Source organism: Mytilus trossulus, unplaced genomic scaffold, assembly GCF_036588685.1.
Source record: "Mytilus trossulus isolate FHL-02 unplaced genomic scaffold, PNRI_Mtr1.1.1.hap1 h1tg000174l___fragment_3__unscaffolded, whole genome shotgun sequence".
NCBI classification, from domain to species: domain Eukaryota; kingdom Metazoa; phylum Mollusca; class Bivalvia; order Mytilida; family Mytilidae; genus Mytilus; species Mytilus trossulus.
The window spans coordinates 263,443-407,621 of record NW_026963308.1 but is presented as its reverse complement, the minus strand read 5'-3'; the positions used below and the strand labels follow the sequence as shown (position 1 = coordinate 407,621).

At 35.6% G+C, this 144,179-nt stretch overlaps 3 protein-coding genes and 1 long non-coding RNA gene across 4 annotated transcripts; all 4 read right to left on the bottom strand.

The window, feature by feature from the left end:
- Positions 1-40,262: 40,262 nt before the first annotated feature.
- Positions 40,263-44,715, bottom strand: LOC134700855 (uncharacterized). The gene is made up of 3 exons (XM_063562012.1): positions 44,527-44,715; positions 41,976-42,003; positions 40,263-41,036 (listed from the first exon to the last, which is right to left on the bottom strand). The coding sequence occupies exons 1-3, from the start codon at positions 44,689-44,691 to the stop codon at positions 40,393-40,395; spliced, it is 837 nt and encodes a 278-aa protein (XP_063418082.1). The 5' UTR covers positions 44,692-44,715; the 3' UTR covers positions 40,263-40,392.
- A 1,958-nt stretch (positions 44,716-46,673) lies between these two features.
- Positions 46,674-107,373, bottom strand: LOC134700854 (uncharacterized). Its single transcript, XM_063562011.1, has 9 exons — positions 107,272-107,373; positions 103,771-103,848; positions 76,476-76,527; positions 68,051-68,311; positions 64,601-65,092; positions 62,079-62,185; positions 49,425-49,878; positions 47,327-48,102; positions 46,674-46,730 (listed from the first exon to the last, which is right to left on the bottom strand). The coding sequence occupies exons 3-9, from the start codon at positions 76,519-76,521 to the stop codon at positions 46,674-46,676; spliced, it is 2,193 nt and encodes a 730-aa protein (XP_063418081.1). The 5' UTR covers positions 76,522-76,527; positions 103,771-103,848; positions 107,272-107,373.
- Positions 107,374-107,806: 433 nt separating this feature from the next.
- On the bottom strand, positions 107,807-115,430 carry LOC134700853 (fibronectin type 3 and ankyrin repeat domains 1 protein-like). Its single transcript, XM_063562010.1, has 6 exons — positions 115,419-115,430; positions 114,809-114,892; positions 110,617-110,715; positions 109,960-110,061; positions 108,005-108,103; positions 107,807-107,815 (listed from the first exon to the last, which is right to left on the bottom strand). Exons 1-6 carry the CDS (start codon positions 115,428-115,430, stop codon positions 107,807-107,809), a joined length of 405 nt encoding a protein of 134 aa, XP_063418080.1.
- A 7,814-nt stretch (positions 115,431-123,244) lies between these two features.
- LOC134700849 (uncharacterized) lies at positions 123,245-142,632 on the bottom strand. Its single transcript, XR_010103974.1, has 5 exons — positions 142,570-142,632; positions 129,452-129,555; positions 127,471-127,650; positions 125,587-125,661; positions 123,245-123,270 (listed from the first exon to the last, which is right to left on the bottom strand). It is a non-coding gene; the product is annotated as an uncharacterized LOC134700849 (long non-coding RNA).
- Positions 142,633-144,179: the final 1,547 nt, after the last annotated feature.

Sequence of the window (144,179 nt, the reverse complement as noted above, 5' to 3'; positions counted from 1 at the left end):
AAGATTGTCACTTTTCAGTCAAAAAATGTCCAAATTTTAGGACAAAGGGCACAGGGTAATGGTGAGAGCCCCCTGATCTCTCAATCTTTCTAATATTTAACAGACATTTAGTCAATAGGTAGATACAAACGTGACTAAAAGGACTTTGGGTACACTTCCTGTCTTCTATGTTTACGGAGCGCCCAAAGTGCCAGTTGGATATTCAAAATATATAGCGAAAACCTACCCGAGACCGCTTAAATGAGGTTGAGACCCCCCTGTTCTTTCAATGTCCATAAAATTCAACCAAATCATTGACTCTGTATATATAAAGATTGTATTAGATGGAGTTTCCAGAAAAACGTCATCTTCAATATCTACGGAGGGCTAAGATTGTCACTTTTCAGTCAAAAAATGTCCAAATTTTAGGACAAAGGGCACAGGGTGATGGTGAGAGCCCCCTGATCTCTCAATCTTTCTAATATTTAACAGACATTTAGTCAATAGGTAGATACAAACGTGACTAAAAGGACTTTGGGTACACTTCCTGTCTTCTATGTTTACGGAGCGCCCAAAGTGCCAGTTGGATATTCAAAATATATAGCGAAAACCTACCCGAGACCGCTTAAATGAGGTTGAGACCCCCCTGTTCTTTCAATGTCCATAAAATTCAACCAAATCATTGACTCTGTATATATAAAGATTGTATTAGATGAAGTTTCCAGAAAAACGTCATCTTCAATATCTACGGAGGGCTAAGATTGTCACTTTTCAGTCAAAAAATGTCCAAATTTTAGGACAAAGGGCACAGGGTGATGGTGAGAGCCCCCTGATCTCTCAATCTTTCTAATATTTAACAGACATTTAGTCAATAGGTAGATACAAACGTGACTAAAAGGACTTTGGGTACACTTCCTGTCTTCTATGTTTACGGAGCGCCCAAAGTGCCAGTTGGATATTCAAAATATATAGCGAAAACCTACCCGAGACCGCTTAAATGAGGTTGAGACCCCCCTGTTCTTTTAATGTCCATAAAATTCAACCAAATCATTGACTCTGTATATATAAAGATTGTATTAGATGGAGTTTCCAGAAAAACGTCATCTTCAATATCTACGGAGGGCTAAGATTGTCACTTTTCAGTCAAAAAATGTCCAAATTTTAGGACAAAGGGCACAGGGTGATGGTGAGAGCCCCCTGATCTCTCAATCTTTCTAATATTTAACAGACATTTAGTCAATAGGTAGATACAAACGTGACTAAAAGGACTTTGGGTACACTTCCTGTCTTCTATGTTTACGGAGCGCCCAAAGTGCCAGTTGGATATTCAAAATATATAGCGAAAACCTACCCGAGACCGCTCAAATGAGGTTGAGACCCCCCTGTTCTTTCAATGTCCATAAAATTCAACCAAATCATTGACTCTGTATATATAAAGATTGTATTAGATGGAGTTTCCAGAAAAACGTCATCTTCAATATCTACGGAGGGCTAAGATTGTCACTTTTCAGTCAAAAAATGTCCAAATTTTAGGACAAAGGGCACAGGGTGATGGTGAGAGCCCCCTGATCTCTCAATCTTTCTAATATTTAACAGACATTTAGTCAATAGGTAGATACAAACGTGACTAAAAGGACTTTGGGTACACTTCCTGTCTTCTATGTTTACGGAGCGCCCAAAGTGCCAGTTGGATATTCAAAATATATAGCGAAAACCTACCCGAGACCGCTTAAATGAGGTTGAGACCCCCCTGTTCTTTCAATGTCCATAAAATTCAACCAAATCATTGACTCTGTATATATAAAGATTGTATTAGATGGAGTTTCCAGAAAAACGTCATCTTCAATATCTACGGAGGGCTAAGATTGTCACTTTTCAGTCAAAAAATGTCCAAATTTTAGGACAAAGGGCACAGGGTGATGGTGAGAGCCCCCTGATCTCTCAATCTTTCTAATATTTAACAGACATTTAGTCAATAGGTAGATACAAACGTGACTAAAAGGACTTTGGGTACACTTCCTGTCTTCTATGTTTACGGAGCGCCCAAAGTGCCAGTTGGATATTCAAAATATATAGCGAAAACCTACCCGAGACCGCTTAAATGAGGTTGAGACCCCCCTGTTCTTTCAATGTCCATAAAATTCAACCAAATCATTGACTCTGTATATATAAAGATTGTATTAGATGGAGTTTCCAGAAAAACGTCATCTTCAATATCTACGGAGGGCTAAGATTGTCACTTTTCAGTCAAAAAATGTCCAAATTTTAGGACAAAGGGCACAGGGTGATGGTGAGAGCCCCCTGATCTCTCAATCTTTCTAATATTTAACAGACATTTAGTCAATAGGTAGATACAAACGTGACTAAAAGGACTTTGGGTACACTTCCTGTCTTCTATGTTTACGGAGCGCCCAAAGTGCCAGTTGGATATTCAAAATATATAGCGAAAACCTACCCGAGACCGCTTAAATGAGGTTGAGACCCCCCTGTTCTTTCAATGTCCATAAAATTCAACCAAATCATTGACTCTGTATATATAAAGATTGTATTAGATGGAGTTTCCAGAAAAACGTCATCTTCAATATCTACGGAGGGCTAAGATTGTCACTTTTCAGTCAAAAAATGTCCAAATTTTAGGACAAAGGGCACAGGGTGATGGTGAGAGCCCCCTGATCTCTCAATCTTTCTAATATTTAACAGACATTTAGTCAATAGGTAGATACAAACGTGACTAAAAGGACTTTGGGTACACTTCCTGTCTTCTATGTTTACGGAGCGCCCAAAGTGCCAGTTGGATATTCAAAATATATAGCGAAAACCTACCCGAGACCGCTTAAATGAGGTTGAGACCCCCCTGTTCTTTCAATGTCCATAAAATTCAACCAAATCATTGACTCTGTATATATAAAGATTGTATTAGATGGAGTTTCCAGAAAAACGTCATCTTCAATATCTACGGAGGGCTAAGATTGTCACTTTTCAGTCAAAAAATGTCCAAATTTTAGGACAAAGGGCACAGGGTAATGGTGAGAGCCCCCTGATCTCTCAATCTTTCTAATATTTAACAGACATTTAGTCAATAGGTAGATACAAACGTGACTAAAAGGACTTTGGGTACACTTCCTGTCTTCTATGTTTACGGAGCGCCCAAAGTGCCAGTTGGATATTCAAAATATATAGCGAAAACCTACCCGAGACCGCTTAAATGAGGTTGAGACCCCCCTGTTCTTTCAATGTCCATAAAATTCAACCAAATCATTGACTCTGTATATATAAAGATTGTATTAGATGGAGTTTCCAGAAAAACGTCATCTTCAATATCTACGGAGGGCTAAGATTGTCACTTTTCAGTCAAAAAATGTCCAAATTTTAGGACAAAGGGCACAGGGTGATGGTGAGAGCCCCCTGATCTCTCAATCTTTCTAATATTTAACAGACATTTAGTCAATAGGTAGATACAAACGTGACTAAAAGGACTTTGGGTACACTTCCTGTCTTCTATGTTTACGGAGCGCCCAAAGTGCCAGTTGGATATTCAAAATATATAGCGAAAACCTACCCGAGACCGCTTAAATGAGGTTGAGACCCCCCTGTTCTTTCAATGTCCATAAAATTCAACCAAATCATTGACTCTGTATATATAAAGATTGTTTTAGATGAAGTTTCCAGAAAAACGTCATCTTCAATATCTACGGAGGGCTAAGATTGTCACTTTTCAGTCAAAAAATGTCCAAATTTTAGGACAAAGGGCACAGGGTGATGGTGAGAGCCCCCTGATCTCTCAATCTTTCTAATATTTAACAGACATTTAGTCAATAGGTAGATACAAACGTGACTAAAAGGACTTTGGGTACACTTCCTGTCTTCTATGTTTACGGAGCGCCCAAAGTGCCAGTTGGATATTCAAAATATATAGCGAAAACCTACCCGAGACCGCTTAAATGAGGTTGAGACCCCCCTGTTCTTTTAATGTCCATAAAATTCAACCAAATCATTGACTCTGTATATATAAAGATTGTATTAGATGGAGTTTCCAGAAAAACGTCATCTTCAATATCTACGGAGGGCTAAGATTGTCACTTTTCAGTCAAAAAATGTCCAAATTTTAGGACAAAGGGCACAGGGTGATGGTGAGAGCCCCCTGATCTCTCAATCTTTCTAATATTTAACAGACATTTAGTCAATAGGTAGATACAAACGTGACTAAAAGGACTTTGGGTACACTTCCTGTCTTCTATGTTTACGGAGCGCCCAAAGTGCCAGTTGGATATTCAAAATATATAGCGAAAACCTACCCGAGACCGCTTAAATGAGGTTGAGACCCCCCTGTTCTTTCAATGTCCATAAAATTCAACCAAATCATTGACTCTGTATATATAAAGATTGTATTAGATGGAGTTTCCAGAAAAACGTCATCTTCAATATCTACGGAGGGCTAAGATTGTCACTTTTCAGTCAAAAAATGTCCAAATTTTAGGACAAAGGGCACAGGGTGATGGTGAGAGCCCCCTGATCTCTCAATCTTTCTAATATTTAACAGACATTTAGTCAATAGGTAGATACAAACGTGACTAAAAGGACTTTGGGTACACTTCCTGTCTTCTATGTTTACGGAGCGCCCAAAGTGCCAGTTGGATATTCAAAATATATAGCGAAAACCTACCCGAGACCGCTTAAATGAGATTGAGACCCCCCTGTTCTTTCAATGTCCATAAAATTCAACCAATCCACTGACTCTGTATATATAAAGATTGTATTAGATGGAGTTTCCAGAAAAACGTCATCTTCAATATCTACGGAGGGCTAAGATTGTCACTTTTCAGTCAAAAAATGTCCAAATTTTAGGACAAAGGGCACAGGGTGATGGTGAGAGCCCCCTGATCTCTCAATCTTTCTAATATTTAACAGACATTTAGTCAATAGGTAGATACAAACGTGACTAAAAGGACTTTGGGTACACTTCCTGTCTTCTATGTTTACGGAGCGCCCAAAGTGCCAGTTGGATATTCAAAATATATAGCGAAAACCTACCCGAGACCGCTTAAATGAGGTTGAGACCCCCCTGTTCTTTCAATGTCCATAAAATTCAACCAAATCATTGACTCTGTATATATAAAGATTGTATTAGATGGAGTTTCCAGAAAAACGTCATCTTCAATATCTACGGAGGGCTAAGATTGTCACTTTTCAGTCAAAAAATGTCCAAATTTTAGGACAAAGGGCACAGGGTGATGGTGAGAGCCCCCTGATCTCTCAATCTTTCTAATATTTAACAGACATTTAGTCAATAGGTAGATACAAACGTGACTAAAAGGACTTTGGGTACACTTCCTGTCTTCTATGTTTACGGAGCGCCCAAAGTGCCAGTTGGATATTCAAAATATATAGCGAAAACCTACCCGAGACCGCTTAAATGAGGTTGAGACCCCCCTGTTCTTTCAATGTCCATAAAATTCAACCAAATCATTGACTCTGTATATATAAAGATTGTATTAGATGGAGTTTCCAGAAAAACGTCATCTTCAATATCTACGGAGGGCTAAGATTGTCACTTTTCAGTCAAAAAATGTCCAAATTTTAGGACAAAGGGCACAGGGTGATGGTGAGAGCCCCCTGATCTCTCAATCTTTCTAATATTTAACAGACATTTGGTCAATAGGTAGATACAAACGTGACTAAAAGGACTTTGGGTACACTTCCTGTCTTCTATGTTTACGGAGCGCCCAAAGTGCCAGTTGGATATTCAAAATATATAGCGAAAACCTACCCGAGACCGCTTAAATGAGGTTGAGACCCCCCTGTTCTTTTAATGTCCATAAAATTCAACCAAATCATTGACTCTGTATATATAAAGATTGTATTAGATGGAGTTTCCAGAAAAACGTCATCTTCAATATCTACGGAGGGCTAAGATTGTCACTTTTCAGTCAAAAAATGTCCAAATTTTAGGACAAAGGGCACAGGGTGATGGTGAGAGCCCCCTGATCTCTCAATCTTTCTAATATTTAACAGACATTTAGTCAATAGGTAGATACAAACGTGACTAAAAGGACTTTGGGTACACTTCCTGTCTTCTATGTTTACGGAGCGCCCAAAGTGCCAGTTGGATATTCAAAATATATAGCGAAAACCTACCCGAGACCGCTTAAATGAGGTTGAGACCCCCCTGTTCTTTCAATGTCCATAAAATTCAACCAAATCATTGACTCTGTATATATAAAGATTGTATTAGATGGAGTTTCCAGAAAAACGTCATCTTCAATATCTACGGAGGGCTAAGATTGTCACTTTTCAGTCAAAAAATGTCCAAATTTTAGGACAAAGGGCACAGGGTGATGGTGAGAGCCCCCTGATCTCTCAATCTTTCTAATATTTAACAGACATTTAGTCAATAGGTAGATACAAACGTGACTAAAAGGACTTTGGGTACACTTCCTGTCTTCTATGTTTACGGAGCGCCCAAAGTGCCAGTTGGATATTCAAAATATATAGCGAAAACCTACCCGAGACCGCTTAAATGAGATTGAGACCCCCCTGTTCTTTCAATGTCCATAAAATTCAACCAATCCACTGACTCTGTATATATAAAGATTGTATTAGATGGAGTTTCCAGAAAAACGTCATCTTCAATATCTACGGAGGGCTAAGATTGTCACTTTTCAGTCAAAAAATGTCCAAATTTTAGGACAAAGGGCACAGGGTGATGGTGAGAGCCCCCTGATCTCTCAATCTTTCTAATATTTAACAGACATTTAGTCAATAGGTAGATACAAACGTGACTAAAAGGACTTTGGGTACACTTCCTGTCTTCTATGTTTACGGAGCGCCCAAAGTGCCAGTTGGATATTCAAAATATATAGCGAAAACCTACCCGAGACCGCTTAAATGAGGTTGAGACCCCCCTGTTCTTTCAATGTCCATAAAATTCAACCAAATCATTGACTCTGTATATATAAAGATTGTATTAGATGGAGTTTCCAGAAAAACGTCATCTTCAATATCTACGGAGGGCTAAGATTGTCACTTTTCAGTCAAAAAATGTCCAAATTTTAGGACAAAGGGCACAGGGTGATGGTGAGAGCCCCCTGATCTCTCAATCTTTCTAATATTTAACAGACATTTAGTCAATAGGTAGATACAAACGTGACTAAAAGGACTTTGGGTACACTTCCTGTCTTCTATGTTTACGGAGCGCCCAAAGTGCCAGTTGGATATTCAAAATATATAGCGAAAACCTACCCGAGACCGCTTAAATGAGGTTGAGACCCCCCTGTTCTTTCAATGTCCATAAAATTCAACCAAATCATTGACTCTGTATATATAAAGATTGTATTAGATGGAGTTTCCAGAAAAACGTCATCTTCAATATCTACGGAGGGCTAAGATTGTCACTTTTCAGTCAAAAAATGTCCAAATTTTAGGACAAAGGGCACAGGGTGATGGTGAGAGCCCCCTGATCTCTCAATCTTTCTAATATTTAACAGACATTTGGTCAATAGGTAGATACAAACGTGACTAAAAGGACTTTGGGTACACTTCCTGTCTTCTATGTTTACGGAGCGCCCAAAGTGCCAGTTGGATATTCAAAATATATAGCGAAAACCTACCCGAGACCGCTTAAATGAGGTTGAGACCCCCCTGTTCTTTCAATGTCCATAAAATTCAACCAAATCATTGACTCTGTATATATAAAGATTGTATTAGATGGAGTTTCCAGAAAAACGTCATCTTCAATATCTACGGAGGGCTAAGATTGTCACTTTTCAGTCAAAAAATGTCCAAATTTTAGGACAAAGGGCACAGGGTGATGGTGAGAGCCCCCTGATCTCTCAATCTTTCTAATATTTAACAGACATTTAGTCAATAGGTAGATACAAACGTGACTAAAAGGACTTTGGGTACACTTCCTGTCTTCTATGTTTACGGAGCGCCCAAAGTGCCAGTTGGATATTCAAAATATATAGCGAAAACCTACCCGAGACCGCTTAAATGAGGTTGAGACCCCCCTGTTCTTTCAATGTCCATAAAATTCAACCAAATCATTGACTCTGTATATATAAAGATTGTATTAGATGGAGTTTCCAGAAAAACGTCATCTTCAATATCTACGGAGGGCTAAGATTGTCACTTTTCAGTCAAAAAATGTCCAAATTTTAGGACAAAGGGCACAGGGTGATGGTGAGAGCCCCCTGATCTCTCAATCTTTCTAATATTTAACAGACATTTAGTCAATAGGTAGATACAAACGTGACTAAAAGGACTTTGGGTACACTTCCTGTCTTCTATGTTTACGGAGCGCCCAAAGTGCCAGTTGGATATTCAAAATATATAGCGAAAACCTACCCGAGACCGCTTAAATGAGGTTGAGACCCCCCTGTTCTTTCAATGTCCATAAAATTCAACCAAATCATTGACTCTGTATATATAAAGATTGTATTAGATGGAGTTTCCAGAAAAACGTCATCTTCAATATCTACGGAGGGCTAAGATTGTCACTTTTCAGTCAAAAAATGTCCAAATTTTAGGACAAAGGGCACAGGGTGATGGTGAGAGCCCCCTGATCTCTCAATCTTTCTAATATTTAATAGACATTTAGTCAATAGGTAGATACAAACGTGACTAAAAGGACTTTGGGTACACTTCCTGTCTTCTATGTTTACGGAGCGCCCAAAGTGCCAGTTGGATATTCAAAATATATAGCGAAAACCTACCCGAGACCGCTTAAATGAGGTTGAGACCCCCCTGTTCTTTCAATGTCCATAAAATTCAACCAAATCATTGACTCTGTATATATAAAGATTGTATTAGATGGAGTTTCCAGAAAAACGTCATCTTCAATATCTACGGAGGGCTAAGATTGTCACTTTTCAGTCAAAAAATGTCCAAATTTTAGGACAAAGGGCACAGGGTGATGGTGAGAGCCCCCTGATCTCTCAATCTTTCTAATATTTAACAGAAATTTAGTCAATAGGTAGATACAAACGTGACTAAAAGGACTTTGGGTACATTTCCTGTCTTCTATGTTTACGGAGCGCCCAAAGTGCAAGTTGGATATTCAAAATATATAGCGAAAACCTACCCGAGACCGCTTAAATGAGGTTGAGACCCCCCTGTTCTTTCAATGTCCATAAAATTCAACCAAATCATTGACTCTGTATATATAAAGATTGTATTAGATGGAGTTTCCAGAAAAACGTCATCTTCAATATCTACGGAGGGCTAAGATTGTCACTTTTCAGTCAAAAAATGTCCAAATTTTAGGACAAAGGGCACAGGGTGATGGTGAGAGCCCCCTGATCTCTCAATCTTTCTAATATTTAACAGACATTTAGTCAATAGGTAGATACAAACGTGACTAAAAGGACTTTGGGTACACTTCCTGTCTTCTATGTTTACGGAGCGCCCAAAGTGCCAGTTGGATATTCAAAATATATAGCGAAAACCTACCCGAGACCGCTTAAATGAGGTTGAGACCCCCCTGTTCTTTCAATGTCCATAAAATTCAACCAAATCATTGACTCTGTATATATAAAGATTGTATTAGATGGAGTTTCCAGAAAAACGTCATCTTCAATATCTACGGAGGGCTAAGATTGTCACTTTTCAGTCAAAAAATGTCCAAATTTTAGGACAAAGGGCACAGGGTGATGGTGAGAGCCCCCTGATCTCTCAATCTTTCTAATATTTAACAGACATTTAGTCAATAGGTAGATACAAACGTGACTAAAAGGACTTTGGGTACACTTCCTGTCTTCTATGTTTACGGAGCGCCCAAAGTGCCAGTTGGATATTCAAAATATATAGCGAAAACCTACCCGAGACCGCTTAAATGAGGTTGAGACCCCCCTGTTCTTTCAATGTCCATAAAATTCAACCAAATCATTGACTCTGTATATATAAAGATTGTATTAGATGGAGTTTCCAGAAAAACGTCATCTTCAATATCTACGGAGGGCTAAGATTGTCACTTTTCAGTCAAAAAATGTCCAAATTTTAGGACAAAGGGCACAGGGTGATGGTGAGAGCCCCCTGATCTCTCAATCTTTCTAATATTTAATAGACATTTAGTCAATAGGTAGATACAAACGTGACTAAAAGGACTTTGGGTACACTTCCTGTCTTCTATGTTTACGGAGCGCCCAAAGTGCCAGTTGGATATTCAAAATATATAGCGAAAACCTACCCGAGACCGCTTAAATGAGGTTGAGACCCCCCTGTTCTTTCAATGTCCATAAAATTCAACCAAATCATTGACTCTGTATATATAAAGATTGTATTAGATGGAGTTTCCAGAAAAACGTCATCTTCAATATCTACGGAGGGCTAAGATTGTCACTTTTCAGTCAAAAAATGTCCAAATTTTAGGACAAAGGGCACAGGGTGATGGTGAGAGCCCCCTGATCTCTCAATCTTTCTAATATTTAACAGAAATTTAGTCAATAGGTAGATACAAACGTGACTAAAAGGACTTTGGGTACATTTCCTGTCTTCTATGTTTACGGAGCGCCCAAAGTGCCAGTTGGATATTCAAAATATATAGCGAAAACCTACCCGAGACCGCTTAAATGAGGTTGAGACCCCCCTGTTCTTTCAATGTCCATAAAATTCAACCAAATCATTGACTCTGTATATATAAAGATTGTATTAGATGGAGTTTCCAGAAAAACGTCATCTTCAATATCTACGGAGGGCTAAGATTGTTACTTTTCAGTCAAAAAATGTCCAAATTTTAGGACAAAGGGCACAGGGTGATGGTGAGAGCCCCCTGATCTCTCAATCTTTCTAATATTTAACAGACATTTAGTCAATAGGTAGATACAAACGTGACTAAAAGGACTTTGGGTACACTTCCTGTCTTCTATGTTTACGGAGCGCCCAAAGTGCCAGTTGGATATTCAAAATATATAGCGAAAACCTACCCGAGACCGCTTAAATGAGGTTGAGACCCCCCTGTTCTTTCAATGTCCATAAAATTCAACCAAATCATTGACTCTGTATATATAAAGATTGTATTAGATGGAGTTTCCAGAAAAACGTCATCTTCAATATCTACGGAGGGCTAAGATTGTCACTTTTCAGTCAAAAAATGTCCAAATTTTAGGACAAAGGGCACAGGGTGATGGTGAGAGCCCCCTGATCTCTCAATCTTTCTAATATTTAACAGACATTTAGTCAATAGGTAGATACAAACGTGACTAAAAGGACTTAGGGTACACTTCCTGTCTTCTATGTTTACGGAGCGCCCAAAGTGCCAGTTGGATATTCAAAATATATAGCGAAAACCTACCCGAGACCGCTTAAATGAGGTTGAGACCCCCCTGTTCTTTCAATGTCCATAAAATTCAACCAAATCATTGACTCTGTATATATAAAGATTGTATTAGATGGAGTTTCCAGAAAAACGTCATCTTCAATATCTACGGAGGGCTAAGATTGTCACTTTTCAGTCAAAAAATGTCCAAATTTTAGGACAAAGGGCACAGGGTGATGGTGAGAGCCCCCTGATCTCTCAATCTTTCTAATATTTAACAGACATTTAGTCAATAGGTAGATACAAACGTGACTAAAAGGACTTTGGGTACACTTCCTGTCTTCTATGTTTACGGAGCGCCCAAAGTGCCAGTTGGATATTCAAAATATATAGCGAAAACCTACCCGAGACCGCTTAAATGAGGTTGAGACCCCCCTGTTCTTTCAATGTCCATAAAATTCAACCAAATCATTGACTCTGTATATATAAAGATTGTATTAGATGGAGTTTCCAGAAAAACGCCATCTTCAATATCTACGGAGGGCTAAGATTGTCACTTTTCAGTCAAAAAATGTCAAAATTTTAGGACAAAGGGCACAGGGTGATGGTGAGAGCCCCCTGATCTCTCAATCTTTCTAATATTTAACAGACATTTAGTCAATAGGTAGATACAAACGTGACTAAAAGGACTTTGGGTACACTTCCTGTCTTCTATGTTTACGGAGCGCCCAAAGTGCCAGTTGGATATTCAAAATATATAGCGAAAACCTACCCGAGACCGCTTAAATGAGGTTGAGACCCCCCTGTTCTTTCAATGTCCATAAAATTCAACCAAATCATTGACTCTGTATATATAAAGATTGTATTAGATGGAGTTTCCAGAAAAACGTCATCTTCAATATCTACGGAGGGCTAAGATTGTCACTTTTCAGTCAAAAAATGTCCAAATTTTAGGACAAAGGGCACAGGGTGATGGTGAGAGCCCCCTGATCTCTCAATCTTTCTAATATTTAACAGACATTTAGTCAATAGGTAGATACAAACGTGACTAAAAGGACTTTGGGTACACTTCCTGTCTTCTATGTTTACGGAGCGCCCAAAGTGCCAGTTGGATATTCAAAATATATAGCGAAAACCTACCCGAGACCGCTTAAATGAGGTTGAGACCCCCCTGTTCTTTCAATGTCCATAAAATTCAACCAAATCATTGACTCTGTATATATAAAGATTGTATTAGATGGAGTTTCCAGAAAAACGTCATCTTCAATATCTACGGAGGGCTAAGATTGTCACTTTTCAGTCAAAAAATGTCCAAATTTTAGGACAAAGGGCACAGGGTGATGGTGAGAGCCCCCTGATCTCTCAATCTTTCTAATATTTAACAGACATTTAGTCAATAGGTAGATACAAACGTGACTAAAAGGACTTTGGGTACACTTCCTGTCTTCTATGTTTACGGAGCGCCCAAAGTGCCAGTTGGATATTCAAAATATATAGCGAAAACCTACCCGAGACCGCTTAAATGAGGTTGAGACCCCCCTGTTCTTTCAATGTCCATAAAATTCAACCAAATCATTGACTCTGTATATATAAAGATTGTATTAGATGGAGTTTCCAGAAAAACGTCATCTTCAATATCTACGGAGGGCTAAGATTGTCACTTTTCAGTCAACAAATGTCCAAATTTTAGGACAAAGGGCACAGGGTGATGGTGAGAGCCCCCTGATCTCTCAATCTTTCTAATATTTAACAGACATTTAGTCAATAGGTAGATACAAACGTGACTAAAAGGACTTTGGGTACACTTCCTGTCTTCTATGTTTACGGAGCGCCCAAAGTGCCAGTTGGATATTCAAAATATATAGCGAAAACCTACCCGAGACCGCTTAAATGAGGTTGAGACCCCCCTGTTCTTTCAATGTCCATAAAATTCAACCAAATCATTGACTCTGTATATATAAAGATTGTATTAGATGAAGTTTCCAGAAAAACGTCATCTTCAATATCTACGGAGGGCTAAGATTGTCACTTTTCAGTCAAAAAATGTCCAAATTTTAGGACAAAGGGCACAGGGTGATGGTGAGAGCCCCCTGATCTCTCAATCTTTCTAATATTTAACAGACATTTAGTCAATAGGTAGATACAAACGTGACTAAAAGGACTTTGGGTACACTTCCTGTCTTCTATGTTTACGGAGCGCCCAAAGTGCCAGTTGGATATTCAAAATATATAGCGAAAACCTACCCGAGACCGCTTAAATGAGGTTGAGACCCCCCTGTTCTTTCAATGTCCATAAAATTCAACCAAATCATTGACTCTGTATATATAAAGATTGTATTAGATGGAGTTTCCAGAAAAACGTCATCTTCAATATCTACGGAGGGCTAAGATTGTCACTTTTCAGTCAAAAAATGTCCAAATTTTAGGACAAAGGGCACAGGGTGATGGTGAGAGCCCCCTGATCTCTCAATCTTTCTAATATTTAACAGACATTTAGTCAATAGGTAGATACAAACGTGACTAAAAGGACTTTGGGTACACTTCCTGTCTTCTATGTTTACGGAGCGCCCAAAGTGCCAGTTGGATATTCAAAATATATAGCGAAAACCTACCCGAGACCGCTTAAATGAGGTTGAGACCCCCCTGTTCTTTCAATGTCCATAAAATTCAACCAAATCATTGACTCTGTATATATAAAGATTGTATTAGATGGAGTTTCCAGAAAAACGTCATCTTCAATATCTACGGAGGGCTAAGATTGTCACTTTTCAGTCAAAAAATGTCCAAATTTTAGGACAAAGGGCACAGGGTGATGGTGAGAGCCCCCTGATCTCTCAATCTTTCTAATATTTAACAGACATTTAGTCAATAGGTAGATACAAACGTGACTAAAAGGACTTTGGGTACACTTCCTGTCTTCTATGTTTACGGAGCGCCCAAAGTGCCAGTTGGATATTCAAAATATATAGCGAAAACCTACCCGAGACCGCTTAAATGAGGTTGAGACCCCCCTGTTCTTTCAATGTCCATAAAATTCAACCAAATCATTGACTCTGTATATATAAAGATTGTATTAGATGGAGTTTCCAGAAAAACGTCATCTTCAATATCTACGGAGGGCTAAGATTGTCACTTTTCAGTCAAAAAATGTCCAAATTTTAGGACAAAGGGCACAGGGTGATGGTGAGAGCCCCCTGATCTCTCAATCTTTCTAATATTTAACAGACATTTAGTCAATAGGTAGATACAAACGTGACTAAAAGGACTTTGGGTACACTTCCTGTCTTCTATGTTTACGGAGCGCCCAAAGTGCCAGTTGGATATTCAAAATATATAGCGAAAACCTACCCGAGACCGCTTAAATGAGGTTGAGACCCCCCTGTTCTTTCAATGTCCATAAAATTCAACCAAATCATTGACTCTGTATATATAAAGATTGTATTAGATGGAGTTTCCAGAAAAACGTCATCTTCAATATCTACGGAGGGCTAAGATTGTCACTTTTCAGTCAAAAAATGTCCAAATTTTAGGACAAAGGGCACAGGGTGATGGTGAGAGCCCCCTGATCTCTCAATCTTTCTAATATTTAACAGACATTTAGTCAATAGGTAGATACAAACGTGACTAAAAGGACTTTGGGTACACTTCCTGTCTTCTATGTTTACGGAGCGCCCAAAGTGCCAGTTGGATATTCAAAATATATAGCGAAAACCTACCCGAGACCGCTTAAATGAGGTTGAGACCCCCCTGTTCTTTCAATGTCCATAAAATTCAACCAAATCATTGACTCTGTATATATAAAGATTGTATTAGATGGAGTTTCCAGAAAAACGTCATCTTCAATATCTACGGAGGGCTAAGATTGTCACTTTTCAGTCAAAAAATGTCCAAATTTTAGGACAAAGGGCACAGGGTGATGGTGAGAGCCCCCTGATCTCTCAATCTTTCTAATATTTAACAGACATTTAGTCAATAGGTAGATACAAACGTGACTAAAAGGACTTTGGGTACACTTCCTGTCTTCTATGTTTACGGAGCGCCCAAAGTGCCAGTTGGATATTCAAAATATATAGCGAAAACCTACCCGAGACCGCTTAAATGAGGTTGAGACCCCCCTGTTCTTTCAATGTCCATAAAATTCAACCAAATCATTGACTCTGTATATATAAAGATTGTATTAGATGGAGTTTCCAGAAAAACGTCATCTTCAATATCTACGGAGGGCTAAGATTGTCACTTTTCAGTCAAAAAATGTCCAAATTTTAGGACAAAGGGCACAGGGTGATGGTGAGAGCCCCCTGATCTCTCAATCTTTCTAATATTTAACAGACATTTAGTCAATAGGTAGATACAAACGTGACTAAAAGGACTTTGGGTACACTTCCTGTCTTCTATGTTTACGGAGCGCCCAAAGTGCCAGTTGGATATTCAAAATATATAGCGAAAACCTACCCGAGACCGCTTAAATGAGGTTGAGACCCCCCTGTTCTTTCAATGTCCATAAAATTCAACCAAATCATTGACTCTGTATATATAAAGATTGTATTAGATGGAGTTTCCAGAAAAACGTCATCTTCAATATCTACGGAGGGCTAAGATTGTCACTTTTCAGTCAAAAAATGTCCAAATTTTAGGACAAAGGGCACAGGGTGATGGTGAGAGCCCCCTGATCTCTCAATCTTTCTAATATTTAACAGACATTTAGTCAATAGGTAGATACAAACGTGACTAAAAGGACTTTGGGTACATTTCCTGTCTTCTATGTTTACGGAGCGCCCAAAGTGCCAGTTGGATATTCAAAATATATAGCGAAAACCTACCCGAGACCGCTTAAATGAGGTTGAGACCCCCCTGTTCTTTCAATGTCCATAAAATTCAACCAAATCATTGACTCTGTATATATAAAGATTGTATTAGATGGAGTTTCCAGAAAAACGTCATCTTCAATATCTACGGAGGGCTAAGATTGTCACTTTTCAGTCAAAAAATGTCCAAATTTTAGGACAAAGGGCACAGGGTGATGGTGAGAGCCCCCTGATCTCTCAATCTTTCTAATATTTAACAGACATTTAGTCAATAGGTAGATACAAACGTGACTAAAAGGACTTTGGGTACACTTCCTGTCTTCTATGTTTACGGAGCGCCCAAAGTGCCAGTTGGATATTCAAAATATATAGCGAAAACCTACCCGAGACCGCTTAAATGAGGTTGAGACCCCCCTGTTCTTTCAATGTCCATAAAATTCAACCAAATCATTGACTCTGTATATATAAAGATTGTATTAGATGGAGTTTCCAGAAAAACGCCATCTTCAATATCTACGGAGGGCTAAGATTGTCACTTTTCAGTCAAAAAATGTCCAAATTTTAGGACAAAGGGCACAGGGTGATGGTGAGAGCCCCCTGATCTCTCAATCTTTCTAATATTTAACAGACATTTAGTCAATAGGTAGATACAAACGTGACTAAAAGGACTTTGGGTACACTTCCTGTCTTCTATGTTTACGGAGCGCCCAAAGTGCCAGTTGGATATTCAAAATATATAGCGAAAACCTACCCGAGACCGCTTAAATGAGGTTGAGACCCCCCTGTTCTTTCAATGTCCATAAAATTCAACCAAATCATTGACTCTGTATATATTAAGATTGTATTAGATGGAGTTTCCAGAAAAACGTCATCTTCAATATCTACGGAGGGCTAAGATTGTCACTTTTCAGTCAAAAAATGTCCAAATTTTAGGACAAAGGGCACAGGGTGATGGTGAGAGCCCCCTGATCTCTCAATCTTTCTAATATTTAACAGACATTTAGTCAATAGGTAGATACAAACGTGACTAAAAGGACTTTGGGTACATTTCCTGTCTTCTATGTTTACGGAGCGCCCAAAGTGCCAGTTGGATATTCAAAATATATAGCGAAAACCTACCCGAGACCGCTTAAATGAGGTTGAGACCCCCCTGTTCTTTCAATGTCCATAAAATTCAACCAAATCATTGACTCTGTATATATAAAGATTGTATTAGATGGAGTTTCCAGAAAAACGTCATCTTCAATATCTACGGAGGGCTAAGATTGTCACTTTTCAGTCAAAAAATGTCCAAATTTTAGGACAAAGGGCACAGGGTGATGGTGAGAGCCCCCTGATCTCTCAATCTTTCTAATATTTAACAGACATTTAGTCAATAGGTAGATACAAACTTGACTAAACGGACTTTGGGTACATTTCCTGTCTTCTATGTTTACGGAGCGCCCAAAGTGCCAGTTGGATATTCAAAATATATAACGAAAACCTACCCGAGACCGCTTAAATGAGGTTGAGACCCCCCTGTTCTTTCAATGTCCATAAAATTCAACCAAATCATTGACTCTGTATATATAAAGATTGTATTAGATGGAGTTTCCAGAAAAACGTCATCTTCAATATCTACGGAGGGCTAAGATTGTCACTTTTCAGTCAAAAAATGTCCAAATTTTAGGACAAAGGGCACAGGGTGATGGTGAGAGCCCCCTGATCTCTCAATCTTTCTAATATTTAACAGACATTTAGTCAATAGGTAGATACAAACGTGACTAAAAGGACTTTGGGTACACTTCCTGTCTTCTATGTTTACGGAGCGCCCAAAGTGCCAGTTGGATATTCAAAATATATAACGAAAACCTACCCGAGACCGCTTAAATGAGGTTGAGACCCCCCTGTTCTTTCAATGTCCATAAAATTCAACCAAATCATTGACTCTGTATATATAAAGATTGTATTAGATGGAGTTTCCAGAAAAACGTCATCTTCAATATCTACGGAGGGCTAAGATTGTCACTTTTCAGTCAAAAAATGTCCAAATTTTAGGACAAAGGGCACAGGGTGATGGTGAGAGCCCCCTGATCTCTCAATCTTTCTAATATTTAACAGACATTTAGTCAATAGGTAGATACAAACGTGACTAAAAGGACTTTGGGTACACTTCCTGTCTTCTATGTTTACGGAGCGCCCAAAGTGCCAGTTGGATATTCAAAATATATAGCGAAAACCTACCCGAGACCGCTTAAATGAGGTTGAGACCCCCCTGTTCTTTCAATGTCCATAAAATTCAACCAAATCATTGACTCTGTATATATAAAGATTGTATTAGATGGAGTTTCCAGAAAAACGCCATCTTCAATATCTACGGAGGGCTAAGATTGTCACTTTTCAGTCAAAAAATGTCCAAATTTTAGGACAAAGGGCACAGGGTGATGGTGAGAGCCCCCTGATCTCTCAATCTTTCTAATATTTAACAGACATTTAGTCAATAGGTAGATACAAACGTGACTAAAAGGACTTTGGGTACACTTCCTGTCTTCTATGTTTACGGAGCGCCCAAAGTGCCAGTTGGATATTCAAAATATATAGCGAAAACCTACCCGAGACCGCTTAAATGAGGTTGAGACCCCCCTGTTCTTTCAATGTCCATAAAATTCAACCAAATCATTGACTCTGTATATATTAAGATTGTATTAGATGGAGTTTCCAGAAAAACGTCATCTTCAATATCTACGGAGGGCTAAGATTGTCACTTTTCAGTCAAAAAATGTCCAAATTTTAGGACAAAGGGCACAGGGTGATGGTGAGAGCCCCCTGATCTCTCAATCTTTCTAATATTTAACAGACATTTAGTCAATAGGTAGATACAAACGTGACTAAAAGGACTTTGGGTACATTTCCTGTCTTCTATGTTTACGGAGCGCCCAAAGTGCCAGTTGGATATTCAAAATATATAGCGAAAACCTACCCGAGACCGCTTAAATGAGGTTGAGACCCCCCTGTTCTTTCAATGTCCATAAAATTCAACCAAATCATTGACTCTGTATATATAAAGATTGTATTAGATGGAGTTTCCAGAAAAACGTCATCTTCAATATCTACGGAGGGCTAAGATTGTCACTTTTCAGTCAAAAAATGTCCAAATTTTAGGACAAAGGGCACAGGGTGATGGTGAGAGCCCCCTGATCTCTCAATCTTTCTAATATTTAACAGACATTTAGTCAATAGGTAGATACAAACTTGACTAAACGGACTTTGGGTACATTTCCTGTCTTCTATGTTTACGGAGCGCCCAAAGTGCCAGTTGGATATTCAAAATATATAACGAAAACCTACCCGAGACCGCTTAAATGAGGTTGAGACCCCCCTGTTCTTTCAATGTCCATAAAATTCAACCAAATCATTGACTCTGTATATATAAAGATTGTATTAGATGGAGTTTCCAGAAAAACGTCATCTTCAATATCTACGGAGGGCTAAGATTGTCACTTTTCAGTCAAAAAATGTCCAAATTTTAGGACAAAGGGCACAGGGTGATGGTGAGAGCCCCCTGATCTCTCAATCTTTCTAATATTTAACAGACATTTAGTCAATAGGTAGATACAAACGTGACTAAAAGGACTTTGGGTACACTTCCTGTCTTCTATGTTTACGGAGCGCCCAAAGTGCCAGTTGGATATTCAAAATATATAGCGAAAACCTACCCGAGACCGCTTAAATGAGGTTGAGACCCCCCTGTTCTTTCAATGTCCATAAAATTCAACCAAATCATTGACTCTGTATATATAAAGATTGTATTAGATGGAGTTTCCAGAAAAACGTCATCTTCAATATCTACGGAGGGCAAAGATTGTCACTTTTCAGTCAAAAAATGTCCAAATTTTAGGACAAAGGGCACAGGGTGATGGTGAGAGCCCCCTGATCTCTCAATCTTTCTAATATTTAACAGACATTTAGTCAATAGGTAGATACAAACGTGACTAAAAGGACGTTGGGTACACTACCTGTCTTTTATGTTTACGGAGCGCCCAAAGTGCCAGTTGGATATTCAAAATATATAGCGAAAACCTACCCGAGACCGCTTAAATGAGATTGAGACCCCCCTGTTCTTTCAATGTCCATAAAATTCAACCAAATCATTGACTCTGTATATATAAAGATTGTATTAGATGGAGTTTCCAGAAAAACGTCATCTTCAATATCTACGGAGGGCTAAGATTGTCACTTTTCAGTCAAAAAATGTCCAAATTTTAGGACAAAGGGCACAGGGCAATGGTGATAGCCATCTAATCTCTCAGGCTTTGTATTACTAAGCAGACAATTAGTTAATAGGTAGGCAGAAATTATAACCTTATGGTGGAAAGGGAAAACCATATCCCCACTTGGGGTTGTGAGAGATTAAACAAGCAGCTGACCACCGTCTTGACAAAGAGAGAGACCGATTGAGCTCGGCAAATTGTGACCTATGGGATGAAAAAAAAACTAGGCGCACCGGGTATGATTACCACGAATTTTATATATTTTTTTATGGACGATAGGATCGAAAGATCAAAAGCTGGGTCTAAAAACCGTTTAATCGTGGATATTGGTTTTGGGTGAAACAAATTGATTTTATTTTGGATTGTTATAAAGATTAAGACATCGATCCAATAGCTATTAATAGCTGGAATTAGTTGTTGAAAACGTCAAAGCCCTGAGTGGTATTGCCAAAATGAACCACCGCCGATGGTATTCCCGGATGAGGAAGGATCAGTTGGATCAGTTGATCGGAACGAAGACCAACATTTTTTTTAGCGTGGTTCCAACCCTATACTAGGAAGGATATTATCACCCAAGCCAAACAGCATGAGTTGATAGAGGTTAGCAGGATGTCGAAAGATCGACTACTGGATAAGTTACAGGAACAGATCAGAGAAGATAGGAAATCATTGGGGATAAAATTGAGGTACATCCACTGAAGAAAGCCTTTAAAGATGTATTTACTACCTGAAAGATGACCACTATTATTGGCATGGATGTGCAGACCTTCCTTGAGGTCTCTCAGATGTCAAGAGTGGAACTTATAGACGATTGGGCATTGAAAGGATAACAAGTCAATGTGATGCTGCACTGTGAAGATTAACCCAACAGGTAAGATGGATAATGAGAACGTGGAATACTTTCACTCGGGAAACCAGATTTTCCCCTCAACCACGGACTTGCTTGAAACCCTTGAGAAGAATAGATTAACCCTTGATTTAGAATAGATGATAGTGAAGTATACCCGCTGCACATTTCAAACATTGGTGAACAGCGGGATAGAGAACTCAACTTACTGCTGATCCAAGGCTGCGTGTGCTTAAACCACGTTTATAGCAAGGAAGTTCTGGAAACCAACAAAGAGTGTTGCGTCAACCACAAGGCAGCCAAGATCAGAGCTGCCCAAAGAAGGGACATACCAGCTGACTTTTGTCAACAACAACACCCACCCGATGAGAGTCCCTTTCGTAGTGTACGCGGACTTTGAGTGCTTTGATTTACCGATAAGGTTGAAATAAAAAACGATAAGGTTCTGTAGCAATACACAGTTTAATAGAAGTTTAGTATCGCATTATGGCCATGGTGAATTTTTCAAATATGAAAGTTTTTGTACATTTTTAGATAATTGAAGAATAATATAGCCTCCTTAGTGGGGTTATATGAACATTTAGATTGTTTTAGCATGTTTTATAAGGTATGTATCTGTTTGACAGTCCGTATTTTTCTATCCGTACCACCCATAGGTCCATAAATTATTGTAGTGTTTATCAACAAATATTTATAGCTCGACCTTTTCAATTCAAATTATGGAAAAACGAGCAAAAATGCATGTGTGTTTTTTTTAACCTTTCGATAGATATATGCTTATAGTTTCAGGAAAGGTACAACTGTTCAAACCAACGCTTAGGGGCGTTCAAACAAACGCTTACAGGTATTCAAACCTTCACTTAGGAAGGTTCACGTCAACGCTTTTTAAAAATAAATGAATGTTTATAAAGATTACAGACCCGAAACAGTGTGAGGCGCTCGCCAAGGAGTTACAAGAGATCAAGCGGAAGATTCAAGCCAGTAACATGCAGCATCGCCTCGAGAAGATTGGACTCAACCCTGACCTTTCCAAGGTGTTAAGCCTGTGGTTGAGGCTCAGCGAGAGGCAGCTTCACCGATCACCTAAACGATCGTTTAACTTCCTGCAGCAGTGACAGCCCTCCAGCCTCCACCGCCCAAGTTTGACTACCCACTACCCACTGCACCACCTATAGACACCATCCTCGGACTTCGAGCACAGCAGTATTTTAAGATCAGTAACGATCCTTCGCCGACCACACCTTTGGATCTCGATCTCTTCATCGGAAGCTAACCAGTTACTTCTGACGGCGATGATATTTTCGTGGATGGTGTGAGGTACAAAGGAACCCTTAACCTGTGGGAACTCATGGTGAAAAAGAAATCAGAATCTTTCGAGTCCGAAGTTTTTAAGACCTTGTCGACTATGCAGAGATCCTGAACAGTTCCGGTGCCATGTATCAAGGCAATTAACCCTCTCGAGAACCGTAAGGCGATAAAGATCTAAGTGGACGAAGATTGTTTCTCACATCTAAAGCAAGATAAGTATTGTAGCGGACTTCAAACCGTGTTTCTACCCTCCGACTTTGACCAGCTCCTTTATTGCTTGGATCTGTGCAACACTGCATACCGTGCTGGAAACAATGGTGTGCGCAACGCGATTATGGCGATCATCGATGCCACAAAGAAAGATGAACACATCAGCATCAAGGAATATAAGCAACTCCATCGTACTATCCTCAATTAAGAAAGGTTTTGTTTGAAAGTATGCATACGGTGGTAGAAGTTTTTTTGACACTATCACCAGTATCGCTGGTCGCATGTTCACCTCCTCTGCTGCCAAGACATTGAAAAGTAGGCCTATGAGCACTGCCACCAATGCAGCCATGATAGGAGTGGTAGGTGGTAGTCGTCAACCATGTCGTTGACAAAGTGACCCGCACTCGAAAACCCATTGACCAACGCAGTAAGCCCAACCAACAGCTCAGTGTTAAACGCAGAAAGCCCAACAACCAAATCCAGTTAAACAATTTCATCTCTGGTCGTGGCATCGGTACCATCCCAACTTCCTCCAATGCTATAAATAAATACATAATGTCTGACATCCTTACAATCACAGAAGGGTTGACCTTCGATGAAAGTCTTCAAAAATATTAATACTAGGTTCACGAATTCGAACCTTAAGCCGGCGCCCAACTTACTAACTCTGGAGCGTCACTCCTGCAGACGAAAACAAGATGCAACTGTACAAAACCATCCAGAAAAAATCCACGATTCTCTGTGGATTTCGCATTAGACAGTGTGATTTCATAGTTGTTCCCCAAGCCTCACAGTTTAACTGCCGCCTAGCTGCCAATAGTGGTCGCGAAAAGCCAAGATATATTATCGTTGCCTTTCAAACCGACAGAGATAATGACAAAACCAATAATGCTTCCGTGTTCAATCGCTGTTGATTGCAAAATATCCATGTCACCCTCAAAGCTGAACGCTACTCAGCCGTCGACTTTAATGCCGTTTATTTTCACAAAACAAGGTTGCCATAGTGTTCAAGGAGGATGTAGACTTCAGAAAGAAATTCTACAACATTGACACCCTCCTTAGTAACGGTGATGTCAACCCCTCTGATTTCATTGACATATAGCCGCTGTTGGTCATCGATGTAAGTCATCAGTCCGAGCGGACATCCAGATTCGAGCGGAATTCGAGCGTTATGTTCCCGCCAACACCGAAGCATTTGCACTTCCAATCTCCGTAGAAGTCCTAGGCCTCCAGTTCGAATCGTTCGGTCAGTAGTTGAACTTCGTTTTTTAATAAATAAATGGACACCACACTGTTGCAGCAAATCGTCCACAACACAGACCTAAAACAACGGTTTTCCATCCTTGTCTCTAGAAACGACAGTCGCATTTTTACTCGGTTCAACCCCCTCCCCCAACTACAATTTAAGGAACCGAACACCACATTGGGATTTAAGCGACAGCTCTACACATTTGATCGGGCAACAAATGTTACAAAGAGGGTGAAGACATTGTTAGCATTAGAAGCATCAACAGCATCCTGGTGAACAGTGGCATCATCAATAGCAGCTACATACACGGCTCCAAACAGTCCACTATCTGCAGCTTCCCACCCCCCCACCGCAATCGATCCCGGGGTAAAGATCATTCAACCCCCCCCCCCCCCAAAAAAAAAATGGTGTTCTTAACCGTGATCTTGAGAACCATCAATCGCATGCAGACATACCTCACCAATCCAGACGGCGATCCTCCACAATTTCCGCAGACAACATCTCACCATCCGCTTCCATCTTCGCGAGGAACGAATAAATAGTCTATCGAAATACGGTCTGAACTTTATAAAAGTTCAATCTAAATATTACAGAGAGCAGACAAAAAAGGTTTCCCGGTCACCATTCGTTTATCCCACACAAACCTGCATGGTGAACACAAGATGTTGTTTACCCCGCGACAGATTGAAAAGATCACAAAGCTTCTACAAAATGGACCTAGTGGAAAAAAGCACTAACCAATTGAAGAAAAACGTTCAAAAAGAAAGTGGATTCCTATCCATGTTAGCGGAAAGGGCAATGCGAGCCTTTCCTATGTTGGCGAACACAATTCATGTCAGCATGAGGTGTTGGAGCCCTAAGTTGTCTGTGTGAAATAGCGATCAACAATGCATTTGGACCTGGATTTTACATCAAAAGGAGTGGTTGTGTGAGCTGTGTGAAGGTGTGTGATAAAGGTATGTATATTTTCCCTTCAACCTATAGTGACGGTTTGTATTTTAAACTAGGTCATCGATTCTACTAGGCCTAGGGTTCTGATCTGATCTGCAGAAAACAGTCCATTCAAGAACATTCCACTTTTGATACAATCTTTATATATATAAAATCTATGATTTGGTTGAATTTAATGGGTATTAAAAGACCAGGGGGTCTCACCCTCATTTAAGCGGTCTCAGGTAGCTTTTCACTAAATATTTTGAATATCCAACTGGCACTTTGGGCGCTCCGTAAACATAAAAGACAGGAAGTCTACCCAAGTTCCTTTTAGTAATGTGTGTATCTACCTATTGACGAAATGTCTGCATAATATTAGAAAGATTGAGCAATAAGGGGGCTCTCACCATTGCCCTGTGCACTTTGTCCTAAAATTTTGATAATTTTTAGCTGAAAAGTGACAATACAAGCCCTCCATAGATATCGAATATGACATTATTCTGGGCAATCCTTCTGATACAACCTTTATATATACAGAGTCTATGATTTACATAAATTTTGTGGACATTGAAAGACGAGGGGGTCTCAACCTCATTTAAGCGGTCTCAGGTAGCTTTTCACTATCTATTTTGAATATCCAACTGGCACTTTGGGTGCTCCGTAAACATAAAAGACAGGAAGTATACCCAAATTTCTTTTAGTCACGTGTGTATCTACCTATTGACTAAATGTCTGCATAATATTAGAAAGGTTGAGCAATAAGGGGGCTCTCACCATTGCCCTGTGCCCTTCGTCCTAAAATTTTGATAATTTTTAGCTGAAAAGTGACAATACAAGCCCTCCATAGATATCGAATATGACATTATTCTGGGCAATCCTTCTGATACAACCTTTATATAATCAGAGTCTATGATTTATTTAAATTTTGTGGACATTGAAAGACCAGGGGGGTCTCACCCTCATTTAAGCGGTCTCAGGTAGCTTTTCACTATCTATTTTAAATATCCACTGGCACTTTGGGCGCTCCGTTAACATAGAGACAGGAAGTCTACCCAAATTCCTTTTAGTCACGTGTGTATCTACCTATTGACTAAATCTCTGCATAATATTAGAAAGGTTGGGCAATTAGGGGCTCTCACCATTGCCCTGTGCCCTTTGTCCTAAAATTTTGATAATTTTTAGCTGAAAAGTGACAGTACAAGCCCTCCATAGATATCAAATATGACAATATTCTGGGCAATCCTTCTGATACAACCTTTATATATAAAGAGTCTATGATTTACTTAAATGTTGTGGACATTGAAAGACGAGGGGGTCTCAACCTCATTTAAGCGGTCTCAGGTAGCTTTTCACGATCTATTTTGAATATCCAACTGGCACTTTGGGTGCTCCGTAAACATTAAAGACAGGAAGTATACCCAAATTCCTTTTAGTCACGTGTGTATCTACCTATTGACTAAATGTCTGCATAATATTAGAAAGATTGAGCAATTAGGGGGCTCCCACCATTGCCCTGTACCCTTTGTCCTAAAATTTTGATAATGTTTAGCTGAAAAGTGACAATACAAGCCCGTCATAGATATCGAATATGACATTATTCTGGGCAATCCTTCTGATACAACCTTTATTTATACAGAGTCTATGATTTACTTAAATTTTGTGGACATTTAAAGACCAGGGGGTCTCACCCTCATTTAAGCGGTCTCAGGTAGTTTTTAACTGTCTATTTTGAATATTCAACTGGCACTTTGGGCGCTCCGTAAACATTAAAGACAGGAAGTATATCCAAATTCCTTTTAGTCACGTGTGTATCGACCTTTTGACTAAATGTCTGCATAATATAAGAAAGATTGAGCAATTAGGGGGCTCTCACCATTGCCCTGTGCCCTTTGTCCTAAAATTTTGATAATTTTAGCTGAAAAGTGACAATACAAGCCCTCCATAGGAATCGAATATGACATTATTCTGGACAATCCTTCTGATACAACCTTTATATATACAGAGTATATGACTTACTTAAATTTTGTGGACATTGAAAGACCAGGGGGGTCTCACCCTAAATTAAGCGGTCTCAGGTAGCTTTTCACTATCTATTTTGAATATCCAACTGGCACTTTGGGCGCTCTGTAAACATTAAAGACAGGAAGTCTATCCAAATTCCTTTTAGTCACGTGTGTATCTACCTATTGAATAAATGTCTGCAGAATATTAGAAAGAGTGAGAAATTAGGGGGCTCTCACCATTGCCCTGTGCCCTTTGTCCTAAAATTTTGATAATGTTTAGCTGAAAAGTGACAATACAAGCCCTCCATAGATATCGAATATGACATTATTCTGGACAATCCTTCTGATACAACCTTTATATATACAGAGTATATGACTTACTTAAATTTTGTGGACATTGAAAGACCAGGGGGGTCTCACCCTAAATTAAGCGGTCTCAGGTAGCTTTTCACTATCTATTTTGAATATCCAACTGGCACTTTGGGCGCTCTGTAAACATTAAAGACAGGAAGTCTATCCAAATTCCTTTTAGTCACGTGTGTATCTACCTATTGACTAAATGTCTGCATAATATTAGAAAGATTGAGCAATAAGGGGGCTCTCACCATTGCCCTGTGCCCTTTGTCCTAAAATTTTGATAATTTTTAGCTGAAAAGTGACAATACAAGCCCTCCATAGATATCGAATATGACATTATTCTGGGCAATCCTTCTGATACAACCTTTATATATACAGAGTCTATGATTTACTTAAATTTTGTGGACATTGAAAGACGAGGGGGTCTCACCCTCATTTAAGCGGTCTCAGGTAGCTTTTCACTATCTATTTTGAATATCCAACTGGCATTTTGGGCGCTCTGTAAACATTAAAGACAGGAAGTCTATCCAAATTCCTTTTAGTCACGTGTGTATCTACCTATTGACTAAATGTCTGCATAATATCAGAAAGATTGAGCAATTAGGGGGCTCCCACCATTGCCCTGTGCCCTTCGTCCTAAAATTTTGATAATTTTTAGCTGAAAAGTGACAATACAAGCCCTCCATAGATATCGAATATGACATTATTCTGGGCAATCCTTCTGATACAACCTTTATATAATCAGAGTCTATGATTTACTTAAATTTTGTGGACATTGAAAGACCAGGGGGGTCTCACCCTCATTTAAGCGGTCTCAGGTAGCTTTTCACTATCTATTTTAAATATCAACTGGCACTTTGGGCGCTCCGTTAACATAGAGACAGGAAGTCTACCCAAATTCCTTTTAGTCACGTGTGTATCTACCTATTGACTAAATCTCTGCATAATATTAGAAAGGTTGGGCAATTAGGGGCTCTCACCATTGCCCTGTGCCCTTTGTCCTAAAATTTTGATAATTTTTAGCTGAAAAGTGACAGTACAAGCCCTCCATAGATATCAAATATGACAATATTCTGGGCAATCCTTCTGATACAACCTTTATATATAAAGAGTCAATGATTTACTTAAATGTTGTGGACATTGAAAGACGAGGGGGTCTCAACCTCATTTAAGCGGTCTCAGGTAGCTTTTCACGATCTATTTTGAATATCCAACTGGCACTTTGGGTGCTCCGTAAACATTAAAGACAGGAAGTATACCCAAATTCCTTTTAGTCACGTGTGTATCTACCTATTGACTAAATGTCTGCATAATATTAGAAAGATTGAGCAATTAGGGGGCTCCCACCATTGCCCTGTACCCTTTGTCCTAAAATTTTGATAATGTTTAGCTGAAAAGTGACAATACAAGCCCGTCATAGATATCGAATATGACATTATTCTGGGCAATCCTTCTGATACAACCTTTATTTATACAGAGTCTATGATTTACTTAAATTTTGTGGACATTTAAAGACCAGGGGGTCTCACCCTCATTTAAGCGGTCTCAGGTAGTTTTTAACTGTCTATTTTGAATATTCAACTGGCACTTTGGGCGCTCCGTAAACATTAAAGACAGGAAGTATATCCAAATTCCTTTTAGTCACGTGTGTATCGACCTTTTGACTAAATGTCTGCATAATATAAGAAAGATTGAGCAATTAGGGGGCTCTCACCATTGCCCTGTGCCCTTTGTCCTAAAATTTTGATAATTTTAGCTGAAAAGTGACAATACAAGCCCTCCATAGGAATCGAATATGACATTATTCTGGACAATCCTTCTGATACAACCTTTATATATACAGAGTATATGACTTACTTAAATTTTGTGGACATTGAAAGACCAGGGGGGTCTCACCCTAAATTAAGCGGTCTCAGGTAGCTTTTCACTATCTATTTTGAATATCCAACTGGCACTTTGGGCGCTCTGTAAACATTAAAGACAGGAAGTCTATCCAAATTCCTTTTAGTCACGTGTGTATCTACCTATTGAATAAATGTCTGCAGAATATTAGAAAGAGTGAGAAATTAGGGGGCTCTCACCATTGCCCTGTGCCCTTTGTCCTAAAATTTTGATAATGTTTAGCTGAAAAGTGACAATACAAGCCCTCCATAGATATCGAATATGACATTATTCTGGACAATCCTTCTGATACAACCTTTATATATACAGAGTATATGACTTACTTAAATTTTGTGGACATTGAAAGACCAGGGGGGTCTCACCCTAAATTAAGCGGTCTCAGGTAGCTTTTCACTATCTATTTTGAATATCCAACTGGCACTTTGGGCGCTCTGTAAACATTAAAGACAGGAAGTCTATCCAAATTCCTTTTAGTCACGTGTGTATCTACCTATTGACTAAATGTCTGCATAATATTAGAAAGATTGAGCAATAAGGGGGCTCTCACCATTGCCCTGTGCCCTTTGTCCTAAAATTTTGATAATTTTTAGCTGAAAAGTGACAATACAAGCCCTCCATAGATATCGAATATGACATTATTCTGGGCAATCCTTCTGATACAACCTTTATATATACAGAGTCTATGATTTACTTAAATTTTGTGGACATTGAAAGACGAGGGGGTCTCACCCTCATTTAAGCGGTCTCAGGTAGCTTTTCACAATCTATTTTGAATATCCAACTGGCATTTTGGGCGCTCTGTAAACATTAAAGACAGGAAGTCTATCCAAATTCCTTTTAGTCACGTGTGTATCTACCTATTGACTAAATGTCTGCATAATATCAGAAAGATTGAGCAATTAGGGGGCTCCCACCATTGCCCTGTGCCCTTCGTCCTAAAATTTTGATAATTTTTAGCTGAAAAGTGACAATACAAGCCCTCCATAGATATCGAATATGACATTATTCTGGGCAATCCTTCTGATACAACCTTTATATAATCAGAGTCTATGATTTACTTAAATTTTGTGGACATTGAAAGACCAGGGGGGTCTCACCCTCATTTAAGCGGTCTCAGGTAGCTTTTCACTATCTATTTTAAATATCAACTGGCACTTTGGGCGCTCCGTTAACATAGAGACAGGAAGTCTACCCAAATTCCTTTTAGTCACGTGTGTATCTACCTATTGACTAAATCTCTGCATAATATTAGAAAGGTTGGGCAATTAGGGGCTCTCACCATTGCCCTGTGCCCTTTGTCCTAAAATTTTGATAATTTTTAGCTGAAAAGTGACAGTACAAGCCCTCCATAGATATCAAATATGACAATATTCTGGGCAATCCTTCTGATACAACCTTTATATATAAAGAGTCAATGATTTACTTAAATGTTGTGGACATTGAAAGACGAGGGGGTCTCAACCTCATTTAAGCGGTCTCAGGTAGCTTTTCACGATCTATTTTGAATATCCAACTGGCACTTTGGGTGCTCCGTAAACATTAAAGACAGGAAGTATACCCAAATTCCTTTTAGTCACGTGTGTATCTACCTATTGACTAAATATCTGCATAATATTAGAAAGATTGAGCAATTAGGGGGCTCCCACCATTGCCCTGTGCCCTTTGTCCTAAAATTTTGATAATGTTTAGCTGAAAAGTGACAATACAAGCCCGTCATAGATATCGAATATGACATTATTCTGGGCAATCCTTCTGATACAACCTTTATTTATACAGAGTCTATGATTTACTTAAATTTTGTGGACATTTAAAGACCGGGGGTCTCACCCTCATTTAAGCGGTCTCAGGTAGTTTTTAACTGTCTATTTTGAATATTCAACTGGCACTTTGGGCGCTCCGTAAACATTAAAGACAGGAAGTATATCCAAATTCCTTTTAGTCACGTGTGTATCGACCTTTTGACTAAATGTCTGCATAATATAAGAAAGATTGAGCAATTAGGGGGCTCTCACCATTGCCCTGTGCCCTTTGTCCTAAAATTTTGATAATGTTTAGCTGAAAAGTGACAATACAAGTCCTCCATAGATATCGAATATGACATTATTCTGGACAATCCTTCTGATACAACCTTTATATATACAGAGTATATGACTTACTTAAATTTTGTGGACATTGAAAGACCAGGGGGTCTCACCCTAAATTAAGCGGTCTCAGGTAGCTTTTCACTATCTATTTTGAATATCCAACTGGCACTTTGGGCGCTCTGTAAACATTAAAGACAGGAAGTCTATCCAAATTACTTTTAGTCACGTGTGTATCTACCTATTGAATAAATGTCTGCAAAATATTAGAAAGAGTGAGCAATTAGGGGGCTATCACCATTGCCCTGTGCCCTTTGTCCTAAAATTTTGATAATTTTTAGCTGAAAAGTGACAATACAAGCCCTCCATAGATATCGATTATGACATTATTCTGGGGAATCCTTCTGATACAACCTTTATATTTACAGAGTCTATGATTTACTTAAATTTTGTGGACATTGAAAGACCAGGGTGGTCTCACCCTCATTTAAGCGGTCTCGGGTAGCTTTTCACTATCTATTTTGAATATCCAACTGGCACTTTGGGCGCTCCGTAAACATTAAAGACAGAAAGTCTATCCAAATTCCTTTTAGTCACGTGTGTATCTACCTATTGACTAAATGTCTGCATAATATTAGAAAGATTGAGCAATTAGGGGTCTCTCACCATTGCCCTGTGCCCTTCGTCCTAAAATTTTGATAATTTTTAGCTGAAAAGTGACAATACAAGCCCTCCATAGATATCGAATATGACATTATTCTGGGCAATCCTTCTGATACAACCTTTATATATACAGGGTCTATGATTTACTTAAATTGTGTGGACATTGATAGACTAGGGGGGTCTCACCCTCATTTAAGCGGTCTCGGGTAGCTTTTCACTATATATTTCTTTTATGGGCTTTCCATAAATATTTCTATTTATAATTCTAATTGTTTTCTAGAGTAATCGGTTTTTGTTTTTGTTTTTAAGAAAAATCCTGTATTAAAGTACTGTACCTCTTTGATTTTTGTTTATTGACATTAATCTATATTACATTTAGACAAATATACAAATTAGAAAAGGGTTTATATTCGAGAACAACGAGAATTTGCGACAGCTTGAAGAGGTCATGAAACTATCTCCTACGTATCTTATCAGTTCTTTTAACTATAAAAATCATGCTTTTAATGTTATTAAGTATTATTCTTTTTTTATTTTCAACTTAATTTTGAATATCCAACCGACTGCTAGCAGCCGGTTGGATATTGAATATCGAATAACGAACCGGCTGCTAACTTCACACACATAATAAATTGTGCAAATTTTGAGAGTAGTAGGTACTTCATGTGTCATCATTTTCATTTCAGTAGAAAATGATACGTTTTATTATTTTTATGGTTGTATTTAACAAAAAAATAGATTTTTTTTTTTTTTTTTTTTTTTATCTAAAAGCATAAAATCAGAGCCATCTTCTCATATCTTATCTCAAAATTCTATGGTGTAGATTTCATTTTATGCACAAACTGCACAACCCGTTGCGTGAAAATAAGCCCCGTGACTCATTTTTGTTATTATTTTTTAAAAAGCATGATATAAACTACATGTTTGCAAATTATAAAAAATTCTGTGGATTATAGTTCAGACACCCCATCTTCCTTAAACGTAAATATATATGGCAAAAATAACATTATTGAAAAATTATCCGAATATGCTTACATTTTTGCGAAAATAACTTGTGCAAAAACGATATAATGGCTGCACCAAAACGGACCACATCCGACCCAAATGAACAATACATAACAAAGAACACATCCACCACAAAAGAACAATACACCTCAAAGGACCGCAATGCACCACAGAAGACACATCCACCACATAAACTAGAGGCTCTAAAGAGCCTGTGTCGCTCACCTTGGTCTATGTGAATATTAAACAAAGGACGCAGATAGATTCATGACAAAATTGTGTTTTGGTGATGGTGATGTGTTTGTACATCTTAATTTACTGAACATTCTAGCTGCTTACAATTATCTCTATCTATAATTAACTTGGCACAGTAGTTGTAGAGGAGAAGATTTTTGTAAAACATTACTAAGATTTAAGAACTAGAGGCTCTAAAGAGCCTGTGTCGCTCACCTTGGTCTATGTGAATATTAAACAAAGGAATCAGATGGATTCATGAAAAAATTGTTTTTTGGTGATGGTGATATGTTTGTACATCTTCCTTTACTGAACATTCTTGCTGCTTACAATTATCACTTGGCCCAGTATTTTCTGTGGAAAATGTTACCGGTAGTAAAAATTTACAAATTTATGAAAATTGTTTAAAATTGACTTTAAAGGACAATAACTCTTTAGGGACCCAATTGACCATTTTGGTCATGTTGTCTTATTTGTAAATCTTACTTTGCTGAACATTATTGCTGTTTACAGTTTATCTCTATCTATAATAATATTCAAGATAATAACCAAAAACAGCAAAATTTCCTTAAAATTACCAATTCAGGGACAGCAACCCAACAACGGGTTGTCCGATTCATCTGAAAATTACAGGGCAGACAGATCTTGACCTGAACAATTTTACCCCGTCAGATTTGCTCTAAATGCTTTGGTTTTTTAGTTATAAGCCAAAAACTGCATTTTACCCCTATGTTCTATTTTTAGCCATGGCGGCCATCTTGGAAAGTTGCGCGGGTCACCGGACACAATTTTAAAACTAGATACCCTAATAATGATTACGGCCAAGTTTGGTTTATTTGGCCCAGCAGTTTCAGAGGAGAAGATTTTTGTAAAAGTTAACGACGCCGGACGACGGACGACGACGGACGCCGGACGCCAAGTGATGAGAAAAGCTCACTTGGCCCTTCGGGCCAGGGGAGCTAAAAAGCACATTCATTTTGGCAAATTATAAAAATTCTGTGGATTATAGTTCAGACACCTTATCTTCCTTAAACGTAAATATATATGGCAAAAAAACATTATTGAAAAATTATCCGAATATGCTTACATTTTTGCGAAAATAACTTGTGCAAAAACGATATAATGGCTGCACCAAAAGGGACCACATCCAACCCAAATGAACAATACACCACAAAGGAACAATACACCACAAAGGAACAATACGCCACAAAGAACACATCCACCTCAAAGGACCACAATGCACCACAGAAGACACATCCACCACATAAAAAAGCACAAATTGCACTACAAAGGAGTTACATACACAAATAAGAGGCTCGTATGATATTTTTATTTACAATTGATGCATGAAATAAGCCAATCGTGATACTTTTGCTAAAGTTTCAGAAATACAAGTCAAAAACGGCATTTTCCTCCTATGTTCTATTTTTAGCCATGTCTGCCATCTTGGTTTGTATGCAGGGTTATCGGAAACATTTTTAAAAACTGAAATAAAATACCTTACGTTTTGTCGAAGTTGTTTCAGAAGAACACTTTTGTGAAAGTTTGATTACAAAAATTTACGAATTATTGTTAAATTTGACTTTAAAGGGCAATAACTCCTTATGGGGTCAATTGATCATGTTGGTCATTTTGACTTATAAGTAGATCTAACTTTGCTGAACATTATGCTGTTAACAAATTATATCTGTATTTATAATGATATTCAAAAACAACAAAATTTTCTTACAATTACTAATTCAGGGGTAGCAATCTAACAACAGTTTGTCTGATTCGTCTGAAAATTTAAGGACAAATATATATTAACCTGATAAACAATTTTACTCCGTCAGATTTGCTATATATGCTTTGGTTTCAGATACACAAGCCAAAAATCTACATTTAATCCCATGTTCTATGTTAAGCCATGGCGGCCATCTTGGTTTGTTTGCCGGTCATCGTACACATTTGTTTAACTAGACACCCCAATGATGATTGTGGCCAAGTTTGGTTAAATTTGGCCCAGAAGTTATGGAGAAGATTTTTATAAAAGTTAACGAATACTGACGACGACCGAGGAAGAAGGAGGCCAAGTGATAAGAAAAGCTCACTTAGCCCTATGGGCCATGTGTTTAAAAGGACCACAAAGAAGCAAATAAACAGAACTGGAGGCTCTAAAGAGCCTGTGTCGCTCACCTTGGTTTATGTGAATTAAACAAAGGAAGCAGACAGTTCATGACAACATTGTGTTTAGGTGATTGTGATGTGTTTGTACATCTTACTTTACTGAACATTCTAGCTGCTTACAATTATCTCTATCTATAATGAACTTGTTCGTGTAGTTTCAGTGGAAAATGTTAGTAAAAATTTACAAATTTTATGAAAATTGTTAAAAATTGATTGTAAAGGACAATAACTTCTTAGGGGGTCAAATTGACCATTTTGGTCATTTTGACTTATTTTTGAGTCTTAAATTGCTGTACATTATTGCTGTTTACAGTTTATCTCTATCTATAAAAATATTCAAGATAATAACCAAAAACAGCAAAATTTCCTTAAAATTTCCAATTTAGGGGCAGCAACCTAACAACGAGTTGTCCGATTCATCTAAAAATTTCAGGGCAGATAGATCTTGACCTGAACAATTTTACCCGTCAGATTTGCTCTAAATGCTTTGGTTTTTGAGTAATAACCAAAAACTGCATTTAACCTCCATGTTCTATTTTTTGCCGTGGCGGCCATCTTGGTTGGTTGGTCGGGTAAAAACACATAATTTTTAAACTAAATACATCAATGATGATTGTGGCCAAGTTTGGATTAATTTGGCCCAGTAGTTTCAGAGGAGAAGATTTTTGTAAAAGATCATGGAGATTTACGAAAAATGGTTAAAAATTGACTATAAAGGGCAATAACTCCTAAAGGGGTCAACTGACCATTTTGGTCCTGTTGACTTATTTGTAAATCTTACTTTGCTGAACATTTTTGCTGTTTACAGTTTATCTCTATCCATAATAATATTCAAGATAATATCCAAAAACAGAAAAATTTCCTTAAAATTACCAATTCAGGGGCAGCAACCCAACAACGGGTTGTCCCATTCATCTTAAAATTACAGGGCAGATAGATCTTGACCAGATAAACAATTTTACCCATTGTCAGATTTGCTTTAAATGCTTTGGTTTTTGAGTAATAACCAAAAACTGCATTTAACCTCCATGTTCTATTTTTAGCCGTGGCGGCCATCTTGGTTGGTTGGCCAGGTCAAAAAACACAATTGTTAAACTTAATACATCAATGATGATTGTGGCTAAGTTTGGATTAATTTGGCCCGGTAGTTTCAGAGGAGAAGATTTTTGTAAAAGATCATGGAAATTTACGAAAAAAGGTTAAAAATTGACTATAAAGGGCAATAACTCCTAAAGGGGTCAACTGACCATTTTGGTCAGGTTGACTTATTTGTAAATCTTAATTAGCTGAACATTATTGCTGTTTACAGTTTAACTCCATCTATAATAATATTCAAGATTATAACCAAAAACAATAAAATTTCCTTAAAATTACCAATTTATGGGCAGCAACCCAACAATGGGTTGTCTGATTCATCTAAAAATTTCAGGGCAGATAGAAATTGACCAAATAAACAATTTTACCCCATGTCAGATTTGCTCTAAATGCTTTGGTTTTTGAGTTATAAGCCAAAAACTGCATTTTACCCCTATGTTCTATTTTTAGCCATGGCGGCCATCTTGGTTGGTTGGCTGGGTAAACAAACACAAATTTTAAACAAGATACATCAATGATGATTGCGGCCAAGTTTGGATTAATTTGGCCAGGTAGTTTCAGAGAAGATTTTTGCAAAAGATCATGGAGATTTACGAAAAAAGGTTAAAAATTGACTATAAAGGGCAATAACTCATAAAGGGGTCAACTGACCATTTTGGTCAGGTTGACTTATTTGTAAATCTTACTTTGCTGAACATTATTGCTGTTTAAAGTTTAATTCCATCTATAAAAATATTCAAGATAATAACCAAAAACAGTAAAATTTCCTTAAAATTACCAATTTAGGCGCAGCAACCAAAAATGGGTAGTCTGATTCATCTAAAAATTTCAGGGCAGATAGATCTTGACCAGATAAACAATTTAACCTCATGTCAGATTTGCTCTAAATGCTTTGGTTTTTGAGTTATAAGCCAAAAACTGCATTTTACCCCTATGTTCTATTTTTAGCCATGGCGGCCATCTTGGTTGGTTGGCCGGGTAAACAAACACAAATTTTTAACTAGATACATCAATGTTGGTTGTGGCCAAATTTGGTTAAATTTGGCCCAGTAGTTTCAGAGGAGAACATTTTTGTAAAAGATCATTAAGATTTACGAAAAAAGGTTAAAAATTTACTATAAAGGGCAATAACTCCTAAAGGGGTCAACTGACCATTTTGGTCAGGTTGACTTATTTGTAAATCTTTCTTTGCTGAACATTATTGCTGTTTACAGTTTAACTCCATCTATAATAATATTCAAGATAATAACCCAAAACAGTAAAATTTCCTTAAAATTACCAATTTAGGGGCAGCAACCCAACAATGGGTTGTCTGATTCATCTAAAAATTTCAGGGCAGATAGATCTTGACCAGATAAACAATTTTACCCTGTCAGATTTGCTCTAAATGCTTTGGTTTTTGAGTTATAAGCCAAAAACTGCATTTTACCCCTATGTTCTATTTTTAGCCATGGCGGCCATCTTGGTTGGTTGGCCGGGTAAACAAACACAAATTTTTAACTAGATACATCAATGTTGGTTGTGGCCAAATTTGGTTAAATTTGGCCCAGTAGTTTCAGAGGAGAACATTTTTGTAAAAGATCATTAAGATTTACGAAAAAAGGTTAAAAATTTACTATAAAGGGCAATAACTCCTAAAGGGGTCAACTGACCATTTTGGTCAGTTGACTTATTTGTAAATCTTACTTTGCTGAACATTATTGCTGTTTACAGTTTAACTCCATCTATAATAATATTCAAGATAATAACCCAAAACAGTAAAATTTCCTTAAAATTACCAATTTAGGGGCAGCAACCCAACAATGGGTTGTCTGATTCATCTAAAAATTTCAGGGCAGATAGATCTTGACCAGATAAACAATTTTACCCTGTCAGATTTGCTCTAAATGCTTTGGTTTTTGAGTTATAAGCCAAAAACTGCATTTTACCCCTATGTTCTATTTTTAGCCATGGCGGCCATCTTGGTTGGTTGGCCGGGTAAACAAACACAAATTTTCAACTAGATACATCAATGATGATTGTGGCCAAGTTTGGATTAATTTGGCCAGGTAGTTTCAATTAAGATTTTTGTAAAAGATCATGGAGATTTACGAAAAAAGGTTAAAAATTGACAATAAAGGGCAATAACTCCTAAAGGGGTCAACTAACCATTTTGGTCATGTTGACTTATTTGTAAAACTTACTTTGCTGAACATTATTGCTGTTTACAGTTTAACTCCATCTATAATAATATTCAAAATAATAACCAAAAACAGTAAAATTTCCTTAAAATTACCAATTTAGGGGCAATAACCCAACAATGGGTTGTCTGATTCATCTAAAAATTTCAGGGCAGATAAATCTTGACCAGATAAACAATTTTACCCCATGTCAGAATTGCTCTAAATGCTTTGGTTTTTGAGTTATAAGCCAAAAACTGCATTTTACCCATATGTTCTATTTTTAGCCATGGCGGCCATCTTGGTTGGTTGGCTGGGTAAACAAACACAAATCTTAAACTAAATACATCAATGATGATTGTGGTCAAGTCTGGATTAATTTGGCCCGGTAGTTTCAGAGGAGAAGATTTATGGAAAAGATCATGGAGATTTACGAAAAAAGGTTAAAAATTGACTATAAAGGGCAATAACTCCTAAAGGGGTCAACTGACCATTTTGGTCATGTTGACTTATTTGTAAATCTTACTTTGCTGAACCTTATTGCTGTTTACAGTTTAACTCCATCTATAAAAATATTCAAGATAATAACCAAAAACAGTAAAATTTCCTTAAAATTACCAATTTAGGGGCAATAACCCAACAATGGGTTGTTTGATTCATCTGAAATTTCAGGGCTGATAGATCTTGACCTAATGGACATTTTTACCCCATATCAGATTTGCTCTAAATGCTTTCGTTTTGAGATATAAGGCAAAAACTGCATTTGACCCCTATGTTCTATTTCTATTGTTGATAGATCAAAACTTCGGATACAATTTATAAACAAGATACCTTAAGGAACATTCAGTTAAAGTTTGGAAGTATTTGGCCTAGTAGTTTCAGAGGAGAAGATTCTTGAAATAGTTTACGACGACAGACGACGGAGGATGCCAAGTGATGGCATAAGCTCACTTGGCCCTTCGGGCCAGGTGAGCTAAAAAGGACAACAAAGGACAAAAAGCAGCACATACACCAGAAAAAGTATAATCACAAAAATACTGAACTCCAAAGAAAATTTATAACAGAAAGGTCACTAACTTTATGTCAAAATCAAACGCTAAAACACATCGAACACATCATGCACATGAAAAACAACTGTGATATTCCCTACTTTAAAGCACATGATAAAACAACTGTGATATTCCCTACTTTAAAGTTGACTTTTTTGCCTAATCGTTTAGATATTTCCAATGGAAAAGACAAATAATTTTGTTAAACCTAACAAAAAACAAGTGAAACTGCGAGCTTCTGCTCCTTGATGATACTCCCGACAAAATACTTGACGGTTATCAGGAAGATGTTTGATGATGAATCTGAAAACACTGCACACGGTATATCTAACTCAACCCTAAAACCAAATTTCAGAAATCCTCATAATGTAGTTCATGAGAAAAATGTGAAGAACAAGTTCAACTTGGATGACATGTGTAAAACTATGTAAGTGTTGCATCAAACGGTATGGCTGACTTATACAAATTATATGTATATAAACCCTGAAACCAAATTTCAGAAATCCTTGCATTAAATGTAGTTCCTGAGAAAGATGCGACACAACATATTGCTGTTACGATCGGACTAACGGACTAACAGATAGACTGGTGGATGGTCTAATAGACATATAGAGGTAAAACAGTAAACCCTCATGTTCTTAAAACGGAGGTATAATACAATTTAATAGCAAGGGATGGATATGTTGAATGCTCATGGAACAAATGAAATACAAAAGTAACAGCATAAGTTATCATTTAAACAATGAAGCTTAATAATGCACAATATTTTACACTTATTTTGCCTATAATATATTTTCCCTATTCAAATGCACATTTGTTTTTTATGATTCTCTATATGTGCCTTATTCATGTTATTGAACATTTCTTGAAAACCTTTCGACGACTTTGTGGTTTTTGTTCTGATTTTATTTTGGGTATCTTTGGAATTGCACCTTTGTCTTCTGATTGTTGTGAACCTATTAGTGTGTCTCGATCAACATTCTCAGACTTTCCCTGACTCTGTGATTTCTGTTCTGGTTCTATTTTTGGTTTCTTTGGAATTGCACCTTTACTTTTCGATTGTTGCGGACCTGTCAATGGGTTCAGATCAATCTGTGACTTTCGCTGACTCTGTGATTCCTGGTCTGATTTTATTTTTGGTTTCTTTAGAATTGCACCTTCACTTCTCGATTGTTGTGAAACTATAAGGGTGTTCAGATCAATATTCTTTAAAACTTCTTCTAAACAACGTGCACCTCTCCCTATGTTAACTAAAGCCTGCATAAGGACACGTATTGTAGGTTTGATTTGTTGGTCTTCTCTCCACTTCAATAATACGACCCTATTCTGTTCTGCTAAGTCAGAAGGATTGTTGCTCTGTATATTTTCTAGGGTAGGAATTGACAGTTCAATTTCAGTGCCAAGTTGGAAAAACACTTGACCAATTAATGGAGCTAATGTATCTAGAATTTCATCTGTTGGAATGAAATCCAAGTAATCTGCTGGAATATCTGAAACATCATTTTATAATTATTTCTTTTTAGAATACTGCAAAGTTCATTGATCTGTGAAGATTTAAATGAAATGAAATAAGCAGTACCTTGTTTAATTGAGGTCTGGAGCTGGCATGTCAGAAAATGACAGAGAAGTCCTGTGTTAATCAATGTGTCATTGTCATTTTGATTAGTCTCTTTTGTTACTTTTTCTTAAATCGGACTCGGACTTTTTTAAACTGAGTTTTACTGTGCATAATATTTTGTGTTTGGATTTTTTACTACATGGTCTAGAGGTAAAGGGGATGGTTGAGATAACAAAAACATGACCTCTTGCATTTTTGCGCCTGTCCTTAGTCAGGACCCTCTTGTCTTTGTTAGTCTTGTATGATTTTTAAATTCAGTTTCTTTTATATATTTCCGAGTTGATGTCCTGTACCAAGTCAGGAAGATGGCCATTGTTATATTATTGTTCGTTTCTGTGTGTGTTGCATTTTAATGTTGTGTCGTTTGTTTTTTCTTATTTTTGAGATATTAAGATAAGACGTGGCACAGTACTTGTCTATCCCAAATTCATGTATTTGGTTTTGATGTTATATTTGTTATTCTCGTGGTATTTTGTCTGATGCTTGGTCCGTTTCTGTGTGTGTTGCGTTTCGGTGTTGTGTCGTTGTTCTCCTCTTATATTTAATGCGTTTCTTCGGTTTTAGCTTGTTACCCCGATTTTGTTTTTGTCCATGGATTTATGAGTTTTGAACAGCGGTATACTACTGTTGCCTTTATTTAGTATGACGTCCATTATTACTGAACTAGTATACATTGTTGTTAAGGGGGCAGCTGAAACCCATTGGTGAGCTGCAGCAGTTTTCTGCTCTATGGTCGGGTTGTTGTCTCTTTGACACAATTCCCAATTTTAATTTTTAATTTTAATTATTAAGTGACTGTATTTCTACTTACCTGTTTCTGCTTTGATGATTCTTCTTACCTGCAAACAAAAATTAAATATTTGCTTTTATGCATTTACAAAAAAAGATTAAAACCCTATTGACAACAATACTTGATGTTATATATTTACTGAAACAAACATAAAAAGTATATGTATTTCATATATGTTGGCATACGTCAGAGTTATTATGAAACGGACAATTTGTTAGCATGTTTGTAAGGCAAGTGCTGAAATCATAAATGCTAGAATACAACTTTCTCTATACTAGTGAGATTGGTTTTTAGCAGCACTTCCACCGTTGTCTTATTCCTTCCTATTCATCAATTTCAATATTATACTAGATTTCCAGGAATTCTATAACTCCCAAATTGTGCATTCAATGGCTGACATAATGTTACTTTTTGCATGCTTCAGGAGCAAGACGACAAATGTCAACAGAAAAGTAGGACCGTCTCAATATTTCAGTGGACCTAAGTGTTTTGATGGGTTCCTGTTGGATGCTTGTCCAATCTTTCATTATACGTGATACAGTTTTCTTTTCTTTTTTTTTCCTTTTCCTATTATTTACTTTGATTAAAACCTTGGTATCTTATAAATTTATTGGAAAATTTCAAGACATTTGTCTTCAAAGAATAATAAAACTAACAGTTTTTCATTCAAAGACGAAATGAAAGAGTCTTTAAACAAGAGGCTCTTAAGAGCCTGAATCGCTCACCTTAATTTTTTTGGTTAAATCTCTCATCAATGATTATTTTGGCTTTTCAATTTATTTAAATGTTCTTTGAATTGTCCTATTTTCTTCAAAAGCAAAAAAAAAATAAAAAATTCTCCTATGTTCTATTTTAGCCATAGGAGCTATGTTTCTTGACAAACAAGGAAATAAAATGTAAAATTTATACTAGATACTCTGAAACTCATTTAGCCTAAGTTTGGCTGAAATTGATACAGCAGTTTCAAAGGAGAACATTTTTCAATAAGTCAACATGATGAACAAATTGTGAAAAAAGTCTTTAAAGGGCAATAACTCCTTAAGGGGTCAATTGACAATTTTGGTCAAATCGACTTATTTGTAGATCTTATTTTGCTTAACATTTTTGCTATTAACAGTTTATCTGTATCTATAATAATATTCAAGATAACAACCAAAAACTGCAAAATTTCTTTAAAAGCATCAATTCAGGGGCATTATACCTGCATAACCAGTTACCCGATTCGGCTGAAAATTTCAGGACAGGTAGACCTTGACCTAACTGCTGGAGTTTTTGAGATATAAGCCAAAAACTGCATTTTAACCTGTGTTCTATTCTTAGCCATGACGGCCATGTTTTTTGACGAAATAGAAAATAAAAAACATACTTTATTTTATACACCCTACTGATCATTCAGTTGAAGTTTGGTTGAATTTGGTTGAGTAGTTTTAGAGGAGAAGATTTTTTAAAATAAGAAAATATGATGATCAAATTGTGAAAAATTGTCATTAAAGGACAATGACCCCTTAAGGGGTCAATTGACAATTTGGGCATAGATTACCTTACCCGTATTTGGCACAACTTTTTGGAATTTTGGATCCTCAATGCTCTTCAACTTTGAATTTGTTTGGCCATATAAATATTATGATATGAGTGTCACTGGAGTCTTATGTAAACGAAACACGCGTCTGGTGTACTAAATTATAATCCTGGTACCTTTGATAACTATTTACACCACTGGGTCGATGTCACTGCTGGTGGACGTTTCGTCCCTGAGGGTTTACCAGCCCAGAAGTCAACATTTTGGTGTTGACATAAATATCAATAATGTGGTCATTTTTATAAATTTCCTGTTTACAAAACATTGAATTTACGAAAAACTAAGGATTTTCTTATCCCAGGCATAGATTACCTTAGCCGTATTTGGCACAACTTTTTGGAATTTTGGATCCTCAATGCTCTTCAACTTTGAACTTGTTTGGCCATATAAATATTTTGATACGAGCGTCACTGATGAGTCTTATGTAGACGAAACGCGCGTCTGGCGTACTAAATTATAATCCTGGTACCTTTGTTAACTATTGGTCATATTAACTTATTTGTAGATCTTACTTTGCTGATCATTTTTGCTGTTTACAGTTTATCTATATCTATAATAATATTCAAGATAATGACCAAAAACTGCAAAATTTCCTTAATATTACCAATTAAGTGTCAGCAACCCAACAATGGATTGTTTGATTCATCTGAAAATTTCAGGGCTGGTAGATGTTGACCTAATGAACATTTTTACTCCATGTCAGATTTGCTCTAAATGCTTTCGTTTTTGAGATATAAACCAAAAACTGCATTTAACCCCTATGTTCTATTTTTAGCAATGGCGACCATGTTTGTTGATAGATCAAAACTTCGGATACAATTTATAAACTAGATACCCTAAGGAACATTCAGTTAAAGTTTGGAAGTATTTGGCCTAGTTTTAGAGGAGAAGATTCTGGAAATAGTTTACGACGACGACAGACGATGGACGCCAAGTGATGGCATAAGCTCACATGGCCAGGTGAGCTAAAAACTATACTATGTACGAACTTACTTGACACAAAACATGGGTCGATATACCCATGTTGATCAGAGCTTCTGACAAAGTTTTGAAATTGGATTTAGCTTTCATCTCTTTCCACTTTGATAACAGTAAAAATTTGGCAACCTGTATATCTTTAGGATGATTGTATTCAACATCTTTCCATATCCTAAGCATTCCAAGATGTGTAACTAATTCATGCATTTTATTTGATTCGCAATGGTTTGTAAAACGCAACAGTTCAATATCACTTGGTGTCTTGCTTAAAGCGTCATCGCTTAAACCTGAAATACACAATGCAATCATGATCTTTACCTTCAAAAACATCATTAATACATAAATTCAGATGATTATATGATGTGCATTACTCAACCAGCTAAACATGAGGAAAAGTGCTTAAAAAAATATGTAAGGGTTCTGCGGAACCCAGTTTCTCAGCTACTTTTGCTGTTAATCGCAGACTCTACAAAAATGTGAAAAAACATTAATAAAAATATTCCTCTCAATACTATCTTTTAATTGTAAGAAGCTTCTGTCCAAGTTTGGTGAAAATCTAGGATAGTTTATGAATCTAATAATTATTTTAAAAACTTAAACTGCAGACAATGTAATGTCAACCAGAAAGGCAAACTAAGTTCCTTATAAGTAAAATACGAATAAACAGGTACATATTGAAACAAAATTTCCTACTAGATACTAGCTTTAGAAGATCAACAGGTTTTACAACACAAGTCACCATTTAAAGTACATAGAGGGACACGTAAACAAACAGACGAACAGGTTTAACAACACAAGTCACCATTTAAATTACATAGAGGGACACTTAAATAAACAGATGAACAGGTTTCACAACACAAGTCACAATTTAGAGTACACAGAGGGACACTTAAACAAACAGATGAACAGGTTTCACAACACAAGTCACCATTTAAAGTACACAGGACACTTAAACAAACAGATGAACAGGTTTCACAGCACAAGTCACAATTTAAAGTACATAGAGGGACACTTAAACAAACAGATGAACAAGTATCACACCACAAGTCACAATTTAAAGTACATAGAGGGACACGTAAACAAACAGATGAACAGGTTTCACAACACAAGTCACAAATTAAAGTACATAGAGGGACACGTAATCAAACAGATGAACAGGTTTCACAACACAAGTCACAATTTAAAGTACATAGAGGGACACTTAAACCAACAGATGAACAGGTTTCACAACACAAGTCACCATTTAAAGTACACAGGACACTTAAACAGATGAACAGGTTTCACAACACAAGTCACAATTTAAAGTACATAGAGGGACACTTAAAAAAACAGATGAACAGGTTTCACACCACAAGTCACAATTTAAAGTACATAGAGGGACACGTAAACAAACAGATGAACAGGTTTCACAACACAAGTCACCATTTAAAGTACATAGAGGGACACGTAATCAAACAGATGAACAGGTTTCACAACACAAGTCACAATTTAAAGTACATAGAGGGACACTTAACAAACAGATGAACAGGTTTCACAACACAAGTCACCATTTAAAGTACACAGGACACTTAAACAAACAGATGAACAGGTTTCACAACACAAGTCACAATTTAAAGTACACAGAGGGACACGTAAACAAACAGATGAACAGGTTTCACAACACAAGTCACCATTTAAAGTACACAGGACACTTAAACAAACAGATGAACAGGTTTCACAGAACAAGTCAACATTTAAAGTACACAGATGGACACTTAAACAAACAGATGAACAGGTTTCACAGCACAAGTCACAATTTAAAGTACATAGAGGGACACTTAAACAAACAGATGAACAGGTTTCACAACACAAGTCACAATTTAAAGTACATAGAGGGACACTTAAACAAACAGATGAACAGGTTTCACAACACAAGTCACCCTTTAAAGTACACAGGACACATATACAAACTGATGAACAGGTTTCACACCACAAGTCAATAATTAAAGTACATTGAGAAACAATTAAATATACAGATCAATAGGTTTAACAACACAAGTCACAAATTAAATTACATAGAGGGACACTTAAATTTACAGATCAACAGGTTTCACAACACAATTCATAACTTAAAGTCAATAGAGGGACACATATACACAAACACACGTTTCTACAGATTGGAATTATTTTGAAGTGTTACAATATTTACCTTGACATTCCTCTTCACACTGTTCTTTTGTCTATAGAAAAATTAATATGAAAATTATTATTTCGAATAAAATATTATAAATACGTTTTGAATGCGCATTATATTTTTAAATTCAACTGATATTAAACAGCGGTCATTTTGAGACAAAAATAAATAATCTTTTGTTCTTCATTTTGTGTTGATCTTTCATCTGTGTTTCGATCAAGCAAGGTTATACTTACTTTTTATGTGAAAAATGATTGATACACGAAGGAATGGAATAACAGACACACAGATAGATTAATTGACAGAGAAAACGATTACAAATTACTTCTAAACAGTATTTTTAGGCAGCATAATTCGAACATCATGAATATAAATTGATGCAAAGTCTGCAATATAGAGATCAACACAAAAAAAAAGTAAGTTTACAGTTAAACCAGTGTAGAATGATAAGAAAATCAAGAACATAAATTGATACAAAGTCTGCAAGATAATGCTCAAGACTATAAAATAAGTAGGTTTATATATTAACTATAATACAATTACTTGCTTAACCTCTTGGATTCTTATTATATTCTATGATTAATGTGTGTATAATTTGATTATGTTTCTCATTTGATTGTTTCCCTGATATGTAAAACACACCTGATCTTGATTCCAAACATGCCAGTGTCTTCTTTTGTGTGTTTGGTTATGTTTGTCACAAATCCATCCATTGGTCTGCTTGGCTTCTTCTGCACTGATGAAGCATTTTAAATTTGAACATGAATATTCAATGTGAAATGGCGATTGTTGGCTGCGTTTTGCATGGACTGTGGAGTGGTAGAAATCTGAGATTCTTTCCATTGTTACAACCAGGCATTCTTTAACACCTGTAGCTATATCAGGTACGATTAACCCGGAGGAGGTTCTGTGAATGATGAAAAGGAGAATCTTGTTGCCCTCAACGCATACAACGATGTCATGTGATTTGTCAAATGATAAACCAATAAATCCTGAGAACAGGAGTTGTCTCCCTTCATACTGCTTCAGAGTCCACATGCTAAGACATGCACTGATCAGACGATTTGGTAGGGCTGGTGGTATAATAGTGCCTTTAAATAAAAATGCTAAGCATATAGCTCTCTCTGGTGTACATTCTTTGTCCATGAAGTTGGTGGTATTTCTCTCTGTAACCATACAGGGAACAAAGAAGTTTTCCACTGGTAACCGACTTCCTGTAGATGTATCATATCTCCGTTGCTCTGCTAGGATATCTAAATAAATCAAGCTGTTAAATATAAACTCTTTGTATGGCAATATTGCACTGAAATCTTTTTGCTCCCAGATTAGGTAGAGGTCTTCCCGTCTTATGGTCCCATATTTTGACATTCTTTTAAAAGTTTCATGAATTTTCTTTTCCTCTGGCCAAAATACTTTATCTGCAAAATATAAAAAAACATAAAAAACGCTTTAAAAAGAGGATGATTGGGTTTGATTGCCGATGTAACAACCATCCACCAGAGACCAACCAACTTGAATGCAACTCAGGTTAAATATGTAATTAATCAATGTTCACTTTAAAGCAAATTTAATCTTGTTTTAAGCAAAATATGAAGGATCTCATAACCTTCATAATTTGGAATGACATGAATACCTGTCACAAATCAAAACCTCTGCGTTAAGTATTCACATAAAGGAACTCATAACCTCTTTAATAAGTATGGACATAAATACCTGTCATAAAGGCCCCTAACTTTCATAATAAGTATTGACATAAATACCTATCTAAAAGGACTTCATAACCTTCATACTAAGTAGTGATATTAATACCTATCACAAAGGACTTCATAACCTTCATACTCAGTAGTGATATTAATACCTACCACAAAGGACTTCATAACCTTCATACTAAGTAGTGATATTAATACCTATCACAAAGGATCTCATAACCTTCATACTAAGTAGTGATATTAATACCTATCACAAAGGACTTCATAACCTTCATACTAAGTAGTGATATTAATACCTATCACTAAGGACTTCATAACCTTCATACTAAGTAGTGATATTAATACCTATCACAAAGGACTTCATAACCTTCATACTCAGTAGTGATATTAATACCTACCACAAAGGACTTCATAACCTTCATACTAAGTAGTGATATTAATACCTACCACTAAGGACTTCATAACCTTCATACTCAGTAGTGATATTAATACCTATCACAAAGGACTTCATAACCTTCATACTAAGTAGTGATATTAATACCTATCACAAAGGACTTCATAACCTTCATACTCAGTAGTGATATTAATACCTACCACAAAGGACTTCATAACCTTCATACTAAGTAGTGATATTAATACCTACCACTAAGGACTTCATAACCTTCATACTAAGTAGTGATATTAATACCTATCACAAAGGACTTCATAACCTTCATACTAAGTAGTGATATTAATAACTATCACAAAGGACTTCATAACCTTCATACTCAGTAGTGATATTAATACCTACCACTAAGGACTTCATAACCTTCATACTCAGTAGTGATATTAATACCTACCACTAAGGACTTCATAACCTTCATACTAAGTAGTGATATTAATACCTACCACAAAGGACTTCATAACCTTCATACTCAGTAGTGATATTAATACCTACCACAAAGGACTTCATAACCTTCATACTAAGTAGTGATATTAATACCTACCACAAAGGACTTCATAACCTTCATACTAAGTAGTGATATTAATACCTGTCACAAAGGACCTCATAACCTCCACCATGAGTAAGGGGTTGATGATTACGAAATCTTTAAGTTGTGGAGTATCAAAGTACACAATCTTCCCCAAGGAGTGGTGGAAATTTAGGAAATCTTTGAGTTGGTCTGGGGACAATACAGACACCTTGCTTATAGCATTCAATTCTTCTACATCCTTAAATGACAAGATTTGTTTTCCTTCTGCCACCAGCTCTGCAATCTCGAGTTCAAGGGGAACACACGCATTGGGCATCTTCTCCCCCCAACAAGGATGTTCAAATGTAAGTTCTGTGATGGCTTTCTTCAGGACTTCAATTTCTGTATCTGTGTTATCCCTTGCATTGACAAATATCCGTTGTGTTAGGACAAGATGGTTTCGTCCTTCGTGGTCCTTGAACAATTCCTCTACTCCATTGTACAACTCCTCACGCCTGGACTCCACATCCTCCTTCAAAATGATAATTTACGATATGACATTATCAATTTTTAAAATTATATTTTTTTTTTAAAAGTTGATGATAGTAAAGTAAAAAGAGTAAAAAATAGTAAAAGAATTTTACAAACAATGCATGTTTTTTTTTTTGTTTTTTTTTTTTTATAGAATACAGTGGTTTACAAGATAAAAGACAAAACTTGCATCTTACTCCTATGTTCTATTTTAAGCCATGTCGGCAATCTTTTTAAACTAATTACCGTAATGATGATTGCAGCCAAGTTTGATAAATGTGGCCCAGAAGTATTGACTGTTTTGTATATCTGGCCATATTGATCAGTTTTGCTCATTAAAGTTTCTCTTGATCTGTTACTGTTAATTGATAATAGGCAAAAATGAGAGAAATGTGAAAAAAAACTCATCATTAAGGGGGATTTTTCCAATAAGGAGTCCACTGTCGTTTCTGGCCATAGTACCTTATTTGTAGATATAAAAAAGAAGATGTGGTATGATTACCAATTAGACAACTCTCCACTAGAGACCGAATGATACAGAAATTAACAACTATAGGTCACTGTACGGCCTTAAACAATGAGCAAAGCCCATACCACATAGTCAGCTATAATAGATATCAAAGGTACCAGGATTATAATTTAGTACGCCAGACGTATAAAAGGCCCCAAAATGGCAACGTAAAACAATTCAAACGAGAAAACTAAAGGTCTTATATATGTATAAAAAATGAACGAAAAACAAATATGTAACACATAAACAAACGACAACCACTGAATAACAGGCACCTGACTTGGGATAGGCACATATATACAGAATGTGGCGGGGTTAAACATGATAGTGGGATCCCAACCCTCCCCTATCATGGGACAGTGGTGTAACAGACAACATAGAGACGAACTATAAAAGTCAGTTGAAAAAGGTTTAACCCATCAGATAATACAAATACTATAAATACAAGTGGACGTAGCCGGATACTTGTACATCCCAACAACATAGAGACACCAAGTACAGATCTGAGAGTACTCAAAGCCACTAACAACTAATAAACCAGATGCTCCGCAGGGCGCAGCTTTATACGACCGCAGAGGTAGAACCCTGAACGGTTGGGGCAAGTATGGACACAACATTCAAGCTGGATTCAGCTCTAAATTTTGATTGTGATTAAATAGTTGACACAGCATAGGTTTCTGACACAAAATGAATGTGGTCTAATGAACTTAAAAAATTTTTTTTTGCCTTTGAGCAATTCACTATGCTGTTGAATATTAAGGTGGCTCGGGACTATTCGACTGCACATATTTTCACGCATGAATTACAAAAGTATTTGTCGTAATTTTTTTTAATATTTTGATTGATTAGAAATATTAAATCATTGTAGTTATGTGACTAATAGAACATTTTCGTTATTATCGGTATTTTTTAAAGGGTCAAAATGACATTTCACCCATTTTTACCATTTTCCCGCCCAAATTTGGGTTGTTAGGCAAAATAATTTTTTTTTCTTATCGGTGACCTATGTTTTTTATTGGCTCATTCTTTGAAGCTGTATTCCAGCTTTTCATATTACAGATTTGGAACAATTGTCATAGAACGTTTTTTTGATATTCCGAAAAAATATATATCAACACCTCTATTTCCCCTATCATTTCATTGAAAAATGGTCCCTTTTACGTACCTGTTTAAAAGTAAAATATTGAGCTTAAATGGTCCTTGACCCCCAATTTTTTTCGACCAATTTGATTCATTTTCTATAAAGAATAAAATAACCAAAAATACGGCACTTCTGATAGAAACTTCGAATACGCCCGAGCCACCTTAATCCTCTCAAAAAATTGTTTGAAGAAATTTTCTTTTTATTTATGAAATCTGAAATGAGAAAAATTGATCCCTCCCCAATTTTTTTTCACATCCCCCTTTCCCTTATTCCAAAACTGATCTCAATTCAAATTTCTAATGGAGTTTGCAACAAAAACTGCATATTTAAATACATCATAAAATATTAAAATGTAAAAAACAAGAGGCTCTCAAGAGCCTGAATCGCTCACCTAAATTTTTTTGGTTTAATCTCTCATCAATGATTATTTTGGCTTTTCAATTTATTTAAATGTTCTTTGAATCGTCCTATTTTCTTCAAAAGCAAAAACAAATTATTTTCTCCTATGTTCTATGTTTCTTGACATACAAGGAAATGAAATATAAAATTTATACTAGATACTCTGAAACTCATTTAGCCCAAGTTTGCCTGAAATTGATACAGCAGTTTCAAAAGAGAAGATTTTTTAAAGTAAGTCAACATGATGAACAAATTGTGAAAAAAGTCTTTAAAGGGCAATAACTCCTAAAGAGGTCAATTGACAATTTTGGTCAAATTGACTTATTTGTAGATCTTACTTTGCTGATCATTTTTGCTGTTTACAGTTTATCTTTATCTATAATAATATTCAAGATAATGACCAAAAACTGTAAAATTTCCTTAAAATTACCAATTAAGTTGCAGCAACCCAACAATTGGATGTTTGATTCATCTGAAAATTTCAGGGCTGATAGATATTGACCTAATGAACATTTTTACTCCATGTCAGATTTGCTCTTAATGCTTTCGTTTTTGAGATATAAGCCAAAAACTGCATTTGACCCCTATGTTCTATTTTAAGTAACGGCGGCCATGTTTTTTTATGGATCAAAAATCAAAGCACACACTTTGTGCAGGATAATCTAAGGAACAATCTTGCTAAGTTTTAACCAAATCCATTCAGTAGTTTCAGAGGAGAAGATTTTTTAAAATTAGCAAATATGATGAACAAATTGTGAAAAATTGTCATTAAAGGACAATAACCCCTTAAGGGGTCAATTGACAATTTTGATCATATTAACTTATTTGTAGATCTTACTTTGCTGATCTTTTTTGCTGTTAACAGTTTATCTTTATCTATAATAATATTCAAGATAATGACCAAAAACTGCAAAATTTCCTTAAAATTACCAATTAAGTGGCAGCAACCCAACAATGGTTTGTTTGATTCATCTGAAAATTTCAGGGCTGATAGATCTTGACCTAATGAACAGTTTTACCCCATATCAGATTTGCTCTAAATGCTTTCGTTTTTGAGATATAAGCCAAAAACTGCATTTGACCCCTATGTTCTATTTTAAGTAACGGCGGCCATGTTTTTTGACGGATCAAAAATCGAAGCGCACATTTTGTGCAGGATATACTAAGGAACAATCATGTAAAGTTTTATTCAAATCCATTCAGTAGTTTCAGAGGAGAAGATGTTTGAAAAATTGTTAACGACGACAGACGATGACGACGACGGACGCCAAGTGATGAGAAAAGCTCACATGGCCTTTTAGGCCAGGTGAGCTAAAAAGTGCTTGTTATTATCACCAAGGAAAAATGAGGTATTTTTCCTTGGCAATATTTTTGAATAGTTTTGTATAAATAAATCTATATTTTCTTTATTTCTTTAAGGATGAATTAAAGTGTTAGAATGTCAACATGTCAAAACTAAGTAAAGGCTAAATGCAAATAATTCACATTTCAAAGAGAATATAATTAGACTGTCTTTCTTAATTCTGGATTAGGGATTAAGGTTAACTTGAGGTAAAGCTATTAGCACCTTCAAAATGTTACAATAAGACTGTAATTAGCTATTTCCTATTTAAGATAAAATACAATAGAAGTTTTATATTTTTGTTACATAATTTTATACTGTGACTATACATTGTAATTGATAAAAAGGTATCTAAGGGGCCATATTTTTAATAGCAAGGTTTTAAATAATTACCCTCCCCTTTTTGGGAGTTAGGTATTTTGATTGGTCAATTTACGATGATATACATGAAATGATTATTGAAATTTGGGAGATGTGTTTTAGAAAGAGACTTGGATAGATTAACTTTATGTAATTTAGAGATTGGATAATTTTAGGTTTTGTCACATCATGGTGACTTAGTTGCATATTCGTATAACTTGTGTTGTAAATATGAATGCTTATCTTTTCGAGAATAATTAATATACCATCATTGAACTTAGTGTTTTATTGTGTTGTAAATATGAATGCTTATCTTTTCGAGAATAATTAATATACCATCATTGAACTTAGTGTTTTATTGACTTCTTGTGCGTTATATGAAGAAAAACCAGACAATGCGTTACCTATATGCTCTACCATCATTATTTAGAGTTAGTTCCCCTACAAAATAATATGATCAGAACTGGGTCGCAGAATGTCAGCTAGTTCCCCCACTTATTAACATGCGATCCGGTCCGGTCATAGAGTGGTTCGAGGACCCGGCTTTGTTTCTCGTGAAGAAGATGCTTGCTGAACTTTAAGGACTAGTGCCATAATATAGAAGACCTCCAGGACAGGAAACCGTATAGGAATTTAGCTATTTACTTATTCCTTGGTAACTGCAGAGGGTGAGTAAAGCCTACTATTAAATCACCTGTGACACTTTTATATATAATAATTATTTATTTTATTCAACATATAATTAGGTCAAATAAGTGATAAGGCTTATATTTCTCATCCCTCCTGAAGTCTAATATTATATTATTAAAATGGCAAAGTCTTTTGAGTTCAAAAACAACTTCATGGCTAATGTAGAAACAGCTATTGTAAATTATTCTAACAGGTTCAGATTAAAATAATTGAAAATTATGCAAGGGTTAATGGCAATGATCCAAGTCTGTACTAGTACCTTACCAAAACTGGGTAGGTTATAGGTTCTGCTTTAATCGAGCTTTTGTTCTTAAAAAGACATGCTTGTATAAGTTTTTAGGAATCTATTTACTTATCTCAGCACTGTTCATGCTCTTGTCCTAGACAAAGACCAAGAAATTCATTTTTTTATCCCCATAGTATTGCAATTTTGTTGTTGTTGTTGTTCATATCATTCAACACTAAGATACAAGTAATAAGAAATAAATTAGAATTGACAATGATTGTTTAATGTGATAACAAATATTTTAGGAACAAATTTTATACTGTAGAGTAAGGGTTGGTCTCATCAACCAAACCTTACTTCTTACAGGCAGTTTAGTATGGAAGTGACGACTCCATGCTGAATTATTATCAAATTCAGGAAATTTATTTTCAATGATTTCTAAAGATTAGGATACATCAGTGTTGTTTTTGGTTTTTGAAGTATTATAATATACCAGTACCGGTATATTTAATCAGTCAGTTATTAAAGTTGAACAATTAGTTTTAACCCTATATTACTAAAGTAAGGTGTTAGTTACCCTCAAGGGTTTGTACTTTATAGTTTTTAATAAATTCAAAGATCAACTAAAGAATAATATTAATGCTATGTACATGTAGATACTAAACGTTACTTCATTAATGAAAACTCTGTTCATTGCTGTTCAAAGAGCTAAGAATATAAATAGTATTTCCAGTTTAAGATTATATTAATATTTCAAGTACTTAAGGCCAAAAAAATATTGTCACAAGGTGATTTAAGTAAGCTGTGTCTCATAATACTCAGTAGTATGGAAGAAGTTTCATAACATTTGTACACTAATACAGTTAAGACTATTTCAGAGGATTCTAGTACAGAAAAGATCCAGAATACAAGACATTTCCAAAGTTAATTGCAGTTTAGCAATCAAGTTTCTGTGCTTTGCTCGTGGGAAAAAGATTATATTGAGCCTCATTCTAGTGTCGGTTCATCAAGCTTGTCAAATATTATATAAAAGAAAAATTCATTAGGTTATGGATTTCATGTTACATTTCGGAATATGTAACATTTCATTGTGTGTCTTTTTTTAAATTTCCATGTGGATATGGATTTCAAAAGTTTTACATTCGTTGATGTAAAACATCAGTGGATCAGGTGAATCTCCATTTGGATATAGAATTCACAGTTTACATCCGTCATATGTAAACTTCTTTAGTTTCATGCGGATTGAAACTACAAAGGTCAGGAAAACCATATATTAGCTATGAATCGCCATGCAAATATGGGATTCCCAATTTACATATATCTAGCCTATGTAAATTCAAAAGTTTCATGCAGATTGAAACTTCAAACCAGGCTACTGGTTGGTGTGGAGCAAACATTTTTGGATATGAATCGCCATGCAGAAATGGGATTCAGAAGTTTCATGTGGATTGAGACTTCAAACCAGGCCACTAGTTTATGCCTATAAAACATCTTTCAGGTACCACTCTCTTCTGAGAGGAAGGTTTGTTTATGTTTCCAGAAGATTTTGTCGTGTTCGCGCAACAGAGTAGATATGTACATGTACCAAAAGAAATCAGACCAATAGACAATTGCCAAAAGATTCGTATCAATAGATTCATATCAAAAGATTCATATCAAAAGAAGCAAATCATAAGACTGTGTTAAAATAACTATTCATTTCGTTAATAATGAGATTTATGTCAAAGGATTCATATCAATAGAAGCCAAAACCAAAAGATTTGAATCAATAGAAGCCAAAACCAAAAGACTGTGTTCAGATTACTATATAGATATAGGAAGATGTGGTGTGAGTGCCAATGAGACAACTCTCCATCCAAATAAGAATTTAAAAACTAAACCATTATAGGTTAAAGTACGGCCTTCAACATTTTTTGTACAATGACGTTAATAATGATATTCATGTGCATAATTCAGAATGTGTTTACTTTCAATTATAATATATTTTCAACTATTGTAGAACAATTTGCTTTGCCATGCCATGATATAATTTTAAGTTAAATAATGTGGGTTGCCATGTAGTCTATATATTATGTACAAGGAAAAATGAGGTATTTTTCCTTGGCAATATTTTTGAATAGTTTTGTATAAATAAATCTATATTTTCTTTATTTCTTTAAGGATGAATTTAAGTGTTAGAATGTCAACATGTCAAAACTAAGTAAAGGCTAAATGCAAATAATTCACATTTCAAAGAGAATATAATTAGACTGTCTTTCTTAATTCTGGATTAGGGATTAAGGTAAACTTGAGGTAAAGCTATTAGCACCTTCAAAATGTTACAATAAGACTATAATTAGCTATTTCCTATTTAAGATAAAATACAATAGAAGTGTTATATTTTTGTTACATAATTTTACACTTTAACTATACATTGTAATTGATAAAAAGGTATCTAAGGGACCATATTTTTAATAGCAAGGTTTTAAATAATTACCCCCCCCTTTTTGGGAGTTGGGTATTTTGATTGGTCAATTTACGATGATATACATGAAATGATTATTGAAATTTGGGAGATGTGTTTTAGAAAGAGACTTGGATAGATTAACTTTATGTAATTTAGAGATTGGATAATTTTAGGTTTTGTCACATCATGGTGACTTAGTTGCATATTCGTATAACTTGTGTTGTAAATATGAATGCTTATCTTTTCGAGAATAATTAATATACCATCATTGAACTTAGTGTTTTATTGACTTCTTGTGCGTTAAATGAAGAAAACCAGACAATGTGTTACCTATGCTCTACCATCATTATTTAGAGTTAGTTCCCCTACAAAATAATATGATCAGAACTGAGTCGCAGAATGTCAGCTAGTTCCCTCACTAATTGACATGCGATCCAGTCCGGTCATATTATCACTGAATGGTAAAGATTGTTTTAATTTATCAGTTGGTAGTAAAAGTGAAAATACATTGTATATTGTATAAAACAATGATTTAAGTTGATTCAACTACTATTCTGGACAAACAAAGATAACTCCAATTGAAAATTTCTTGCTGTTGCACAATATTGTGCAATTAGATATTTCTTGCTATTGCACAATACTGTGCAATTGAAAATACTTGCTATTGCACAATACTGTGCAATTGAAGATTTCTTGCTATTGAACAATACTGTGCAATTGAAAATTTCTTGCTATTGCACAATACTGTACAATTGAATATTTCTTGCTATTGCTGAATACCGTGCAATTGAAAATTTCTTGCTATTGCACAATACTTAATATAATAATTTTGAATCCTGATTTGGACTAACTTGAAAACTGGGCCCATAATCAAAAATCTAAGTACATGTTTAGATTCAGCATATCAAAGAAGCTCAAGAATTTAATTTTTGTTAAAATCAAACTTAGTTTAATTTTGGACCCTATCGACCTTAATGTAGACCAATTTGAAAACAAACCAAAAATTAAGAATCTACAATCACAGTTAGATTTGGCATATCAAAGAACCCCAATTATTCAACTTTTGATGAAATCAAACAAAGTTTAATTATGGACCCCGATTTGGACCAACTTGAAAACTGGTCAATAATCAAAAATCTAAGTACATTTTTAGATTCAGCATATCAAAGAACCCCTGCAAGATTTAAATTTTTGTTAAAATCAAACTAAGTTTAATTTTGGACCCTTTGGACCTCAATGTAGACCAATTTGAAAACGGGACCAAAAATTAAGAATCTGCATACACAGTTAGATTCGGCATATCAAAGAACCCCAATTATTCAATTTTTGATGAAATCTAGCAAAGTTTAGTTTTGGACCCTTTGGGCCCCTTATTCCCAAACTGTTTGGACCAAAACTCCCAAAATCCATCCCAACCTTCCTTTTATGGTCATAAACCTTGTGTTAAAATTTCATAGATTTCTATTTACTTATACTAAAGTTATGGTGCGAAAACCAAGAAAAATGCTTATTTGGGCCCCTTTTTGGCCCCTAATTCCTAAACTGTTGGGATCTCAACTCCCTAAATCAATCCCAACCTTTCTATTGTGTTCATAAACCTTGTGTTTAAATTTCATTGATTTCTATTCACTAATACTAAAGTTATTGTGCAAAAACCAAGAATAATGCTTATTTGGGCCCTTTTTTGGCCCCTTATTCCTAAACAGTTGAAACCAAAACTCCCAAAATCAATCTCAAACTGCCTTTAATGGTCATAAACATTGTGTATAAATTTCATAGATTTCTATTTACTTATACTAAAGTTATGGTGTGAAAACCAAGAAAAATGCTTATTTGGGCCCTTTTTTGGCCCCTTTTTCCTAAACTGTTGGGATCTCAACTCCCAAAATCAATCCCAACCTTTCTTTTGTGTTCATAAATCATAAACCTTGTATATCAATTTCATTGATTTCTATTCACTTATACTAAAGTTATTGTGCAAAAACCAAGAATAATGCTTATTTGGGCCCTTTTTGGCCCCTAATTCCTAAACAGTTAGAACCGAAACTCCCAAAATCAATCCCAAACTGCCTTTTATGTTCATAAACCTTGTGTTTAAATTTCATAGATTTCTATTTACTTAAACTAAAGTTATAGTGCGAAAACCAAGAAAATGCTTATTTGGGCCCTTTTTGGCCCCTAATTCCTGAACTGGTAAGACCAAAACTTACAAAATCAATCCCAACCTTCCTTTTAAGGTCATAAACATTGTGTTGAAATTTCATAGATTTCTATTCACTTAAACTTAAGTTATAGTGCGAAAACCAAAAGTATTCGGACGACGACGACGACGCCAACGTGATACCAATATACGACCAAAAAATTAAAATGTTTGAGGTCGTATAAAAATCATGCATCTAAGACTAAATTATCAATCAATACACATCCAACATCCAATGGATTTAGTTTGAAGACGTCATAAACAGTCAGAGAAAAACAGGACCTTGTGCAATGTCAAGATACAGGCATCGACAGACTGTAGATCCATGAATGTGTATATGTATATAAAATAATATTTAGTTTGCTTTTAATTTACTGATAAAAAAATCAATATTAATACCAATAAAAACAATATTCAATGATTTAATTACGGTGTTGAATTGGTAACCTTTAAGAATAAGTTTATTTAAAAGGATCGATAAGTTTACCAGGATCGTTTCTATATTTCCGGGCACAGTAAACAACATTTCAGTAAAAATGAGGATGTGCTATCCCGTTTGAAGTAAGTTTTCTACAGGTTCAACCAAACTTTAGAACCAAATCTTTATATCTTTGGAAGAATGTAGTTAAGGTTTTAAGTAATTTGTGGCAACGAAATCCCTGACTTGATAATTTACCAGAAATACATTGATTACGTTCGTTAAAATAAAAAATGTCACAACAGATACGGGCATAGCGAGCGAGTTGTGAAATATAAACACCGTAAGATGGTGCCAAAGGAACATCACCATCCAAAAAAGGGATAATAAACAATAGGGAACGATATGTCCCTTTTGACGTAAATTTTAGTGTGGAGTTTCCCGTTTAAAACAGAAATACCTATCTAGGAAAAGACAGTTATTACTGTTTAAATTTGATTTTTATAAAATAAGTTCCTTTGGGTAAATTGCGGCAGTATATTGAGAAAATTCTTGATTATTTAACGAAAAAATATCATCAAGATAACGGTAAGTATTGTTGAATTTATTAATTAAATGCATTTGAGACGAGTTTTACTGAGTTTTGTCATAAGGTGTGATTCATATTTGGCAAAACTTTTAGGAATTTCGGTCCTCAATGCTCAACTTCGTATTGTATTTGGCCTTTTTAACTTTATGGATTCAAGCTTCACTGATGAGTCTTTTGTAGACGGAACCCGTGTCTGACGTAAATAGAAGATGTAATCCTGGTATCTATGATGAGTTTATTCATTACCGTACAAAAACATGTCTGCTATTAAAGGGGCGCAATTAGTGCCCATAGGAATACCTACAATATGTCAATAAACTTTGTTGCCGAAACGTACATAAATATTATCAAGGAGAAAATTAACAGCTTCAATCATCCCATCACACCTCCAGTAAGTATATCTAGCATATTTACCTTTCTTGTTTTAATGATAATTTTACCTTGTTTAAGTATATTTCTATCTATTATACTTTTGAAGATATAAGGCAATAATGCAAAAAATAAAGGCAAACAAAATCATCCTTAAAGGGCAACACTCCATTAATATCGAGTCATCTTATAATTGAAATTGAAATGGTTACAATTAATTAAGAACTACAAATATAACTGGACACGAAAAAAGATTGACCTGATCAGCCTCCTGTTATATCTAAATTATATTACTTGATCAGCCTCCTGTTATATCTAAATTATATTACTTGATAAGCCTCCTGTTATATCTAAATTATATTACTTGATCAGCCTCCTGTTATATCTAAATTATATTACTTGATCAGCCTCCTGTTATATCTAAATTATATTACTTGATCAGCCTCCTGTTATATCTAAATTATATTACTTGATCAGCCTCCTGTTATATCTAAATTATATTACTTGATCAGCCTCCTGTTATATCTAAATTATATTACTTGATCAGCCTCCTGTTATATCTAAATTATATTACTTGATCAGCCTCCTGTTATATCTAAATTATATTACTTGATCAGCCTCCTGTTATATCTAAATTATATTACTTGATCAGCCTCCTGTTATATCTAAATTATATTACTTGATCAGCCTCCTGTTATATCTAAATTATATTACTTGATCAGCCTATCTAAATTATATTACTTGATCAGCCTCCTGTTATATCTAAATTATATTACTTGATCAGCCTCCTGTTATTTCTAAATTATATTACTTGATCAGCCTATCTAAATTATATTACTTGATCAGCCTCCAGTTATATCTAAATTATATTACTTGATCAGCCTCCTGTTATATCTAAATTATATAACTTGATCAGCCTCCTGTTATATCTAAATTATATTACTTGATCAGCCTCCTGTTATATCTAAATTATATTACTTGATCAGCCTCCTGTTATATCTAAATTATATAACTTGATCAGCCTCCTGTTATATCTAAATTATATTACTTGATCAGCCTCCTGTTATATCTAAATTATATTACTTGATCAGTCTCCTGTTATATCTAAATTATATTACTTGATCAGCCTCCTGTTATATCTAAATTGTATTACTTGATCAGCCTCCTGTTATATCTAAATTATATTACTTGATCAGTATCCTGTTATATCTAAATTATATTACTTGATCAGCCTCCTGTTATATCTAAATTATATTACTTGATCAGCCTCCTGTTATATCTAAATTATATTACTTGATCAGCCTCCTGTTATATCTAAATTATATTACTTGATCAGCCTCCTGTTATATCTCAATTATATTACTTGATCAGCCTCCTGTTATATCTCAATTATATTACTTGATCAGCCTCCTGTTATATCTCAATTATATTACTTGATCAGCCTCCTGTTATATCTCAATTATATTACTTGATCAGTCTCCTGTTATATCTAAATTATATTACTTACCACTGGTATTTTGTCTTTGTGAGTGGCAACAAATAAGATCTTCGGAATGCCTACATATACCACCTTACAATATGTTAGAATAGAGTTTACCCAATGTTGAAGGAATACTGAAATATAAAAACCAACATGAAAAAATAAAATAAAAGTTTAATGAAATTAGAATCTGGTATGTCATAATTGATAGTGATAAAAACCAAAGAAATACATTTTATAAGGGAGCAAATTGACATAATTTATTTTTGATGAAGGAAATCCATTTGAAATGAAAAACACTGACTGTCCCATGCATAGAACATATTTCACCTTAGGTCCAGTGGCAGTTTCTTAAAAAAATAAACTTTTTTTTGTTCTTTTTACTCTACAAAAAAATTAAGAAAACACAGACTTGACTGCAAATGTTAAGCTTTTTAGATATATTTATTATTTCAAATGGGCATGAATGCTTGAAAATAATTAATCTGCATTGATTTTGGAAATTATCTACTATACTACTGAGATATATACTTAATATAAATTTCATAAAAAATCAGGCAAGAATTGAACACATGAGATCACTAACAATACATGTTTTGAAAATAACTAGTCGGCACTCATTTCTAGTCTATTATTAATATAATTTTGTAAAATATGTCATTTATTCAGTTTTAATGATTTTTTGTATCACTAGTATTGTTTTTGTATACATGTACAGCCCTATTTTTTATAATCAATGAATGATTTTTTTCATGAAAATCCAAAATTCCAAGTTTCCTTTGAACAACATAAACATGAACAACCCAGATAACAAGCTATGGTAACTATTCAATGGGACAACATAAACATGATCAACACAGATATCAAAGCTATGGTAACTATTCAATAGGACAACATAAACACGAACAACACAGATAACAAAGCTATGGTAATTATTCAATGGGACAACATAAACATGAACAACACAGATAACAAAGCTATGGTAACTATTCAACGGAACAACATAAACACGAACAACAGATAACAAAGCTATGGTAACTATGCAATGGAACAACATAAACACGAACAACACAGATAACAAAGCTATGGTAACTATTCAATGGAACAACATAAACACGAACAACACAGATAACAAAGCTATGGTAACTATTCAATGGAACAACATAAACACAAACAACACAGATAACAAAGCTATGGTAACTATTCAATGGAACATCATGAACAACACAGATAACAAAGATATGGTAACTATTCAATGGGACAATAAAAACATGAACAACACAGATAACAAAGCTATGGTAATTATTCAATGGGACAACATAAACATGAACAACACAGATAACAAATATATGGTAACTATTCAATGGAACAACATAAACATGAACAACACAGATAACAACGCTATGGTAATTATTCAATGGGACAACATAAACATGAACAACACAGATAACAAATCTATGGTAACTATTCAATGGAACAACATAAACACGAACAACACAGATAACAAAGCTATGGTAACTATTCAATGGAACAACATAAACATGAACAACACAGATAACAAAGCTATGGTAACTATTCAATGGAACAACATAAACATGAACAACACAGATAACAAAGCTATGGTAACTATTCAATGGAACAACATAAACATGAACAAATTAGATAACAAAGCTATGGTAACTATTCAATGGGACAACATAAACATGAACAACACAGATAACAAAGCTATGGTAACTATTCAATGGAACAACATAAACACGAACAACACAGATAACAAAGCTCGGGTAATTATTCAATGGTTCAACATAAACATGAACAACACAGATAATAAAGCTATGGTAACTATTCAATGGAACAACATAAACCTGAACACCACAGATAACAAATCTATGGTAACTATTCAATGCAACAACATAAACATGAACAACACAGATAACAAAGCTATGATAACTATTCAATGGAACAACATAAACCTGAACACCACAGATAACAAATCTACGGTAACTATTCAATGGAACAACATAAATCTGAACACCACCGATAACAAATCTATGGTAACTATTCAATGGAACAACATAAACACGAACACCACAGATAACAAATCTATGGTAACTATTCAATGGAACAACATAAACATGAACAACACAGATAACAAAGCTCAGGTAATTATTCAATGGTTCAACATAAACATAAACAACACAGATAACAAAGCTATGGTAACTATTCAATGGAACAACATAAACCTGAACACCACAGATAACAAATCTATGGTAACTATTCAATGGAACAACATAAACATGAACAACACAGATAACAAAGCTATGATAACTATGCAATGGAACAGTTCACTTTGCAAACAATTAAATCACAGGTAAATTCCAACTGATTATTGGGAAAACTATCATTTTCTTCTCAATATTAAAGTAAGTATTGGCACAGTAACCTGGAAGCCTTGTTTTTACTGATGATAAAGTAGATGCTTTTTTTAACATAATACACAACATAAGAAGTTCAATATGAGTCTTTGTATTGTAACTAACATACAATACCTGCTGGGGTTGGTGTCATGTGCTGCCCTGGAAAACACAGAACATCTGGGACCAGTTCATGTAATCCTTTGCTTCCGTCGAATACCACAAGAAACAAAGCTCTGAACGTCATGAAGGTTTGGTGTGTCGTATAATAAACATACTGTCCACCAAAGTCCCAAAAAATCAGTCTTCCAACTTTCATCTTGTAGTTTCCACTTTTGAGGACTTTTTCCATTCTCTTTCTTATTTCTTCTTTTGTCATTTTCGATTTCATGTGTGTTTTTACCTCTGGTATTCTCTTGGAGACACTGTCAGATGTTTGAGGTGACAAAGGTTTGGCTGCTAGAGGCTGTTGGGAGGGACCAGCGGTCATCACTTTACCATCACTTCTAACAAGGTTTGAATCTGGTAAATGTGGTTTCTTTGGTGTTTTTTCTTCTTTTCTTTCATCCTCTTCTACTGAAGTCATCAAAACCTTATTGTAAACAACATCTAAAGCGTCATACGTTTCTGTAAAATAATATATATCACTTGAATAGATAATATTAGAAAAAAAATTATTTTGGTTTAATAATGTGCTGTTGTTATACTGATACCATCTTTTTAAATAATCATAAAAAGACATGCTCAAGGCCAAAAGCATTGAATGGTTGTTAACAAAACCGTAACATATGCCTCGACAGAATAAATAAGGTCCCTATATGTATATGTCGTAATGTCTTTTTAGCAAAGACAAAAACTACCAGTTTGTCTGTTTTCTTCCTGTGTTTTAACTTTAAGTAGGAAATTCAGGAATTAATTAGAAGCTAGAAGCCTCAGGTATGATTTAAGTTCAGTTTAAGAAGAAGAAATATTTAAAAAAATGAACAGACAGAACGGCAGTAGATAAACAGACGATAAACTCCAAGTTAATAGCTAACAACCATTCTGTCAGTATTGCATGTCAATACATAGTCCCCTACCAGTTAAAAATTTATTGGTATTAGAACAAAATTCTAATTTGATCTATAACTTGTCATAATGTAGACTATTTAACAAATATCAAGTCAATATCTTCAAAGTGTTTTAGTGATTTTTGTAAGTCCAAGGACCATAAATCTGCACTCGATATGACATGAAAACAAATTAAACTTGATCTGTAACTTGTCATGATAAAACTATATACCAATTAACAAATCAATACCTTCAAGCATGACAAAAAATAGTACGGAAAACTGATTATTTGAGTGAATTTTCTAAGTTCAAGGACCATAACTCTGTACAAAATCATCTGACCGGAACAAATTCAAACTTGAACTGTAACTTGTCATGATAAAACTATATACCAATTATTAAATCAATATCTTTATCAATAACAAAAAAAGTGCGGAAAACTGATTATTTTACTGAATTTTGAAAGTTAAAGGACCATAACTCTGCAAAAAATCTTCAGACCAGAACAAAATTCAAACTTGATCTGTAACTTGTCATGATAAAACTATACACCAAATAGCAAATCAATATATTCAAGCATGGAGAAGATAAATGGGGAATGTGTCCATGGTACACAGATGATGCCCCTGCTTGCATATAACGTTAGAAAGGGATATAACTCAAGAACTGTAAAAGTGACGCTACCCAAATTTGTACTTGATCTTAGTTTTATGGTAAAAAGCATTGTGCATAAGTTTCATAACATTTGGTTGAGGCAAACTAAAGTTTAATTGAGAACAGAAACATATATTTCAGGAACTTTTCTAATTGTAAAAGGGTCATAACTCTAGAACGGTAAAAGTGACGCCACCAAAATTAAAACTTGATCTGTGTTTTGTGGTAATAAGCATTGTGTATATAAAGTTTTATAACATTTGGTTGAGGCAAACTAAAGTTAGAGAACGGAAACGAAAAATTCAGCAATCATTCCAAATGTAAAGGGCATAACTCTAGAACGGTAAAAGTGAGGCCACCAAAATTCAAACTTGATCTATGTTTTGTGGTAATAGGCATTCTGTATAAGTTTCATAGCATTTGGTTAAGGCCAGCTTAGTTAGAGAACAGAAATCAATTTTGGGACGTACGGACGTACAGACGGACAAGGGTAAAACTTAACGGCTGGGGCATAAAAAGTGTGGAAAACTGATTTGCGATTGACAGATGGACAGACAGAGAAACAGAGTGCAACCTGAAGTTCCCTTCGACTCCGTTTTTTTTTAATCAGAAGTCAGTATAATGGCCGTGAAGAAAAAAAAAATGCACAACAATATCTTAAGCCGGTTAAGGCATATAAAAATTGCCAAAAATATGACCGTTAACATGATTAAAGGACAATATTTCTGAATATCAGACTAGAATTTTGTTTAAATCATAAGAGAAACTACATTCATCAATCCCAACAAGTTAAGTTCGTATAACGTTTAATTTGTTCAATAAGCCGCAGGTTTTTTCTATGTCTTTCTCTTTTCAAGTTATAAAGATTCTGAAGCTAATAGAGAGGTGGAAGAGGTATTTAAAGTCATAAGAAACCTCAAATTTAAAAAAATAATGCATATGTTATAATCCTGGTACTTTTGATAACTATTTACACCACTGGGTCGATGCCACTGCTGGTGGACGTTTCGTCCCCGAGGGTATCACCAGCCCAGTAGTCAGCACTTCGGTGTTGACATGAATATCAATTATATGGTAATTTTTATAAATTTTCTGTTTACAAAACTTTGAATTATTCGAAAAACTAAGGATTTTCTTACCCCAGGAGTAGATTACCTTAGCCGTATTTGGCACAACTTTTTGGAATTTTGGGTCCTCAATGCTCTTCAACTTTGTATTTGTTTGGCTTTTCACTATTTTGATCTGAGCGTCACTGATGAGTCTTATGTAGACGAAACGTGCGTCTGAGGTATAAAATTATAATCCTGGTACTTTTGATAACTATTTTTATAACTCAATGGATAGTTTTCATTATAAAACTTATGTACATATACTTTTTTCTGAAGAAAATTCTTTAATTTATTCATATTTAGAAGAAGTTTACTTTATTTTTTTTGCTTTCTTCCAGGAAGCAATTGCCCCGACATATTTTCCGTATGCAAAGTGACCTCAGTGTGACCCATCTGGTAAAAATCCGGTGATCACAATACGCATGGATGTCCTTAAAATAAACTATTATCTGAATTTACATGTTAAACACTTGCTCAATTACCATGCTGTTGTCGATTGTTGACAAACAGGTGACAACCGTTAAACTTCGGCTTCAAAACTCGAACTTTAATTACCTGCCATATTTTCACAACATCACTGACCGATTGAAAAAAAAATGACGATTATACGAAATTTACACGAAAAAAATGATAAATTCGTGCACAGAAGACTAAGTTAATGATGTTTGTAACCATTGGTTCAAGAATTGGAAGAACATTATTTTTCACCGGTCACTCGTTTCTTATGACTTTAAATATAATAGAAAAGTTTAAATGGTGTACATATTCCTACCTGGATCAATATAAATCCAGCTTCTAGTCTCTACATCAAGGCCACAGCGACCTTCCAGTAGGGAAATCCCATCGGTAGGATGTCTTCCTTCTGGGACGACATCACCAGCTAAGAGCTTGACAAGACTAGATTTTCCGACCGCGAACTGGCCTGTTACCATACAGCGCATGTCATAGGAAACATACGTTCCACTGCCAAGTAACCTGTTTAACATAGCAGACTTTGTCTGTGTGTGGATTGGATCTGTAATTATAACTTTTTCTATAAAAAAATCATTAAGTCTAAGTTTAATATAGATTTGTTAACCAATTTAAAAATCTTTCAAGAACCATAACTCCTGGACGGTAAAAGTCAAAATCGTCATTATTGAACTTGACCTCTATTTTGTCATCAGTATCAACATATTAAAATTTGAAAAGCTTTGGTTGAATGGTTCATGAGAAAATGCACGGACACGACTGGAAACACCATTTTTCAATCTTTCAAGAACCATAACTCCTGAACGGTAAAAGTCAAAATCGTCATTATTGAACTTGACCTCTATTTTGTCATCAGTATCAACATATTAAAATTTGAAAAGCTTTGGTTGAATGGTTCATGAGAAAATGCACGGACACGACTGGAAACACCATTTTTCAATCTTTCAAGAACCATAACTCCTGAACGGTAAAAGTCAAAATCGTCATTATTGAACTTGACCTCCATTTTGTCACCAGTAACAACATATTAAAATTTGGGAAGCTTTGGTAGAACAGCTCATGCGTAAATGCACAGACACGACTGGAAACACCATTTTTCAATCTTTCAAGAACCATAACTCCTGAACGGTAAAAGTCAAAATCGTCATTATTGAACTTGACCTCCATTTTGTCACCAGTAACAACATATTAAAATTTGGGAAGCTTTGGTAGAACTGTTCATGCGTAAATGCACGGACACGACTGGAAACGCCATTTTTCAATCTTTCAAGAACCATAACTCCTGAACGGTAAAAGTCAAAATGACCATTATTGAACTTGACCTTCATTTAGTTGTCAGTAACAACATATTAAAATTTTAAAAGCTTTGGTTGAACGGTTCTTGAGTTAATGCACGGACAACATTTGATTGCCGCCCGCCCACCCGCCGAGCATCCCCAATTTAATAACCGACATTTTTGTCACAAAAATCCGGTTAAAAAGTCTATGTCAAACATGGATTGATTGTTGTGTGTGTAATGTCCAGTTATCTACAAGGTCACATGAATGAATAATCATTGGTGAAAATCCAAAGTGTCTACGACATACGGTTTCTGATTTAGAGTGGCCAAATGACTTTGTTTAATTTTCAAAGGGGCATAACCCAACCAAGGAGTCTTTGAATCTTTTTCGGTTTAAATAAATCAAAGTCACAGGGTGAGTTCTTGAACAAATTCCACTCATCGGTTTTGGTCTTCCTATGACAGTTAAGGCATTTATTTACTAACAAGATTTTTTGTTTGGGTTTTGGGCAGATAACTCTGGACTGACAAAATTTTGAGACTCACAGGGTGAGATCCAGACAGCTATTTGTGATAACATTATTAAGTGTGAACCTGATTGTGATGTCTTACGGTTAAGGAGGGAAATTGTGTCAAAGTTTGGCAGCAGAATAATAACAATAAGAAGAAATACAGTAAGGTATTTCCTTTTTGGAAAAGCATAGACCTTATCAATATTAACTTTTATAGTCAATTCTAATAATCAATGTTAATATATACTGGAATTATTCGGTGAAAACTCTTCAAACTATTGACAATTGACTTGTATTAACCTGACTTTGTATATCCACAATTGAATACAAAAAGTGGAGGGAACCAGGTGTCAAGTCTCAAACTTGTATGACAGTAATCACAATTGAATACAAGAAGTGGAGGGAACCAGGTGTCAAGTCTCAAACTTGTATGACAGTAATCACAATTGAATACAAGAAGTGGAGGGAACCAGGTGTCAAGTGTGTCAAGCCTCAAACTTGTATGACAGTAATCACAATTGAATACAAGAAGTGGAGGGAACCAGGTGTCAAGTGTGTCAAGCCTCAAACTTGTATGACAGTAATCACAATTGAATACAAGAAGTGGAGGGAACCAGGTGTCAAGTGTGCCACGCCTCAAACTTGTATGACAGTAATCACAATTGAATACAAGAAGTGGAGGGAACTATAGTGTCTGTCACAAAGAACACTCAGATTAAACCTGATACTGGCACACAAACAAACACCATTGAAGGTACATCATTTATTACATAACCGGAAACTCTGCATATTGTATATATTAAAACACAGTACAAAGGGAGATAAGCAGTTTACATAAATTGTTCCAACATATAACAGAGTTATCCCTCTTTCAATACTGATATACAAATACATATATAGCAAACACTACATGAACCAGGTGTCAAGTGTGTCAAGCCTCAAACTTGTATGACAGTAATCACAATTGAATACAAGAAGTGGAGAGAACCTGGTGTCAAGTGTGTCAAGCCTCAAACTTGTATGACAGTAATCACGATTGAATACAAGAAGTGGAGGGAACCAGGTGTCAAGTGTGTCAAGCCTCAAACTTGTATGACAGTAATCACAATTGAATACAAGGAGTGGAGGGAACCAGGTGTCAAGTGTGTCAAGCCTCAAACTTGTATGACAGTAATCACGATTGAATACAAGAAGTGGAGGGAACCAGGTGTCAAGTGTGTCAAGCCTCAAACTTGTATGACAGTAATCACAATTGAATACAAGAAGTGGAGGGAACCAGGTGTCAAGTGTGTCAAGCCTCACACTTCTATGACAGTAATCACAATTGAATACAAGAAGTGGATGGAAACAGGTGTCAAGTGTGTCAAGCCTCAAACTTCTATGACAGTAATCACAATTGAATACAAGAAGAAGAGGGAATCAGGTGTCAAGTGTGTCAAGCCTCAAACTTGTATGACAGTAATCACAATTGAATACAAGAAGTGGAAGGAACCAGGTGTCAAGTGTGTCAAGCTTCAAACCTGTATGACATTAATCACAATTGAATAGAAGAAGTGGAGGGAACCAGGTGTCAAGTGTGTCAAGTTTCAAAACATTAGATCCAAATGGAGCTTTTGTTAGTAGAAGCCATATTAACGGTGTATCAGTGAGAAAAATGTTAAAGCATAAAAATATAGTATATATACCAATACACATAATTAACAGCGCCTGGTGATGTTTTATAGCCTGACCATTCTGCCTCTGATGAAGGTCCTTTTTAGACCGAAACCGGTCAGTCTATAAAACATCACCAGGCGATGTTAATTATGTGTATTGGTATGTTTACTATATTTTTATGCTTTTACATTTTTCTCACTGATACACATAGTTAATTTGGCTTCTACTAACGAAAGCTCCATTTGGAGTTATGTGTTTAGAGACTTCTTATGTCAGTACTCCTTTCCTATATTTTGCTGTTGATTTTTTCACTGACATAGGAGCTCTAAGCATAAGCCTAGCGATTACCTGAAATTGATGTATATATGTTATACCTACATTACAAAATTAAGGTGTTGAAAACTTTTTAACACTGAGGATTAATATTCGTCTACCTTTGATCTTAAAAGGAGTACTAAAGGCTTAAATGAAGCATTTTAAATAAGACCCCCCCTTAACCAAATTTTGTTTGGTTTAGAGGGGGGGGGCAATAGTTTTGACTTGATGTTTTGGCGTATCACAAGCTAAAACGTCAAGACTGCATGACTACCATGAAATACTATTATTAGACTTGATATTTAGGTGTATCATAAGCCAAAGATCAAGACAGCATGACAACCATAAATTACTGTTTCAGGACTTGATATTCAGGTGCATCATAAGCCTGAGATCAAGGCTGCACAACTACTAAGAAGTACTATTTCAAGACTTGATATTTAGGTGTATCATAAGCCAAATATCAAGATCACATGACAACCTTGACATACTATTCCAAGACTTGATATTTAGGTGTATCATAAGCCAAATATCAAGATCACATGACAACCTTGACATACTATTCCAAGACTTGATATTTAGGTGTATCATAAGCCAAAGATCAAGACTAAATGATTATCATGTACTTCTTAAATTATTAAAGCACCCTTTACCCAATGCTAAAGCCCAAATATGGTTATATCATCAGGTCACATGATTACCGTATAATGTCGAAAAGTTTACGGTAACATGTAAAGAAAGTTTACTGTAACATGTACATTAGCTAAATATAGATAACTGTAACCATGGAAAATCCCACTGAAAGGATAATTGAACCTTTTTAGATATCAATAAAATACATGTTATCCACTGGATAACTTTGATCCGCCGGTTAAATCTCAACCGCTGGTTAACTCAACCGCCGGTTAAATCTGAACCGCAGGTTACCTCAACTGCCAGTTAAATCTGAACTGCTGGTTGACTCAGACGCCGGTTAACTCAGCCGCCGGTTACCATATCTATATAAATAGGGTGCAAACATTAATCCGCCATTCTGCCTCTGATGAAGGTCCTTTTTGGACCGAAACTGGTCAGGCTATAAAACATCACCAGGCGCTGTTAATTATGTGTATTGGCATATATACTATATTGTTATGTGTCAAGTTTCAAACTTGAATGACAGTAATCACAATTAAATACAAGAAGTGGAGGGAACCAGGTGTCAAGTGTGTCAAGCCACAAACTTGTATGACAGTAATCACAATTCCATTTAATGATGTATCTATGGAGTCAATGACTCCAAACTTATATCATGTACATAGCTGTGTATTAATAACTCCTGTACAAACAAACACATTTGTTTGTTTATTTATACATATATGTGGTCGACAAAAAAGATGCTTCTCTAATTAATTTTGACTTTTACTTTCAATTCTGACATTTTGGACTAAAATTCATTGTGTTGTTTAATTATTTATTCTATATTTTGGTTTCTATTTACATGTCTTATTCAAAACTTTTAATCAACCTGCTTTGATGTGTTAATTTGAAATCCTCAGATTGAGTGACATAATAATAATAACATTAACGGTACCAATTTTCCTGCACCAGATGCGCATTTCGACAATACATGTCTCTTCAGTTATGCTCGTGGCCAAAATATTTGAATTCAAAAGCTTATATAAAAGATGAAGAGCTTTAATCCAAAAGGTTCAAAAAATCCACGAAAGGAAGAGCTATGAATGAGGGAGATACATTCCTTAATTTATAATAATTTCTAACATTTTGTAACAGCAAATTTTGATAACACAAAAAAATCCCTATTTTCATACCAGTACCGAAGTACAGTCCACCAGCAGAGGCATATAAGGTCTGCCATACTCCAGGACTTGTATTTAATTGAAAATCTTTTTTAATCAGATTTTATCTTCAGTTAATTCTTTGAAAAAAATACATCTTATAACTTAATCATTCACTTTTGCCACATAATTTAATTTAGAGAATGATTGTATGTAGCATAGATCAAACATAACTGACTTTAGTTAAAGAATTAAATGAAATCCTTTTAAAATCCACCATTTATTATCAAATTATCTAGCAAAAAGATGTTAGGAATAGAATATCGATTAAAAAGACTAAGACTAAGTGTACACTAATTAACAATTTACAGTACAGCAACTTGCTTTTGTGAAAATAGGACAACTTGATACTTGTATAACATCTTGTATGATGTCCTTTTCAAGAAACAATGCTTTCAGTCTGAATACCTCACAAAATATGTAGTAATATCAAATTGCAATTTGCATGACAGTGGTGTCGAGACATAAAAAGCTGTATAGTTCTATTAGATATGTAGCAATGTAATAAAAAGAATTGAGTTCCATTAATGTTCACCACGTAGCACATCTAGTAAAAGAAGTAGAAAAGTAGGCTTGAAGACACTGATAATGTAATTTGAAATCAAATTAGAATTAAAAAGAATCATCTAGTGTTGCGTTTCTAAAGTCGATAAGTATAGTTCCTATCTTACTTACTTTAGCAGAAAACTGAATAATTATTGACGCTGGAGCCAGAAATGTTGCCGGAAAAGCAATCCCTACGTCTTGCTTTTTGTGACTTTCATTGCAGGTGAGACAAAAGCTCTTTAGATATTTATTTTACTTTAGTGTGTATTTCCTTTTTTTTTAGCATATGATATAACACAAGTAACTTATACTTGTCCTTGGTAGAACATAAAGATTAAATACAAATTTTTAATATTCTGAGGACAAAAGGAGAAGGTTCACGAAGGGTTAAAATTGGCCCTAAATTTTTTACGATTTTTTAAGTCCAGCCCAAAAATGACAAATTTTGCATTGAAATACTTGTGATAATACTATTAAGACAAAATTGCATTTTTTTGGCACCTTTCTTTTAAATTTATGAAGCTATGATCACTGAAATAAACATTATTTGTATTTTAGGTCAATTTTGGTAAACTTTTTCCATAGTTTTAATCTTTTTTGGCATAATTTACCTTGGACTCCATCCACGATCCACAAAGTTTTTATATTGATGAATTCTACATCAAAATTGGAATATTTTTATTACAAAACATTTTGAATTTTTGGTGGCGGCCAAAGTTTTCCTAAAGCTTTTAGGTCTAAATATTGCATCAAGTCGCCGTATTTTAACAAAATGTCCACAATTGGCCTACTTTGGAGAATATTATGTACTTTTATGAAAAGAACTGATTTATTAGGCATTAAGTCTTTTGCAATAGACCTATTTACAAATCAAATCATGACCTTTTTGGTGTTTGATGATAAAGTTGATATTTTAGGCCATTTTGTGCCATAAGTGAACCTTGCCCTTTGTTTTCCTTAAATTCCGGTTCAATACAAAATTGTACTGATGGCAAAAAAGTCATTTTTTTCATTCATTTTTTGGTACCTAAATTAGGTTGTTAGTTTTCTCGTTTGAATTGTTTTACATTTGTCATTTCGGGGCATTTTATAGCTGACTATGCAGTATGGGTTTGCTCATTGTTGAAGACTGTACAGTAACCTACAGTTGTTAATTTCTGTGTCATTTGGTATCTTGTGAAGAGTTGTCTCATTGGCAATCATACAACATATTTTTTATTGATACAAATTACTCTACAGAATTTCACATATAAATACTAAATATTATCTTGAGATTTTATGGCTGTAATACGGTCAAAAGAATAACCCTTATATAAATTAAAGGGGTTAAAATTACAATAAACTTAATTGAAACTCTTTTAATTCTTATCTTTAATGCCACAAATAAGAATATTTTGGTTTGCCCAAAACCTACCCAAAGGTTGAGACAGTGGGTAGGTAGGTAGGCATTTTCTTTTTTCTTTTTAAAAAAAAAAGATATTGAAGTATTGGGTGTTTATTAGTCTTCATGCCTATCTGATTAAAAAAACTTCTTCAAATCAGGACAATAAAAGAATTTGAGTAGGCAGCTTTTTTTTGGTAGGTAGGGTTTGGGCAAACAAACCTATTCTTTTTTATGGCCTTAATAAAACTTGAGAAGAAAATTTGACTAAACATTATCAATTACTACTTCTAAATGATATGCAAAGAATAACAATAGCATTTTTTTCACTTACCCCAAAATCTTATTTTGAAAATAATCATGAAGATGAAATTTCCAATTAAATTTTTACCATCAAGTTGTGTTTAAGTTTAAACCATGATTCTAAATTTAGATTTTACACTCCCACAATATTGTGAAAGGAATAGAAGAAAAGTTTTCAAATGATTTTTATAGTTTGTTCTTATGTTGTGCTGTTTCACCAGGGTTGAGTGCTCACAAACATGTTTAACCGCGTCACATTCTTTATGTGCCTGTCCCAAGTCAGTCCTATAGAAGACCATATATTTGATGTTATCCTGATTTAGAGTAATTTCTCGCAGTTTGATTGGCTGATATTGTCCCAATAAATTTCAGTACAATTATTTATTACGTCAACAGGAATTATCTCCCTTATTTATTACGTCAATTGGGATAATCTCCCTTCTACCATTGACCTAATTATTTTTTTTTTAAATGAATTGCTCCATAGTCCTAATATTTTAATTTTTCACAGTTTTAGATTAAATATCTAAAATATATTTGGTTGATGTTGTCATTATATTGAATTTAAAGATATCAATATGTAATATAGCAAAATCAGGATAAATTCGTTACGCAGTGTTCAATTGTCCTAAAACGGAATTTATCGCCTCACCCGATATGTATTTTATTGACCCGATAAATTATCGTATTAGGACAATTAAACACTGTGTAACTAATAGTACTTACTATGTCATGTATTTCATCTATTGGAAAGCTGCTAACGCTACAGCTCCATAGTTTGTTATTATCATTTACAGTGACTAATCTCATCAATACATTGCAGTTAATTGCAGGACATAGTACAACACACATGTATACTGCAATTCCTGGAGTTGGAGTATAAAATATAAATTACCTTCTCTCCCTTGTCCAGCAGTCACACCTGAAGATTTCTCTGACATGACAGTCTAAAAAATGAGGAATATGCAATGTTAATATATCGTCACTCATGTCACTCGTAAAACTATTAAATCTCTAAAATATCTATCCCCCCAAAATAATATGCAATAAAAATGTGTCACATTTTATACAGTCGAACCTGTTATGTCGAAGTCGAAGGTAATGGACCAAAGTATTCGAATTATCCGAGGTTCAACTCATCCGAGGTACTAGAGTAGATTGTGTTGTCATAAATTTGGAATGCATGAAATAAGTTATAAGATTTGTGTAAAATAGATACTTTGATCAGTGTGCCTTATAGATATGACACTTGATGATTAAATAGTCTACACCAATATTTACAAACGAATTTCCTAAGTCCAAGGACTAGAACTCTGCACAAAATCAACAGACCAGAACAAACTCTGAACTTGATCTGTAACTTGTCATGGTACAACTATATACCAAATATCAAATCAATATCTTAAAGCAAAATAAAATAAAATGCTTCGCTGAGCGCAGCCTGATACAACCGCGGAGGTCGAACCCTGAACAGTTTGGTTACATTTGGACACAATAATCAAGGTTGATACTGTCTGAATTTGGATTGTGATCAAATTGTTGACATAACATAGGTTTCTGACAGAAATAAATGTGGTTAAAGATCTTAAAAATTTGAAATGGGACATTTAATTTTCCTAGAATGGTCTGATATCCAAAATCTAACAACATGCTTAGATTCAGCATATAAAAAAACACCAAAAATTTAATTTTAGTTGAAATCAAACTCTGTTTAATTTTGGACCCTTCAAACCTTAAAATGGACTAATTTAAAAACAGGTCCCAAAATACAAAATCTAAATGCACAATAAGATTCAGCATATCATACAGCGGCAATAACTCAAGTTTTTGATGAAATCAAACTAATTTTAATTTCAGACCCTTTTGACCTCAATGTAGACCAATTTAAAAATGGGGCCCAATATCCAAAATAGTAATACAAGGTTAGAACCCCAAATTATTGAAGACTTTAAATTAATCCCATTGGAATTGGTTAAAAGATACTGTGCAATTGAAGATTTCTTGCTATTGTGCAATACTGTGCTATTTTGCAATTAATTTATCCCATTGAAATTGGTTAAAAGATTTGTCTTTATGTTCAATTGAAGATTTTCTGCTATTGCGAAATACTGTGCAATTGAAGATTTCTTGCTACTGCGCAATGCTATGCTGTTGTGCAATACTGTGTTACTGCGCAATACTGTGCAATTGAAGATTTCTTGCTATTGTGCAATACTGTGTTCTTGCGCAATTGAAGATTTCTTGCAATTGCACAATACTGTGCTATTGTGCAATACTGTGCTTTTGCTCAATACTGTGCTATTGTGCAATACTGTGCTTTTGCTCAATACTGTGCTATTATGCAATACTGTGCTTTTGCTCAATACTGTGCAATTGAAGATTTCTTGCTATTGTGCAGTACTGTGCAATTAGGCAATAATGTGCTTTTGAGCAATAATGCGCTTTTGTTCAATACTGTGCTGTTGCGCAATTAAAGATTTCTTGCTATTTCCAAAATACTGTGCTTTGCACAATACTGTGCTATTGTGCAATACTGTGCAATTGAATTCTTCTTGAAACTTTTCAAAAACTTAAGAAAAAAATATAACCCCCCCCCAAAAAAAATTGGAAAAAATCCCCCCAATTTTGTTTGACACCCCCCCCCCCCTGTGCTATTGTGCAATACTGTGCTTTTGCTCAATACTGTGCAATTGAAGATTTCTTGCTATTGTGCAGTACTGTGCTATTAGGCAATAATGTGCTATTGAGCAATACTGCGCTTTTGTGCAATACTGTGCTGTTGCACAATACTGTGCAATTAAAGATTTCTTGCTATTTCCAAAATACTGTGCTTTGTACAATACTGTGCTATTGTGCAATACTGTGCAATTAAATTCTTCTTGAAACTTTTCAAAAACTTTGAAGAAAAAACAAGTAAACTGAAAGCTACTGCTCACTGATGATACCCCCGCCGCAAGTGGATAATATTAATAATGTAAAATTATGCAAGTGTCTAGCTGACTTAGATATACCCTGAAACCAAATTTCAGAAATCCTTGTATTGTATTTCTGAGAAAAATGTGACGAAAATGTTCAACTTGGCTATCATGTGTAAAATCATACAAGTGTTCTGTAAACAGGAAGTTGTCTAGTGGTCAATCTGAAAACACATTACACGGTATAGCTGACTTAGATAAACCCTGAAACCAAATTTCAGAAATCCTTGTATTGTAGTTCCTGAGAAAAATGTGACAAAAATTTTCAACTTGGCTATCATGTGTAAAATCATACAAGTGTTCGGTAAACAGGAAGTTGTCAAGTGATCAATCTGAAAACGCATCACACGGTATAGCTGAATTAGATAAACCCTGAAACCAAATTTCAGAAATCATTGTATTGTAGTTCCTGAGAAAAATGTGACGAAAGTTTCATGGGACGGTTTCAACTTGGCTATCATGTGTAAAATCATACAAGTGTTCTGTAAACAGGAAGTTGTCAAGTGATCAATCTGAAAACGCATCACACGGTATAGCTGACTTGGATAAACCCTGAAACCAAATTTCAGAAATCCTTGTATTGTAGTTCCTGAGAAAAATGTGACGAAAGTTTCATGGGACGGACTGACTGACGGACTGACGGACTGATGGACGGACTGACGGACGGACTGACGGTCTGAAGGACAGACAGAGGTAAAACAGTATACCCCCCCTTTTTTAAAGCGGGGGTATAATAAAGCTGGGGTATAAATATGAACCCCCCCCCAAAAAAAAAATTGGAAAAAAATCCCCCCAATTTTTTTTGAAACCCCTCCCCCCATATGATTTTTTACCCCAAAACTCAATCCCAGCCTTCCCTTTGTGGTATGGAACCTTGTTGTACAATTTAAGAGAGATCCATAAATGTAAACACAAGTTATTGTCTGGAAACTAGAAAAATGCTTGTTTTTGGGCCCTTTGTCTGCCCCTAATTCCTGAACGTTTAGGGCAATTACTCATTCAATCAATCCCACCCTTCCCTTTGTGATATTGAACCTTGTGGTTCAGTTTCAGAGGGATCCATACACTTACACACAAGTTATTCTGGAAACTACAAAAATGCTGTAATTATGCTGTTGGTACCATTACCCCCAAAGTCAATCCCAACCTTCCTTTTGTGGTAAAATTTCATAGAGAGCCATTCACTTAAACCTAAGTTATTGTCTGGAAACCAAATGCGTCTTCTGACAATGACGCCAAGGCCGACATCATCATAAGCATTACGAGTAATGCTATAAACGCAAAAAAAATATTTTGCGGTCGTATAAAAATTCGGAATACAATATGGCTGCTTTCCCTAGTAAAGGACTGGTAGAGCGTGGAATCTACCCCCTCAAAATATTTGTAAACGTACAATGAAAATTCTCGTTTTGAATGAATTACTCAAGAATAAATATTTGTTACACAGAATGAATGACAGAATGAATAAAAATTCAAAAATTGACATTTACCTATTATGGTTCTATATCCACAATTCAAGTATAACAAGAACCTCAAGAATTCAAATTTTGATGATAACAAACAGGAGTTTAATTTTGGAACACAAAATGGACCAGCTTTGAAAACATGCCCAAAATCTAAAATTCAAAACACTGTTTAATTGGGCATATACTAATTCAATTTTAACCATTTGAATACTGTGCCCAAAATCAAAAATCTTAATACACCCTGAGATTCAGCATATTGAAGAACCCCTAGAATTCATTTCTTTTTTGAAATTAAAATTAAAGTTTAATTTGGGACCCTTTGGACCGTAATATGGACCAATTTGAAGACAGCTGGCCCAAAAATTAAAAATCTAAATGCACAGTTAGTCTGCATATGAAAGAAAAGCAATAATACAAATTTTGATGATATCAAAGTTTAATTTTTGATCCTTTTTCAATGTAGATCAATTTAAAAATGGGGCTCATTATCCAAAATAGTAGTACAAGGTTAGAACCCCAAAAATTAAAGACTTTTAATTAATCCAATTGAAATTGGTTAAAAGAATGTCTTTATTTTCAATTGAAGATTTCCTGCTATTGTGCAATATTGTGATATCATATTGTGCAATACTGTGCTATTGTGCAATACTGTGCTATTGTGCAATACTGTGCTATTGTGCAATACTGTGCTATTGTGCAATACTGTACATGTGCAATTGAAGATTTCTTGCTACTGCGCAAAACTGTGCAATCAAAGATTTCTTGCTATTGCCCAATACTGTGCTATTGTACAATACTGTGCAATTGAAAATTTCTTGTTATTGCGCAATACTGTGATATTGCTCAATACAATGCTATTGCGCAATACTGTGCTGTTGGGCAATACTGTGGAAAACTGATTACTTGCATGAATTTAAGAAGTCAAAGGACCTGCCATGTGAGGGACTTAAACTCATAACCTAAGTGTAAAAAGGCTAGCGATATATTTGTTTATCTAGTACACAGTGTTTAGTACCACTACCCGTAAGAAACCCCATTTATCCAGTAGACAGTGTTTAGTACCACTACCCGTAAAAAAACCCATTTATCCAGTACACAGTGTTTAGTAACACTACTTGTAAGAAACCCAATTTATCCAGTAGACAGTGTTTAGTACCACTACCCGTAAGAAACCCCATTAATCCAGTAAAAACTGTACCATTACCCGTAAGAAACCCCATTTATCCAGTACACAGTGTTTAGTACCACTACTAGTAAGAAATCCCATTTATCCAGTACACAGTGTTTGGTAACACCACCCGTAAGAAACCCCATTTATCCAGTAGACAGTGTACCATTACCCGTAAGAAACCCCAATTATCCAGTACACAGTGTTTAGTAACAGTGCCTGTATGAAACCCCATTTATCCAGTAGACAGTGTTTAGTAACACTACTTGTAAAAACACCATTTATCCAGTACACAGTGTTTAGTACCACTACCCGTAAGAAACCCCATTAATCTAGTACAAAGTGTTTACTACCACTACCAGTAAGAAACCCCATTTATCCAGTACACAGTGTTTAGTTAACACGTAAGAAACCCCATTTATCCAGTACACAGTGTTTAGTACCACTACCTGGAAGGAACCCCATTTATCCAGTACAGAGTGTTTAGTACCACTACCTGGAAGGAACCCCATTTATCCAGTAGACAGTGTACCATTATCTGTAAGAAACCCCAATTATCCAGTACACAGTGTTTAGTACCACTACCTGGAAGGAACCCCATTTATCCAGTAGACAGTGTACCATTATCTGTAAGAAACCCCCATTATCCAGTACACAGTGTTTAGTAACACTGCCCGTAAGAAACCCCATTTATCCAGTAGACAGTGTTTCGTACCACTACCCGTCAGAAACCCCATTTATCCAATACACAGTGTTTAGTACCACTGCACGTAAGAAACCCAATTTATCCAGTACACAGTGTTTAGTAACACTACCCGTAAGAAACCCCAATTATCCAGTACACAGTGTTTAGTACCACTATCTGTAAGAAACCCCATTTATCCAATACACAGTGTTTAGTAACACTACCCGTAAGAAACCCCATTTATCCAATACACAGTGTTTAGTACCACTGCACGTAAGAAACCCCATTTATCCAGTACACAGTGTTAAGTGCCACTGCCCGTAAGAAACCCCATTTATCAAGTACACAGTGTTTAGTAACACTACCTGTAAGAAACCCCATTTATCCAATACACAGTGTTTAGTACCACTATCCGTAAGAAACCCCATTTATCCAGTACACAGTGTTTAGTACCACTACCTGTAAGGAACCCCATTTATCCAATACACAGTGTTTAGTAACACTGCCCGTAAGAAACCCCATTTATCCAGTAGACAGTGTTTAGTACCACTACCCGTCAGAAACCCCATTTATCCAATACACAGTGTTTAGTACCACTGCACGTAAGAAACCCCAATTATCCAGTACACAGTGTTTAGTACCACTACCCGTAAGAAACCCCAATTATCCAGTACACAGTGTTTAGTACCACTACCCGTAAGAAACCCCATTTATCCAGTACACAGCGTTTAGTAACACTATTTGTAACAAGAGGCTATCAAGAGCCTGAATCGCTCACCTTAATTCTTTTGGTTAAATCTCTCATCAATGATTATTTTGGCTTTTCAATTTATTTAAATGATATTTGGATCGTCCTATTTTCTTCAAAAGACAATAAAAATAATCATGTTCTCCTATGTTCTATTTTAGCCATAGTAGCTATGTTTCTTGACATACAAGGAAATAAAATATAAAATTTACACTAAATACTCTGAAACTCATTTAGCCTAAGTTTGGCTTAAATTGATACAGCAGTTTCAAAGGAGAAGATTTTTTAAAGTAAGTCAACATGATGAACAAATTGCGAAAAAAGTCCTTAAAGGGCAATAACTCCTTAAGGGGTCAATTGACAATTTTGGTCAAATTGACTTAATTGAAGATCTTACTTTGCTGAACATCATTGCTGTTTACAGTTTATTTCTATCTATAATTATATTCAAGATAATAAACAGCAAAATTTCCTTAAAATGATCAATTCAGGGGCAGCAAACCAACAACAGGTTGTCTGATTCATCTGAAAATTTCAGGGCAGATACATTGTAGATCTTGACCTGATAAACAATATAACCCCAGGTCAGATTTGCTCTAAATGCTTTGGTTTTTGAGTTATAAGCCAAAAACTGCATTTGACCCCTATGTTCTATTTTTAGCAATGGCGACCATGTTTGTTGATAGATCATAACTTCAAATACAATTTACAAACTAGATACCCTAAGGATCATTCAGTTAAAGTTTGGAAGTATTTGGCCCAGTAGTTTCAGAGGAGAAGAATTTTGTAAAAGATTTTTTAGATTTAAGAAAAATGGTTAAAAATTGACTATAAAGGGCAATAACTCCTAAAGGGGTCAACTGACCATTTCGGTCATTTGACTTATTTGTAAATCTTACTTTGCTGAACATTATTGCTGTTTACAGTTTATCTCTATCTATAATAATATTCAAGATAATAACCAAAAACAGCAAAATTTTCTTAAAATTATCAATTCAGGGGCAGCAACCCAACAACAGGTTGTCTGATTGATCTGAAAATTTCAGGGCAGATAGATCTTGACCTGATAAACAATATACAGTGATATTGGTTGCCTTAAATTAGTTGAGAATAAAGGCTTTTTCCCCTGGAGAAAAATCCCAATTTGAAAAAAAAATGGCTTAAAATTATTCCCAAAAAGACAACTTTTTCCCCAAACAGTACTAGTGCAGTCTCAGCAGTAATTGTGCATGAAAACACACTGAAAAACACTCATTTAAACAATTTTCTTGCCTAAAATGACTATATGTGCACATCTGAGAGTCTATTTATGTATCATCACTCACAAAATGGGGTCTTATTTTAAAGCAGGGTTTGACTCTTGAAAACGGGTCTGTAAATTAAAGTTTCAGTCAAATTCATGGTTTATTTTAAATTTCCCAATTAGATGAAAACGACACATATTTTCCAAATAAAAATGGGTAGAGGTTGTTTTGAAAAAAGCCAACAATATCACTGATATATTCCCAGGTCAGATTTGCTCTAAATGCTTTGGTTTTTGAGTTATAAGCCAAAAACTGCATTTGACCCCTATGTTCTATTTTTAGCAATGGCGACCATGTTTGTTGATAGATCAAAACTTCGGATACAATTTATAAATAAGATACCTTAAGGAACATTCAGTTAAAGTTTGAAAGTATTTGGCCCAGTAGTTTCAGAGGACACAGGTGAGCTAAAAACCCCATTTATCCAGTAGACAGTGTTAAGTACCACTACCCGTAAGAAACCCCATTTAAATAGTACACAGTGTTTTGTAAAAACATCATTTATCCAGTACAGTGTTTAGTACCACTACCCATAATAAACCCCATTTATCCAGTACAGAGTGTTAAGTATCACTACCCGTAAGAAACCCCTTTAATCCAGTACAAAGTGTTTAGTACCACTACCTGTAAGAAACCCCATTTATCCAGTACACAGTGTTTAGTACCACTACACTTAAGAAACCCCATTTATCCAGTACACAGTGTTTAGTACCACTACCTGGAAGAAACCCCATTTATCCAGTAGACAGTGTACCATTATCTGTAAGAAACCCCAATTATCCAGTACACAGTGTTTAGTAACACTGCCCGTAAGAAACCTCTTTTAACCATTTCACAGTGTTTAATACCACTACCCATCAGAAACCCATTAATCAAGTACACAGTGTTTAGTACCACTACCTGTAAGAAACCCCATTTATCCAGTACAAAGTGTACCGTTACCCGTAAGAAACCACATTTATCCAGGACACAGTGTTTAGTACCACTATCTGTAAGAAACCCCATTTATCCAGGACAGTGTTTAGTACCACTAACCGTAAGAAAACCCCATTTATCCAGTAGACAGTGTACTATTATCCGTAAGAAACCCCATTTATCCAGTACAAAGTGTTTAGTAACACTATTTGTAAAAACCCCATTTATCCAGTAGACAGTGTTTAGTACCACTACCCGTAAGAAACCCTATTTATCCAGTAGACAGTGTACAATTATCCGTAAGAAACCCCATTTATCCAGTACAAAGTGTTTAGTAACCCTATTTGTAAAAACCCCATTTATCCAGTAGACAGTGTTTAGTACCACTACCCGTAAGAAACCCCATTTATCCAGTACACAGTGTTAAGTACCACTACCCGTAAGAAACCCCATTGATCCAGTTCACAGTGTTTAGTAACACTACTTTTAAAAACTCTATTTATCCAGTAGACAGTGTTTAGTACCACTACCTGTAAGAAACCCCATTTATCCAGTACACAGTGTTTAGTACCACTACCCGTAAGAAACCCCATTAATCCAGTACAAAGTGTTTAGTAACACTATTTGTAAAAACCCCATTTATCCAGTAGACAGTGTTTAGTACCACTATCCGAAAGAAGCCCCATTTATCCAGTACAAAGTGTTTAGTAACACTATTTGTAAAAACCCCATTTATCCAGTAGACAGTGTTTAGTACCACTACCCGTAAGAAACCCCATTTATATAGTACAGTGTTTAGTAACACTACTTGTAAAAACACCATTTATCCAGGACACAGTGTTTATTATCACTACCCATAAGAAACCCAATTTATCCAGTATACAGTGTTTAGTACCACTACCCGTAAGAAACCCCATTTATCCAGTAGACAGTGTACCATAATCCGTAAGAAACCCCATTGATCAAGTACACAGTGTTTAGTACCACTACCCGTAAGAAACCCCATTTATCCAGTACAAAGTGTACCATTATCAGTTAGAAATTCCAATTATCCAGTACACAGTGTTTAGTAACACTGCCCGTTAGAAACCCCATTTATCCAGTAGACAGTGTTAAATACCACTACCCGTAAGAAACCCCATTTATCCAGTACACAGTGTTTAGTAACACTATTTGTAAAAACCCCATTTATTCAGTAGACAGTGTTTAGTACCACTACCCGTAAGAAACCCCATTTAAATAGTACACAGTGTTTTGTAACACTACTTGTAAAAACACCATTTATCCAGTACACAGTGTTTAGGACCACTACCTGTAATAAATCCCATTTATCCAGTACACAGTGTTTAGTACCACTACACGTAAGAAACCTCATTTATCCAGTACACAGTGTTTAGTACCACTTCCTTGAAGAAACCCCATTGATCCAGTAGACAGTGTACCATTATCTGTAAGAAACCCCAATTATCCAGTACACAGTGTTTAGTAACACTGCCCGTAAGAAACCCCATTTATCCAGAAGACAGTGTTTAGTACCACTGCACGTAAGAAACCCCATTTATCAAGTACACAGTGTTTAGTACCACTACCTGTAAGAAACCCCATTTATCCAGTACACAGTGTTTAGTACCACTACCTGTAAGAAACCCCATTTATCCAGTACAGAGTGTACCGTTACCGTGAGAAACCCCATTTATCCAGGACACAGTGTTTAGTACCACTACCTATAAGAAACCCCATTTATCCAGGACACAGTGTTTAGTACCACTACCTGTAAGAAACCCAATTTATCCAGTACACAGTGTTTAGTACCACTACCCGTAAGAAACACCATTTATCCAGTAGACAGTGTACCATTATCAGTAAGAAACCCCAATTATCCAGTACACAGTGTTTAGTAACACTGCCCGTAAGAAACCCCATTTATCCAGTAGACAGTGTTTAGTACCACTACCTGTAAGAAACCCCATTTATATCCAGTACAAAGTGTTTAGTAACACTATTTGTAAAAACCCCATTTATCCAATAGACAGTGTTTAGTACCACTACCCGTAAGAAACTTCATTTATATAGTACACATTGTTTAGTACCACTACCCGTAAGAAACCCCATTTATCCAGTAGACAGTGTTTAGTAACACTGCACGTAAGAAACCCCATTTATCCAGAACACAGTGTTTAGTACCACTACCCGTAAGAAACCCCATTTATCCAGTACACAGTGTTTAGTACCACTACCCGTAAGATACCCTATTGATCCAGTACACAGTGTTTAGTACCACTACCCGTAGGAAACCCCATCTATCCAGTACAAAGTGTACCGTTACCTGTAAGAAATCCCATTTACCCTGTACACAGTGTTTAGTACCACTACCTGTAAGAAACCCCATTTATCCAGTACACAGTGTTTAGTACCACTACCCTTAGAAACCCCATTTATCCAGTAGACAGCGTACCATTATCCGTAAGAAACCGCAATTATCCAGTACACAGTGTTTAGTAACACTGCCCGTAAGAAACCCCATTTATCCAGTAGACAGTGTTTAGTACCACTACCCGTAAGAAACCCCATTTATCCAGTGCACAGTGTTTAGTACCACTGCCCGTAAGATACCCCATTGATCCAGTACACAGTGTTTAGTACCACTACCCGTAAGAAACCCCATTGATCCAGTACACAGTGTTTAGTACCACTACCTGGAAGAAACCCCATTTATCCAGAAGACAGTGTTTAGTACCACTGCACGTAAGAAACCCCATTTATCAAGTACACAGTGTTTAGTACCACTACCTGTAAGAAACCCCATTTATCCAGTACAAAGTGTACCGTTACCCGTAAGAAACCCCATTTATCCAGGACACAGTATTTAGTACCACTACCTGTAAGAAACCCCATTTATCCAGGACACAGTGTTTAGTACCACTACCCGTAAGAAACCCCATTTATCCAGTAGACAGTGTACCATTATCAGTTAGAAACCCCAATTATCCAGTACACAGTGTTTAGTACCACTACCCGTAAGAAACCCCATTTATCCAGTACAAAGTGTTTAGTAACACTATTTGTAAAAACCCCATTCATCCAGTAGACAGTGTTTAGTACCACTACCTGTAAGAAACCCCATTTATATAGTACACAGTGTTTAGTACCACTACCCGTAAGAAACCCCATTTATCCAGTACACAGTGTTTAGTACCACTACCCGTAAGAAACCCCATTTATCCAGTACACAGTGTTTAGTACCACTACCCGTAAGAAACCCCATTAATCCAGTACACAGTGTTTAGTACCACTACCCATAAGAAACCCCATTTATCCAGTACACAGTGTTTAGTACCATTACCTGTAAGAAACCCCATTTATCCAGTACACAGTGTTTAGTACCACTACCCGTAAGAAACCCCATTGATCCAGTACACAGTGTTTAGTACCATTACCTGTAAGAAACCCCATTTATCCAGTACACAGTGTTTGGTAACACTACCCGTAAGAAACCCCATTTATCCAGTACAAAGTGTACCGTTACCCTGAGAAACCCCATTTACCAGTGTACAGTACACAGTACTTAGTACAGTGTTTAATACCACTACCCCTAAGAAACCCCATTTATCCAGTACACAGTGTTAAGTACCACTACCCATAAGAAACCCCTTTAATCCAGTAGAAAGTGTACCATTACCCGTAAGTAACCCCATTTATCCAGTACAGAGTGTTTAGTACCACTACCCGTAAGAAACCCCATTTATCCAGTACACAGTGTTTGGTAACACTACCCGTAAGAAACCCCATTTATCCAGTAGACAGTGTACCATTACCTGTAAGAAACCCCAATTATCCAGAACACAGTGTTTAGTAACACTACTTGTAAAAACACCATTTATCCAGTACACAGTGTTTAGTACCACTACCTGTAAGAAACCCCATTTATCCAGTACACAGTGTTAAGTACCACTACCGGTAAGAAACCCCATTGATCCAGTACACAGTGTTTAGTAACACTACTCGTAAAAACCCCATTTATTCAGTAGACAGTGTTTAGTACCACTACCCGTAAGAAACCCCATTTATATAGTACACAGTGTTTAGTAACACTACTTGTAAAAACACCATTTATCCAGTACACAGTGTTTAGTACCACTACCCGTAAGAAACCCCATTTATCCAGTAGACAGTGTACCATAATCCGTAAGAAACCCCAATTATCCAGTACACAGTGTTTAGTAACACTGCCCGTAAGAAACCCCATTGATCAAGTACACAGTGTTTAGTACCACTACCCGTAAGAAACCCCATTTATCCAGTACAAAGTGTACCATTATCAGTAAGAAATTCCAATTATCCAGTACACAATGTTTAGTAACACTGCCCGTAAGAAACCCCATTTATCCAGTACACAGTGTTAAATACCACTACCCGTAAGAAACCCCATTTATCCAGTACACAGTATTTAGTAACAATATTTGTAAAAACCCCATTTATTCAGTAGACAGTGTTTAGTACCACTACCCGTAAGAAACCCCATTTAAATAGTACACAGTGTTTAGTACCACTACCCGTAATAAACCCCATTTATCCAGTACAGAGTGTTAAGTATCACTACCCGTAAGAAACCCCATTAATCCAGTACAAAGTATTTAGTACCACTACCCGTAATAAACCCCATTTATCCAGTACAGAGTGTTAAGTACCACTACCCGTAATAAACCCCATTTATCCAGTACAGAGTGTTAAGTATCACTACCTGTAAGAAACCCTATTTATCCAGTAGACAGTGTACCATTATCTTTAATTTTATAACAAATATATCAAGTTAGTAAATAGCTGTAAAAATGACAAAAAAAATCAGTGAATACCAGTAATCACTGAAACAACCAGTAAATACATGTAATTACTAAATTGGCTAGTAATTACAGGTATTTACTGAAATGTTTAGTAATTACGTGTAATTCCTAATTTCACCTATTTACTGTAACATATATACAACTGTATCATCTACCAAGGAGATAGTGTTAAGTGCCACTGCTGCTAGGGTATCCAAGTGTACTATATACCAAGTAGACAGTTAACCCGAAAAATTCAGTCGTTATATTCCGCTGATCTTCGATTACTACATTAACACCTGAATGCATAGACATTGAAAAATCTTCAATCAACCATTCGGAATTAGCTCGGGATTTACCTATCTCGATAAAATTGAGCTGATTGCTGATTGGTCACCTCTTCTACAGGGCACCAATCAAAGTCCAGGATTCGTGAAGAGTTTTTATCGTGTTAGGAATTCAGGACCTCGCAAGTAGGAGAGATCGATTACGGGGAGGGACTGAATTATTCGGGTTAGTAGACAGTGTGAGTTTCACTGCTGATAAAGGTATCGAAGTGTATTATATTTTTGGCAGGGAGTGTTAAGTACCAAAGCATGTAAAGGTATCCAAGACTATCACATACCCAGTAGACAGTGTGAGTTTCACTGCTGGTAAGGGTATCGAAGTGTATTATATTTTTGGCAGGGAGTGTTAAGTACCAAAGCATGTAAAGGTATCAAAGTCTATCACATACCCAGTAGACAGTGTGAGTTTCACTGCTGGTAAAGGTATCGAAGTGTTTATAGCCATTACTGCTAATTGTTTCCAAGTGAACCATCTATCCAATAGATTTTGGATATCACCACTGCTGTTAAGGTTATCATCCACACAGCAGAAAGTGTTAAGCATCACTGTTTGTAAGGGTATATAAGTGAATCATCTACTATGTAGACATTCTGTAATACCCAGTAGACAGTGTTTAGTACCAATGCTGGTAAGAGTACCCTTACTCCCAGTAGACAGTGTTTAGTACCAATGCTTGTAAGAGTACCATTACTCTCAGTAGACAGTAGACAGTGTTTAGTGCCAATGCTGGTAAGGGTACCCTTACTTCCAGTAGACAGTGTTTAGTACTAATGCTGGTAAGAGTACCCTTACTTCCAGTAGACAGTGTTTATTACCAATACGTGAAAGAGTACCCTTACTTCCAGTAGACAGTGTTTAGTACCAATGCTGGTAAGGGTACCCTTACTCCCAGTAGACAGTGTTTAGTACAAATGCTGGTAAGAGTACCCTTACTCCCAGAAGACAGTGTTTAGTACTAATGCTGGTAAGAGTACCCTTACTCCCAGAAGACAGTGTTTAGTACCCATGCTGGTAAGAGTACACTTACTCGCAGAAGACATTGTTCAGCACCCCTTTTGGTAAGGGTACCCTTACTCCCAGTAGACAGTGTTTAGTATCAATGCTGGTAAGAGTACCCTTACTCCCAGTAGACAGTGTTTAGTACCAATGCTGGTTAGGGTATCCTTACTCCCAGTTGACAGTGTTTAGTACCAATGCTGGTAAGGGTAGCCTTACTCCCAGTAAACAGTGCTTATAACCAATGCTGGTAAGGGTACCGTTACTCCCAGTAGACAGTGTTTAGTACCAATGCTGGTAACGGTACCGTTACTCCCAGTAAACAGTGTTTAGTACCAATGCTGGTAAGGGTACCCTTACTCCCAGTAAACAGTGTTTAGTACCCATGCTGGTAAGAGTACACTTACTCGCAGTAGACATTGTTCAGCACCCCTTCTGGTAAGGGTACCCTTACTCCCAGTTAGACAGTGTTTAGTATCAATGCTGGTAAGAGTACCCTTACTCCCAGTAGACAGTGTTTAGTACCAATGCTGGTTAGGGTATCCTTACTCCCAGTTGACAGTGTTTAGTACCAATGCTGGTAAGGGTAGCCTTACTCCCAGTAAACAGTGCTTATAACCAATGCTGGTAAGGGTACCGTTACTCCCAGTAAACAGTGTTTAGTACCAATGCTGGTAACGGTACCGTTACTCCCAGTAAACAGTGTTTAGTACCAATGCTGGTAACGGTACCGTTACTCCCAGTAGACAGTGTTTAGTACCAATGCTGGTAACGGTACCGTTACTCCCAGTAGACAGTGTTTAGTACCAATGGGGGTAAGGGTATCCTTACTCCCAGTAGACAGTGTTTAGTACCAATGCTGGTTAGGGTATCCTTACTCCCAGTTGACAGTGTTTAGTACCCATGCTGGTAAGGGTAGCCTTACTCCCAGTAAACAGTGCTTATAACCAATGCTGGTAAGGGTACCGTTACTCCCAGTAAACATTGTTTAGTACCAATGCTGGTAACGGTACCGTTACTCCCAGTAAACAGTGTTTAGTACCAATGCTGGTAAGGGTATCCTTACTCCCAGTAGACAGTGTTTAGTACCAATGCTGGTAAGAGTACCCTTACTCCCAGTAGACTTTGTTTAGTACCAGTGCCTGTAAGGGTACACAATTCTACCACCTACCCAGTAGACAGTGTTTAGTACCACTGCCTGTAATGGTATCCAAGTCTACCACCTACCCAGTAGAAAGTGTTTAGTACCACTGCATGTAAGGGTATCCAAGTCTACCACCTAGCAAGTAGACAGTGATAAGTACCACTGCCTGATAGGATATCCAAGTCTACCACCTACCCAGTAGACAGTGTTAGTAGCATTGCCGGTAAGGGAATCCAGGTCAACCCCCTTAACAGTAGACAGTGTTAATAACCACTGCCTGTAGGGGTCTCCTAGTCTATCACCTACCCAAAAGACAGTGTTTAGTATAACTGCCTGTAAGGGTATCCATGTATATCACCAACTCAGGAGACAGTGTTTAGTACCACTGCCTGTAAGGGTATCCGAGTCTATCACCTACCAAGTAGACAGTGTTAAGTACCACTGCCTGTAGGGGTCTCCTAGTCTATCACCTCCCCGAAAGACAGTGTTTAGTACCACTGCCTGTAAGGGTATCCAAGTCTATCACCTACCCAGTAGACAGTGTTAAGTACCACTGCTTGTAGGGGTCTTGTCTATCACCTACCCAGTAGACAGTGTTAAGTACCACTGACTGTAGGGGTCTCCTAGTCTATCACCTACCCAGTAGACAGTGTTAAGTACCACTGCCTGTAGGGGTCTCCTAGTCTACCACCTACCCAGTAGACAGTGTTAAGTACCACTGCCTGTAGGGGTCTCCTAGTCTATCACCTATCCAAAAGACAGTGTTAAGTACCACTGCCTGTAGGGGTCTCCTCGTCTATCACCTACCCAAAAGACAGTGTTTAGTACCACTGCCTGTAAGGATATCCAAGTCTACCACCTACCCAGTAGACATTGTTTAGTACAACTGCCTGTAAGGTTATCAAATTTTAACATCTACCCTGTAGACAATTTTGAGTACCACTGCCTGTAAGGGTATCCAAGTCTACCACCTACCAAGTAGACAGTGTTTAGTACCACTGCCTGAAAGGGTATCCAAGTTTACCACCTACCAAGTAGACAGTGTTTAGTGACTATCCACCCAGTAGACAGTGTTTTATACCAAGTGTATCATATACAAGGTAGATAGTGTTAAGTACCACTGCTGCTAAGGGTATCCAAGTATACCATATACCTAGTAGACAGTGTTAGTTCCACTGCTGATAAGGGTATCGAAGTGTATCACATACCGGGTAGTGTTTATTAACACTACTGCTAAGTGTATCCAAGTGAACCATTCACCCAATAGTATCCCACTATATCATCTTCACAGTAGACAATGTAAGTACCACTGTTTGCAATGGTACCTAATTAGATCATATACCCAGTAGAGTATTAAGTACCACTACTATGAAGTGTATCATATACCCATACAGTGTACAACTGCTGGTATGGATACCTTCTACCTAACAGACATTGTTAAGTATGCCTGCAGGTAGGTATACCATCTACACAGTAAAGTGGTTAATACCACTGTGGTACTGGTATTGAAGTGAATCAGCTACCCAAAAGATGGTTGTTAGCACCACTGCTGGTACTGGTATTGAAGTGTATCAGCTACCCAAAAGATGATGGTTAGTACCACTGCTGGTACTGGTATTGAAGTGTATCAGCTATCCAAAAGATGGTGGTTAGTACCACTGCTGGTACTGGTATTGAAGTGTATCAGCTACCCAAAAGATGATGGTTAGTACCACTGCTGGTACTGGTATTGAAGTGTATCAGCTACCCAAAAGATGATGGTTAGTACCACTGCTGGTACTGGTATTGAAGTGTATCAGCTACCCAAAAGATGGTGGTTAGTACCACTGCTGGTACTGGTATTGAAGTGAATCAGCTACCCAAAAGATGATGGTTAGTATCACTGCTGGTACTGGTATTGAAGTGTATCATCTACCCAAAAGATGGTGGTTAGTACCACTGCTGGTACTGGTATTGAAGTGTATCATCTACCCAAAAGATGGTGGTTAGTATCACTGTGGTACTGGTATTGAAGTGAATCATCTACCCAAAAGATGGTGGTTAGTACCACTGCTGGTACTGGTATAGAAGTGTATCAGCTTCCCAAAAGATGATGGTTAGTACCACTGCTGGTACTGGTATTGAAGTGAATCATCTACCCAAAAGATGGTGGTTAGTACCACTGCTGGTACTGGTATTGAAGTGAATGATCTACCCAAAACATGGTGGTTAGTACCACTGCTGGTACTGGTATTTAAGTGAATGATCTACCCAAAAGATGGTGGTTAGTTCCACTACTGGTTCTGGTATTGAAGTGTATCAGCTACCCAAAAGATGATGGTTAGTATCACTACTGGTACTGGTATAGATGTGAATCAGCTACCCAAAAGATGGTGGTTAGTTCCACTACTGGTACTGGTATTGAAGTGTATCAGCTACCCAAAAGATAATGGTTAGTATCACTACTGGTACTGGTATTGAAGTAAATCAGCTACCCAAAAGATGATGGTTAGTATCACTGCTGGTACTGGTGTAGAAGTGAATCAGCCACCCAAAAGATGGTGGTTAGTATCACTACTGGTACTGGTATTGAAGTGAATCAGCTACCCAAAAGATGATGGTTAGTATCACTGCTGGTACTGGTATAGAAGTGAATCAGCTACCCAAAAGATGGTGGTTAGTACCACTGCTGGTACTGGTATTGAAGTGTATCAGCTACCCAAAAGATGATGGGTAGTACCACTGCTGGTACTGGTATTGAAGTGTATCAGCTACCCAAAAGATGATGGTTATCACCACTGCTGGTTCTGGTATTGAAGTTTGTCAGCAACCCAAAAGATGATGGTAAGTACCACTGCTGGTACTGGTATAGAAGTGAATCAGCTACCCAAAAGATGATGGTTAGCACCACTGCTGGTTCTGGTATTGAAGTTTGTCAGCAACCCAAAGCTGATGGTAAGTACCACTGCTGGTACTGGTATTGAAGTGTATCAGCTACCAAAAAGATGATGGTTAGTACCACTGCTGGTACTGGTATTGAAGTGTATCAGCTACCCAAAAGATGATGGTTAGCACCACTGGTATTGAAGTGTATCAGCTACCCAAAAGATGATGGTTAGCACCACTGCTGGTTCTGGTATTGAAGTGTATCAGCTACCCAAAAGATGGTGGTTAGTACCACTGCTGGTACTGGTATTGAAGTGTATCAGCTACCCAAAAGATGATGGTTAGTACCACTGCTGGTACTGGTATTGAAGTGAATCAGCTACCCAAAAGATGATGGTTAGTATCACTGCTGGTACTGGTATTGAAGTGAATCAGCTACCCAAAAGATGGTGGTTAGTACCACTGCTGGTACTGGTATTGAAGTGAATCAGTTACCCAAAAGATGATGGTTAGTATCACTGCTGGTACTGGTATTGAAGTGTATCAGCTACCAAAAAGATGATGGGTAGTACCACTGCTGGTACTGGTATTGAAGTGTATCAGCTACCCAAAAGATGATGGTTAGTATCACTGCTGGTACTGGTATTGAAGTGAATCAGCTACTCAAAAGATGGTGGTTAGTTCCACTGCTGGTACTGGTATTGAAGTATATCAGCTATCCAAAAGATGATGGTTAGTATCACTGATGGTACTGGTATTGAAGTGTATCAGTTATCCAAAAGATGGTGGTTAGTACCACTGCTGGTACTGGTATAGAAGTGAATCAGCTACCAAAAAGATGATGGTCAGTACCACTGCTGGTACTGGTATAGAAGTGAATCATCTACCCAAAAGATGGTGGTTAGTAACACTGCTGGTACTGGTATTGAAGTGAATCAGCTACCCAAAAGATAATGGTTGGTATCACTGCTGGTACTGGCATTGAAGTGAATTAGTTACCCAAAAGATGATGGTTAGTACCACTGCTGGTACTGGTATTGAAGTGTATCAGCTACCCAAAAGATGGTGGTTAGTAGCACTGCTGGTACTGGTATTGAAGTGAATCTGCTACCCAAAAGATGGTGGTTAGTACCACTGCTGGTACTGGTAAAGAAGTGAATCAGCTACCCAAAAGATGGTGGTTAGTACCACTGCTGGTACTGGTATAGAAGTGTATCAGCTACCCAAAAGATGGTGGATAGTACCACTGCTGGTACTGGTATAGAAGTGAATCAGCTACCCAAAAGATGGTGGATAGTACCACTGCTGGTACTGGTATTAAAGTGTATCAGCTACCCAAACTAGAGGCTCCAAAGAGCCTGTGTCGCTCACCTTGGTCTATGTGAATATTAAACAAAGGATGCATTTGAATTCATGACAAAATTGTGTTTTGGTGATGGTGATGTGTTTGTACATCTTACTTTACTGAACATTCTTGCTGCTTACAATTATTTCTATCTATATTGAACTTGGCCTAAAAGTTTTAGTCGAAAACGTTAGTTAAAATTTACAAATTTTATGAAAATTGTTAAAAATGCACTATAAAGGACAATAACTCCTTAAGGGGTCAATTGACCATTTTGGTCATGTTAACTTATTTTTGGGTGTTACTTAAATTTGCTGTACATTGTTGCTGTTTAAAGTTTATCTCTATCTATAATAATATTCAAGATAATAACAAAAAACGGCAAAATTTCCGTAAAATGACTAATTCAGGGGCATCAACCTAACAGCAGGTTGTCCGATCCATCTGCAAATTTCATGGCAGATTGATCTTGACCTGATAAACAATTTTACTCCCTGTCAGATTTGCTCTAAATGCTTTGGTTTTTGAGTTTTAGCCAAAAACTGCATTTTACCCCTATGTTCTATTTTTAGCCATGCCGGCCATGTTGGTTGATTGGCTGGGTCACGCCACACATTTTTTAAACTAGATACCCCAATGATGATTGTGGCCAAGTTTGTTTTAATTTGGCTTGGTAGTTTCAGAGGAGAAGATTTTTGTAAAAGATTACTAAGATTTACCAAAAATAGTTAAAAATTGAATATAAAGGGCAATAACTCCTAAAGGGGTCAATTGACCATTTTGGTTATGTTGACTTATTTGTAGATCTTACTTTGCTGAACATTATTGCTGTTTACAGTTTATCTCTATCGATAATAATATTCAAGAAAATAACCAAAAACAGCAAAATTTCCCTAAAATTACCAATTCAGGGGCAGCAACCCAACAACGGGTTGTCCGATTCATCTGAAAATTTCAGGGCAGATAGATCTTGACCTGATAAACAATTTTACCCATGTCAGATTTACTCTAAATGCTTTGGTTTTTGAGTTATAAGCCAAAAACTGCATTTTACCCCTATGTTCTATTTTTAGCCATGGCGGCCATCTTGGTTGATTGGCTGGGTCACGCCACACATTTTTTAAACTAGATACCCCAATGATGATTGTGGCCAAGTTTGTTTTAATTTGGCTTGGTAGTTTCAGAGGAGAAGATTTTTGTAAAAGATTACTAAGATTTACCAAAAATAGTTAAAAATTGACTATAAAGGGCAATAACTCCTAAAGGGGTCAATTGACCATTTTGGTTATGTTGACTTATTTGTAGATCTTACTTTGCTGAACATTATTGCTGTTTACAGTTTATCTCTATCGATAATAATATTCAATAAAATAACCAAAAACAGCAAAATTTCCCTAAAACTACCAATTCAGGGGCAGCAACCCAACAACGGGTTGTCCGATTCATCTGAAAATTTGAGGGCAGATAGACCTTGACCTGATTAACAATTTTACCCCATGTCAGATTTGCTCTAAATGCTTTGGTTTTTGAGTTATAAGCCAAAAACTGCATTTTACCCCTATGTTCTATTTTTAGCCATGGCAGCTATCTTGGTTGGTTTGGCAGGTCACGCCACACATTTTTCAAACTAGATACCCCAATGATGATTGTGGCCAAGTTTGGTTTAATTTGGCCCAGTAGTTTCAGAGAAGATTTTTGTAAAAGTTAACGACGACGGACGACGGACGCCAAGTGATGAGAAAAGCTTACTTGGCCCTTCGGGCCAGGTGAGCTAAAAATGGTGGATAGTACCACTACTGGTACTGGTATTGAAGTGTATCAGCTACCCAAAAGATGGTGGTTAGTACCACTGCTGGTACTGGTATTGAAGTGAATCTGCTACTCAAAAGATGGTGGTTAGTACCACTGCTGGTACTGGTATTGAAGTGTATCAGCTACCCAAAAAATGGTGGATAGTACCACTGCTGGTACTGGTATAGAAGTGAATCAGCTACCCAAAAGATGGTGGTTAGTACCACTGCTGGTTCTGGTATAGAAGTGAATCAGCTACCCAAAAGATGGTGGTTAGTACCACTGCTGGTACTGGTATAGAAGTGTATCAGCTACCCAAAAGATGGTGGATAGTTCCACTGCTGGTACTTGTATAGAAGTGTATCAGCTACCCAAAAGATGATGGTTAGTACCACTGCTGGTACTGGTATAGAAGTGTATCAGCTACCCAAAAGATGGTGGTTAGTACCACTGCTGGTACTGGTATTGAAGTGAATCATCTACCCAAAAGATGATGGTTAGTACCACTGCTGGTACTGGTATTGAAGTGAATCAGCTACCCAAAAGATGGTGGTTAGTACCACTGCTGGTACTGGTATTGAAGTGAATCAGTTACCCAAAAGATGATGGTTAGTACCACTGCTAGTACTGGTATTAAAGTGTATCAGTTACCCAAAAGATGGTGGTAAGTACCACTGCTGGTACTTGTATAGAAGTGACTCAGCTACCCAAAAGATGGTTAGCACCACTGCTGGTTCTGGTATTGAAGTGTATCAGCTACCCAAAAGATGATGGTAAGTACCACTGCTGGAACTGGTATTGAAGTGTATCAGCTACCCAAAAGATGGTGGTTAGTACCACTGCTGGTACTGGTATTGAAGTGTATCAGCTACCCAAAAAATGGTGGATAGTACCACTGCTGGTACTGGTATTGAAGTGTATCAGCTACCCAAAAGATGGTGGTTAGTACCACTGCTGGAACTGCTATTGAAGTGAATCTGCTACCCAAAAGATGGTGGTTAGTACCACTGCTGGTACTGGTATTGAAGTGTATCAGCTACCCAAAAAATGGTGGATAGTACCACTGCTGGTACTGGTATAGAAGTGAATCAGCTACCCAAAAGATGGTGGTTAGTACCACTGCTGGTACTGGTATAGAAGTGTATCAGCTACCCAAAAGATGATGGTTAGTACCACTGCTGGTACTGGTATAGAAGTGTATCAGCTACCCAAAAGATGGTGGTTAGTACCACTGCTGGTACTGGTATTGAAGTGAATCATCTACCCAAAAGATGATGGTTAGTACCACTGCTGGTACTGGTATTGAAGTGAATCAGCTACCCAAAAGATGATGGTTAGTACCACTGCTGGTACTGGTATAGAAGTGTATCAGCTACCCAAAAGATGATGGTTAGTACCACTGCTGGTACTGGTATTGAAGTGAATCAGTTACCGAAAAGATGATGGTTAGTATCACTGCTTGTACTGGTATTGAAGTGAATCAGTTACCCAAAAGATGATGGTTAGTATCACTGCTGGTACTGGTATTGAAGTGTATCAGCTACCCAAAAGATGATGGTAAGTATCACTGCTGGTACTGGTATTGAAGTGAATCAGTTACCCAAAAGATGATGGTTAGTATCACTGCTGGTACTGGTATTGAAGTGAATCAGCTACCCAAAAGATGATGGTTAGTATCACTGTTGGTACTGGTATAGAAGTGTATCAGCTACCCAAAAGATGATGGTTAGTACCACTGCTGGTACTGGTATTGAAGTGAATCAGATACCCAAAAGATGATGGTTAGTATCACTGCTGGTACCGGTATTGAAGTGAATCAGTTAACCAAAAGATGATGGTTAGTATCACTGCTGGTACTGGTATTGAAGTGTATCAGCTACCCAAAAGATGATGGTTAGTATCACTGCTGGTACTGGTATTGAAGTGAATCAGTTACCCAAAAGATGATGGTTAGTACCACTGCTGGTACTGGTATTGAAGTGTATCAGCTACCCAAAAGATGGTGGTTAGTAGCACTGCTGGTACTGGTATTGAAGTGAATCTGCTACCCAAAAGATGGTGGTTAGTACCACTGCTGGTACTGGTAAAGAAGTGAATCAGCTACCCAAAAGATGGTGGTTAGTACCACTGCTGGTACTGGTATAGAAGTGTATCAGCTACCCAAAAGATGGTGGATAGTTCCACTGCTGGTACTGGTATTAAAGTGTATCAGCTACCCAAAAGATGATGGTTAGTATCACTGCTGGTACTGGTATTGAAGTGTATCAGCTACCCAAAAGATGATGGTTAGTATCACTGCTGGTACTGGTATTGAAGTGAATCAGTTACCCAAAAGATGATGGTTAGTATCACTGCTGGTACTGGTATTGAAGTGAATCAGCTACCCAAAAGATGATGGTTAGTATCACTGCTGGTACTGGTATAGAAGTGTATCAGCTACCCAAAAGATGATGGTTAGTATCACTGCTGGTACTGGTATTGAAGTGAATCAGTTACCCAAAAGATGATGGTTAGTATCCCTGCTGGTACTGGTATTGAAGTGAATCAGTTACCCAAAAGATGATGGTTAGTATCACTGCTGGTACTGGTATTGAAGTGTATCAGCTACCCAAAAGATGATGGTTAGTATCACTGCTGGTACTGGTATTGAAGTGAATCAGTTACCCAAAAGATGATGGTTAGTATCACTGCTGGTACTGGTATTGAAGTGAATCAGCTACCCAAAAGATGATGGTTAGTATCACTGCTGGTACTGGTATAGAAGTGTATCAGCTACCCAAAAGATGATGGTTAGTATCACTGCTGGTACTGGTATTGAAGTGAATCAGTTACCCAAAAGATGATGGTTAGTATCCCTGCTGGTACTGGTATTGAAGTGAATCAGTTACCCAAAAGATGATGGTTAGTATCACTGCTGGTACTGGTATTGAAGTGTATCAGCTACCCAAAAGATGATGGTTAGTATCACTGCTGGTACTGGTATTGAAGTGTATCAGTTACCCAAAAGATGATGGTTAGTATCACTGCTGGTACTGGTATTGAAGTGTATCAGCTACCCAAAAGATGATGGTTAGTATCACTGCTGGTACTGGTATTGAATCAGCTACCCAAAAGATGATGGTTAGTATCACTGCTGGTACTGGTATAGAAGTGTATCAGCTACCCAAAAGATGATGGTTAGTACCACTGCTGGTACTGGTATTGAAGTGAATCAGTTACCCAAAAGATGATGGTTAGTATCACTGCTGGTACTGGTATCGAAGTGAATCAGTTACCCAAAAGATGATGGTTAGTTTCACTGCTGGTACTGGTATTGAAGTGTATCAGCTACCCAAAAGATGATGGTTAGTATCACTGCTGGTACTGGTATTGAAGTGAATCAGTTACCCAAAAGATGATGGTTAGTACCACTGCTGGTACTGGTATTGAAGTATATCAGCTACCCAAAAAATGGTGGATAGTACCACTGCTGGTACTGGTATAGAAGTGAATCAGCTACCCAAAAGATGGTGGATAGTACCACTGCTGGTACTGGTATAGAAGAGAATCAGCTACCCAAAAGATGATGGTTAGTACCACTGTTGGTACTTGTATAGAAGTGTATCATCTACCCAAAAGATGATGGTTAGTACCACTGCTGGTACTGGTATAGAAGTGTATCATCTACCTAAAAGATGGTGGTTAGTACCACTGCTGGTACTGGTATTGAAGTGAATCAGTTACCCAAAAGATGATGGTTAGTACCACTGCTGGTACTGGTATTGAAGTATATCAGCTACCCAAAAAATGGTGGATAGTACCACTGCTGGTACTGGTATAGAAGTGAATCAGCTACCCAAAAAATGGTGGATAGTACCACTGCTGGTACTGGTATAGAAGAGAATCAGCTACCCAAAAGATGATGGTTAGTACCACTGTTGGTACTTGTATAGAAGTGTATCATCTACCCAAAAGATGATGGTTAGTACCACTGCTGGTACTGGTATAGAAGTGTATCATCTACCTAAAAGATGGTGGTTAGTACCACTGCTGGTACTGGTATTGAAGTGTATCAGCTACCCAAAAGATGATGGTTAGTACCACTGCTGGTACTGGTATAGAAGTGTATCAGCTACCCGAGAGATGGTGGTTAGTACCACTGATGGTACTGGTATAGAAGTGTATCAGCTACCCAAAAGATGGTGGTTAGTACCACTGCTGGTACTGGTATAGAAGTGTATCAGCTACCTAAAAGATGGTGGTTAGTACCACTGCTGGTACTGGTAAAGAAGTGTATCAGCTACCCAATAGATGTTGGTTAGTACCACTGCTGGTATTGGTATTGAAGTGTATCAGCTACCCAAAAGATGGTGGTTAGTATCACTGCTGGTACTGGTATAGAAGTGTATCAGCTACCCAAAAGATGATGGTTAGTACCACTGCTGGTACTGGTATAGAAGTGTATCAGCTACTCAAAAGATGGTGGTTAGTACCACTGCTGGTACTGGTATTGAAGTGAATCATCTACCCAAAAGATGATGGTTAGTACCACTGCTGGTACTGGTATAGAAGTGTATCATCTACCCAAAAGATGATGGTTAGTACCACTGCTGGTACTGGTATTGAAGTTTGTCAGCTACCCAAAAGATGATGGTTAGTACCACTGCTGGTAGAAACCCCATTTATCCAGTAGACAGTGTTTAGTACCACTACCCGTAAGAAACCCCATTTATCCAGTAGACAGTGTTTAGTAACACTACCCAGAAGAAACCCCATTTATCCAATAGACAGTGTTTAGTGCCACTTCCCGTAAGAAACCCCATTTATCCAGTAGACAGTGTTTAGTACCAATACCCGTAAGAAACCCCATTTATCCATTAGACCGTGTTTAGTACCACTACTGGTAAGAAATCCCATTTATCCAGTACAGTGTTTAGTACCACTACCCATAAGAAACCTCATTTATCCAGTAGACAGTGTTTAGTACCTGCACTGCCCGAAGGAAAACACATTTATTCAGTAGACTCTGTTTAGTACCACTACACGTAAGAAACCCCAGTTATCCAGTAGATAGTTTTTAGTACCACTGCCCGTAAACAACCCCATTTATCCAGTACACAGTGTTAAGTGTTTTTCACTCAAAAATTTTAAGGCAGCCTTGATATCAGTATTCTGTTATTTTGTTTAATTCTGCAGTTTGACTAAACAAATTTAGGTGCTAGTCAGAAGAATACCTTAAACGTTGTAGCAAATCCAAGTCAACAGTATGGGTTTATTTTTAATTTGAAAAATTTACAGGACTAAAAATAAAAAATAAAAAAACATTTGCTTTCAGTGTCCTCCTTTTGGATTTATTTGGTGTAATAACTCTTTACACTTTGATATTTTGAAAAAAAAATCATGAATGCACTAAGTGACATTGTTGTTTTAAATGTCCATATCCTAACAATGTGGCATGGGTTTGCTCATTGTTGAAGGTTGTATGGTGACCTATAGTTGTTAGTTTCTGTGTCATTTGGTCTCTTGTGAAGAGTTGTCTCATTGGCAATCATACCATATCTTCTAATGTTATGTATGGTGCATCAATAGATATTGATTTCAGGTTATTCTGTTTAAAAGTAAGAATTTATTACATATGTACCTGTAAGTATTCCACTACTTCTTTGCATCTTGGATTAAACTTCAGTTTTGCTGCTGCCAGATCATATGGAGTTTTACCCTGTAATCAGTGAGACATATGTATCAATTGATCTCTTTTATTATAACACTTATCTTATAGTGCATTTATACCAGTAACATCTGAGTGGTATTTTATTGATCATGTGACCCCCTCAGCTCTGATCACCACTTCATACCGGTAACAGCAGAGTGGTAGTTTATTTATTTTGTGAGCCCTCAGCTCCGATTATTACTTCATGAACTTAGTTACATATTTCAATAAGCTGCAACTTAGAGTTGCTGAGAAAAAAAGTGACCAAAATTTCATATATGACAGAAAAAGAGGTAAGATATAACTTGTATGCTCCGTGTTAAGCAGGGAATAAAAAGTATTCATGTAAATTAGTGTCTCTGTGTTGATTGCTGCTTAATGTCCAGTGGCAAATATTAAATGCATAATCTTACAATAACACTATTATTCTCAACTTTGTATTAGACTGACATGTTAACTCAAGCAATCTAGCTCAAATAGCCGCAGTTCACAAGAATAAATGTCATCATACTCCGAATCGGAAATTTTTTCACCTAATTTCTGTTATTTTGTCATTTTGATATAACTTAAAAGTTGGTGCCCTTTAAAAAAAAAAAAATGTCAAAATCACATTACTGCACCAGTATGCTCATACTCGTAGCATCAACAGTTAAATTCTAAATATTTAAAACACGAGGATTGAAGCCTCGCGTTTTAAATTTGAACATTCAGTGGGATTTCCAGTGACACTAGAACAATAGAAAAGTCACTCTTCTTATGAAAGAGATAGAAAAGGTCTAAAAACAGGAGAGACAATTTACGCATAAAACCCGATATGCATAGGGATGAATATCTCTTAAAACACAAAACCATTATATAACTTTTATACAACCACTATAAATAAAGTATATGTTAAAGCTAAGTGTGTTAATATATGATTTTTTTATTGCCAAACATGCTGTTAATTGAACAACCTATTGTTCAACATAGGGGTGTGTAAAAAACTGCCACATTTGACTGCATATTTTTCTTTTTTTTTGAAAAAAATATATATCAAACCTTAATAATGTATACGTAGCTTTCTGGGTATCCAATTTTTAACGTGTTCCGAAATGTAGTTTCGTCACAAGAATTTTTCAAAGTTGTGTCATTTTGTCTATATGAATGTCGGTAAATTCGTATGATCGAGCACACCGACAAGTATATCGTTGGGACAACTCGATATAATGTAATCAATATACGTGAAAGATTACCTAATGTGAAGTTGATCAAAATCATCATAACATAATTGATCAACACATTATGCTTGAACAACATGAGTCCTACAATATAAGATTTAAAGTTGCATATCATTTACATTCAACGTTTTTATTGGATTTTTTTTACTACAATGTAACCTCGAGGTTCAACGTTGATAGTAAAAAAAAATCCCAGAAATTTTTTGAATGATATTGTAAATGATATTAACCTTCGAATTCTTATAACATCGGAATAGAAAATATGTGATCCGAATTAACCATGCACGTGTGTTACAGAAGATTATGTAAGGGTTTTTCTTAAACAATATTATGATCCCAAATTTGATGAATTTTGTTGGCAATACTTTAATATACACACTACATATAGCAAAGTATATATCAAATCTCAATGTATTATTATTAGGAAAAAATGTTTGACTCTGTAAAAAAAAAATCTTCCCCCTCCCCCGTATTGCATGTAATGGTTTAAACCTAAAGGATTCGCACTTACTGCCTAAAAGGGGTCCGCTTCAGTCTTGAATCAGTGATTTGTTTTTTTATCATAAACAAAATATTGTCTCACACTGAAAGGGGCAGCCGGGCAACATGCACAGCCCGGATTGTCAAAACAACTAAGATTTACAAAAATGATTACAAACAAAAACCATCAGTTGGACAGTCTTACTGGAATCTGATTATCTCTACTGATAAATAATGCAACACTTATGACACATTTAAGTTTTGGAATGATTTTATTCACAAAGGATGTTTCTCATTGGTATACATTTCTATGCTCTTGTCTTTTCAGAGTTTATATTGGAAATTAAAAATTGCTGCATGAACGAAAGACACTAGCTCCACATTCCTATGCATATGATTTTATATGTACGAGAATCATTCCATAAAATATCCGTTTGATATCCTTTCAATGCATGACACTGTCTAGTGGTTTTTCTGCCACAATTACAAGGAAAACCTGGCTAAACTTGTGCTAAATCAAACACTTGAATCTTACATCGCTATTGATAATAAGCAATTATTTAAAGGGTCATCCGGAACTGTTGGGTTTTATGACAGTCTTCCTTCCATACACACCATCGCTGCAAAATAATTTGAACATGCAATTAGATGATTATAATATTATTTGGCAATCCAAAGAGAACCTGAAAACATCAGACCACAATAAACAGAGACCCCCAAAAAAGCCAATTTTACTTTACAATGAAATTGAAAAAGTAGTTAGTTACATGTCAAATCATCTTTTGGCTGTCGACAAAAAATAAATAAAATCTAAATTTCGTAGCATTTTACCCCCCCCCCCCCTTTTTTTTTTTACTGAATTTGTTCAAGGTATGGCGGTTTTACCCCTTTTCAGATTTCAGTATGTCATGTTGTATATCTTTTATAAATTAGATGAATTTCTAGCAAGTTTCTACGATATTCTTTATCATTTGACAAAATACTATGCATCTGAATTAAATTGTTTACTATTTGAAAAAGCGCGCCTTCTTATACTTTAATTTACTTCCCTTTATTTCACATAGCAACAAATATTAAAAACTGCCACATTTGACTGCATATCAATTTTTTTCCCCAAAAAAAATATATGTCAAGCAGCATTATTAACTTTACAAATTGGGAGAAAAACAAGATGTTCCGACTATAGGTTAGTATTAAAAAAAAATAATGAAAGGTTGGCATGATTCCAGGTTTGAACCCTGACGACACTTAAAATCGAAAATTCACTTATTTACCTATCATATGAAGATACGATGATGTGATAAACTTAACAATTAATAATTTACCTGGTGCATTATCATATTCACATTACGTTGACACGTCTCAGTTCGTCTGTGTTAGCTCATTTCAAGCTCGTAAACAATGTACACCATTTTCCGCTATTATTTACCGATTACCTCTAGTCAGAAGAGCCCACTGTTTACAGGGGCGATAATATTTTGTCACCGGTTCACGCACTGCATTTAACTGTCTCGAGTGGATAAATATCGCATTACACTCGAGACAGCAGTAGAATCTATATTATCTAGACAGGTCCATAATATTTTAACTCAAATTTGCCAGAAATATCACTTATGTGTTGTATCTTGGTTAACATCTATAACAATACAAACATTGTACCAAACAGATTTTACACATCATCAGTAAAGTGATCCACAAATAAAATGAACACTGGGCATATACTATAAAATATTACCTCATGTGTTGTAACCAAGGGACTGGCACCTCCTTGTTCTACCAGACATCTTGTGGTCTGTAGATGTCCCTCCTCAGCAGCCAAATGTAAAGCTGTGTATCCATCTCTCTATAATATAACCAAATAACATGTAACTATAATGTACAATACTCTGTAATCAATATCAATAATATACAACATATCCTACAACTGACATTAAAACTTGTCTGATAAACTGGACAATGTTATGTAATAAATATAAACAAAATATATATCACATGAATCAGTGGTCAAAACTGAATAAAATGACCAGTCACACTTGTATTTATATTGTATATAAACAATAATTAAACATGTTTTGTTGTGAAATGTCAAAACTTCCATTAAACCTGATATCTTAAAAAAATATTTTTTTCAAGAAATGTGTAAAATAATTATATCAATGGATTCAGTAGAACAAAACAAGTAAAATGAGACCCCACTTTATATGATTCTTACAAATATTTGTTTATCAAAAATGTGATTAACAACAGGAATTAGTGTAGATTCAGTATAATCATTCATTCTAATAAAAAAAAAATTTTTAATTAACTTGTAAAAAAGTTATATTTTCTGATTCAGAACAATACTATGAGTAAAATGAGATCCCACTTGATATAATTATTACAAATATTTGTTCATTAAACCTGTCTAATTAACAACATGATTTAGTGTAGATTAATAGTAATGTGATCAGACTAAATAGATAACATACATTTGTGATGTTGATCTTACATCCTGTATCAATGAGGAGTCTACAGACCTCCAGGCGTCCTCCCCTGGCAGCCCAGATTAATGCTGTCCATCCAAACCCCTGGAATAATACAACTGACATCAAAACTTGTCTGATAAACTGGACAATGTTGTGTAATAAATATAAAGTAAATATATATCACATGAATCAGTGGTCAAAACTGAATACAATGACCAGTCACACTTGTATTTATATTGTACATAAACAACAAATAAACATGTTTTGTTGTGAAATGTCAAAACTTCAATTAAACCTGATATCTTAAAAAAATATTTTTTTCTAGAAATGTGTAAAATAATTATATCAATGGATTCAGTAGAACAAAACAAGTAAAATGAGACCCCACTTTATATGATTCTTACAAATATTTGTTCATTAAACCTGTATAATTAACAACAGGAATTAGTGTAGATTCAGTATAAGGCAGATTTTACAATAAGAAGGAATTATTGTTTTTTTGTATCCATCAAAAAAGCAATTGCTGAAACTGTGAAACAGACTGTGTAATGGAGTAATGCATTATGTTATTGAATAAAATGTGTCTTTCTGAGTAAATAAAAATAAAAATTACTCTGTGTTTGTGTTTTTTGTTAGAATTAGAGGGTTTTCAATTTCAAAATATTGGACATGGAATAGACATCATGACCTACTTTACTGACATCCAGCTTATTTGGAGTGGAATTTTGAAGTATTATTTATAAGTTGAGCCTAATAACATGGACTTATATTTTAATAAAAAGTCTTCTTTTGTGTTTTAATTATAACTTTAAGGCAGATTTTTTTTGGTAAAGGCTAAAAAAGGTAATTTAATAATATTGTTGCTAACGTCACATCTTTTCCGTCCATTGTGGTCTTGTTGGTTCTCAGACAGGCCATTGTAGTTATTTTTATCCCGGGTTTTATAAATAATTGAAAATAGCAATCATATTAAATTTGGATGACGTAAGGGGGTCAAAGGACTGGAGGAATCAATATCATTGGCTGTTTTATTTTTTGCGAACGTTACTGCTCGAGGTTTCCGTCCTAATCAGTGTCACGTGAGCAACATATATTTAGATCTGTAACTCTCCTGTATAGGAGTTACGATATCGCCCTTTGCAGAAATAGATTCGGAGTCAGTTCCTTCACATGATGGGGAAGCAAAGAAGGTCAGTTGTATGTAATATTGTTACAAGAGGACCTTAAATGTATTCCGTCCATCAAAAAGACGTTCGCAACAAAGCGTAATGTCATGATAGTAGATGTTGCTAATGTTACTATTACGAATTGGTTTCTTGTGTATTCATTTGATATAAAGTACACCTACAAATGACATTCTGTATATTTAGAAATTCTAAACCAGACTGTACAATTTTATTACTCCAGGCATATATTAAACATCACTGTGTGCATATATTTTAACTTTTAAAGATGTTGTTGCTCATGTGACATGTCCAAATGTCGCTAACGTTACTTTTTTTTTGGTTTCTTGTGTATTCATTTGATATAAAGTACGCCTGCAAATGACATTCTGTATATTTAGAATTTCTAAACTAGACTGTACAATTTTATTACTCCAGGCATATATTAAACATCACTGTGTGCATACATTTTATCTTTTAAAGATGTTGTTGCTCATGTGACATGTCCAAATGTCGCTAATGTTACTCATTTTTGTCTCGGTCACGTTAGCAACATGAAAGTAGGAGACAGAACACAATACTGTAAAATCTGCCATAATCATTCATTCTTATAAAAAAAAAATTTTAATAAACTTGTAAAAAAGTTATATTTTCTGCTTCAGAACAATAATATGAGTAAAATGAGACCCCACTTGATATAATCATTACAACTATTTGTTCATTTAAACTGTCTAATTAACAACATGATTTAGTGTAGATTAATAGTAATGTGATCAGACTAAGTAGATAACATACTGTATCTGTGATGTCGATCTTACATCCTCTATCAATGAGGAGTCTACAGACCTCCAGGTGTCCATTCAAGGCAGCCTTCATTAATGCTGTCACTCCATAAACCTGGAATAATACAACTGACATCAAAACTTGTCTGATAAACTGGACAATGTTGTGTAATAAATATAAACTTAATATATATCACATGAATCAGTGGTCAAAACTGAATAAAATGACCAGTCACACTTGTATTTATATTGTACATAAACAATAAATAAACATGTTTTGTTGTGAAATGTCAAAACTTCCATTAAACCTGATATCTTAAAAAAAAAATGTTCAAGAAATGTGTAAAATAATTATATCAATGGATTCAGTAGAACAAAACAAGCAAAATGAGACCCCACTTTATATGATTCTTACAAATATTTGTTAATTAAAACTGCCTAATTAACAACATGATTTAGTGTAGATTCAGTATAATCATTCACTTTAATAAAATATTTTTTTTCAACAAACATGAAAAAAAGTTATGTTTTCTGATTCAGAACAATATTATCAGTAAAATGAGACCCCACTTGATATAATTATTACAAATAATAAATTAAAACTGTCAAATTAACAACATGATTTTGTGTAGATTAATAGTAATGTGATCAGACTAAGTAGATAACATACTCCTGTGATGTCGATCTTACATCCTGTATCAATGAGGATTCTACAGATCTCCAGGTGTCCTCCACCGGCAGCCAACATTAATGCTGTCTGTCCAAACTCCTGGAATAATACAACTGACATCAAAATTTGTCTGATAAACTGGACAATGTTGTGTAATAAATATAAACAAAATATATATCACATGAATCAGTGGTCAAAACTGAATACAATGACCAGTAACACTTGTATTTATATTGTATATAAACAATAAATAAACATGTTTTGTTGTGAAATCATGTCAAAACTTCCATTAAACCTGATACCTTAAAAAAATATTTAAGAAATTTGTTAAATAATTATATCAATGGATTCAGTAGAACAAAACAAGTAAAATGAGACCCCACTTTTTATGATTATTACAAATATTTATTCATTAAAACTGTCTAATTAACAACAGGAATACGGGTAGATTCAGTATAATCATTCATTCTAATAAAATATTTTTTTTTAATAAACTTGTAAAAAAGTTAAATTTTCTGATTCAGAACAATAATATGAGTAAAATGAGACCCCACTTTATATAATTATTACAAATATTTGTTCATTAATCCTGTATGATTAACAACATGATTTTGTGTAGATTCAAAATAATTATTTATTAAAATAAAATTTTTTAAAGAAAAAAAAAAAAAAAAATTTCAGATTTAGAACAATAATATGATTAAAAAGGAATTAAGAGAACCCCTTCAAGCATATTTTCCCATTTCAACTATCTGATTAAAAACAGAATTTTGATTAAATGTTGAATCAGTATAATGATATCAGCATCAGTTCCAATACAGACCTATGGTAGTTGAACTTTGCAGGTTTATCTATTAGAGTTTTACTTTTATTACCAATTCTGAATGGTCAAGATAGGTGGACTGTGCATAGCAAATATGGTTTAACATGTTGTACCTGTACCCAGACCATGTCTTGTTAGTTGTTGAATTTGTTTGTTTATTTACTCAGAGTAGTCAGGTGTTTGTGGTTGGTGTGGTTTGTCTATTTACTCAAAGTAGTCAGGTGTTTGTGATTGGTCTAGTTTGTCTATTTACTTGAAGTAGTCAGGTATTTGTGGTTGGTGTGGTTTGTCTATTTACTCGGAGTAGTCAGGTGTTTGTGGTTGGTGTGGTTTGTCTATTTACTCGGAGTAGTCAGGTATTTGTGGTTGGTGTGGTTTGTCTATTTACTCAGAGTAGTCAGGTGTGGTTTGTCTATTTACTCGGAGTAGTCAGGTATTTGTGGTTGGTGTGGTTTGTCTATTTACTCAGAGTAGTCAGGTGTGGTTTGTCTATTTACTCGGAGTAGTCAGGTATTTGTGGTTGGTGTGGTTTGTCTATTTACTCAGATTAGTCAGGTGTTTGTGGTTGGTGTGGTTTGTCTATTTACTGGGAGTAGTCAGGTGTTTGTGGTTGGTGTGGTTTGTCTATTTACTCGGAGTAGTCAGGTGTTTGTGGTTGGTGTGGTTTGTCTATTTACTCGAAGTAGTCAGGTATTTGTGGTTGGTGTGGTTTGTCTATTTACTCGGAGTAGTCAGGTATTTGTGGTTGGTGTGGTCTGTCTATTTACTCGTAGTAGTCAAGTGTTTGTGGTTGGTGTGATTTGTCGATTTACTCAGAGTAGTCAGGTGTTTGTGGTTTGTCTATTTACTCGGAGTAGTCAGGTTTTGGTGGTTCGTGTACTTTGTCTATTTACTCGGAGCAGTCAGGTATTTGGGGTTGGTGTGGTTTGTCTATTTACTTGGCGTAGTCAGGTATTTGTGGTTGGTGTGGTTTGTCTATTTACTCGGAGCAGTCAGGTATTTGTGGTTGGTGTGGTTTGTCTATTTACTCTGAGTAGTCAGATATTTGTGGTTGGTGTGGTTTGTCTATTTACTCAGAGTAGTCAGGTGTTTGTGGTTGGTCTGGTCTGAGTAGTCAGGTCTTTGTGGTTGGTGTGGTTTGTCTATTTACTCGAAGTAGTCAGGTATTTGTGGTTGGTGTGGTTTGTCTATTTAATCTGAGTAGTCAGATATTTGTGGTTGGTGTGGTTTGTCTATTTACTCGGAGTAGTCATGTATTTGTGGTTGGTGTGGTTTGTCTATTTACTTGGAGTAGTCAGGTATTTGTGGTTGGTGAGGTTTGTCTATTTACTCAGATTAGTCAGGTGTTTGTGGTTGGTGTGGTTTGTCTATTTACTGGGAGTAGTCAGGTGTTTGTGGTTGGTGTGGTTTGTCTATTTACTCGGAGTAGTCAGGTGTTTGTGGTTGGTGTGGTTTGTCTATTTACTCGAAGTAGTCAGGTATTTGTGGTTGGTGTGGTTTGTCTATTTACTCGGAGTAGTCAGGTATTTGTGGTTGGTGTGGTCTGTCTATTTACTCGTAGTAGTCAAGTGTTTGTGGTTGGTGTGATTTGTCGATTTACTCAGAGTAGTCAGGTGTTTGTGGTTTGTCTATTTACTCGGAGTAGTCAGGTTTTGGTGGTTCGTGTACTTTGTCTATTTACTCGGAGCAGTCAGGTATTTGGGGTTGGTGTGGTTTGTCTATTTACTTGGCGTAGTCAGGTATTTGTGGTTGGTGTGGTTTGTCTATTTACTCGGAGCAGTCAGGTATTTGTGGTTGGTGTGGTTTGTCTATTTACTCTGAGTAGTCAGATATTTGTGGTTGGTGTGGTTTGTCTATTTACTCAGAGTAGTCAGGTGTTTGTGGTTGGTCTGGTCTGAGTAGTCAGGTCTTTGTGGTTGGTGTGGTTTGTCTATTTACTCGAAGTAGTCAGGTATTTGTGGTTGGTGTGGTTTGTCTATTTAATCTGAGTAGTCAGATATTTGTGGTTGGTGTGGTTTGTCTATTTACTCGGAGTAGTCATGTATTTGTGGTTGGTGTGGTTTGTCTATTTACTTGGAGTAGTCAGGTATTTGTGGTTGGTGAGGTTAGTCTATTTACTTGGAGTAGTCAGGTATTTGTGGTTGGTGTGGTTTGTCTATTTACTCGGAGTAGTCAGGTATTTGTGGTTAGTGTGGTTTGTCTATTTACTCGGAGTAGTCAGGTATTTGTGGTTGGTGTCGTTTGTCTATTTACTTGGAGTAGTCAGGTGTTTGTGGTTGGTGTGGTTTGTCTATTTACTCGGAGCAGTCAGGTATTTGTGGTTGGTGTGGTTTGTCTATATACTCGAAGTAGTCAGGTATTTGTGGTTGGTGTGGTTTGTCTATTTACTCAGAGTAGTCAGATATTTGTGGTTGGTGTGGTTTGTCTATTTACTTGGAGCAGTCAGGTATTTGTGATTGATGTGGTTTGTCTATTGACTCAGAGTAGTCATGTGTTTGTGGTTGGTGTGGTTTGTCTATTTACTCGAAGTAGTCAGGTATTTGTGGTTGGTGTGGTTTGTCTATTTACTCGGAGTAGTCAGGTATTTGTGGTTGGTGTGGTTTGTGTATTTACTCAGAGTAGTCAGGTATTTGTGGTTTGTCTATTTACTCGGAGTAGTCAGGTATTTGAGGTTGGTTAGGTTTGTCTATTTACTCAGAGTAGTCAGGTATTTGTGGTTGATGTGGTTTGTCTATTTACTCGGAGTAATCAGGTATTTGTGGTTGGTGTGGTTTGTCTATTTACTCTGAGTAGTCAGGTGTTTGTGGTTAATGTTCATACTGTCATGTTTTGAAGTGACTTATAGTTGTGTGTTTTATTCTGTTAAAGTTCTTACTGTCATGTTTTGAAGTGACTTATAGTTGTTTTAAGTTATTTAAAGTACATGTTTTATACTGTTTATGTTCACTTATCAGGTTTTGAAGTAGCATGCAATTGTATTTCATTCTATTAGTGTTTTATACTGTTTTATGTTCAACTGACAGGTTTTGAAGTAACATGTAATTGTATTTCATTCTATTAGTTTTTTTATACTGTTTATGTCCAACTATCAGGTTTTGAAGTAGCATGCAATTGTATTTCATTCTATTAGTGTTTTATACTGTTTATACTAAACTAACAGGTTTCGAAGTCACTTGCAATTGTATTTTATTCTGTTAAAATTTGCTGTATTTTGAAGTAGCATGTAGTTATGTAATTGATATTTTTCAAGTAAGATCTACTATGTTCTGAAGTTATCTGTAGTTGTATGTTTTTTTACTGTACATAATTAATTTGCTCTAGTACTAATTTGGATGTTACTACTGTACCTAATGTGACTATTTTACTTACATCATGATAATCAATGTCTACTTTATTCTCAAGGCATATTTTCACATCTTTTACATCTCCATCCTCAGCAGCTGTAAGTAGTTTCTGTAAGTAAAACATAGATTTTACACTTAATAGATTATAATGAAAAATGAATAAAATAACTGTTAAATAAAGCAATAATTATTAATCCTCCTGCATGGCAAATATCTATATAAATCGAGGGTATCCTCACCTGAAATAACTATATAAATCAAGGGTATCCTCACCTCAAATAACTATATGCATTAGGGGTAACCCCACCTCAAATAACTTTATAAATCGGGGGTATCCTCACCTCATACAACTTTATAAATCGAGGGTATCCTCACCTCAAATAACTATATAAATTAGGGGTATCCTCACCTCAAACTATATAAATAGAGGGTATCCTCACCTCAAACTATATAAACCGAGGGTATCCTCACCTCAAACTATATAAATCGGGGGTATCCTCACCTCAAATTACTATATAAATCAGGGGTATCCTCATCTCAAACAACTATATAAATCGAGGGTATCCTCACCTCTAACTATATAAATCGAGGGTATCCTCACCTCAAATAACTATATAAATCAGGGGTATCCTCACCTCAAATAACATTCAGGCAGAGAGGATATGTACCGATTATCAGGTTGTCTACATATTGACATTGTTAAATATCAGCTGTGAGTCACAATATGAAGCATTTTTCATGGGAGCACAGGGATTGATATCAGAGGCTTCATATTGTGTCGAGCAGAACCTAACAAGAAAGCTAGACAAAGTGATGCCTTCACACTACACTCTGAAAATAACTGTATTAAAAAAAGTCAATGTAGGACTTCCCTTAAGATATTATGGTGTCTGGGTGACACAAATTATCACATACATGTATTTTTGGTAAGAAAATGGAAATAAAAGGTCACATGACAATTGGATTTAATCAAAGAGCTGATAGCTCTGAAGTGGAAGAAGGTGAATAAAAAGTAACTTGAATTACCATAAAAGCAGCCCCACTTACCCAGGCTGCTTTGTTCCATAATTGTTAAAATGTATTTTTTTCTTCAAACAAGAAAAGGTCATAAGTACATGGATTTCCCATCCGTACAATCATTTTCTAAGTTCAGTTGACTATGAAAATTGGGTAAAACCTTTAATTTGGCAGTCAAATTAAGAAGATCATATCAAGAGGAACACATGTGTACTAAGTTTCAAGTTGATTGGATTTCAACTTCATCAAAAACTACCTCGACCGTAAACTTTATAACCAGAAGCAGGACAGACGGACAGACTAGAAAACATATTGCCCATAAATGGAGCATAAAAATAGTAAGACTTGTTACATACCCGCGGGTTTTTACTGCACAACAACAATTTTAAAGGTTACAATTTTTAGCGACGTATTTTGCAAGATCTGGATTGTCTAGAAAAATTGTCATATTTGTATGATGAACTTACATGCCTTTTCCTTAAGTCTGTTTGCATGATTCTAGTTATATATTAAATCGGTAGAAAAAATATACATGAAGCTAGCAGACCAGGGTTTATTTTCCAGATTAAGAATATTAGATGCTTGTTGAAATTTCCAATTTTGAATAATGAACAAAGATAGACCTTTAACAGGTTGGGAACAACACTCCAAATGAGGGTAACCTAACTGGAAGATCATCACAACCTACTGTAAATCAAAGCGCGAAAGCGCTGTAAAGGCAGTTAATTACAGGTTGTGTGTATTTCTAGTCCAGTTATATCATTATCTTCCATAGAACAGAGGTGGTTTGTAGAATTTAAGATTTAGAGTTCTTTTGTACCTAGTTCACCTATATCTAGTCTACTGTTTACAGTATATTTTCTGTGCCTCCCATGAAATGCATTTTTAGCCATGGCCTTGTCAGTTTGCTTTAAATTTATGAGTTTGACTGTCCCTTTGGTGTCTTTCGTCCCTCTTCTTTAGACAGATAAGAACTTTTCCTTTTCAATATCAATAGACTATTTTTAATTATTGATTGTATACACATATTTTATGACTCCCATAAAAAATAGTTCACAAAGATTGACTAGTCTCTGTACTGTGTGTATAGCAAGGACATCAAGTAACATAATGGTAAATGTACATAGTAACATGTCAACTTTTTTGATGACCATACCTGTCAACTGTCAGTATTTGCAGAGTATTTCCCCCATCGAGCTCAAGGCTCCCAAATGGAAATTTTGTGAGAGCAATTTTGTCGACTTTTTTAAGGAAAACAATTAATTCAACAATGGCTATGAGCTTGTTAATGCACGAAGAAGCCAAAAACCACATTGGAATATATTTGAAGGGAATCCATGACAAATCACCCCACTTTTTCACTAACTCGCCTCACTTTAAAAACAAGAGTGCACACACTGAAATGTCTCGCCTTCTTTACTAATCATTGATATTCTGTTGATAGTCCTAATAAAAAAGCGTTATTACAACTGTCACATAATCTTAACATAAACCAAGAAAACTAAACATTGACCTTTGAACCATGAAAATGAGGTCAAGGTCAGATAAACCATGCCAGGTAGGCATGTACAGCTTACAATTCTTTCATACAACAAAAAATTTGTAAGGGTTCCGCGGAACCCAGTGTCTCGCCTACTTTTGCTGTAAGTCGCAGGCTCAACAAAAAATGAGGAAAAAAATCAATAAAAAAATTCCTCTTGATACTATCTTTTGATTGTAAGAAGCTTCTGTCCAAGTTTGGTAAAAATCTAGGATAGTTAATGAATCTAATTAATGTTTTGAAAACTTGAACTGCCGACTGTATGTAATGTTAACTGGGAGAAAATCTAAGTCCATTTAAAAGTAAAATACAGAAAAAATGGAGTTATCTTTTTACAATATTTACTTCTGGATACTATCTTATGATCATAAATAAGCTTCTGTCCAAGTTTGGTACAAACCCAGGATAGTTTAAGAAAGTTATTAAAATTTTAAAAACTTTAACCACAGAGTGAATGTAATGTTTCCCCGCAGAAAAACTAAGTCCATTTAAAAGTAAGATACGGAAAAAATGGATTTATTTTTTTTACAAAATTTACTTCTGGATACTATCTTATGATCAAAAACAAGCTTCTGTCAAAATTTGGTTCAAACCAAAGATAGTTTAAGAAAGTTATTAAAATTCTAAAAACTTTAACCACAGAGTGAATGTAATGTTTCCCAGCAGAAAAAACTAAGTCCATTTATAAGTAAAATACGGAAAAAATGGAATTTTATTTTTACAAAATTTACTTCTGGATACTATCTTATGATCATAAACAAGCTTCTGTCCAAGTTTGGTAGAAATCCAGTACAGTTTAAGAAAGTTATTAAAATTTCAAAAACTTTAACCACAGAGTGAATATTTGTGGACGCCGCCGACGCCGACGCCGCCGGAAAGTAGGATCGCTTAGTCTCGCTTTTTCGACTAAAGTCAAAGGCTCGACAATAATATTGACTAATTGCTTATAGTTTAAGAAAAACAGACCAAAACACAAAAGCTTAACACTGAGCAATGAACCGTAAAAAATGAGATCAAGGTCAAATAAAACCTGTGCGACTGACATGTAAATCATGAAATATTTCCATACACCAAATATAGTTGACCTATTGCATTAAATATTAGAAAAAAAGGCCAAAACTCAAGAACTTAACTTAAACCACTGAACCATGAAAATGAGGTCAAGGTCATATGACACCTACCAGGTAGACCTGTACACCTTACAACCATGCCATACACAAAATATAGGAGACCTATTGCAAACAGTATAAGAAAAACAGACCAAAACACAAATCTTAACTATAACCACTAAACCATGAAAATGAGGTCAAGGTCAGACGACACCTGCCAGTTGGACATGTACACCTTACAGTGCTTCCATACACCGAATATACTAGACCTATTGCTTATAGTATCTCAGATATGGACTTGACCACCAAAACTTAACCTTGTTCGCTGATCCATGAAATGAGGTCGAGGTCAAGTGAAAACTTGCAAGGTACGCACATACCAAATATAGTTATCCAATTACTTACATGTATAATAAGAGAGAATTTAACATTACAAAAAATTTTAACTTTTTTTTCAAGTAGTCACTGAACCATGAAAATGAGGTCAAGGACATTGGACATGTGACTGACGGAATCTTCGTAACATGAGGCAACCATATACAAAGTATGAAGCATCCAGGTCTCCCACCTTCTAAAATATAAAGCTTTTAAGAACTGAGCTAACATCGCCGCAGCCGTATCACTATCCCTGTCGAGCTTTCTGCGACAAAAGTCGCAGACTCGACAAAAAAACTGCCCCAACCTGGATTACCAAATCACCCCACTTGTGAACTGTGTTAAATCCCTTTAATATTACTCCTGCCAACTGGTCCCATCTAATGGAAATGGGTGAAATCTAGATAAATATATTATTAACCAGGATGAATTAAGTAATGCCAACTCGCCCCACTTATGGAAAAAGATGTTATTTCATTGAATATAAGTTAAATTCCTTATATTGCATTTTGATACATTTAACTGGTTACTTTTCAATTGTTATGCAAATAACTAAGCTTCAAAACTTAGTTATTCTTCAACAATCAGGTTTTTTTTTAGAATTATAATCTCAGTATATATCAATAATAGTAATTAAATTAATTTTCGGTTTGTTTGTATTCTGTGTAGATTAGTTTTCATTAAAGTGGTGCGAGTTTTTATATTTAATTGTATATGTATTAATCTAAATATTACTGTTTTTTTATAAGTAGGGCGAGTTGGCAGGAGTAATATTAAACATGATTTGACCAATTTCACATGTGGGGCGATTTGATAAATCAATTTGTGGCGGTTTTTTAAAAAGTGGGGCGATTAGCCATGCAGTGGGGCAACTTGTCCTGCTTCCATTTGAAGGCCCCCTTGAAGGTTTTGTATGACTATATGGACCATCTTTCACGTAAAACCCCCATGTGCATTTTGAAAAGTTGGCAGATATGTTTCTAACTCCAGGCAAAATCTACCGGTATGAATGAAAAAGAAAATTTCAATTAAGGCTATGTGGCCATAACAGCTGTCTCATTAGCATTTTAACCACTTCCCATATTTGCAATTAAAACAATAGAAGAAAATTATTTAACGCAAAAACAAAACTTGCTTGTAAATATGAAATTCTCTTTTATACGGTATGAGTTTTTCTCATTGTTTGATATTGTACAGTAGTACCTGTAACTGCTTATACCTATTTCTTATTCACTTTTGCTTGATAAACTCACTAAATATCAAATACATTGTACCACATCTCCTTATTTTTATAAGCATTCCAATAACATGAACAATTGTAATTCAATTCTATATACCAAAGCAAAATGAACTGCACCACTTTCATTCACTAGTATGCATCTTTTGGCAAAATACAAGTTCTTAAATGACACAATATATATTTATTGATAAAAGAATAAAATTTAGTATACAACTCTTTAACAAGTATAAAAAAAGCACAGCTGTGTCATAACTTGTGAAATCTGTTCTGAAAACATAGACATTGGTTTTTGAGTAATTCCACATGTGAAGCTCAACATTAGCTTGTCAGTTGGTGGTGGACAGTTAAATATATAGTTCCTTTCTGTAGGCTAGGATGAATGACTTTTCAGGAAAACCAATTTCACAAATCAAAACTTTCCTCTAGATTTCTCCTACAATATTCATCCAGTTTAGTTCTTTTGTTTTAATTGGACACCGTCCTGATTTTTAATTTTGCAAACCATTCAGTCTCTTGCTTGCAAATGGTGCATGAAAATAGGATGGGTATGGCAGTAGACAAGTCTCTTTAAAGTGGGTTTGTGCCCTGAAAAAAAAGTTTTATAACCAGGGGTGTGGAAATGCTATGCCCGACTCGTACATTTGAACAATCGGACAAGTAATTATTTTTGTCTTGGTTGCCCGTGGACAAGTAAAAAAATACACAAGACAAAGTTCAAATCCAACAAAAACATAAAATTAATTTCAAAACGTATAGAGATGTTTAATTTATGTAAGAGAAACAAATGTTCAGCAAGTAAAAACATCAATGTTCATGACGATAAATATTACATGATACCGGAAATAGATCGATTACCAAAATAAATAAAATAAGTATGCGAACCCGAGTCGCGTAACATTGCATTGGCTTTGTCCATTGACCCGGGATCGTCGATTAGGTTTTATCCGTCATTTGCCGGAAGTGTCATTTTGGCGGGAAATCATGTACACATACACACGTAGATTGGCTGGTACCCGATCGTAATGTTACACATCACATATATCAAATAGCTAATACCCGAAACGTAGTACCGGGAACCAGGATAAAACGTGGACAACATACATAACTAGAACCGAAATTGAAAACGCTTTACGGTTTCTCGTTCATAAACCGAATTCCGCTTTGAATTATAGAAGATGCAATATTAATCATGTTCAGTCGACTTTTCATTGTTATATCAACGTCTGAACTAATTAAAGAATCTTTAGATGTCAGATAACACTCGAAATTGACCCGACCTCTTTCCACACGGAATACACATAATGATAGTTTGTAGTCAGGTTGACTGCTTATAATGCAAAATACACACTAATAACAAGTTCTAAAAAACGAACAATACACACTGATCGTTTCTTTAGTCCCCAATGTAAATGAAAGAAACAAAAACCATATTATACCATAAAAAGAAGAGGAGAAATTCGAACATTTCCGGATCTATTTCTGGCCAAAAAACCCCCTGCAAAGATTGCGTATGAAAAGATGAACCTCATGACTTAAAAGTCAGGCCTTAAAGCACTGCCTTTAAAAATGAGCACAAAAAAAGTCATTTATATTCATATTATTTGATGAAACTTTTCCCCAAGAACTATGCATCTATTAAGTACTGAATGGTCAAAACATCATGTTTTTTATCGACATAAATTTTGTCGTAAATGTAACCAAATGATGTAGAAATTGTGTTTTTTCTTCAAATTTCCATCAAATTGTAATGTTTATAGTTCCCTTATTGTCTCTCTATTTGAATAAAATAAAATAATAAGAAGAATCTGTTTCTTGTTTTGTTTTGTTTTTGACAAATGATTGTTCACTGCTTGCAAATGAATCATTATATTTATATATCTTATCTGTATATAATTTTGTTCATGTCTCCATCTCCTTATCATTTGTAAATGTTTAGACAAATAAGAAAGAAATAAGCTCCACACGTACAAATGTATATTTGCAACATCGTAAATTAATTAAAAAAATAACATACACTAACACTAGTACTGCAAGGATTTTAAGCATTATGAAAGTCATATTTGTAGACAGCTTAAAAAGAAACAGTGTAAAATGTATTGCTATTTCTTAGCTTACACAATAAAATCTAATATATACCAACATTTACATTTAAGATTTAACTAGGAATTAATGTAACTTCTAAACCCAAATCAGTATGAAACAAATTTAACATATAAACTTCAATGTAATCCTTGAAAGGAGGTCTAGATTGCTAAAATAATTTATAAATTTTAATTTTTTTATTTGTCCAAAATCATTTAAATTCATTTAATCAACATCATTTTATGATTATTTGATTAAAATATTAATCATTTATAGTCTTTTTACAATTTACATTTTTAAAAGCAAAATAACTGAAAACAGGCTAAAACAAAGGGAAGTAACAAAAAAGTATTTCAATATTCCCAATACACATCGTTTTGATAACACAACGGCAGTTAGCCGGAGGTAAACATCGTTGATTACCAGTATGTTTAACACCCAAGCTGTCAAGTGAAGCCATATAATTATACATCTTCTTTGATGTTCAGGTAAAATTTAACACAGGTGTCAATTACACCCGTACAGTAGTAAGAAATGATCAAAAAAAATACACGGGAGTTTTTTCTCCTAAACAGGAGGACGGGAGGAGACCCCTGAAAACACATGTATGTTACGAAGGGCATCTAATTCACATGACAAAGGAAAACCATGAATAAAGACAACACTTTATATATCCTTTTTATTTATATAAAAACAACATCTTCTTGTCTGCAGGATTGCAAATTCGAAACTTCAAGGGCGAACTTGTAAACAGGGCGAGTTGTCCCGATACCAAATTCACGCATGCGTAATACAAATATCTACAGTTAAAACATCCTGTTACAAGTAAACAAATAACGTTCATGTGGATGAGATGAAATCTAATTATTTACATAAATAAAAGGGTCATATTCACGATAGTGATTGTTTTACAATCATAATTTACAAATTAAATGATTCAGATGCCTAATCATGTGTAAAAATCGGTGTCAGGAATCTTAAGTTGTTTTGAAATTGTAATATACGAAATGAATGCGGCATACAGAGACTCAATGCCAAGGGTCGGTCCCTTAAGTCTTCAGAAGACTTGACGTCTTCTTCCACTAAAAAGTAAATCTTACCTCATTCCAATTTTCCATTATAACCTAAAAATAGAAAATAAAAACTATGTGTAGTTGTCATTGAGTTAAATTGTTAATGCCAGTTTAAAATACATGATCCTTATGGACTTGTGAATTACTGACTTAATATTTTCAGATATGAATCTAATCCAAATACATGAAATACTAGCATCTAAAAGACTATGTCAACTTTTCTGCACAATTTTGTGTCGCTCACCTGGTGAAAATATCGCTTGTTTGCTAACTACATGAACTACGATTCTTATATGCGCATACTGGTTACTTTTTGTGTTGCTGTTCATTTTTGCATTTTACATATTTAACCTTATTCCTATAGGTTTTTAGTTAACAGCCAAAACTGCAAACATGAGTGCATACGCTGAAATTTCTCGCCTACTTTACCATGTTTACTGACCATTTATGTTGATATTCCTAAATATAAAGTTTTACTACAAGTATCACATAAACTTAATATGATCAAATCAAAAATTAGGTCAAGGTTAGATAAACAAAGCCAGAAATACATGTACATCTTACAATCATTCCATACACCAAATATAGCTGATCTTTTGCTAGTAGTATACAAGAAACAGACCAACTCATTTAAATTCTATATTGACCAAAGAACCATGAAAACTAGGTAAAGGACAGATGATCCCTGGCAGAAAGACATGTACACCTTACAATCATTCCATGGATCAAATATAGTTGACCTGGTACTTACAGTATTTAAGAAACAAACTAAACAAGGAAAACTTCATAATGACCAATGAACCATGAACATGAGGTCAAGGTCAGATGACTCCTAGCAGTTGGATACATACACCTTACAATCATTCCATGCACCAAATATAGACCTATTGCTTATTTCTGAGATATGGACTTGACCAAAACACTTAACCTTTTTGTCCACTTATCTGTGAAATGAGGTCAAGGTCAATTGAAATTTGTCCGACAGGCATGAGAACAGAAGTAGTAAGAAAAAACCTGTAAAAATCAATATCCAGGTGCAAAACTGGAAAATCTGAGTAAAAAGATCTTGCCATGCTGATAGTATTATCATTAACACGTTTAACCTATAGCTAGCTCCTATTTTTTTTTAAATAACAGGGAAAAACAGAAAAAAAAGTATCTTTCAGGGGCAATAACTCAAAAACACAGGTTGACATATATTTTTTTCAACATAATAAAATCTTGTCAACTGATCATTTTTGTAATTTACACTTTTAACCTAGCTCCTACATAATTATCAATAACAGCAAAACACTTCAAAAAATTATTTTTCAGGGGCAATAACTCTATAAAACAAGGTGACAGATTTTTCTCCAATTTTTAAGTTACCGTTAGATATATTTTGTTGTGATGTACCTTTTTGAAATTTACACTTTTAACCTAGCTCCTATAGTTTTTATGATAGCAGCCACCAATTGCGCAAAATTCGAAAAAATAGATATTTCAGAGGCAAAAACAAAGTGGAAAGTTTTTACAAATTTTCAAGGTGGACACATCTTGTCATGCTGATAATTTTTAGTTTACAGTTTTAACCTAGCTCCTATAATTTTGAAATAATGGCAAGAAAATGACAAACAAGGGCAATAACTATAAAAGAGATGTGAACGATACCAAAGGGACAGCCAAACTCATAAAGGTGAATTAACAATTTTGATCATGCTGTCTTATTTCAAGATCTAATGTTGGTAAACATCTTTCACATTTAAAGTTTTTTGGTATCTGTCATCATGATCATAGTGTCTGCAAAAACCAAAAATGTTTGCTAAATAATCTTTCAAGGAAAATACCTCCTGTATATATCCTCGTTCAAGCTAACATTTTCAGGAATCTTACTTTGTGGAACATTCTTGCCACTAAAGGTTTATATCTACATGTATCTATCATAGTTTCTGCATCTTTCAACATGTCCAAGGGCAATTACTCCTATAAGGGATCAGTTTACAATTTTGTTCAGTTGACTTATTTGTAGATCTTTTTAAACTTGCTGAACATTTTTGTAGTTGAAATTTCCTTTTATCTTTACAACTTTTCAAGATAAACAAAAACAGAAAACAGAAAATTTAATAACAATCATTATTTCAGGGGCAATAACTCAAAATGGGATTGTCCATTTGGTTTGAAATTTTCATTGCAGATAAATCTTTTACATACTTTTCATTTTTATTTAGGTCACTTTTTGGTCCTGTGTTTTCAGAGAAGGTCTCTGAAAAAGTTTACACTGGAAGAAGGACAGACGACCGACGCAAAGGGATGGCCAAAGCTCACATGGCCTTATAGGCCAGCTGAGCTAAAAACTAAACTCAAAAGCTCGTATATCTGAGTACTTACCTAAATGAGGTATTCTACAAACAGGGTGTGATTTTTTCCATCAAACACAAGACAATCAATTGCACCTCCGCAGACCTAAAAATTTCAAAAGTTTTATTTACCAGCATTAAGACAATATTAAATCTATTAATTTCAAGCCGCTCTAAACTGTCAACAAATAAGCAAGGACATCATGACAATCACATTAAACAATTGATCTGTTTACAATCTGATTATGTGCCTGCCGAGGAACCTGAAGTGTAGTGGTTGTTGTTGGTACATGTAGGTGTATCCCCCACTTTTTTATTGTTGTAATAGGCTGTTGATTTTCTCTTTTGAATTGTTTCACATTTTATCATATCAGTGCTTTTTATAGATTTTTATATTATAATATGGTATGGGTTTTGAGCAATTTTGAAGGCTGTTGGGAGACCTTATTATAATTGTTTATATATTTGTTCTTAGGACTGGGGATAACTGTTTCATCATCATTCATTTGATAACTCTTTTACTAAAGGACATTTGTGAGCACTCTCACATACCCCACGCCCCCACACTGTCACTGGGCAAACAAAATCTCACCCAGTTTCTAATTTTAAAGACTAATAACTCCTACAAAGGTCAACTGATAAAAATTTCTAGAGGATTTGCACATCTACATATTATGTCCTAATTATCTACGAAGTTTCATGAAATTATGTCATGTGGTTTCAGAGGAGTTGCTATGACAAGAACAGACAATTTATTATTTCTGCTATTCAATATATATGTTCATCAAGTGTTGCTGATCATTTTTGCTTGTTTAAGTTTCTATATATCTATTTGAGTTATTTAGATATAAGGCAAAAATGCCAAAAAAAAGTGGTAAAAATCATTATCAAAGGGCAATAACTCCAATAAGAGGTTCTCAGATGATTTCAAGATTTTTCACTTATTTGTACATCTTGTCCTGATGAACACTTTCACTTACATTAATTTACTTTCTATCTATTATATGGTTTTTTTCAGACTTAAGGCAAAAATGCAAAAATGATAAAAATCGTCATTAAGGGGCATTCATTCCAATAAGGAGTTGTCTGACGATTTCGACCATGTAGACTTTGCAAATCATTTTTGGTATATAAAGTTTCTCTCTATCTATTAAAGTTTTTAAGATATCAGGTAAACATGAAAATATCTGTAAAATTCATCATTCTTCGTCATAAACTCCTATAAGCATGACAAGAAATTGTCTGCCAGTTTTGAAGTAATAAATAATATGTAGATCTCATTATTTTCTCCATTCATATCAGTTTTCAAGATAATAGTCCAAACTTACATTTTACCCCTATGTTCTATTTTTAGCCATGTCAGCCATGTTGGTTGGCAGGAGTGGTTCATCAGACTCTCTTTTTTTTAAACTAGATACCCAAATAATGATTGTGGCCAAGTTTGGTCAAATTTGGCCCAGTAGTGTAAGAGAATTTTGTAAAAGTAAATGACCCCAATAGACTTTTAGACCAGGTGAACTAATAAGAAAATATATATATCACAATATATATAACTTAATAATAAATCACTGGATACAAGTCATAAATAAGTATTGTTCTGTCAGCCCCTCCTAAAACACACAATATTGTCAATAAAAAGGGGAAAAAAAGACTTCTCAAGATTTCATAGTATCATTTTTTGATGTGTTGTATTAACATGATTATTTTACCTCATTTTGGAGAAGCAGCAAAATACGATTTCTAAATTCTTTTGTTTTACTGTCCAGTCTGATATACGTACAATATATGCATCACTTAATAATACTTCATCTGTACTTCATCTGTATATATTTTTTCTGGTTAACTGTTGTGAATGTTTCTTTTAAACATATCAATGTTTGTGTGTTATCTCCCTGTTTCAATAAAATAAACTTACAATAAAGGTAAAATGTACAATTATTTCATTCCTCTCTTGTTTACTATTGGTGTTCTGGTAGATTTTCATTCCTCTCTTGTTTACTATTGGTGTTCTGGCATTTTGAATGTAAAAACTATCTGTTGATTAACACTGTTCATGGATCAAATGTCAAATATATATCAATAAGAGATGTTCTAACTGAAAACATAAATGTTTCTATTTTCAGATTGAAATAAATATTTCAAATTTGTCTTTCCTTCATATGAAAATTTATATAACATGTTATATTGTCTGTTGTTGAAGACCATTTTGACATGTTTCTTTGATTGGTTACTGTTTTTTTTTACATATAGGACCATTTTGACATGATTCATTGATTGGTTGCTGTCTCATTGACATATGGGACCATTTTGACATGTTTCACTGATTGGTTACTGTCTCATCACCATATGGAACCATTTTAACATGTTTCATTGATTGGTTACTGTCTCAATGACAAATGGGACCATTTTGACATGTTTCATTGATTGGTTACTGTCTCATCGACATATGGAATCATTTTAACATGTTTCATTGATTGGTTACTGCCTCAATGACATGTTTCATTGATTGGCTACTGTCTCATTGACATGTTTCATTGATTGGTTACTGTCTCTGGCATTGACATATATTTCACATTTTTTTTTTAATTTAGCACAAGTTCAATGATATTGTTCAACCAATCTATATTTTTAGGAATATAATTTTATAATTATTCTTTCGGCTTTTTTGTGTCTTGTTTAATGTTACAGTATTTTGAATGAACAAGAGTGCACACACTGAAATGTCTCGCCTTCTTTACTAATCATTGATATTATTTTGATAGTCCTCAGTATAAAGCTTTAATACAACTGTACATAAAAATTACATTAACCAAGATAACTAAACAAAGACCAATGAACCATGAAAATGAGGTCAAGGTCAGATGAACCATGCCAGGCTTACATGTACAGCTAACAATGCTTCCATAAAACAAATATAGTTGACCTAATACTTATAGTTTAAGAAAAATAGACCAAAACACAAAAACTTAACACTGAGCAATGAACCGTGAAAATAAGGTCAAGGTCAAATAAAACCTGCGCGACTAATATATAGATCATAAAATATTTCCATACACTTGAAATAGTTGACCTATGGCATTGAGTATCAGATAAAAAGACCGAAACTGAAAAACTTAACTTTGACCACTGAACCATGAAAATGAGGTCAAGGTCAGATCACATCTGTCAGCTAGACATGTCATCTTACATTCATTTCATACAACAAATATAGTAGACCTATTGCATAAAATATGAGAAAAACAGACCAAAACACAAAAACTTAACTATAACCACTGAACCATGAAAATGAGGTCAAGGTCAGATGGCACCTGCCAGTTGGACATGTACTCCTTACAGTCCTTCCATCCACGCGTACGGAATATACTAGCCCTATTGCTTATAGTATCTGAGATATGAACTTGACCACCAAAACTAAACCTTGTTCACTGAGCCATGAAATGAGGTCGAGGTCAAGTGAAAACTGTCTGACGGGCATGAGGACCTTGCAAGGTACGCACATACCAAATATAGTAATCCTTATACTTATAATAAGAGAGAATTCAACATTACAAAAAATCTGATTTTTTTTTCAAGTGGTCACTGAACCATAAAAATGAGGTCAAGGACATTGGACATGTGACTGACGGAATCTTCGTAACATGAGGCATCTATATACAAAGTATGAAGCATCCAGGCATTCCACCTTCTAAAATATAAAGCTTTTAAGAAGTGAGCTAACCCTGCCGCCACTGGATCACTATCTCTATGTCAAACTTTCTGCAACAAAAGTTGCAGGCTTGACAAAAAACTTTATGTTTATTATCCTTTTAGAGTTGAGACACTCTTACATTTCTAACAAATTTCAGTAGTAAATAATCCTACATATAGTTTACATATATTTTAATGTACACTAATACCTTAAATATATAGCAACTAGACTGCATAAGGTTCACATTGACTGGATAATCATCTAATTGACTGGACAAGGATCAAATATATATACAAACAATAGATGTTCAATCTGGAAATATAAATGTTTCATTTCAAAAAAAAAAAATAACACTTTATAATTGATTGATTGATTAATGTTTAATGTCACTTTCAACACAATTGGGCTGTTTTTATTGGTGTAGGGAATTGGAGTGCCAGGAGAGAGATCACAAACCTTCAGTAGAAAAACTGATATTCCTAGTCAATTAAGATTGGAGTCGAGAGCTCCAGCCCCATGTAGGAACTGAACTCCCAACCTCAGTGTTGACAGGCTAGTAATACAGTAGGTTGACTACTTAAACCACTCCGCCACCAAGGCCTCAAAATTTTATGAAGGAATCTATTGTTGAATACCATTTTGACCTGTCTCATTGATTGGTTGATGTCTGTTTTATATATAGACCTCCTAGGGTTCTGACTAAGAGTGCTATATAACAGTTTCGTATAAAAAAACTAGGGGTTATCATGGTTATTCCCAGACTTAAAATAACCATGGAGGGAAACCCCCTGTTTATTTACTTAATTGATGAAAAAGTATCATGTTTTTTGTAATTGATTGTAAAAATTATTTAATTAGCTTTCAATTAAAACAGGTTGAATGATTGAAATAATTTTAAAAATTATATTAAATATAGATGTTTTGAGAGGAGACAACACTGTAAACATCCTGTTTTTTTGGCAGTAAAAATTGAAAACTTATTTGCAGCCACTGTAGCTCTTTTCAGAGCAGGCGACCGTACACTGAAACAAGATTTTTTTGAAAGGCAAGGTAAAAACCTATAAATTTCATACAGTTTTGATTATGTAAAATGTGCATATATCATGTCTTCATGGGTGTGCACATGACCTGATTTCAGGTTTTTTATGTTCAAATTAGGCATTTTTTTTCCCCATGTTCTTTGGATCGAATTTTTTTAATATATATTAAAAGTTCACTTTATTTTTATTTCATTAAAACTAAAGAACATTCTGATTCCAGTGATACCTAGTTTTATACAAGTATCTTTATTAATCAGTCCACCACTAAGGGTCACTTATGCATGGTCCCTCAAAATATGACGTCATAGAAAAAAACTGTTGATTGCACCCTTAAAGGGACAAATATTTAATATAGTGATGTTTAAGCATAGAAATGTGTTAATTAGAGAATGGAGTAAAATAATTCTGAAAAATGATGGTACGGCATGTATACATTGAAGCCAGCTGAAGAACGCCTCTGGGAGGTGGAATTTCCTGCTACATTAAAGACCTGTTGGTGACCTTCTGCAGTTGTTTTTTCTATGGTTGGGTTGTTGTCTCTTTGACACATTCCTCATTTCCATTCTCAATTTTATTAATTTAAAAGCATCAGTTTGATATATTAAATTCAAATATAACGTTGTACATAGCAACCAAATATAAGAAAACCAGACTCTGCGAATATTGAAGTTTTTTCATCTTTTTGCGCAGCATGATATTTTTATTCAATCTCTCATATATAACATGAATAGTGTAGATTTTTTCTACTTTGACTGATCAGTGTAACATAAATTTTTATTCATTATATTATATATTTGGTACTTTTAATAGTCAATTTTATTTTATCTGCCAATGACATCAATGATATTTTCTATTAGTACTGCGGCTTCGTGAAAAATTGTGCACATCCTGCTACAAGCATGAAATTTGGCATGGGCCTACTTCAACTATTACGTTTTCAATTCAGATAGGGAGGCATTTGAAAAAAATGTCTCATTTCCGGTAAAATTCAAAATGGCGGACATCATACTTAAATCAGCCCAATATCGAAGGCTAGTATGTGAATAGGTGTTATTATCATGCAACTGTCATAATATTTGCACATGATTTAGTAAAAACCTTTGTTTTTCACTACTTCTGGATTTATTATATACATTAGAAATGATTAGATGTTTTTAAAAACCCTATTTCCGGTAAAATCCAACATGGCGGACATTGTACTAAAATAAGCTCATTTTGTAGGGAGGGTAATTGAAGTGTGTTTTAACGTGTTGCTTCTATCATTACATTGTGCAGGAACCTTTCTTTAGTGCTTCTCATGGATACAATGTATAAGACGTATATCTGTAAAACCCTTACTTCCGGTAACATCCAAAAGGCGGACATAGAAATATCAATTTATTATTTAAATATTTAACTTTTTTCATCATTCTTTATGTTAAAGTCACATCTTCAAATGCCATCAATGTCTCCCACACAGTCTTTTTTTCCTTTTCAAGCAAACAGAAAAACGTATCACAACCGGTAAAGGCATGGATCACAATAAGTGTGTGTGATCACTCATTGCTTAGTGCATTTTAAAGGCCATTGATAGATATTCATGATATGAATCCAAAGTTTTTTGCCTTCCAAAACACAATCCATAGTTCGTCTACCCCTTTGTCACGGAATAGCGAAACAGTAATGAGAGCATTATCAATAACGACTGTTCGAATCATGACTCATTTAAGTTCGTGTTTCACTGCATCAGACACATGCACCATGATTCTTGTGTCAGCCTCTTAAATGCTTTTAATGTGAACTTATATTTTAGTGCTAAACTTGAAACACATCAAGTGGTGGATATTAACACAGAACATCCTGAACACTTGTTGCTACAACTACAATACTCATTCAAGACTTCATTCACTCTTGTTACAGTTTCAAGGTATTTTATTAAAGTATAAAGGACATAATACTCAATCAGCAAACTTGTTAGGAAACACCTTGAAACTGTAACAACAGTGGATGTGGTCTCGGATGCGTACATAGACAAAACTGGTAGTTTGAAGGCTGCTACAAGAAACAAGTGGGGGAAGGAAATACACCGACGAATCCAGGGTCAAAACAAATTCCTCAAAATTTGCAAAATTTTCTGAGATGACGACAATATGAAAGAACTTTTTAATTTTCATTCACAGCAGCTTGCTCAATAAAATTTTGAGGATAAGGTACTGTAGTTGTGACAACAAATGCTCCGGATGTTCAGTGTTATCCACCACTTGATGATGTTTTAAGTTTAGCACCATGTTTACATAAAGAGACTGACACTAGAACCAAAATGGATGTGTCTGATGCGGTGAATCACAAACTTAACTGACCGGGGGGTAGGTACGTGGTCGACCTGATAGAGGGCTACCACAGGTCTCAACCGCAGGGAAGGTACATGGTTGGCCTTTAGCGGGCTACCACAGGTCTAACTCGAACAGTCGATACTGATGTCATTCCTGTTTTGCTATTCCGTGACATAGGGGCAGACAAACTTTGGTTTGCATTTGGAAGTGGGAAAAGCTTTAGATATCTATCCAGGACCTTGCACTAGGCATTGAGAGTTTACACATTTGCTGGAAAAGGAACTGCGTTGGTGACATGGATGAAGATGTGACTTTAACATTTAGAATGATGATTGACTAGCCAACATCACCAAATATGGATTTGATAATGTCCTTGATAAAACGATACATGGTTTTGTTGTAAGATAAAAAAAAACTTATCAGATGGGGTTATAATATTTAACAAAGCAAGAAAATGTGTGTTTTGGAAGAGGAAAGACTTATTGAGGCTATTCCCACGACTTGGTCAAGTCTTTTTCAGCATTTAAGCGTGCAATATACCATTGCGGGTGTGAATGAGGCCTAAATTAAATAATGCGTGTTTGCACTTTACCGACCGACCCTATGAATTCGTTACGAATGAAAATCATTTATTTGTATTTCCCGGCAATATTTTATTTTATTTTATTTCTTCGTTCCTACCGAAAATCTTATATTTGTATTTACCGCTCAAAACTTTTTTACCTGAATCCTCGGGTTTTATCCTCCGTGTATAGGGTTTAGTCCGTTTGGTATCATGTGAGTGTTTGACAAGAACAAGTGCATTTAGAGATTCAAAGCATTGGTTTGAAATCGATGTCGCAAGTTTTGAAATCATGACGTACGTTGCCCTATGTGACTTGAAGAGCAGGGTTCATTAAAAATAAGTTCTTTCAAAACAAAATTATCAACGTGTGTACAAAATATTTGTAAAAGTACATTGTATCCTATGTATGGAGGGCCTTTAGTGATCCATAGATCATGATTATATATGCCTTCGACCAGCATTGATATATTATTTATATCTGACATGAACCAAATGCAATGTAGAGAAGAGAATAATTGGCAGGAAAATCGCCAAGTTTTTCCATACAGACAATTTATAATTGCAATGTAAAATCCTTGACTTTCAAGTCGTGTAGCATTTTTATAGGAAACACCGGCACACAGGAAAATTTAAACATTCGCGGACTGGGTTGAAAATAAAATTAGACAAATACTTAGTTTTAGCTTTTCTAACTGGTTGCAAGATGATGATGTTGCGAAATGGACTGCCTAACAGTGGCTTTATAGTCTAGTCAAATTTTCTTTCTATTTCGCAGACATGTCTTTGGTAATTTAAGTTCAAATTTTGATAAAACAATTTGTTAGTATGTGAATAAAACTTGCTATAGGTTGCACATTGCAAATACAGCTGATTCACAAATTTGCTTTGGAGAGATAAGATAATTAATATTTTTTAAATTTGTGTACTACATTTAAGTTAAAACTCTTAAAAGTTTCAGGCATATAAACATTGAAAATAGGCCATATACATGTAGTCCTATATTTTTCAACAATGATATGCAGTTTTTGTATCTATAAAATAAAATAGTATACCTACCCGCACTACTCATGACTAAAAATGTACCTAGCCAAATTATTTTTTGGGAAAGAAAAAGAAAATATTTTACCTACCTACCTACCCTGTTTCAAAACATAGGGTCGGAAAAGGGCAAACAAACAATATTTTAATTTAGGCCTGATTTGTTAATATTCAGTATTTCAACTTGATGCCTTCACCCTGTCCACATTTGGACAAGTCTATTTCTACGAGATGATGCATCTTACAGACTGATGACAAATAAGGGAAACGAACTTATTGTGTAATTGGTTTTAAATACAAGTTTCGTTCTCCAAAATTATTTGCGCAAACGACATTTCAAGGTCAGTTATAATTGATTTGTCTATTTTTAGAAACGTAAACTGGAAGTTTTATTTTTTCACAACAGAAAGTGTTATCAATTTTGTTAGTGATTAATGCATTTCATTTCATAAAAAAAGAATATTTTAATTATTTTTCAGGGATAATGCATTTGTTAGGGTTGGCTGGAATGAAAAAGCATGAAAAGTCAATTTTATTTTTATTCTGGAAATCGGCAAAATCTGTTGGTGGATCCGTAAACCAACAAATTAAAAAATCCTGGCCTTACAAGACTAAACAGGCCTCTGCAATAACTTTTTTTCAACTTGTGTAGGACAAGTACATACCAAAATTTACTTGTCCAAATGAAATTGTTACTTGTCCAAAAAATTTCTATTAAAAATAACCTTTTTACATTTTTAATTGATTAAGGTGGTATGGGAGTCTAAAATAAAAATGATTTTTGTTCATACTTTGCCAAAACGTAGTATCTATTGATATGTGTTCAAAAATATAATAAAAATGATAGGTCACCGCGCATTTTCTCAAGCTACAGGATGGATTATACAGGAAAAAACACCATTTTGTGATTAGAAACTAAACAAAATGATAGAATTGTTAAATACTTAAGGAAAAGATGGCTTTCAGACAATGTTTTGAGAATATCAAAAGAAAAGAAATGGTCACCGTACATTTTTTCCGGCTAAAATACAAAATAGGAAAATTCCATGTAGAATCCTTCAGAAAATGCACTGTTTTAGAGTTACCTCCCCTTAAAATGCCAATTTAATTAATTTTTTTAAAACAACCAAAAATAATCAACATTTGCAAAAATATTAATATTTATAAGTTATAATCTTATACATGTTATAAATTGGTTCTTTTAAATGAAAATTCACATTAAATATCTGCATTCCTGCATCAAATTTTGCTAGCTAGCTCATCCTCTTACATACAAGGAAAACAAACACACCATTCTGGTGTGCACCGCAGCAATATGAAGTCTTTAACTGCATTTTATCCAGGTTTTATAAAGCTTATTATGGCTTTTCAATTTTCAGAAAGTTGGCGATTTATCACGCCATGTTTACAACATGACGTCATATTTTCGATGTCAAAGCACCTGGCATCGAAGGAATTTTTGTATGGAGGTACCAATGGGGAATACTCATTGTCGTTCTAACCATGTAAAGGTGGTTTAATTTGTTGATTCTGATTAATTTATACGTTTTTATATTTGTTGTCATATTTGGATTTGGAAAGTCAAATAATTTGTTTGATTATACTTGAAATTGTTTTGGATTAAAAAGTACATTTTGTACTTGCATAAATTTCTGTCATGCAGTTTTGTCTGCATATCTATGTCTTGTCAGTGTAAATGTTATATTAGCAATTATTTAGCTTTCTTGCATGGAAAGGAGGGAAATAACAATACTCAAAACTTAAAAGTGGTACCGTAAGACATCTATATATATATGCTATATGGTGCAGCCATGGATTATACTGGAAATTTGTGACGTCCGATTTAGTTTAATCTTGTAAAAGGATTAAAAGTACAGCATGTATTGTACTCTATAATATTTATAATATAATATCATTTTGGTTTTTATTTTAACATTGGTCTTTGGAAATAAACTGAAATATTTCAGTTTGGGGGGATTGTTACGTAGAGGAAGTTAATACTGAATCTTTTCAGTTGCTAAGCAATGTGGCTTTAGCGGTAAATGTAGGTTGCTAAGCAATGTGGCTTTAGCGGTAAATGTAGAAATTGTGGATATAGCGAGGATTTGGATTAAAATGACATTTTTGTCATACATCTGGAATAGGGTTGTCTTGTACGAGTTGTGACTAGAATAAAGATAATAGAAGAACGTACACTCAATATCTTAGCTGTCGTTGAAAGCTGCTTTCGGTGGTGTATACAGAGGCAATTTTGGAAATACCTTAGGTGCTAGATGTGCGAGAATAGGTATATATTTTGCGTATACATTTTTATTGTAAACCTAAATTGGTCCACATGGCTTAGGATATTGTTTGGGGATTACTGGAATACAAGGAATGATTTATTATTGCAGTCCAATTGTTTTATATGACTTTCTAATTTTTGAATATATTTAATAAACAAACAATCAGTTTGTATGGATTTCAGTATAGAAATTTGTGGTTTATATGGTTATAGAAAAACCATGGGCTATATGCTTTCAGTGACCTATAAAATTACATATTGGGGAACCCGATCAAGTGGTGCAGTGCTTGTGTATATAGACTTTTTAAGACTCTTGGTGAGTCCAGATTTTATAAGAAGAATGTGCTTCTTAATTCATTCCAGTGTCTGACAGAATATGGGAGATTAAACTGAAATTGTTTCAGTGCATGGATAGCTAAACACAATGAGGAAACATATTGGATGTTATATTTTCCTTTATGTCGATAAGTTTACTTTAACGTAACTAAACCACATGGAATTAAATGTTGGGAAAAACTTAAATGGACTACTATACAGATTTGGAAGCTCTACTAGACGAATTTAACCTTATTTACCTACCTGACCCCCTCAAAACTTCCCTTTTGTTTCATTTTCATTTGTTTTATTGTCCCCTACAAGAATATATATGGTTTAGGGGTGGGGATCTGGACCGTTTACAAGATAATAGTACATTCTCAAATTGAACAGGGTGGGGGTGACCCCCAGGAACTTCCATTTAATTTCATTTAATTACTTTTATTGTCCCATACAAGAATATATATGGTTACGGGTGGGGATGTTGACCGTTTACAAGTTTTCAAACAAGAGGGGGTGAGGTGACCCCCCCCCCCCCCCCCCCAACGAACTTCCCTTTTATTTCATTTCATATGTTTTATTGTCCCCTACAAGAATATATATGGTTTAGGGGTGGGGACCTGGACAGTTTACAAGATAATAGCACATTCTCAAATTGATTGGGTTGGGGAGGACAGTCTTCACGCTGAACTGCCAAATCTACAGGCCCGCAGCTCAATTTTTGAAAATATTTAGTTAGATTCTGTGGGCCTGTAGGTCTGATTTTTACAGGCCCGAGAGCAATTTTACCAGCCTGGGCTGCCAGGGCTGCCACTCGTCGTGAAGACTGGGAGGACCCCAGGGGACTTCCCTTTAATTTCATTTGATTAGCCATATTGTTCCATTCAAGAATATATGAGGTTTAGGGGTAGGGATGTTGATCGTTTACAAGTTTTCAGGCAAGAGGGGGTGGGGTGACCCCCTAGGGACTTCCCTTTTATTTCATTTCATTTGTTTTATTGTCCCCCACAAGAATATATATGGTTTAAGGGCGGGGATCTAGACCGTTTACAAGATTTCAAACAAGAGGGGGTGGGATGACCCCCTCAAGACTTCCCTTTTATTTCATTTTCATTTGTTTTATTGTCCCCTACAAGAATATATATGGTTTAGGGGTGGGGATCTGGACTGTTTACAAGATAATAGTACATTCTCAAATTGAACAGGGTGGGGTGACCACCAGGAACTTCCATTTAATTTCATTTAATTAGTTTTATTGTCCCATACAAGAATATATATGGTTTAGGGGTGGGGATGTTGACCGTTTACAAGTTTTCAAACAAGAGGGGGTGAGGTGACCCCCCCCCCCCCCCCCCGCGCAGACTTCCTTTTAACTTCATTTGATTTGTTTTATCATCCCATTCAAGAATATATGAGGTTTAGTGGTGGGGATCTGTACCATTTACAAGATAAAAGCATATTCCCAAATTGAAGGGGGTGGGGATGACCCCCAGGGACTCCCCCAATATTTCATGTGATTTGTTTTATTGTCCTATTATCATTTCTGAAGTCTACATGTATCTATCACTTTACAGTTTTCAAGTTATATTCATTTAAAATTTTTAGAAAATAAAATCCCATAGGGTTCTTAGTAAACCCCACCCTTCTTTCTGCCCCCCCCCCCCCCCCCCCCAAAAAAAATATCCCTAAATAGACCCCAATGTACAAACAAAAGATTGATGGCTCACCTAGACATATTAGTCAAACATTCTATGAAAGCCTAAGTTAAACTTTTTTTGGGAGACTTGAAAATACCCTTTGAAATTGCAGTAATATGTTCAACTTGAAAAGCATTTAACACGCATTACCAACATTTATCACTAATAAAAAATGTATACTGTTACCAGGAACATATATATTGTTAGATAAACTGTTCCCAGCTGTAACAATGTATTGGATTTTCACATTAAAATTGGTGTACAAAATATTTTCTGCTCTTTCTTTCTTTTACATTATGTCTTTTGGTTTTCAATTCTAGTGTTTGTATTTATTTTCCATGCATACATGTAGATGTATTTTGTCACCTGTCTGGATTTTTTTAGTAGCCAAATCCGGGATTACCCTTATCCGCTTCCAGAATCGAATCCGATATTGTAATCTCGTGGCAGCCATTTTGGATTCAATGTTGTTTTTGACAGATAGTGAGATACGATTTTACTCGGCGATTTTATGTATAAAGCTAGCGGTTATACAAATCATGCAAATTGAACATCACTGTCATGAATAGTAATGATGAAAATAAGTGTGAGATCGTTTATTAGGAAACTTTGGTAAAAATGTTTGCAAAGTTATTTTTTATATATATTCTTTCAAGGTCCGTCGGGCAAGTGCGTAGCTAGTAACCAAGTAGAAAGTCCGACTGCAAAAGTGGAAGGTCGCAGACCTAGCTAATTTGAACTCCTGCGTCCAAATTATAAAGATACGAAAATTTCGTCTTCTTTTAAATTCAAAATTGCCGCCAACAGCGTGATCAGTTGAACTTATATACGTAGTTGATTACGTATTGACGACAAACAATATTCCTACGACTTTTGCAATTTGGGAAAACTTAACTATTTGTCTTTAGAGATTTTCGGCGATTATATATTTCATACATTTGTTCTTTGACATCTTAGCCAAAAGCTCAGGGGATAATAAACTACATAAGGATTCATAATGTGCTCTACTTCCTATGTGCAACTTCAAAACTTTTGGGAAAATCGACGATCATTTAAGGTTTTTCTGGTCATATTTTTTGTAATCCAGAATGAAAAGTATAAAAAAACTGTCCAATAAGTTACAAATAATATAGTAGCCAGCTAGATGATAACAATGGCACGTATTCCAGCATTTATTGGGTAGCACACAAATCAAGGGTGCTCGCATAAGGCAGCTTAACTGCCTAAAAATGACAAGGACAGTTAAGCGCCTTTTAAGGAGACAAAAACTAATATATTCATAAAAAGGCAGTGGGATTTTTTTTAAATCTAAACAATAGTAGGCTAAGCTAACTTAAAAGATTATAAGAGAAAAAATCTTGTCTGTAGTAGCAAAATTTCACAAATTTAAAGTTGTTTATAAAAAAATATCTCATGAATGATGGTTAATTACGTTAATTGGGCAATCAGTTATACCGCATGGTTCTAATAGGCTATTACCATAGGAAAACACCAGAGACATCCCAAAATAAAATAGGTGCTCCTATCATTGGAGGAACATTGCACAGTTGTGTACACACACATGGCGGCACGGAACACGATCGGAAATCCATTTGAAGATTTCTAAACCTTTCGAAATGAAATGAAAAATATTGTGCGCCACATGGGCGCTTACATTTGTCACTCTATGTGCCATTTCTGGTCGATATGCGCAATAGGCGCAGGACGTACGTCCTAATTCCCGATTACTGGGTCGGACCCACTGACTGTTCTGAAAGGGGGTCCACTCCAGTCATGTGTCAGTGATTCCCTATATAATCAACCAAATATTTCCCACAAAAAGGGGGGGGGCAACCAAATTCTTCCAACAAAAGCCCCCCCCCCCCCCTTCTGGATCCGCTTATATGTCACCATTAAGGGGAGACACTCATATAGATCAGCTATTTGAAAGAACTACATATCACAGGCACTCGTACGAAAGTGGATAGAAAACCCCATTGACAGAAACAAGTGGCGAAGTGCCTGTGCTACATATGACATACACCTTTATATCGCTATTTGTCCTCCATTACTGGATATCACACAGGTTCCCGTAAAATGTTTACGTCATAAAACAAAATATCTGACGCCACAATGGAAAAGTGATTGTTGTATGCGTCAAAAGTTCAAGCGGCCGGGTCAGTCGGGATAAGCGATAAGGTGTATTGACATGATTGACAACCTGAGATTTGCTGGCCGTCTGTGGGACCAATATTTTCAACATGCACGTCTTATTTTAACAATATAAGAACATACTTCCTTGTGTAGTCACAAAACATTGAATACATCTTGTTGTATGTTTGACCAAAACCGTCTGGTATTGTAATTTTTGTCACAAGCCGTCAATCGTAACTGGAAAAATATTTTGACATGAGGCGGGAAACTAATGCACATAATATACAAGCCGTTTCAGGAATTGTTTCCGGAAAATTTTATCACAAGCAACAGATGGCGTACGCAACCCTTTGATAAAAACATTTCTTGTGTTTCTCACGATCTATATGATATTTTAACATAAAATCGTTAAAAAATGTCTCTTCGCACCTAAGTCTTGAAATGAATGCTCTATAGTCTAATATGTTAAACAGCTAATCTTCAAAAATAACAATACAGTAATGCTTCATAGAATATATTTTTTATTTACAAATCGTAATGTAATAATATGATCATATCTGACAAGTCTTTTTGAAAGTATGAATTTTGTGCCTGACATCTGACCAGGCAAATGAAAATGTAGCCTGACCAAAACATTATTTGCAGAAATGAAGATTACATAGAAAAAATGAAGAAAAAAAATGTTTGACATTTATTCGAGAATTGGCAATACTTTATACAAATAAGTTCTGAAGCCGTGGTATGGTTCACAGCGAGACACTGTCTCTCCGCTAGAGACCAAAATGACCAACTGGGATTGCTTTAACACTGTTTTATATTAATATCAGATATGACGCAGAAGTTATAGAAACTATAGGTCACGGCCGTAAGGCCTTCAATGATAAGCATAAAAAACAAAATGCTGCAAAGGGTAAGGTACAGTAATTTACTAAATGAGCTATGTCACAGATTTTGGTAACATTTTGCATACAATTTTGGACTAAAAAATTGAAAAACTGAAAGTAGAAAACGTAATGCATTTGTCTGTTTAATTTTCTTAAATATTACTGAAGTGATTCTCTTCAAAAGAAACCTGCACATTTGTAAAGAAACCACATTAAATAGCAAAACTTTCTTCAATTTGTATAAAAATCAACCAAATCGCTAATCACCAATATATAGATGTTTCTTAAAATTTTTATATTGATGATAATATATATTTCCGTTTTAATGATGTAAAATAAAAACACAGTTCAAAGTTTAAGTTTAAGTTTCAATTTCTATTTCCGTCCTCCTACATTTGTCCATGATAAAATGTTTCCGTTTCTCCGGGAATTAGCTCTTTTCTCATGAATTGATGTCAAACAAATTTTGATAAATAAAAATTTCTCTTGACAATCATGTCAATATACATGTACCAGGTTTTGACAGGGTTTAGACATTGTCTGATCTATAAACTTGACTGAAGCTTCTTTTACGCCTTCCCCGATAGGAGAGACTTCATCAAAATAATTCACTCTGTTCCTGTGTGTATAAATTGCATGATGTGAAATTAATACTTTGAACATGTACTAATAAGTAATGAATAATTGTCTTTATGAATACATATTTTTTTTTTACTTGGTCTTAGTTTAAATTATTAGTTTTTGGAATATTTAATTTCAAAATTGGAAATTCTAACAATCGCATCAATCAAATCTTCCAGTCGTCCTGTCGATCATTGTGATTTTGTATTTAAAAAAATCATCATAATTTTTATTTCATTTTTATAAGGTTTAGAAATCAGTTTTATGCAGATCCTTCCTATGTGAAGTCTTTCTTTAGAAACGTTTGAAAATAGTTCATTTTTATATAAACATCCAATTTTCTTACGGTTTGAAAAGTCCTTTAATTATCTTTCTTGAAAATTGAAAAAAATCAGAACATAGTGAGGGAAATTGATCATATAATTAATCATATTTACCTTTCTGAGCAGTACTTTAGAACAACGCCTTGTTGCCTTAAAAGGCCTCAGTTCGATGAGTAATGAACACAGGAAGAGAAAATATGTAGTGAAAACGAGACAATAATGAAAGCACTGACGTACTGTTAACTCGGAAGACCTCAAATATCTTGGTTGACTTGCCACTCTTCAAGCACAAAGGATTGTACGTGTCTCTATATGCATATTAAGGAGAGGAGGGCTTCAATATAGGTTTTCATTGTTTTAATTTATGATTTTTGTTATTTTAATAAGAATAACAGGGCTAGTGAGATCATAAAAATCATTCAATAAAACGTAAACATTTGATTTTAGTTGCCAGAAATGCAATTTTGTTGTTACTAATACAGGATTGATAAGATTTCATATGGAAATGAAATTCAAAACTCTATGACAAGAAGAATTGATACATTACAGTCGTTTAAACTCATTCTCCATTCAACGGGAACCAGTCTGCACACATAAACCCGTGCTTAAAATCATGTAATGTTTATATTTAAAAAGAAAAGAAGAACTTATTCAAAATAAACAAATCAGAAGTCATTTTTCATTGGCTCTCTTTTTCTCTCTCTCTCTTTACATATAAAATCAAGTTTACACAAAACTTCTATAGCCTGATGTTCTCGTTGGGTGACTGTCTTATTGACGTCTAACTTCGTTCTCGTTGGGTTGCTGTCTTATTGACGTCTAGGCTCATTCTCGTTGGGTCGTGTCTTATTGACGACTACACTCGTTCTCGTTGGGTGGCTGTCTTATTGACGTCTACCCTCGTTCTCGTTGGGTGGCTGTCTTATTGACGTCCACTCTCGTTCTCGTTGGGTGGTTGTCTTATTGACGTCTACCCTCGTTCTCGTTGGGTGGCTGTCTTATTGACGTCTACCCTCGTTTTCGTTGGGTTGCTGTCTCATTGACGTCTAGCCTCGTTTTCGTTGGGTCGCTGTCTTATTGACGTCTACCCTCGTTCTCGTTGGGTTGTTGTCTTATTGACGTCTAGCCTCGTTCTCGTTGGGTGGCTGTCTTATTGCGTTCTCATTGGGTGGCTGTCTTATTGACATCTAGCTTCGTTCTCGTTGTGTGGCTGTCTTATTGACGTCTAGCCTCGTTCTCGTTGGGTTGCTGTCTTATTGACGTATACCCTCGTTCTCGTTGGGTGATTGTCTTATTGACGTCTAGCCTCGTTCTCGTTGTGTGGCTGTTTTATTGACGTCTTGTTTCGTTCTCGTTGGGTTGCTGTGTTATTGACGTCTAGCCTCGTTCTCGTTGGGTTGCTGTCTTATTGACGTATACCCTCTTTCTCGTTGGGTGCTGTCTTATTGACGTCTAGCCTCGTTCTCGTTGGGTGGCTGTCTTATTGACGTCTACCCTCGTTCTCGTTGGGTGGCTGTCTTATTGACGTCTAGCCTCGTTCTCATTGGGTGGCTGTCTAATAGACGACTAGCCCCGTTCTCGTTGGGTGGCTGTCTTATTGACGTAAAGCCTCGTTCTCATTGGGTTGCTGTCTTTTTGACGTTTAGCCTTTCGTTGGGTTGCTGTCTTATTGACGTCTAGCCTCGTTCTCGTTGGGTGGCTGTCTTATTGACGTCTAGCCTCGT

Excerpts from the sequence above, each read along its gene's own strand:
- LOC134700853 (XM_063562010.1), bottom strand. Across the intron at positions 110,716-114,808 it reads TAGACATTGATTATCATGAT|GAGTTTGGACAGACAGCATT; the intron begins GTAAGTAAAATA and ends GTATTATTCCAG. Across the intron at positions 108,104-109,959 it reads AGATCGACATCACAGATACA|GGGTTTGGATGGACAGCATT; the intron begins GTATGTTATCTA and ends GTATTATTCCAG.
- LOC134700855 (XM_063562012.1), bottom strand. The coding sequence starts at position 44,691 with ATGCTTAGGATATGGAAAGATGTTGAATACAATCATCCTAAAGATATA. Across the intron at positions 42,004-44,526 it reads CGACCCATGTTTTGTGTCAA|GTAAGAAGAATCATCAAAGC; the intron begins GTAAGTTCGTAC and ends TTTTGTTTGCAG. Across the intron at positions 41,037-41,975 it reads AATCATCAAAGCAGAAACAG|ATATTCCAGCAGATTACTTG; the intron begins GTAAGTAGAAAT and ends ATGATGTTTCAG.
- LOC134700854 (XM_063562011.1), bottom strand. The coding sequence starts at position 76,521 with ATGTCAGAGAAATCTTCAGGTGTGACTGCTGGACAAGGGAGAGAAG. Across the intron at positions 65,093-68,050 it reads CTGGATTTATATTGATCCAG|AAACGTATGACGCTTTAGAT; the intron begins GTAGGAATATGT and ends ATTATTTTACAG. Across the intron at positions 49,879-62,078 it reads ACAAAGACAAAATACCAGTG|GAGGATGTGGAGTCCAGGCG; the intron begins GTAAGTAATATA and ends ATCATTTTGAAG.